General features: G+C 35.3%; 1 protein-coding gene across 3 annotated transcripts; it reads left to right on the top strand.

The window, feature by feature from the left end:
• Positions 1-40,020: 40,020 nt before the first annotated feature.
• On the top strand, positions 40,021-108,763 carry LOC128232632 (uncharacterized). Of its 3 annotated transcripts, none has more exons than XM_052946300.1 (2): positions 40,021-40,462; positions 103,855-108,763. In XM_052946300.1, the coding sequence occupies exon 2, from the start codon at positions 104,240-104,242 to the stop codon at positions 106,181-106,183; it is 1,944 nt and encodes a 647-aa protein (XP_052802260.1). In that variant the 5' UTR covers positions 40,021-40,462; positions 103,855-104,239; the 3' UTR covers positions 106,184-108,763. The 3 variants fall into 3 exon arrangements, with proteins under 3 accessions (XP_052802260.1, XP_052802261.1, XP_052802262.1); XM_052946301.1 differs by lacking the exon at positions 40,021-40,462 and adding an exon at positions 52,350-52,415; XM_052946302.1 differs by lacking the exon at positions 40,021-40,462 and adding an exon at positions 102,376-102,391.
• The last annotated feature ends 16,527 nt before the right edge of the window (positions 108,764-125,290 follow it).

Raw genomic sequence — 125,290 nt, forward strand, 5'->3', positions numbered from 1 at the left:
CTCTACAAGAACCTATCCTCACCTGTCTAATGTAGAACATACATTTAAAATTATAATCTTAGTAAAAACTTGAATACTTGAAAAAATCAATACTGTTATTTTTAATTTGTTTTAGAAACATCGAGATACAAAAACCGTATATCTTAAACCGTTATACCAAACCTTTGGCCACAATTAATGGGTATCAAATAACTTGTCCCCAAATTCGTAAGCCACGGGTTTTTTTTATAGTTTGGTAAACGAACCTTAGGACCCGATCCATCAAAGCTCACAAAAGAAAAATCGAATAAGATTTTGTTCATTTAAAAATAATCTGATTTTAATAAATGGGTAAGTTTGAAAACTCAAAGACAATTTATCATATAAAGCAGTTTGAATGATATAATATACACGGCCGATGAACAAACTTGATGGTCACGTGAACACAAGTGCAAACGCCGAGGGAATATTTGACAAAAACTACGTCGATCCGGGTATTTTTTCAATCGATTGGTTCACTATACGCAAAAAAAAATGCATTATTTTGTCCTCCGATGGATGTGTTAGTCCCCATACACACGTGAAAAGAATGCATTATTTTGTCCTCCGATGGGTGTGTTCACTTTGAAAAATATATTGCCCTGTAATGCAATACTTAAAATGTAATGGATTGAGTTATTTAACCATCATTTTTGTAAAATAAAAAATATGCATTTCGATTGTTCAAAATGTTTCTTATGTGCTGTATTTTCAATTTGGCAAACGCCAATAAGCATTTCTTGATGCAAACGCACGTAGTCATACAAAAATATTAAACGTGTGTTTGTTATATGTTAATCGATAAACGATTCGATAAATTGTACAAAAGATTGTTGTTGAGTATTATTCCGTACATTGATAAGTCTGTCACAAAAACTAGACAATTTCTTATTTGAATTAATGTTGCCTCTTGTGTAAAAATATATATTTCCAACATCTGCAAAATTTAAAACAGCTTTTGTATTGTCACTTCATAGGAACCATATTTTTGATACAAGGAGTCGGATTACTTTACAGCATGCGACCTTTTCGATGAACAGAAATACGTTATAGAAGGGGAGCCTTTGTGGTCGCATGGAGCGAGCCAGTCAAAACGATTTAAAGGTGTTCGAAACAGATCGTTACGAAAAAGGGAAAAAGGTTTGATTTAGAAATAATTGAACAAACTGTTAAAATGTTAAATGAACAGTATAGTTCCAACTTTTGTCTACAGCATAATAATGTTATTAAAAGATTCTTTCATTTCACGTGATGATAATACTATGGTGATAATTATGAAATGACACTCAGTATGATAATGATAATTATAAAATGATAATGTGATGATTAAATGGTCATAATTTGCTCTATATTTAAAAGATTTATGTATTTAATGAAAATGTCAGTAGCCAGTTTGTGAATGCACTTAAAGAGATATGTAATTGTGTTAAGTGTGTGAAATACAGGACCTCTATGTCCGAGTTTTTCGACGCTTCTTCAACGGGGTGAAACAGGGGGCCCCCAGTTCACCTCTGTTTGCGATGTGCTTTATCAACGATTAAATAAATAATGTAAATCCAAATTTACTGGGGGTGATATCACTTGAGATGATGCAAATACTGTTTTATGCTAATGATATGGTACTTTTTGCAAAATCGCCCGAATCATTCAGTCCTGTGCTAAAAGACGTGAAAACTAATGTAATATGTGTGGTCTGAAAAATTAATGTAGCGAAACAAAGGCTATGATCTTTGAAAATGGTAGATCATCACATATAAATTTACAAATTTACGACAAGGCAGTAGAAGTTTTAAGTCGTTTAGATATTTGGGAATTAATTTGTTAAAGAACAGAATCTTTAATAGGTCACAAAAACTTCGCTCAACATGCATCCTTCTCATTAAATAAACTTATTATTCTACACTGAACTTCCCATTTAACAAAAGATAAAACTTTTTGACGTCTGAGTGGGCTCAGTGTTAAATTTCTGCTCAGAAATTTTGGGTATGCATGCACCACTGACATAAAAATGATTCATGTAAAAACTTTACGTTTTTTTTACTTAACAAATCTACAAACCTTAATGTCCTGTATGGCGAACTTGGACGAGTACCAATGTCAACATATAGGAAAATCAATTTACTTCAGAACTGGAAAAAGATAATTACTTCTAAGGACAAGAGTTTAATCACAATGGCATTTCATCTATTAAGTGCAGACGACTCGAATAATAAAACATATAGAAATAAAAATTGGGCAACTAAAGTCAAAACTATTTGTGTCTCATGCAACATGAATCAGGTAAAATCTGAGTTCCACTTTCTGCTCGTATGTCCAAAATATAGGGAACTTAGATGTAAGTTGTTTAAGCCATACTTGTGCCATGGGCAAACATTGAATAAATTCGAATACCTTCTTAATCGCAACTCAAAAAAGATTATTTTCAATCTAGCAAAATATATTTTCTTTTCCAACCAGATAAGAGAGACTGATATAAATTGATTTAGAAATTACATTACTTGCATGATTTATACTGAACAATGTACAAGACAATTGCTATAATCATGCAGATCTTCTGTACATTTATTTACATACTATTAACATGGTTTAATGTTTTATCCAATAAACATATCGTATCGGACCCGCAACGATGAGTTGTAATCACTGTTTGGGTCAGATATTTAATATGACCGATTTAATGTTTCTAAAAGTCTCATTTTACAAAACTAAAGATAACATCGTGATAGAAAAGTTCTTCATTTAATCAATAATTGAATATCTTAGAGAAGGTAAAGTAATACAAAAGGTAAATTAAATATTTCCTTTGATATAATGGAAGTATACACTTTCATAAATGTGGATGCAATATGAACACTGGGATAACAAAAGAGTATATCTCAACAAAAGTCAAGTCATTCACTTATACTAGTAGAATAATGATTAGAAATGAATCGCAAAGTTCAATTCGTATCCATTAGCTAACATAACAAAGATACATAAAGACAGTTTCTCTTGGTGTAAAATAAAAAAAATCCGGTCTTTCTAGATATAAACGTGTTAATTATAAATTGGTTTAAAGTTGTTAAAGTGTTTTATTTTTGTCAAAATATCATACCTAAGGTAAGACAAACATTCAATCGCAATAATATCATTAAAAGCATGATAAAGCATCACCTATATTTAAAATCCGTTGAATACAGTCTTAATATATTGATTTTAAGAAGGTTAAAAAAACTGTTCAATTAACATTGCAGGACCGTTTAAAAATAATTCCAGCCGGGAAACGAAAGTAAGGTTACTTATCGTCTAAATGATAATGAATATTTCTTGCGTTAAATGAGATCAAGCAAAGATATATAAAGTTTAAAAACATGAAAGAACTGCACAAATAAACAAATAATATGATCGAATCTAAAAAAACAACGAGACAGGCGAGATATTTTGTAATAAACCACAAAAAGGGGCATTATTTCTTTTAAGATTAAATTGTAGTCGAATTAAATTAATTTGTTTATACAAAACATACATGAATATTAGATCACAAAGGAATCACAGCTAAATCATGGCTAATGAAAAATATAACTAAGAGCAATAGCACACACACACATGTGCTTTATAGTAATTTTGGAATCATTCATATGTACACAAAAAGTCAAGTGCATGCATAGAAATAAGCTTCAAAAGACCACATTACCATGGAAACTATTAAACTATGTCGTGACGTCATATTTACTAAGAGACATAATTCTGTTTATTGCAGCTTTACATTCAGTAAGATGATTGACAAAACAAGCGATCGAAGATAATCAGATAAAATCACAGACTAGTAATCAAATAACATAACGAATACTTAATAAACAATACGTTTGTAACAACCGGCCTGAGATTCTAGTATTTAAAAGGTGGTGTTTATATTTGGTGTGCTTGCATAAGCTACTTCTATGGCGTTAACAGTTCCAACATTCGTTCTAATGGCATGCTTTCTCGCCAGTGTGGCCGTCCATATGGGCCTATGTGTCAATCTGATCTTTTACCGAAAATCCACACATGTCGCAACTGTACCAAGTTTTACCCTTTCCCTTCGCCTATGCCTATTTATGTCCGTCTGTGTAGAACTCCTGCTTGCATTTCGGGCATACATGTTCCTTCTTGGGTCCATGTGTGGTGCTCCTATTTAGATACATATATTTCATTCAAAGTGCATGTATTTGACTTTAAAATACTCATATTCTTTTAATTTGTTTACTTATAATGAACACGCCTTATATTGATACTGGTTAATAATTGCTGAAAATAGCTTAGATAATGAACATATGTTGAGTAAGAATACAATACCATATGTCGCGCCATGCACACCTTTGTGTAGACCTGTTTTTGACAGCATCTCGCTAATATTCCTTGACCGTTCTAGCGGCGCTCATTCATTTTCAATCCACATGATGTATTCAGAACATCTCCACGAACGTGGCAAACAAATGGCATGTCTGAAAGAACCAATGCCTATTATTTTTTATGATTATTGATTTTTTTATTATTATTATTATTATTAGTAGTAGTAGTAGTAGTAGTAGTAGTAGTAGTAGTAGTACTTGTAGTAGTAGTAGTTTTTGGTATGACGAAGTGCGTTTGGTTGTTGCAATATGACTGCGGGCGTTTGTAATTTTAGTATGACTACATACGTTTGCGTCTAAAAATGTTTGTTGGCGTTTGACAAAGATCTTTGAAAAGAATCAAAGATAAATAAATATAAACAAACAAAATAATATTCCTACATCACATAAGACACAAAGTACGATTTTACAATTATAAAGACATATTTGTAAAAAATGGATTGCTAATTAACTCAATACGATACATATTAATGTTGGCTGCGTAGGGTTGCATCACAGGGCAATATTTGTTTCGAAGTGTTCTTAGACACCATGCATGTGTGTATGGAGACCAATATACAGATCGAATGCAAAATAATGCGTACCATTTTGCGCTATGTCTTTATAACAGACTCTTGCGTATAGCCAAAATATCAATATAAACGTATTCAGATCGACGTAGTTTCTGTCAATTATCCTCTCTGCGTTTGCATTTGTGGTCACTTGACCAAATCTTGTTCATCACCCGTGTGTAGGAAATGTACTCGTACGTAACCCAATTTTGCAATAAGCATGGCCGTATTATTGTCTTATTACCTCCCTGTCTTCAAATTGATATAATTAAGCTTTCAGTTAAAATGAAATCATGAAAACAGTGTAAAGTATGTTTATTTTGTTTGAAATATATTTTAACAAACTACTCCATTATGCAAAGTATTAGTAGATAAAGCAATACGGTATGCACTGTATTGAGAAAGTCACGTGACATGGAAGTTTCATAGTGACGAAGAGCCAATAATAAAGTTTGTACAATCAGGATATGGCATCTTTGCTATTGCAAGAAATGCATACTTTATCTTATTCAACTAGGTGTTAAAATTGTCAAAAAAAGATAAGAGAAGTCATTTGGATAAACAAGCATCTCGATAAGTTTACATTTCTAAAAGATACTGGAACTTGGACCAGTTCAAACATAGGACCTTAATGAATAAATATTATTTGACTTTCTATGCAAAAGCAGTTTAAAACATCTTGAAGTTATAATTTGATTTGAAATATGTCATTTCTTTTTGTAATTAATTAAATATATTTAAAATTTACTTAAGATGCTTCTGTAGTACGGGCCCTGGGGCGGTAATTATAAAACTTCTAAAGTCATTTCTTAACTTAAGTCAATTTTCTAAATTGTTCATACTCAAATTACAAGAAAAGTATTAATGTTTTAAACGTGAAGGTATGGTGTGTTTGTTTTATTATTATGAAAAAATTAAATATATCAGATAGAGTTATGTTATGATATGAAATGAAAAGAATGATACATAAGTTAGGAAAATGACATTAGTTAGAAAAATGGCTGAATATGTGTTATGAATACCTGCCTTGTTTTACTTCTAACATTTAAGTAAAGTCTGTTTGTTCAGACCAGTGTATTCTTGCTAATTGTTGAGGTAACAATCATGTGACTTTTATTTCAAATATAATAAAAGCTCATTTTTGAAAATAAATACCATTTAACCTATTTTAGTCATTTCCTTACTTAAGTCATTTTCTTAGGTTAAGTATCTCACTGGTAATATTATAAAATAATTTAATTATATCTAAAATACTTGATTTTCATTAATTTTATGTATAACATGCTGATCGATTTCCGATCAATATCTGAAGAATGGCACAAGGACCTCAAACCTTGTTGGCAGGTTGATCATGATCATCAGATTAACCCTATTGGTTTTGAGGTAAGTGGGCAAAAGGCCAAGGTCGTTGTGACAGTTAGCTGAAATACGCAGTTTCCAATCAATAATAAAAAAAAATGCGTAGGCCGAATCCTTAGTAGACGTCCCTCAAACATGACCAGCACCTTAGTTATTGTGTCTTCAGTTGAACAAAAGTCTAGGTCGAGGTGACCTTGAGCTATATATCCGATTTAGTTTAATAACTGACGAATGTTTTTATCCAGGTACTCAAAGGTGGTAAACTGGTGAACTGCATCTTTCCGTCATATTTTAAAAACTTTCGCAACGTCCTTGATGCTTTGCATCAAAATTAATTTTGTTGTAGCTGGCAATTGTTAGTTTCACCTTTCATTATTTTGTCATGGCAATGGTGTGTGTTATTTTTTAATATGTGAAAATAAACACGGAACTATCCGAATTGTGTCGGATTATTAACGTGACAAAATAACAATACATTATTGGTGTGGACAATATTTTTCATTACTTTCTAAATCGTTGTCAAGTTCTCGCCCACCTCTGGCATGCGCGACCATGGCGACGACTAGAGCTTGACTGGTGCATTGCGTAATTACCGATACAATTCAGTGAATTCGGGTCAGTTCAGCCTGGTCATCATTTCGATCGTGTCTTCATCGGCCTACATTGCATTTTAACGCATTAATAAAAGTTCATTGATTAACGTCAATAAAATGTTTGCACTGAAAAACGAGTGAATAATAATCTATATTAGAACTGTTTTTCTCCTCGAACCGAAAACAGAAAATTGTCAGCAACGGTATCAGCTACACTTTTGCGTGAGGGAGGTCTCACGGGTAGCGGCGTAGAAAAAAACATATTCAAAAAAATGAATATTTAGAACAATAAATACTGATAAAACTCCGAAATAAGCATGAAAAAAACAAACAGAAAAGTTGTTGATTTCAGTGTAAGATCGTATTTCACGAGTATCATAATATGATATCTTTTCACGAGTGGCGAAGCTATAATGGTTGTTTAAAATCAACAATTATCCTCTATTTATTCACGATATACTCGTATATCCTACCATGTTTGAAGACTAACACAATGTGTATATGAATCGTTTTATAAAAATTGAATATTGCTAACACAGCGAACTTGTTTCACCAGCCACCAGCCAACATGAACATACACATTGGATATATTCTTTATTAAATAATTGTTTTAACCGTCAGGCTTATTCATAGTACATGCCGCTTTGGTAGACGTTATATCACGCATGCGAAACAGTGGCTCCAGCTCTTTTAGGAGCTGTGTATAAAAAAGAGCCAGTGACACTTCCGAGCTAGAGCAAAAGGACGGATATCATCCTAAAACGTAAGTATGACTGACTCGTTAATATCACAATTATGAGGGCTTATTTGGGAAATCGGGGAATGCAGTGCCATATAAAGAGGTTTAATATTCACACGTATTTCGGGGTTTTTTGTAAAAATATTGTTTATGGAGTTATAAAAAGATTCTCCCATCAAACACATGCATGCATAAAGGGATGATCTTGTTAAGTCTTTTATTCTTAATGATCAACAAAAGATTCTGAATTTCCTAGATTGGTTGTATTTTATAATTCAATGCTTAATTTGTATTTGAACTTTGTCTTATAAATAATCCAATTGTACGATACACATCTATTTTTTTTTTTTGTTCGTGACGTAAGTTTTTACATCCTCCAAACAACCGCAGCCTTAACTGTCAATCACATTTCAATCACATTTCCTGCAAGCATGGGCATAGGCCAGAGCGATCTATGCAAAAAGACGCATTTATCAAGTCACGTAGACCGACAGTATATGCATTATACAAAAAAAGGGTTGTTTTCACTGTTAAATCCGCTCTACATGCAATGGAGGAACAGTAAAAGGGATAAATCCTCGATTGTCATTGGCCCACCAATAAGTGCGAACACCAATAGCATCTCAAGCTCTACAAAACTGTCAAATTCTTCTATTTCTGGTATAAGTGTTATTTCCTAAATCATTTCGCCTGTTCATTTGTCAACCTCTGACGCCTTGTTCAAAATTTAATGAAATAATGTTGTTGTTTTTTATTTCTCAATTTGGGAATGTATTTCTGAAAATCGAAATCCTTCTTGAAAAATGCATAGCATATACAATTACTTTCAGTTTCTATATTTAAAGACCTCTCATTTAAAAATATCAATTGCTTTGTATTTTACATTCTTTTTTAGCCACTTTATATATACGTCTTGATTTAACCATATATGTTATTCATACAGTATTTGATAGGAAAAGGTTTGATAAACTAAATATAAATGTACAATGCTTCACTCATAAAGATAATGGAATTATAATTAGTATTATTATTATTATTACTATTATTATTATTACTATTATTATTATTATTAGTAGTAGTAGTGGTGGTTATTGTAGTAGTAGTAGTAGTAGTAGTAGTAGTAGTAGTAGTAGTAGTAGTAGTAGTAGTAGTAGTAGTAGTAGTAGTAGTAGTAGTAGTAGTAGTAGTAGTAGTTGTAGTAGTAGTAGTAGTAGCAGTAGTGAAAGTAGTTGCATCATCATCATCATCATCATCATCATCATCATCATCATCATCATCATTTTAAAACAAATTATATATAACTCTTAAAAAATGACTCAATACACTTAATCTTCAATGTCAATGTGTATGTTCTTTATTCATATTGGCTCCGTTTATTTCACCTGTTAGCTGCTTTTTTATGTCGTCTGTGATTCTATTTATAGACTATTCGCACTCCCTTCACTTTCATAACATATCTTATATGCCTTTTTGCAACAAAGTCTGACAAATTAAAATTGCATTTAAAACAATGAATAGAAGCAAAAGTCCATATCCGGCCCCATCAAACCAGGCCGTACCTTATCAAAATATGCCCGTCGTTGGTACGCCGTGCAACCAAGGGAATTGCCAGTTGAGAATAAATGTATGAACTGTTTATGTTTGGTATCATAATTAGTTTCTAGATTATGTAAATAGAATCTTAAAAATGCAGATTGGTTTACAGAAAAGGGTCATAAAAGGATGATATCAACAATACATCCATTGATTGGACATGTTATTTTTACATGGGTGATTTAAAGGTTGTATGAACAGCAAGTTTATGATTATCCAAACGTAATTTAGACGTAAGAATTATAATGTTTAGTGTTGTCAGTCTGTTTCAGTTCACCACTTACAATGCAAAGGTCAGCCTCATAAAGAGGGAAATCAGCATAAAATATATCTAAATGAGGACATTATCCTGCCCAGTAGTAGCCTGGCCTATCAACTTAGAACACTTAAAATGACAAAAACTCCCCTGTCTCTGATAAATGGACCTATGACGGAAAAGCGCTCAATTGTTACATGCCATCTCTTTTACTTTTCCCTCCCTGCTGTCGACATAACATCTGACCCGCGCTTAGCGTTTGGTGAAATCGCTAAGGTTAGGCCAGAGACTGAACAAACATTGGTCCATGTGTCGGATAAAAACAAAAACTACTGTGACTGTGCCATTTTCTGATTCTAATTCTGGGGAAGAATCCTTAGATATCAAGGTTGTGAGTGGTTTTCGGTCGCTAAAATAATATCAACACTTGCCTTATGAATATCGGGCTTAGACAGTTTCAACAAAGAATTTTTCGTTCTCCTGACGCTTCTACCTGTACTTATCACGCTTTCAGTGACTGTATCAGAGTTTGCACATTCGTAAGTGTTGCCGGGTCACCTCTGACCTCTACTGGGCGGTAGATGGGGAACAGAACAAACGTGAATTCCAACCAATCGTTTTCATTGTACTTACACCATCGACGTCATCGTCATCCTCCTAAACAATGCATATATGATAAAGTATATAATCTAACATAGAACATGTACAAATACTCGAACACAGAATTTCAGATTAACAATGGCGCGATCATTAAACAATACATTGAAACAATGTAAATATCTCACGACATACAAACACCTTTAACACTATAGATCAATACAAAGATAACAGATTATAATAACGGGGTTTAATGAATTACCTGCAGTATGCTAAATAAGTAGCTGCATAAATTGGATAGAAAAGCACCGTATAAAAATGGCGTTGTACGTGTGGATTTGTTGACTTAAAAGTGAAAGTAGTAATAAGTTAATTGGTTAATTTAAAACACTGACGTATTAGTTTTAGGTATATATACACTATTAATCGATATTTAACAAACTACACTACACTATATGTAAAAGTTACCAAACCTGATAATTTACGGGGCGGAGAAAAAATGAGAATTAGGGTGTTTTAACAAAATAAGAATAAATATTGTTACGACCTAGCCCCGTGGTCCTTCGACGCTATCAACTGTCCCTTTTAGGGTGACCAAGTATTTGAAGTGTTCCCCTCGTGACTGCCCCTCAGGTGCTGGTAGCGAAACCTCTCAATGGCAGTTAAGTTTTATGTAGTCTAACCATTGCGTGTCAAAAACAAGTTCACCGGGAAGACAACTCAAATCGATGTTTACAAGTTTAATAAACGTTGGAAAACAGTACACCAGCGGAATAAATCATCATTTAAACATCAAAAGAAGAAAAGGTACAGTATGCAATCGCGGGGTAGACACAGGAAAACGCTATATCATCGTGTTGAATTTTATAAGTCCTTTAAACATTAATTTTCCGCGACTTTCCTATATAATTCTTTTTGGATCTTATCAAGGAGACAAATAATAAAAATTGTTTCATTTGTTATCGTTTTTTATTTCCAGATAAATGTCAAAACCAAATGCCAAAATGGACGAAACGCCCGAGGGCGAATCGTACGGGATGTGCTTCAAGCTATGTCCAAGTTACGTCTCCTCTCGATCCTGGAAAACCCCGCCTTATATACTCACATGGTCAAATGACCGAAAACATGGTCATATGACCCGACCAAAAATGACCCGACCGAAAACGACCCAAAAATATTGGCTGAAAGCCAATCCAAGATGGCGTCGTCATTGATCGTGAACTATTGAAAAAGTAAATAAACAATCTTCTTTACATGAACACGTGGATATTCACGTCTGATTTTCTGTGCCTTTACCCAAGTTTATCAGGTTTGTGAGCAATGAAATCTGAATAAAATAAATGTAGATAGCTTTGCGAAGCATTTGTAATAACTTTTATTCCTGTGGAATGATTGCTCACTCGGCGGTGGCAAAATTCAAACAAGGCTGGCGCGCCTGGAATGTCGGGGCGTTGCTAGTTTCTTGTGTGATTTGCCATTGACCGATTACAACAACAATACATATTATACAAAGAATTAAGGTAAGTGCATGTTTTTCTTACACAACCGTACATATGCTGGGGCATATCAATATATTTGTAACACTTTTATTGAAATATAAAAGTCACACCCTATGACATAAGGCAAATCAAAATGACTAGACTTTTTCTCTGAATTTTCTGTCAAAAGAGGGAAGACAACATTCCTTTGCTTGCTTTTCAGACCTGTGTTTTTACCGGCGGTTTTCTTTTTAGCTGATAGATCTTTCTTATCAGGGCTATTATATTTAATTTACCCAAATGAATTTATTCTTTATCATTTTCTCGCCGAAAACCCGTAAAAATTGAGTGTTTTTACATTTTTACATTTTAATTCCTTTGTTTCAACCGGAAACAGAAGCAACTGATTTCTTTGGTCACTTCCAAGTGTCAAACGTATGCTGTAAAGCTATAATCTAATGACGCTCGCTGGATTACATATTGTTTGTATATAACTTTTAATTAAATATTTTAAACGAAGTTATATATTTGCTCGTAATCACCTTCATAAATATGAGCATGTCAAACCCATTTTTGTACTGTATTTGACAAACGTTCCTATGGGTAGCCAACAAAAGCACCTACATAACCTCCATGAACACAAAAGCCGTCACCTTAACATCTGAACCCATAAATGCAGCGATTGCCTTTACATGGATTCGCGTACTCCAAACAATATGTGACATAAGGTTACAAGCTATATGAATAATACACAAACATTAAATAAAACTTTGAGCAACAAACATGCTTTGCAACCTACAATTGATTTGTTTATCTAAGTTTGCCCATGACTGATTTTTTCCAAAATAAATGTTGTTATTTTTCCTGCTGTTAAGTTGTTTTGAAATCGGAACCTGACTTTTAACAAATTGTTGCTTTTTGAAAAAGATATCGATTTATATTTTAAATTTCTGTTATGTGAATATACATTACACAGCTGGTGGCGACGTTGGTTAGGCCTAGGAGTGCATCAAAAAGCTACATCACGGTGTGACGTGAAAGAGTTGTCATACTGCAGCATTTCCACTCCTTTGTCCACGCCAAATTGATGTTTTGGTCTTTGGATTCGGAAGAAATGGAGGGAGCTTTTTATAAAGACATTGTTGATGCGAAGAAGTTAACAATATCAAGGACCATAATGGAAATAAGGGATTTATAATTGATTTTTTTGTTATATCCTTTGTGTAACAATGTAGTTGACATGTACTATTTTACTTATGATGTTTTATTAATGTATAATGTTACCATGTTTTATATATTTTATACAAAAATAAATATATCGATCTATAATTATATGGATAAAGCGATTACTAAAACAGCAGGATTTGTGTATAACTTATGTACCAACCAAAGTAAAAAAGTACTTATGATGTTATTGCGTTGCGTTTATTGACAAGCTTGTCTGTGATGTGCGAATGGATTGTAGTGCATGGTTTTTTAAATGTGTGTATGTGCTCGTTCTTATAAAGTGTTAGTTTGCTCGTTTTCGTTTGCGGATGAGTGTTCTATTGTTATTATGCATCTATCGAGGCTGATATTTGTTATTGGTGCATGTGTATTTGGTATGGTACCTTTGCAAAACGATAGTAGTTGCGCTGTGAAATACGCTGCATATACAATCATATCATCATGAAATAATAAAAACCAAAAATAACTGACTTAACGCTGAAGGTCCACTGTCATGTCTCCATATAACTAGTTGAAACATGGATGAGAAGGTTCAGATACTTAAGGAAAACAGAAAACAGGACAATGATGATGTATATGTTTATCTACAGAAAATTCTCACGCTGTACCGTGTTGTCTCACATTGTTGATCGATATTTTGTTTTACAATATTTCACATATTCACTAACAACATACACATAAGAAGGAATTGAACATAGTTCGCTACCTGCTAAGGTTTTGCGTATACAACATATTATCGGGAATAGTAATACCATATAGTATGGAGCTGGCTACTTCAATAAAAAATATACTAGTATGTCATTTGAATACTAAACGACATTGAGAACGGACAGTCACACTGCAAAAGTCATATGAACTCCTGGTCCCAGACGGCAAGCGCACCCGTAATGGGTACAAGTTATTTAGGCATTAAACGATGATAGCGGGCACATCCTCTCTGGTCTTCACGAACAGTTTCGTGCGTTCAGGTGCCGATTCAGCGACATACCTACGTACGCTCGTTCACATCGCACGGTAGTGAGATCGTTTATATGTACACCATCGAGTTCTTGTTGTGCAGTTGTTTCTATACTTTAAGGTAGCCAAAATTTGCTTTAAACGTCATGAAAAGTACAATACTTTATTTGTGTAAACAGGTGTGCCTTTCCGTTCTCTGTTAAATGGGAGCGACTTATGTCAAACTCACTCACTGGTTTGGGGGCCAGGGCAATACCTTCAACGGGTTCACCCTCCATCTCTCGATAGTTACTAATGCGGACACTGTGTCGCATACTGCATTTATAGAGATCGTTGTGATCTATAAGAGTAAACTTTGTTTACTAGTGATTGTTAACTTCTATTGTGGACACAGCTGCGATGTGTTTTTTTACTTCTACAAGCATACATATCTCAGCCTAAAAGTCGCCTTTACACTTTGTGTTATTCTTTGCAAATCTCAGAAAAGCTGAACGCCTGTGATTGCATAGGTTTTTAATGGGATTGGGTTGGTGTGGTCATACATACTTGGCCCTTGGTTGACTAGAGGAAAAGCTGTGGTTGAGGCTTAGACGGCTGGGGGTGGGCGTGCTGGTGTTTAAGAAGACTCTGACTCTGTGTGGTCTAAGACAAGTGAACATCCGTTTCGATCGTGGTTTTTAAGCTGGTTTTATGCATATCGGTGACTTACATACTTGTGCTTAACAATAGCGTACGCCAAAATGAACATGTGTTATTATTTAATTCTCTTTTAAGCTTGCAGAGAGTCACATGTTAATATCATGCTCACTTTCTGTTTCAGATTCCGTATGGGTTTGGGTTTTTTTCAAAATTTAGTTCAGTGGAATCACCTTCCATTTTCGCCTACCTTTACCAACGTTTATATTTTCTTTTGTATAAGATTTTGATTTTGTTTGTGAAACACCCAAGTGTCCGTTTCTTGTCTGTACCATTACCAGTAGAATCGAGCTATATGCAGTTTGGTCGTATGAAAACTAAAAAATCAACTTACATATTTTTCAATGCGGTTGTTAATACCGGAAAAGCTGCGTCTACATCTTGTCTCACTTTGTTTTCAAACTGCATCGAAAATCCACGCATTGAACAATATCTATTAACAAAAATACCCCCAACAACATCTGAGCACGAGAACTGTCAATAACGAAGGCCTTTATAACACATACTCGCCTTGTGAGACCCAATCAAGCTAACGATAACCTAATATCAGGCTATTGTTATGACAATGTTTTCAAGCGGACTTGAAAATGGTTTAATCCACACAGTTTATCTTTCAGCAGCCCAACTAACTAAATGTTTGGTTTCCCATGTCATGTCCATTTGTATTAACTTTATTTCGTAAAGTTTAGTTGTTCAAATAATCAAAATAATAATTGGAGAACTATTTTAGCAGGTTCTTGTTAACATTTCGTCAGGTGCTTCCTGTGTAGGTTGGAGGCCTCAAACGAGTTTCTACTAATAGTAAAAACCTAAACTTATTAAATCTCTAACATAAAGCATAAGAGAAACAAAAATAGGTTATACTCAGTTTAAGCTCGCCTTATTTTTCACCCATATAATGAGTGAAAAAATCATCTTTAAAAACTACTTTAAAACAAGGGTAGTTACTTCCCTTAAAACTAAGCCCAGCACTTTAGAACCTGAAAATATGGTCAAAAATAATATCTTGATTCCAATATATGTTACATATGTTAAAATAAAGATATCTTTGGAAATAACTTACCGAAAAGTAAAAGATGTTTAATCTGTTTTTCATGAACTTGAAGCTAAACGTTCGAACATTTGCTTTCGTGCAAAACAAATTACAGACGAAAACAACTGCTCGAACATAAATTCGATGCTTTATCACCTATCAAAGATCTTATTAAAATTGTAGGACTTTGCTGCACCAACATCTCGGAATATTTACAAACCGCTTGACTGAAATTTTGACCGCACCGCCTCAAAATTGCTATCAAACAAGAGTGTTCTTCAATCTTTATCTGAGAAACGACCCGTCTTCAAGAAAATCAGACTGACCTCTAAAAGTGAGTGGTGACTGAAAACTGTTTTAAACCCAATGTTGGTTCTTATTCATTTTATATTCACGTTCGAAGTTTCCGAGTTCATTCAGTAAATGGCGACCAGTTTAATTTTAATCCTGGATTCATGGCCTGTAAAAAATAAAAAATACTTTTTGTTACTTTTTTAACATGTATGCGTTTAAAAGAGTTCAATGATGAATGTTACCTGAGCACGCTCAAAAAATATATATTTACCAATTAATCATAAGTGTTCATGGCCGAGTGTGTAAGATTCATTTTGACCCGAGCGTAGGGTATTTTGTGGAAACGAGGTTTGCCGAGATTCCGCAAAACACCCTGCGCGAGGCGTCAGGATGAACCTATCTTACACGAGCGGCTATGGTAGATGCTTTTTCTCCCACCTCAGTTAAACAAAATTAAGTAAAAATGTCTTTCTTGCTGGAACTCTTATGTGCTTAGTGAAAATAATTGCGTATGGATATGCGATAATTCGTGGTTGCCATGGAAATGCGCGCAGTGATTCAGATTATGTTAATAGTAAAATCGGTCTTAAAACAGGTCTAAGGAGAGTGAAGCATTACATCTTAAAGGTGCGTGAAAACAGTTTTATGGTGACATTTGAAGCGAAAAATAATTAATAAGCGTTCTAAATATTGCCACAAGACAAGGTTTCCATGATGCTACAGACGACAGTCTTCAACAAGGGAGGTAATTATAATGTGGCGACCAGTAAAAAGGAGTTCCATACGGGCATTTTACCTTCGCTCATAGGCAGGATAAGAATTTCTAGCATTGTTAAATTATTGGATCTACTTATCTGAGGCGGGAGAATTATATTTCTTCACAGGCCGTAAACATCTACGTCATCAGTTGTTAAAACTTTCTGTGAAAGGTGTCCCATGAGTAGCACATTTTAAACACTCTTTTCAAGAAAGGGGGTATTTTGAAAATAAAATAAAATACCAGTAATACTCCTAAACCTAGCATTCGATAAACAGAACTTGTTGATTTCAGTGTAAGATCGTATTTCACTTCACATGTGTCAGAGGAACACATATTTTCACGAGTGGCGAGAGGTACTTATTTACGTCAACAAATATCCTCTGTATCTTCTTTTTTGGCAAAGGTGACACACCGTTCATTCTTTCACACCAGATAGGCATTGTCAGTGAATTTAGCCATGCTGAAAAATCACCAGTCATATCAAGTCATTTCTTAATTATTATTTTTTTGTATAGTTAATTAAAAGCGGATTGTGTCATTTTAATGAGGCGCAATTAAAAAGAAAAATATGCATGTTCTTAAAAGTAAATAATCGTCAAATAATCGTCAAAACGAGTTATTTGAGGACTATTTCACGTCAACAGTGATCTTAAATTACTACGCGCATAACCTCGCATGCAATTTATTATGAACTTTTCAAAAATGCGTTTTCTACGTCAAATATTCCACACATTGAAAAAAGTGGATAGGCAAGGCAAAATATAAATCATGTTTCACCGGTACGGATTGAACAATCCGACCCGAGAGCACGCTGCGTGGACGGTCACTAGACAAGCCTCTTTAGCAGCTTACGTGCGTGACCTGTGGTCGGATTATTATATACTGACCAGAAACTCATGATAGATACCATAACAATACCGGGTTGAAGGGTTTTGGAATGACGTCATCAACATGACATTACGACGTAATGTTTAACACGCGAGTTTTCCATTTATATTATTCTCTTGTGTCTGCTCAACCCGATAAAATTTGCTTTCTTGATGAAAAACTCTTTGATTTTAACAACAAAAAAAACATCAAGGTATTAGTTTTATTGTGATGTTAATTTACGAATAAACAGAATAAACATGCCATTTTGGGCTCATTTTTTTATAAAAACATGCGTTTTATTCATTTTCCTACGATCACCCAATGTTTTCTAATAACATGATCTTGCGCATATTATGAAATTCATGAAATTCTATAGAATAGTTGGAACAAATAATACTATTTTATACTATATTTGTTTCTGTACTATCCAAGTGAATATACATTTAGAATACATGACGTAGCTGTTTGTTCAAACGCTACGTATCATGCTTTGGAAGGCTGGGGCTAGAATTAAGACTGTGTATATGCTCGATTCTGTCTTACTTATCTGATAAGTAAAATGTGTATAAAAACCGTGACCGCCTTGGACATGTCAAATTTGCATCACATGTGCGCCTTGAATAAATTTACACTTAATAATTTGTGTGCCTTGGACATTGCATCAGTTAAGCGCCTTGAACATGTCAATATTTTATCAGCTGTGCGCCTTAAATTAATTTACACCTAATCCACTTTGCGACTTGAACTTTGTACATAGCAACATAAATCAGCTGTGCGCCTTGTTAATGGCAACATATGTCATATGTGCGTCTCGGATGTTGCAACATGTATCCGCTCTGTGCCTTGTTTATGGCAACATATGTCATTTGTGCGCCTCAGACGTTGCAACATGTATCAGCTGTGCGCCTAGTTTATGGCAACATATGTCATTTGTGCGCCTCAGACGTTGCAACATGTATCAGCTGTGCGCATAGTTTATGGCAATATATGTCATTTGTGCGCCTCAGATGTTGCAACATGTATCAGCTGTGCGCCTAGTTTATGGCAACATATGTCATTTGTGCGCCTCAGACGTTGAAATATGTATCCGTTGTGGGTCTTGACATGGCAACATAAATTAGCTGTGCGCCTTGGACATTGCAACCTTTAGCAGCTGTACTTCGTGGACATTGCATCAGTTGTGTGCCTTGGACATGTCAAGATTTTATCAGCTGTGCGCCTTAAATAAGTTCACACTAAATACACTTTGCGCCTTGTAAATGGCAACCTATATCAGCTGTACGCTCGGACAGGCAACATATATCAGCTGTACGCTCGGACATGGCAATTTATATGAAATGTGCTATCGAATATGACAACATATATCAGTTATGCGCTATGGATATGGCAACATATATCAGCTCTGCGCCTTGTTTAAGGCACCATTTGACATATGTGCGCCTCGGACGTTGCAGCCTATATCCCCTTTGCGCATTTTATATGGCATCATATATCAGTTGTGCACCATGAACTTGACAACCTGTTTAAATTCCATGAGTTCTGTGATCTTTTGACAAGTCAGCATTTCATCGCTGGACATGGCAACATATCATATTGGTACCTTTGGCATGTTAAATTATCATCGGCTAAACCCTTTGGTCATGTTAACATTTTATGTGTAGTGCGTTTAAATATCATCATCTGCGTACCTGGAAATGTTAATATTTCAGCAACTGTGCGCTTTACAAGACACGTTAACATATCATCAGCTACATACGTCTTAGGCATGTTACATTTTACAGCCTCGTCCTTTGACATGTTTAAGTAGCATTATTGGTGCGCCTTGGAAATGCCAACATTTCATCAGCAGAATCAATACAAGATTGTTTGATTATGGAAGGAAACTGATGCTTACCATCCTGTGCATGAATACATCAGCCATGTCTACTCGGCTGGTCAAATGGAAATGACAAATCGACTCATAATAACTTCTAACATTTGTTCTACAAAGGTATCTATTTTAGCGTTACATCCAAACAAATCTCACATTTACAGTATGTGTATTTCGTTAAGGAACATTACATGTATATGATCATCTTAATCAAATATAGTATCTAAATGCTTATGCGATCGTCTGTGGCACATGTCGACCGAGGGAATAAAAAGAAAATTGCAGTCTACTGCTATTTACCACGTGATAACCATCAAAACATGGCAGTTAGTTAGTAAGTTACTTTGAAAAACAGAAAGGTAGCAAAATTGTACTGACCGTGTAAAAAACAGTAAAGGACTGTTGTAATAATAATAATAATAATTATAATTATAATGATCAGGTCTTAATTTTCAGAATGTGAGACATAAAGACACAAGTATTATAACAATACATTTTAATGCGTACACGGCATACACTATACATCTTCTTTACAGTGTGGCCTTCCGAAGAAAACAAACCTGAGAAATAATTTTTTGTCTTAAAATCAAATTTTGCCACTGTGATATAATTTCTTAACTAAATAATCACAAATTATTGATCTGCTTAAACAGATTAATTATTAAAATCCTGAAGGGAGGAAACCGCGAGCGCAGTTAGGAAACTATGCTAGTATTTCTTAACCAGAATGGACTTATAGGGCAGTGTTGTGTTTATTCAGCGTTGACATTCAAAACACAAAACAAAGGAAGCGGCAAAACTTGGGCCAATTATCACTCAACGGCCCAGCTACGCCGTGTATTAACCTCTAAGTATTCTACAACGGTATTCTCCAGCGGTATTCTACAGCGGTATTATACAGCGGTATTTTATAGCGGTATTCTCCAGCGGTATTCTACAGCGGTATTCTCCAGCGGTATTCTCCAGCGTTATTATACAGCGTTATTATACAGCGGTATTCTCCAGCGGTATTCTCCAGCGGTATTATACAGCGTTATTCTACAGCGGTATTATACAGCGGTATTCTACAGCGGTATTCTCCAGCAGTATTCTACAGCGGTATTCTACAGCGGTATTGTACAGCGTTATTATACAGCGGTATTATACAGCGGTATTATACAGCGTTAATACATATGTTACTATATATAGTAACACATTTGTACAGGGATTTCGCGATTATTTGCATGACTCAGCGATTCTCAGTTTTGCGGCCCGGGCCGATTATCGATTATCATTTTGCGGCCCGTAGAACGTTCGCACGGGAATTCAATTTTCGCCTTAAAATGAATTTTGGCGACTGTGAAATAATGTCTTGACTAAATAATCAAAATTGATTGATCTGCTTGATCAAATTTATTGTTAAAATCTTAAAGGTAGGCAAACGCGAACGCAGTTTAGGAAGATATGCTAGTGTTTGATAACCAGTGTGGACCGTTAGGGTAGCGTTTTCCATTCTGCGTTGACATTCAAAAAACAAAACAAAGGCAGCGGCAAAATTGAATTTACTTGAAAAACAGCAACTTTTCATACATGTTGACATCATTAATACGAGGTATTGATTTATCTAAGTACAAAAAGTCGTTATACTTGCCAGGTGTTCATGTTTATTGAATTGAATTCAGTTATTCAGACCATGAACAGAAATATGTCAGTGATTTGTACAGAAAAATTCGGATAGACGTTGTGGACTGTTCAAAGTGATCAAATGAAATATGAATTGGAACATAAAAGTGACAACAAAAATGTTGTTTGCCTGTTTGGCTCACTCTCAAAAACGAAATAAAAGAAAATTTAATTTGAGAGTGAATTAACTCATCGTTGTCAAGCGATAGCAAAATAAGCACAATTGGATAGCAGGTAAACTTTAAAAAGCAAACTTTAGACTTACAAATAAGGAAAACATACAAATGTTTTAAAAAGGTTAATACACGGCGTAGCCGGGCCGTTGAGTGTTAATTGGCCCGAGTGACTCATAATGGCCCGAGACGGCTGAACAGTTATTTTGACAAATAAGTTTTATGCCATTTCATGCATTACTTTTTGTCAACTACGACATCGCTGGTGCCAGAGAAGATGATGTATGATGGAGATGATAGTGACGATAGTGACGGAGAAAGTGACTGCGAGATGTCAGAAGACCTTGTGTTTTCATTTGTGATGAAATACAGTAGAGATTAAAATGAGAAAACAGTTTACTGGTGTTATAGCTTTATTATCTTACACATATATTAAAATATCTCTGTTAAAAGGTTATTTTGGTTCGGGCTAGTGAAACTTGATTCGGGCTAGTGCTTTTTCCAGGCTGCTAGCCCGACTGGGCTAGTGATCGAACAAAATTAGTGCGAAGACTGCTACGCCGTGTATTAACCTCTAATTATTTTACAGCGGTATTTTACAGCGGTATTCTACAGCGGTATTATACAGCGTTATTCTACAGCGGTATTTTCCAGCGGTATTCTACAGAGGTATTATACAGTGGTACTCTACAGCGGTATTTTACAGCGGTACTATACAGCGGTATTCTCCAGCGTTATTCTACAGCGGTATTTTACAGCGGTATTCTATAGCGTTATTCTACAGCGGTATTCTCCAGCACTATTCTATAGCGTTATTCTACGGCGGTTTTCTTCAGTTTTATTCAACAGCGTTATTCTAAGGCGGTATTCTACAGCGTTATTGTGAGGCGGTATTCTTTGGCGGTATTCTACGGCGTTATTCTACGGCGTTTATACACATGTTACTATAAATAGTAACATTTTATTATAGAAATTCGTTCCCGTAATAATGGTTATCGTCTCCGCCCGTGAGATTATCACGGCAAGTCAGGGCGATTATGGCATAATTGCCCGACGAAGACGAGAACGTGCACACTGACGTCATTTTCACGTAAATGAAAATGGATCCCGTAAAATTGGTAGGCAAACATTTAAACATAAAAAGCATTAAAGGGATTAAAATTGAACTATCGGTGCAAGAAAAGTGAAATAAGTTTAACCAATTAATGACACCTTCCGTGTTTCAGTAACGAGTACTACCAGAAACCGTACCGGATGTTTACATTCGGTAAAGGTCATAAAGCAGTGAGACAATGAAATATTTTGTTGAAACGTTTAGTTTTACTTTATTCGCTGAGAAATGTTAATTATTCCAGCGAAATGGCTAGGGTCATTCAAGCCGAGATTCTTAGGAAACTGCCCCTAGGCCTGATCGACCCTAGCTGTGCTCAACTATTGAAATGAACATCAAAATCACCTGTCGTAAAACAGGAAATATTTGAAGAATGGAAATATTGCAGGCTTAGTCTGAAAACAAGTACGAAAATGTTTGCTATTTTGATTTCCAGTCACTCGTTATTTTTCACAGCTTATGCCATTCAAAACCATTTTGTTATTTCTCATTTTTAAAAAGTTCAGACTGCATGCGAATCGATTGACATATCCTTCATTATTCCACAAATGTTTAAATCAATTTGAAATCATTGACAAATGACATAACATATGTATTATACAGGTTAATATATGTTTGACCATGGCTTTTGGTTGATAATTGCCCCAGTGAAAATAATTATTCCTTTCACTGGGACAATTATCAACCAAAAGCAATGTTCAGCCAAGTATTATAATATAAGTATTTTACAGCATTATTCAACAGCGTTTTTCTACAGCGGTATTCTACGGCGGCTTTCTTCAGCATGTTTCTACAGCGGTATTCTACGGCGGTATTCTCCAGCTGTATTCTACGAGGGTACTGAAATCATTTTTTAAAACAAACGACAGCCCATAGTTCAATTTACCTATTAAATCAACATTTATATTCCAATATATTGATCAAGTTTTTATCTACAGAAATCTTAAATGTTATCGTATATCTTGATAAGGTTCTAAAATAGTTATTCAAATTGGATGTAGTACATCTCATATACATCGGCTAATTTTTGGACCGCCAAAGTCAGCACTAAAATCAAACATCAAAATGTATTGTCAGTTCTACCAAAGACGTCTGCAATTGCTCTATAGATTTAAATAGAGCTTCAATTATGACGCTTATCAACATTTGTGGATATTGTCAGATATTTATTGTTACTCTATAAAAATGACCACTGAAATCGACAAAAACACGCCTGGATTCAAAGGGCCATTTTCGTGTCACATACCAATTCCCTTATCTATACAAATAAGACGTTGGTGTCATGTTTTGATCATCAACAAATAAACTTGAGCCTTGTGTAATTTGTGGTTCACCTTTCCTTATTTTATAGTCTCACACAAGTGGTTTCAGACTGGATATATAATACAAGAAATGTCCTTTGAAGCAAAATGTATCAATTCCTTAACCATATACCAAGGGCAAACCACTATGCCACATTTAAAAAATGACTTGTAATATTACAAAATCGCCTTTGTGCACATAGGGCATGCATTGTTGGGTAAAACGATATCTTGTATATTTTGCGGTTGTTATGCTTTTTACGATTAAACAGAACTTTTGAATTTCCCTCGTTCTTTTCAAGAGTAACCCAGTCCAAAAGATCAGAAAATAAATAAATACCATCGGGTAATACGCATGAGAAATTTGAAATTGCATTTGATATCTGCGTTTGGTGCAATCGTTGTGATTATCTTTTATCAAATGTTATTTGATGGCATTATAACATTATTACACGCATTAGCTTTTGTGGGGACACATTATTGTCACTGTAATATCGTAATGCAATTGACGCTGCTTTTGTTTGAAACATGAAGACTCGCTGCATAACAGCACTGAAGTATTTCGTATGACTTCTTGCGCGAGCGAACAACTCGTGACCTATAAAACAGTTTAGTTTTTACTTTAACTAGAATTGAGATTAAGCTACAGTGATCATTGTCACTCTGTTTAAGGTGATTGATTTTAATAAAACGGTTCACAAACACAATTGTATAAAATGTGCTTGTGTGCGAAATATTGAGGTAATTTGACACTTCAACATGTTGTTTCTTTATTTTTATGTCTAAGAAGTAAAATGTTAAAATAATATTCAAATCTGAATAATTTCTTTGGAAAATCAGACTTTTTTTAATGAAGTTAGTGATAGGAATAATTGACGTCATAATGTTTACAGAACAGGAATTTCATATATATCTTATAAAACTTCTATTTCTGTCATGCCCTAATTTCTCGAAACTTCTTAAGTCCCTTATAACAGGATTAAGCTAAACTCACTATTCTTGTTTTGCAATAATTTGCAAAATATTAACTTCTTAAAAGATTTTTATACTTCAGATAGGAAGTATGTTTAATTTTATTACCATAAACCATTTTTCATGTATCAAAATCAAATTTAAGTATGTATTTGGGCTAATTGAAATAAGTCACTTAAGCCTGTTAAGTTTAAGAAGTTTCGAGAAAAAGTCGCTTATTTCAATTAGCCAAAATGCATACTGAAAATGTTTGTTTGGTAAATGAATGGTTTATTCTGATAATCATACAGATTATTCCTACATAATTTCTAAAAATTCTTGAAGAAGTAAATATAGCACATTTTATAGAATAACAAAAATAGTGAGATTAGCTTAATCCTGTTATAAGGGACTTAAGCTGCAGGAGTTAACTTGTTCGAAATTGTTTGGAAACTTTATGCAGATGAAGTGTTACGAATTATGTATTCGTTTAATGCAAAAATATTAAGTTAGCATTAATCAGTCCTACTTTTTCATATAACTAAGAACACATCCTCATCTACCAATGGAAATACATGAAATAAAGACGTCATCTCAACGGGCGTTGCATGATATGCAAACATGCTCCTCTTAAATAATGAATCTGTAGGAGTCGTATGAATTTGAAATGGCTATGCTACTTATAAATTTATTTTACTGTCATTAAAAATGAACTAAAAAGACAACAACAGTTATGTTTAGTTCGGGTGTTTTGCCCATTAATGAAAACGACATGTTCGTTCCTTCGTGCTCTATTTCCCATACCTTAAAAGTGAAAGCATCAAACCAACCAAAGCATCAACATTGTGCTAGTACTTATTTTTGAGTCAAATTAAAATGTAATCAATTAGTCGTTTAGTTCATTCGAGTTCTTGGCCTCGTTCTATTTACAGAATCGATAAGAAAGGATAACTGAAAGGTTATCCTAAATGAAATGAAGTATTTTTTAACAATTCTTGAATGAAATAATGAACGATTTGTGTAAATATAAGAAATGAATTGCGGGGTTGATGTCATTATCGGGGATATGAACGCAATTGGGCTGGTCAAAGTACGCGTGGAGTCCTGACCAATTGCGTTCATACCCCGATAATGACATCAAGCCTGCAATTCATTCCTTAATTGGCATGTTTGGGAGTCATATTAAAAAGCAACATACATATATATAATTTAATTTATCTTATGTAAAATGATCAACGCACATAAATTAGTCGCCGTAAGTATTCAAACAAGTTTTATCAAAAACTTGTGACGAATAGAACAGGTGTAGATGTTTTCCATTGCCTTTTCCATTCCTGCAAAAAAACACTCAATTTTAAGGTGCTGATTATAAATATCTTCCATGGCCGAGAGTGTAAGATAAGTTCATCCCGACTCGAGCGAAGGGTGTTTTGCGGAAACGAGGTTTACCGAGTTTCCGCAAAACACCCTGCGCGAGGGTCGGGATGAACCTATCTTACAAGAGCGGCTATGGTAAATGCTTTTTCTCCCACGTCAGTTAAACAAAATTGTGTAAAAATGTATTTTTTTGCTGGAACTTTTTTGTGCGTAGTGAAATTAATGCGTATGGATATTTGGTAATTCGTGGTTGTCATGGAAATGCTCGCAGTGATTCAGGTTATGTTACTTGTCAAATCGGTCTTAAAATAGTTCGGAGGAGAGTGGAGAATTATTTCTTGAAATATGCGTGAAAACTTTTTTATGGTGACATTTGGAGCGAGAAGTAGTTAATTAGCATTCTAAATATTGCCACAAGACCAGGATTCTATGATGCTACAGACGACTGTATTCAACAAGGGAGGTAATTACAATGTGGCGACAATTAAAAAGGAGTTCCATACGGGCATTTTATCTTCGCCCGTGGGCAAGATAAGAATTTCTAGCATGGTTAAATTATTGGATCTACTTATCTGAGGTGGGAGAAAAACTTGATTACCCGTATTGCAGTCCGAAGGTGAACTGTGTCGAAAGTGAAAGTAGACCATATTTGAAAAAATCTGGATGCACGCCAAATTCCAGTATGTGCGTAAATAGGGTACCCACGAAATCAAAACATATCGTTTAAAAGTCTGGTTAATCCATCTTCCAGCAAATATAGGATCCAGGCAATTGTTTTGACGCTTAAAACATAAACTATCTTACGGGAAAAATCGACATTGAGTAACCAGAAACACTAACATTTAAATGTAAACAAACCTTTTGATCGCATTTCTTTCAAAGACATGTTTAAGCAACAGCGCTGCGCATACGAAGCCAACACTCGTTTGTTTTGATTTAGTTGAAAAAGAGCATAATTAGACAATAATAAAAATCAGAGTGCGTATTATATCTGGCAACATGTGTACCAATATTCATTTTGAACGAATTTAGCCGTCTATACAATTATGACGCAATATCCGGTAAAATGACGTCAAACTTATGTATTTGCTCAGTACGACAGTTCCGGTTTTAATACATTCAGTGCCGAACTTCTTAAAAAATATTTTTCAAGAAAACAAGACAAACAAGCACGCTTTCCCCTTAAGATTTAGGTGGAAACTGCAATACTTCCCCCCCCGCCCCCCCCCCCCCCCAAAAAAAAATAATAATAAAATAAACCATCAATAAAAAAAAAGATATATTCGTATGCCAAGTTAGAAAAGTGCCAATTTAGCAATTTTTTTTGCGGAAAATTTGTTTACAAGCATGCAAAGTGATATATTTTCTGACCAATAGGGCAATGTTTAATTGCAAATGTGTGTAACAAAAAAAGGGTAAAGCATTTGATAATGGCGTTTAATATGTGCTTTCCGGTTATTTATAAAGATTTATCAGTGAACAAATGACGTTCCAATGTCTCATATATCTATATAATTGTGCTGATCTCGAATCCGGGTCCTTTTGATATGTAATTCTAGCCGATTGAGCGCGCAAAATAACCATTTACAATTTACATCGTCTGTCAGATTTTATCGAATTTAAACCGAAATTGTAGACATTCAAATATTTATATTCGTATTTGTTGTTGAATAAAACATACTTTAGTTTTATCAGTACAGTAATGATTACCTTTGTATCGATAAAATTTATCAGCTATTTATTCGAGAAAATATACAAGTTAATTGTCAAACAAAATAATTGGCCTTTAAAAAGAAAGATTTTCTGATAAACAACAGTAATTGAGATGCATCTATTCAGTACTGGCCCTACGTACTTATAAACAACTATTGTCATTGTGGTCGACGTCATTTAAAACGTTTATTGCCTCATGAAAATGGTTTTATATCCTTTTTTGTGAAACAAACTTACAATTAATTAAGAACTTTTTATTTATCAAACGATTCCGTTTTTGTATGTTTTACGCAAACCATAGCAAAGTGTGTGCAGATATCAATCACCTTAAAACTCTGTTTCAACTTTATTTGCGTTTTCCAAACTTACAATTAATTAAGAACTTTTTATTTATCAAACGATTCCGTGTTTATATGTTTTACGCAAACCTTAGCAAAGTGTGTGCAGATATCAATCACCTTAAAACTCTGTTTTAACTTTATTTGCGTTTTCCAACGATTCATAAAACCTTTCTTAAGCAAGAATGTATCTTGGAAAACCGCCCCAAAGATCGCAGTTAAGAATGTAACAACCGTTGAAAACGTAAAATTTGGTGATAAATGTAACAACTTTTATGGCAAAAGTAATACTTGGTAATACTAGTACCAATCGTGTGACAACTAGGACAAATGTAACACTTGGTGACAAATGTTACAATCTTGTCAAAATTGTAAAACAAATATGAAATATTATTTCAAGGGATTCATTATGCTTTCCAAACAACTAAAGTGTAACCTAAACTATATTATATATAAACAAAAACACGGTGAGTGCACAGGTGATACATACTATGAAATAGAATATATTTTATAAGGAAATTATCAAATTAGGGGAGGATATTGAAAACTATCAATTTCAATTAAAAATCGTTCGACTTAACCAAAAAGCTTCCTTGCCAAGTAAAGGCCTATGTACTATGACCTTGAACACAGACGAACGAACAAAGCAAAATCGTTTTAAATATTTACTTCTGATACATGTAAATAAAAATGGAGTTCGTCTTCTATTTTTCTTCAGTTACAACATTAGCTTAATCTTAATTCTCGTTGCAGATAAACAGCAAGTATTAATGTAAATATATCTTAGTTATTTTTATACTTAAATGTCCATTTAAAGTCTTGATACAAAAATAAGAATGGGCTTTTAAAATATCTATTGCACTGTCGCTTGAAACAATCAATCATTCTAGTTCTTGATAAACACAGAAAGTGGCTTTACATTATCATCATCAAATACCTAAGTATAACCATAATCACTCATACAACGACGGACGAATAAAAAATACCGTTTTAATCCTAACAAGTATCTTCATCTGATAATCTCAGGGTACCACTAAAATGGCCTTAATATCTCAGGAAACAATATTCTTTTCTCTTTCACGTTTTTTCATGACATATATTTCTCCCATCCAAGAAAAGTAGATCCAAATATATGGGCATGCTGAAAATCCTTATCTTGCCAACGAGAAAAGATAAAAAAAGTACCTGTGTGTTAAAAATATTAAAGGTTAATTCATGTTTCCTATTTTTTTTTAACTGCGGAAGGAGAAAATGCATCTACAATTGCCGTTTGTGTAAGGTTTATCGCAACCCTCGCGCAGGATAACCTGCGTAAACGAAGTTTACCAGTTTCCACTTTCCAGGCCACCCTGCGCGAGGTTTGGGATGAACCTTTCTCCCACCTCAGATAAGCAGATCCAATAATTTAACCATGCTAGGAATTCTTATCTTGCCCACGGGCAACGATAAAACAATTACCCATATGGAACTGCGCGCATATCCATGACAACCACGAATTGTCACAAATCCATTTATTTTCACTACGCACAAAAGAGTTCCAGCAAAGGGTTTTGTTTAATTGAGGTGGGATAAAAAGCATCTACCATAGCTGCTCGTGTAAGACTCGGTAAACCTCGTTTCCACAACCCCCCCCCCCCCCCGCTCGGGTTGGGTTGAACCTATCTTACACTCTCGGCCATGGAAGATACTTATAAACTTACTCGAACGGCAATAGAAGATTCTTATAATCTTTGCAATCCGAGTGCGGAAATTTTATCAAAAGTAACAATATTCGCCATATTTCATGACATATCCATCAGACTAGCAATTGAATCATGATAATAATAAGTTCGGTGTAACATTTGCGTTAAGGGGTGTAACATACCTACAAGCCAACTGAGTTGTTAAGTGCCGCAAGTTTTGATACATTTGTCATTAGGTGATTTATTTCATTTGTGAAAAGATTGTGGCACTCGTAACCAAATGTTACATTTGTCACCAAGTGTTATATTTACCATTGTTGTTTTATATGGGGTTCCTACAGTGATGAAGCGGACTATGCAATACACCGAAAAATAATAAAATAAAATAGTACATACACGTTTTAAGCCTCAAGTATAAAGCGACCTACTGTACTTTTTCTGGAGCAAAATGCAATGCCAATTGTATTATAATGTTATTAATTAGGTGATTTCATATTGGCCAAGTTATTTGTCGGATGTTAGCTGTATTTGCCTGAGCCCGAAGGGGAAGGCAAATACTGCAGACCGAGGACACATAACTTGGCCAATATGAAAGCACCTAATTAATAAGTATTTTATAGATTAACTTTTACGTATGGAACAACATTTGGTTTAAAAAATTCTAATAACTTACCTCAAGTTTTTATTTGAAGCCTATTTATACCTTATTCATTCATGGTGTCTGCTTTTCTATACTTGACTTTGATGATTTTGACGTGCATCCATTTAGTGACATGGCACATACTTATGAATAAAGTCTTGTACAGTCTAAGCATGTCTTTATATCGTAAATTGTGTGCCAAAAATTCAAAATGTTCACCTTTCCTCGGCCATCTTGTCTGTTTTTACTAAACAGTCAGAAAAACGGTTAACAATAAAATTGCTCCATTTCTTAAATATTATATTTTTGCGAGTTTTTTAGCCAATTATTACGGCGGAAACTCATATTGGCCGAGTTTGGTCGATATAGGCCGGGATTGGTCGATATTGGCCGAGTTTTTCCATATATTGTCGTCAATTGTCTGGAATTGGTACCGCGATTGTCCGTCCCCGTACCGCGTCAAATACGTAATAGTTGATTAAGAAGAAATCAATGTAACTCAGGGTGTGGAAACACGTGATTTCAACGGGGTTCTCACATGGGTCACTACAGGTCAAAACCGATGTAAACAAACTCCTATGTGGCTTTCATTTCTAAATAAATAAATGACGCAACACTGTGTGCGCCGCCATGCTTTATTTTGTATGCATTTCTAAGTAATGAGTAATATTTAAGAAGTCAAACATGCGTTAAAAAGTTTCGTCATTACCTTAAAAAACGAATTGTTTGAAATATGTATTTGTTCTTTAAACAATATTTATTTCACAATAACATTTTAAGGTTACATAAACTTCAAGCATAATCAATAGCAAAAGATTGACTCTCTAAAGTTGTAATTCATGGAAGGCAATAAAAACAAAATAATGTCGACAAAACTGATAAAACAGCTGTAAGCTTATACTCTGCATTGCTTCTGTCAATCTTTCAAGCTGCTTGTTATGTTGTTTTTATTTGTTGATTTTTGTTATCGTTGTATTTGAGGGATGTGGCGTATGGTGAATGACAAATGGATGGATAAGTAGGTGGTAAAATGCGAAGGAAGTATGAAATTAGCCAATAATAGAGAAATGAACATAAACAGGCACACGGGGGAGGGCACGAATAGGTCAGTTGTAGAATCAACTGTGTTCTTATTTTTCTTAAGGACATCAAATGCGTTCAGTTTGGCAACTGTAGTGCTGAACATGATTGAATATCGTTGAGTTGGTCAGTTCCGTAGCTTTTTCATCCAAACAGTTGTGCTTGAAGTGGCATAGTCATATTAACAGTTAGTCGAATAGGTGAAGCCTTTGTGCATGTTATAGGTCACATGCGAAGAAGAAATGGTAGGTGTCTTCGACTTCACCAATTGTAAAGTTAGGCTATTCTAATTTTAGAGTTCAAACTTTTATTTAGATTACTACAGTGCATTCGCAGCCTTGCATTGGTGACACTCCATTTGCGTTCACCCTCGTAGTAGAAATGATGAACTGATTGTTTATTCCTGTTTGTACTTGAAGCAGGAAAATGATGGAGAGGAACGAATAGTTTCTGAAATTGCATTTCATGTGGATAGTGAATTCGATAACAACTTTTACAACGGGGTTTTACAAGAAATTTTAAGAAAGTTAACAGGATTCCGAATATTGTAAGAGTTGTAACACCAACCAACTCGGGACGAGAAAGTGTAGAGGCTTACTTAAGTAACATCTTGTCAAAAAGAGCGAGTGTTTGTTTCCGCATTCTCTCCTGCAGAGGTTCAAGTCCTGTTTCAATATAAAGATTTGAAATGGAAGCAAGTAGTTTTGCTCCGGAGATGATTCGCGCTACCTCATGCTAAATATTCGCTTGATCTTCTTCGTCAGCTTGCCTAAGATTGTCCAAAACTACATCTGCATATTCAAATAGTGGCTGAATAAATGTTTTATATAGAACTTGCTATTTGCGATCCAGGACGTATTTATATGATCGCATGAGGTTAACATATTGCAAGTCCTTGGTTTTGACAGACTGAATATATACATGCCATTAGAAGTTACTGGGGAATGTGACTCCGAGATGTTTAAGAATAGTAACTTTCTCTATTTGAACATTATCCAATTATCCAAATAATATAGGTGGATATGCCTGTCTGTTTGTTTTTAGAGAGTTGAGAAATGATTCGTTTTGAGCCACTTTTCTGCCAAAATATGGATCGTTTTCATATCACCATATAATATTTAAATTGGCAGATATTGAAACCGTATCTGACATAGTACCAGAGAAGACAAGCCCTGTTTTACTTCACTGAGATAAACAATAAGCCATCATCATAAAGAACCGGAAAAATCTTTTTCTCGAAGAGGATGTTCAGTGGAGTCCTTTGGAATTGAAAAACATCTTGACGGAAAATGTAAAATTCCTGCAGGGAAATGATATCCGTCTGAAGTTTGAAGTATTTTCCCTAAATTTCGAAGCAAGTTTTTCATATTGTATTTGATTGGCAGTTCTTATGATATGGTTGACACGATTGCGTATTGTCCTGGAATATCGCCAGTGCTGTTCATTGCCTAAGCGTCTGGCTCTTTTTATGCTCTTCGTCTTTGACGAAGTATTTTCGAATTGATGAAACCATGGATTTTCCTGAGTGCGAATCGTTATAAACGTTGACGTTATCCAGTCTTTACCAAACATCAGCAGCCAATTGTATAAACGTGGATAAGTCCTAACCAGCGGTTATCTTTTGGTTATCTCCCTGGTTTGGTCAAGTTATCCGAAAACCGATTGTATAAAAATTAAATTATCCTAACCAGCGCGTGATTCGGCTAACTTTTGGACAAAATTTAACCGGGAGTGTGGTTAACTGACTTATCCAAAACAAAGATGGCGGACCAGACATAAACAAAGCTCGATTCCCAACTTATTTCGACGATTTTACAGACACATGGACTCTGCCTAAATAGAAAACAAATGTTATAACATCGATATCCATGATAGTCATGAATTTAGAGGTAAGACAAAATCAATTTCTGATTTGTGACCCAGTGTATGCATGAAACTTATCCACGGAACCTTGAAACAGTACTGTACAGTGACAACAAGCTGCATTTTAAGAACGATATTTACCTTGTTATTGTGTGCATATTATTCCATAATCTTACACAAGTCACGACTCTGGGTCGAGACCAACAATTGCTTGCAGGTCTCGCCCTTACTGTGTATAGACTTACACTCGCTTTAAACATATTTTGTTTCATTTGCACATATTTACAATCAAAATAAACCGCGTGTAAACATTGAAAAAAGTTGACAGCAATGACGTCATTTTCAAGGAATCTTACCCATTCTAAAGTCTATTTCTACAGCTTTCTCTTAATACACCCTAGTAGAGGCACCCAGGAGGATAATTGCTACTGTTCAGTAGTATGTAATTATATTATTGAAAACACATAAAGAGGTGTGTGTGTGTGTGTGTATTGTATATAATAAATTTATGTTTCAGTTGAGTGGTTTTACCAGCCAAAGTCGGAAGAACCAGTGTTGAGTAGTTCTACACAAGACTGCTACATAAGGGAATGGAACCGACACCAGATCTAATACATCAAGAGCAGTGAGGTAATACATAGCATTATCAGGTTATATATAAAGTTTGTTAACAAATTTATATTGTGAAATTGAAAACATATTTCAAAACATATAGCAGTATACTCAGTACAGTCATTTAAATAAAATAAAATATATGTATATTTATATAATTGGCTTCTTCATAATTCAACCTCCATTAATGCCAATGAACATAAATATCATATAATAAAGTGAGAGAAATACTGAATAGGGATTATTAAGAATGCCCACCTTACCACACGTTATGGGCAGGATGTTGAATATCTGTTTTTCTGTCTGTCTGACTGCCTGATGTCAAATTGTCTTGAATACTCCTCTTAAGGAAACTGGGAACATTTTAATGAAGTTTTACAGGAACATTCATACATTTTATACTTCTGCTTTATTGCTTATTTAGAAGTTTAAAATTGAACATTTGAGTACTGTAGACCCCAAATTGCATTCTGTTCAGTTGCATTAAATTTTGTTTTGAAAGTCCAGCTCTTGTCACTTATATAGGTTATTTTTCATGTTGTTTAAATGGGCTTTCCCTTCATTGGCAATAATATCATTCATCTACCTTTTAAATATGTTCAAATGCCAAAACGCACATACCTGATTGTTATGATTTAAAATATTCATTTTACTCTTCTTCAGATTGTAGCCACTGGATGACCAAGTTTATCTGACAGACTCCTGTTTTAGGAAACTCCACAAAGTGGAACTTAAAAATTCAGGAGAGAATTGGAAACGTTTCAAATTGCTGCTCCCAGCGGGCTTAATTGTCAACGTCCTTTCTTGTATTGACAGGGTTAAATAATAAATGTTTATTGTTAATTATTATATTTTTCATCAGATTTGTTTTCTTAGATCTTTTCTTGCAATTCATATTATCATACTAATGGGTTGTACCAACAGTGTAATATAAAAGAAATTATAAATACCACTTTTCATGTTGAAACAATGTTTAGTTTGATTATTGTTTTTAATTGGAATGTACCAAAAATGTCATTTTATATTTTATTTTTCACTATTAATTGTTTTCTTTGTAAACTATTCATTTGACAGTTAATGGCTGGATTGGAAAATAAACAATAGTATTTTAATTTTCTGATATAAACACAGGACTGCATTTACTGTTAAAAAAGCTTAAATAAAGAACAATTTGTCTAAATGATGAATGGTTGATTTAAAAAAATCTTATAACAAATATGATAAAATAAATACATTATTGCCAGAGTGTGGTTTTGTTGCCTTGTTGTTATTTTAATAAATTTGCATGTCTCTTCAGCACTTATATTAAAGATTTGATAATCTTAAATACATGTGTATGTTGTTACACACTGACTTTGAATTTATTTACATAGTTTTATGACAGTAAAGACAAGAAGTTATATTCCATGTCTGTTGATTTTGTGGTCCTGGTTAGTGGAAATGGAATGACGCAATGGTTTAACTAAGGCCATATAGAGAATAAATTAAGTATATTAAATACAATATTATGCTGAGAGGGTTAAATTGTAAACTAATAATTTCTCTGTATTGATACTGATACCAAAAGTCACCTATATTATAACTGAGTTTAAATTTGAATAATAATACCCATATACTATAACAGTCAAAGGTACTATTTTGGATAACATATAAATTAAAACTAAACGTTTTAATGTCAACATGTAAAAAACATGATAATTATATTAAATAAGTATCAATAGGAATGGCCCCACATAAAACTCATTTTATTTTTTCAAGGACAATGTTGAAACTGACTATATATTCCTTTGATGGCATCTTCCACAAAAACAAAACTTGAATGGACGAAGCCATTGCATTTTAATGAACGTGATACTTTTTTTTCGGGTAAGCAAATACAATTTATTGGCAGCTTGTATTCACTTAAAACTTGTTACGGTATATTGAAGAAGACTATATGAATGATGTTTGCAGGCATATGCATTTTCAGTTGCTGCAATATCAACCATATTGTGCTAAGTAAAAGTTCAACACCCCTGTTTCTGGAATGAGCAAATCCCTTCAGATATTGCATGTGTAATATTTGTAAAACTATTTTTGACAGAAGGAGCGTATACATTGTTGACAGTTTTTTTCAGGTATTTGGTTGAATATTTACCATTTTAATATGCTGGGCAGATTTAATGAAATTTGTCATTAAATCTGCTGATGCACAGAATTCTATACAGTAAAGAGGAAATATGCACTTGAAAAAGGTAAGTGCGATTTTATTATTAAACTGGTACTACTGTACCGTGATGATGAAATATTAGATTTTCATTTGTCATTTACATTTTCAAAGGTACACCATAAGCCCTATATGTTGTTGTATATTAAAATAATAGGTAAATACTTACCCTACTGTGGTGTTAAAGGCGGTTATGGATTTGATCGGTATTTTTTCATTAAAATTCAACGACCTTTTCGTAATGTCGTGGTATATGCCGAAAAAGTCAACGATGTTAACAGAAAAATGCGGTAAACACGCACTGACCGGGACCATGTTTATCAATGCATTGTGGGTATTTTCATGAAGATTTGGTTAGGTTAAAGTTGTCCAAGTTGGTTAACTTAGCCGCCGCATTTTCTGCCTTTATACAAACGGATAAACGGTTTGGATAAAATGGCCAACTTGGTTAAAGTTAACCGCTGGACAACTTTAACCAGCGGTTAAATCTAACCAACTTTTATACAATTGGCTGCAGCAGTTGATTAGTGTAGATATTAGCTATTTTATTAACTATGAATTAGATATTGCGTCCGTGGACAAACGGTCTGCAGTCTCAAAAACAAAGTTCTCCATTCCGCTGGTCGACCGCGGACAGTCAAAAACGACCTCACTTGGTGACTTTGAATAAACTATAACCTACAAGTTTGTTCGGTTCACACTTGCTAATGAACGGTTTTGCTGTTTTTTCAAAGCAAGTCTTTAGTGGCGATAAATGTTATTCCGTCTGTCTGGCGGATCACTACCGGATAAGGCGTTGATTAAGGAGTTGTTTCAAATTGCAGACTTAAATGATCAAATCATTCGAGAACCTCCAAATCCTCACCCATTCAACGCTAAACACATGTTAACTTTTTTTTTATTTCTCCACGTTGAAGTTGCGCCCCCCCCCCCTCAGGCTTAGCTCCACCCTTAATTACTGAGCATAAGTCTGCAAGGACCTGACTCAGTCGTATGAGATTATCAGGTCTGGGTTCTTTATTGTTTCAATAACTATAAAATGTTTGTAATCGTTGTTCGGAGCATTGATAAGTATGAACACTATTCTGATGAAACTTTAAAATTACAGTTTTTGTACAAAGCCTATTTCACGAAAAATTGAAATAGTAAAGATTCGAGTTACCTTTTCGCATGCGTGAAGCTTGTAGTAGTTGCATGGCGGCTATGACGGTGAAATTATCGGTGAAGATCCTGTTCACCTGTTTTCCTAGGTTTACTGGATTGTTCTCTCGATCATGACTCCTGGTTCGTGTTAAAATGTGATATATTAGACAATTTTTCAGTCGTACTAATGAAGCAAAGAAGTGTGCATAGCTAAAATGTGAGGGTAAAGTAACAAATACTTTTTTGAATTTGTAACACATGGCATCTGTATTAAATTACAAATATTGTGTAATAAGTAACAAACGCCATCGCGCCACTTGAAAAGAAATACGACCTAACTAAACTATTTGAAAAAAAATCCTTCGAAATAACTGTGCAGTATTGACGTCGATTTGTACATATTACGATACAGCGACTAAGGACTCATTCTTAACAAAGGAAAATTAGTGTATGTAAAACAACTCGCAGTGAAGAGTTTATACTACCAAAATAGTGTCACATATGTCTTAGATCAGGTACGTTAATGAACGTATCATTAAAGCTGAAGGGCGTACAAGCTAAAAATCAACATTTGAAAACATTTTAGCAACCTAGTTTTCGTTCACAATCAGATTAAAGAAAATACAGCAGTAACTAGCCTACAACAGGAGAGATAACTCGAAACCAATGTGCGAAAACACAAACGGCGGTTGTTGACAGAGATGCAATCAATTTCAAAACGGTCTGCGTCATATTAATTTATCTTGATTATGTTATGTTTTCAATTTTCTTTGTTTTCCTTTTGTGGTTAACCATAAATTTGCATAAATTTACAACTGCAATTTACTGTTGCAATTAAAATATCACTGCACTATTTTTTGTTATTTATTTACTTTTTTATGTGAATAAGTTCACTCATTCATTTTTGAATGAATTCACTCATTCGTTTTGAAGAGATTTCAAGGAAAATAAAACATATCACCTATGTCTTCCTTTATGCATTCAAGACCGCGATGGCGTGGCCATCCGATAAACCCAAATCAATGAGTGGACACAAAATGTTAACAGCAATGTTTAAAAGAATAGTTGTTTGATACATAAATTATCTAAAAAAGAAAAAAGTCTATAGGTCTGTCAAAATGTAAAATAAACAACTATGCGAATTTGAAACATAACGTTTTTATTGGATCGACAGACTCATTTCCATTGCATCACATGAATTTGCAATACTTTTAAGTCTTTAACAAAAAATGATATATCTTAGGGAAGTTTGGTTAAACCAACAATAAAATGATTCATAATATTTCTAAACAAATTCATACGGTTATAGAGCTAAATAGCTCTATAATTGCCATTTTGACCTGCCGCGACGGATTAAAAAAAAACAAAGGAAGAGGATCACCAAAGAAACAAAGTTTGATTTCAAATTAGGCCATTGCCTTAACTAGTGTATCCGATGTCATGCGAATTTTACATGGTATACAAACAAAAAACATGTTTTGGAATAAGTACCACCCATACTCTGGTTTGCCTATGCCGATCCTAGCGCAGTCGTTAATACGAAATATTCTACTTTCTTAATGTGATGGGACGGAAATATTTCGGATGTATTTTGGACTCATGTTCATAAAACTGCACCATTCCGTCTATTAGAAACAAAATGTTACTGGTAACATGTAATTTATTTAAGACTATCTATAACTTTATGTAAATACTCTCAAATACCCTGTACCTTATTCTAGTTATTAATAAACATAAAATAACCTTTGTTTTCATGCAAATAGTGTCATCCAAAATGCGATGTAAATTAATACATTTGTAAGATATAGAAAACTGAAGCAATCTTTCTGTTGCACAATGTTCTGATTGACCTGTGGTATTTGTTTAGCTTATTGCTATCATGATCACTACAAAAATATGCCACCTTATGTTTGAAGGACTTGGGCATCAAAAAATCTTGTGGCGATTTTTACCTAGGAGAGATTTTCAACAGAAGTAGTGCGCTGTTTTAACTCCTCGAGATGTACATTGCAAAATGTGTAAATTAAGTGCTTAATAAGGTTTAGCTGGTTCATACAAAACATTTCAGCCAGTTTCAATTCTATTTCAGTGAAACTGCTAAACTTTTAAATCTCTTTAAAACTGTCTAAAACTTCTCTTCATCGAGGCAATATTATTAATAGGTTTGTCAGCCTTTCGACGTTTGTATACTTGGATTGTTTCATTACTTCTAATGCTGCCCTGCGATACATTTTATGATAGTCTTCTTAAATCATCCCCAGTTCTCGTTTTCCCGCCACTAAAAAGGAGCAACGCACGCAATTCTTATACACGGTGTAATGCATGTTTGTTCGTATGCGCTCTTCTCACACACAAAAGAGTCATTACATTAAAGTAGGGCCCAAAAGAGAAAAAGGCTTAAAATGAACATCCTCAGCACCCTCAATATATACATTTGATATGCCAATTATGACAAAGGTCGGTCATTCTTATTTTAATATATCTTTCTAGCAATAAATACTTTTTGCGGACAATATGGCCGCCATTTTTAAGAGAATTGACCGTATAAATGTAGTTCGCGTATATTTACATACTATGTATGTTAATGCTTGGAAAGAAGTTACTTTATAAATCCAATTACTTTCAAAAGGAACGCTTTACAAACAAATAACAAACTTAATTGCGTATAAAATATAAATGTGGCGTAAAGATCCGAACAATTAATATCTCAGGGTTGTATTCTGCAGTTCCAATCAATACTTCTAGAGTACAAATAAGCCTTCTATTGAATCACCCCTCATTAACACCTTGATCTGGCCATGGCCAGAAAATCTTGTTAGGTGAAAAGTAGTTGCATTGTTTGGTATGTATCGGATGTATACGTACCAGCACATAATTCTCTTTGGGACCAAACTGACGCGGCTGGAATATGGTATAGCGTTTCTCTTACAGCGAGTAGAGCGCCTATGACCATCGGAAATTCCATTTCTAGCGTTCCATCGTGTATTTATGACTGCAGGCATTTCGTTTAAATGCTGTTCACGTTGAGTGAAATCTTTGGTCAGTTTATGTTGTTTGGGTGGCTGGTCTTTGTATGAGATTCACTACTCTATTAATTAGTATTGATACGGTGTACAAGTTTTCCCTGGAATATCATGCTGTGAAATATTATTGCATTTCAAAACAAAGTGGGAAAACTATCACTGAAAAAAGTATTGCAAACATAATGATTGAAAATCAGGCTTATATGTGTTGGAATCAGTAAGCCGGAGTATGACTGGAATTCAGGAACACCTGACGGGATTTACTGAACAATTATCTCAACTGTAGTATCAACACCTGTCTTCATCCCAGCCAACAAACTATACAGGTACGTGTTCGAAGGAAGGTGAGCGACAATTTTATAAAAAAATAATATGTACACAACTAAATATTACTGTTTTGTGGTTTGCATTGTACGTGGACTAATTAATATCACGTTTTGACATTTCATTTAAAAAAAACAATTATGCACATGTGCTGTACGATTTATACAGACTATGGCGGAAATATGGCAACAAAATGGATGTAAATTGCTTAAACAAAAAAGGTAACATCATGCACGTACACCTTGTACACTGCACCATCAATTTGTGATGTTGGTTACTTTTTGTAATTAAATTTACCACAATTATATAAAGAGAATATTCCTTGTCGTAAAACATGATTGAAAAGAAAACGACATGCATAATCAAAGTAGTCACAACCACTATATATCATGATTACCAGCACGATGGGGAATGACGGGACCAATACTGACATTTCAAAACTATCATTCCGTGTTTTTGTTGTAACAATTAAAATAGTTTTACATTCATAACTTGAACAACAACATAACTCAATGTATCACTTCTCAAGGAAAAGTTTAATTGATTCTTTATACAAATCTAAATCTCACTTATTTCCCCATCAGAAATGAATTATTTCTAATGTTTAATTAAGTAAAAAACAATAGTTTTGGTGTGTAAATTGGTTCAAGTTTATAAGGCAACATTGATATTCAACCTTCAGATGACTTCTCCAAAGAAATGTGTGTTTTACACAACATCGCTGAAAATGTACTAAGACCAAAATGATATATAAGTTCTGGTTGGAGACTACTTACGAATAAAGTAGTGCAAAAGAAACATAATAATGTTCATGCTTGCTTTCATGAACAGTGAATCTTGTCTTTAACGACACCTATATAAAATGACATTCTCCTTATACAACCAATGTGATTTGGTCCATTCACCTTGTTTTGTACTTTATGTTAACCAACATGCTTAGAGCGACAGTCAGTTTTACGAACGTTAGAAGGAAGAAAATTTCAAGGTTAAACAAAATATGAAATGCAAAGTGGCACTAAAACTTGAATAACTCGTTAAATAATGTTGTTTTTACCAAAATATCTGTATTTATGAGTTTAAGACAAGCAACAATACAAAGTTAACACACAAGGATCAGTTTCTTACACTTTATACCAATGAAAGCAATATAAAGCGATATCAAATACATGAGGGAAAAGCGCAAAAAGCAACGAAATATATATATAAAAAGGATGCAAATTTGAACAAAAATAAAAAAGTTAAGATTGGACAGAAACTTTTGGGGTAAGTCCCTTCAAATGAAACCAGAAATATTTGTTTTCTATGTCAATATAAGGTATTTCCAAAAACCTACTGCATTGTTTTTTAAGTGTGTGTTTTGACAATGTTTCAAATTTCTTGATACAGAGAAACTCCATGCCCAAATAATTTAATAGTTTTATATGTGGCATTATAAATATTGTTTCAACTAACTATCATATTATTTCTTTGTTGAAATGGTGTTTGTTTTTTCATTATAAAGAAAGAATTGATGTATCTATTTTAATCAAAATTTCATATAGAATACTATGGAAATATATTGTTCAGCTATATATGTTAATGAGTACATTGCCCGAGGGCAATGTTAAAAAAGTACCCGTATATAGAAAATGAATTAAACTACTCATTACAATATTTTGTATAACTGAGGTTGGAGAAAACGCATCAAACCATGGCCGCTCGTGTAAGATAGTAAATCCCGACCCTCGCGCAGGATGTTCTCCGGAAACTTGGTAAACCCGTTTACGCAAAACACGCTACGCCAGGTTTGGAGTAACCTTACACTCTCGCCATGGGAGATACTTATAATCTTATGTAAATTATTTGAATTTCGTTTGTGTCCATTTAGATTTAAAGTAAGAGCTTGCCTGAATAAATCATATAAATCAAGAGTTTGTTATTGTGATGTTGTTTCGATATAATCCACCTTGTTGGGTTTCCTTACATGTGTGCGAACTAGCTAAGGTTCATGTGAACGGCTGACTAGGTTGGTCAGCTCTATATTTATATTCATAGGCTTCGTAGGACGAAATAAGCTTAGATTAAATAATGGGCTTCTTATTTATGTCCATATCAATTTTCATTAGCACCAAATTTTGAATGTTTAACGCGACTTAGCTGACAACGACGAAACTGGTCGTCTCTGTACGTGTACATCATGTTTGTCAATAATAATAACGTTATAATACTAAAACACCATATATTTGTATCGTTAAGCAATACTGTATAAGATTGTCGGTAATTTTCAATAATCCTTCTGTTTCTATGTGATCCGCACAATCTTATACATCCCAAATCGTCAGCTCACTCGTACGCAATTAGATGCAAACAATATAACTACTTTTAAGCTTGTCTTGATAGTTCGCGCAATATTCGTATTATTCTGTCTCAAATTTGTCAATACATATACTATAGTAATTTAACTTACTGTACCGATATATGTGTCATGCAATAACATTGACCTAGTCGGCCTCAACATTAAACTATTGACTCTTATTCGGTTTGCAGTTACTGTCGATTTCTCGTATGGGAAATTAAGGCGGGAAATTAGAAATTTGCTTTTGTTTTGTTGACACTGTGACGAGATTGACACAAATAGGAAAATAAACACAGTAAACACACATTGCGATAGATCAACCGTCTAAATTTAAAGCAGCAACCATCGGAAAGAATTCTAAAATCACAAGCGAAAGAAGGAGATGTGTAACAGTTTTCTAAATGCTCATTCATCGATCCACACAGGATAATAAGTATTGATTTCAACAATGTAAATGACATAATATTATAAACTGATCTCAAAATTTATTTTAGGAGCGGTGCTGCTAATAGTAACAGAAAATATCGTTGGTTCTAATTTCTTTTATGTTGTGGTAATGTACTAACAAGTGCTGAAGTGTACTCAGATATCTCTCGTTGATCGTGTTGCAAGTAACATTACTGTCAATAAATAGTTCAAATTATACCTTGACCGTACTTTGTACTTCTCTTCGAAAATATCCCTTTTATTCTAAATACAGAAAGCAATGTTCACACTTTGATTTATCAGCAAAGCGCCCTATGCGGATACTCTCGTCTGTATGGTCTGTATTTTAATCACGTGATTTTACGCCTTATTGTTATATTGTAATGGCATTCATCATAAGCGGCAATGGTAAATGTATCAAATCAGTGAAAAGAATAAACAGTGATTTAAATATATCTTGGTTATTCATTCCAATATTTCTTTCAAGCGTATTTTGTTCCGTTTCGACTGGGTGACTTATTTTGATTGGTTGCATTATTCTGTTTCAAACGATCAAACATCCCCTGTGAAAACAACTTGTCTTCTCCATTCTCTTACAAATTATACAGTCTGTTTATGCTATGGATTCCCTTGTGATTTCAATAGTTTCCTAATGCTCAGGCGTTATTATTCGTCCAAACTGTTATAACTTGACATGGAAGTCAAAAACAGATATAGACCGAATGAGATCGAGAGAAATATTCGCATTAATGATTAATTTTATCTTTGAGTATCTATTTTAAACTCTGGAATAATCATAAAAATAGCAACGTAAAACATTATTAGGTTGTTTCTATTGCACAAAAAGTACACCAATTTTGCAACATTTCCTGACACAGATGGAATAACTGTTCAGTTTAAGTGTGATTGAAAGTGAATTACACTAAATCAAGTAAGTTTGACACCAAAAGAAATGGAGTAAAATGGCATGACATGGGCAGGCATTTCGTTCTCGTCAATATATTATTAATTGGAGAGGCCAACAATGACGTTCTTCCGTGTCGAGCAGTTCCAGGAAATATTGTTCTCCCGGTTGGAAAACCTGATGAGAAAATTGTAGTCATTCACAAACTGTTAAGGTATATGAGGTATATGAGGTATATGATAAATCAGGGTTCTGTCATCGTATTGCTAAATGAAAAAACTTTGTGATAAACGTATCCAAAGTCGGTTGTTAAATAATTTGAGTTAGGTTATTCTCAACCGTGAATGTAACATATATCTAGTTTAGTAGCGATAATAATATATTGGTAGATGTTTTGGCGTTGTCTGGTTTGGTGCTTGCACAATGTATTTCAGTGTTTAATCTTCCTGTAATGATAATATAAGACAGGTTTTTTTTTCGTCTATTCTAGCTACTGAAGTGTAATAGCATGTCCATTTATTCACAAAAATAGCATACCTGACTGAAAAATCAACAACAAAAGATGCCTTTTCCGAAAAGAAGTTCAATAATCCTTTGCTTGGTGTTTTAACAAAGTCAATTGAAAAAAGACACATTGTTATTATTTCATAAAGATTCTGAACCAGTGGTCTGCCTGAAGCACAATAGTAAATTTGGCAGTGGTTGAAGGCAGACATTGCGTATGTACCGGAGAACTTTCCGTGCCTTTTGTACTTTCAGACAATCGAGAAAGCCAAAATTACCGTGAAGCCAATTAGGCATGAGAAAGTACCAATTTATGGCCAGAAAGACCACCACGGCATATACACAATAACCTTGGGATAAAACTGAGCTTGAAGAATGACTTACAGTTTTGCGTTTACAAAAAGAATCCGACACATTCGTGCAGTATTCATTGTCTTCTGAATAACCGGGACCAAAACGGATAATTATATTACCGTTAGGTCTAGGGAAATGTGATTTGATTTTTTAAGGTTGAATGCAGTAATTACGCTTTACTTTTACTGCATTAATATTCTAACGTCTACGTTATTATATTGCCTCTGTATACAGTTCAATGAATTGTAAGAAGATCACAAGCTATTGAATAGCATGACTCCTCTTGTTCCTTAATCAAATGTTAAGTAACGAGAAACTCTGTCTTTAATGTGGAAACATACCCTGTAGAAACCATCGAAAACAGATGAAATCTAGTTTTTTGTCATTTCGTAGTTGTTTAGTAGGTTGTTATATTTTCGTATATTTCACAAGATATAGCTAGGTGTAAGCTTTTACGAATTTTCCAAATTATTATTCAATTCAATTATGCAAAATTCATTACTCTTTTTTTCTTTCTGTTCTTGACACTAAGATAAGGCACTTTTCGCATTGAATTTATAGTAACTAAATATTTATTTGAAAATGAAAGCCATAAATGTTTTGATTTTTGATTTCGCTTAATAAAAATGCAAAAACGTGCTATTGAATGACCGATGGGAGTCATATATATAATATATACGGAAAATTTCAAGCCACTGCGTCCTTCTGTTTCGTCTGCTTTAAATGTCTGACACTATTTAGCCAAATGCAAAGTTTTGAAAAACACTGGTTTAACTTATATGTTGACTTCATATTGAACATCCCCAAAATGTTGCAAGTTTACGTAGAAGTCGAATTCACGGCTGCAAACGTGCGATACAATCTTGCATTTGAAATGCCATAAAAGTGGATACTTGAGTCTATATCATTCCAGATAGAAAACACATTTAGTGGGTTTTCAAATCCTAGTTAGATGATCGAATATAATTCAAAGCGAGGCGAAAAATTTGAACTCTCGGTTTCTACAGTTACCAATGCGTTCCACGTAACTATCAAGCGTGTAATCCTAACATTGAGATGCCCACTTAATCCGGGTTAGTGTTCTTTAAAATAGCTTATTAAAATGTTTTATTTTTTTATTTTTAATGTTTATCAACGATGTGAAAAAGTTCTAATATTCTGTTTTCTTTTAAAGGTTGAATAAAACGAGTTTTGGTTTAAAACAATAATGTACATGTTAACGCTATTATAATCGTCTAACGAAACATGTTAAAACCCTTGTCTTTTAAAGTATAATTCAACACTACTTTTGAACTGCGTTAAACGGACAGGACAACCTCTCAGTGATTTTCTTTGCGAGTTTCTAATAAATTAATTTTAACAATTACTCAACGTCATTTACTACTAATGATGCACTTCGGTATGCATAGTATACTCCTGAAAAATGTCAAACATAAAAAGGGTATTGCAATGGCTTATTCAACGGTGGGGGTGGAAAAAAGAAAATAATATCGAGCCCATCTACCAGATCCATCAGAATCAAACTATTAAAGCCATTTTGGTTGATAATATTCCATTTGTACTTCGGACCTTATAAATATAATTTGCATGTGAGTATGACTCACTGGAGTGTCAATACTTCCGAAAATACCTAAACCGGAAGCTTAACTGTTTAATAGCGGCAACAAGAGCAATTGTGTAGCCATTGCGTGTAAACGAGCGAACGGTATCTCGCTAAAATGCTTTTGTGTGTTTGCTTATACATGCCCGATCGTATACAGGCAAAACAGAATGCAAGTCACCTGTGCCCTACCACCAAAGTTCGAATTAATCATTAAAATGTTGTTTTTTCATCTCAAAATACTCATATTCGCATCCATAAATTCAGTTATCAAACTTTGAACTATGTTTCGCTTTACAACATTCGTCATTTAATAGCCATCTTCTGTGGCTGTTTTATTTCTAATTTAATTCTAAGACACACTTTGTACTTATCTTATTCCTAGAAATTGTTCATGCCTACATGGCCTTGAATGTAAAAGAGTGGAATGCGTCATTCTGCTTCTATCAGTATGATAGAACAATGAACTCCAGTTCATGCACCGTTAAAACAACAGGATTGGCATATTTATTTTCTCGAACATATAAAACTATCAACAATGCCAAATACATCCAATGAACGACTTTGTAGTTTTACTAGATATTTTAAGATGCCTTGTACTCTTGTAATGGGTTACATCATTGCTTTTTAGTAGGAATTTAAACGTCTTGCTCCCACACGCAATTAACTATTTGTCTTGTATTCATTCTTTCTTTCTAAATGTTAACGTTTCAGTAGGAGTGCTGCATGTTTTGGTTTGAAAATTTTACTAACACTTGATCTTCATTCTTAATAATTTGCCTAATCAGGCCGGGGATATCAATTCAACGAGTTTGCTTGTTTCTCTTTGCTCTTAATATAGACACGTAGGTAATACTGGATGCTTTGACTATATTAGCATTAGTTTAAGTTTTATCTAAGATGATTAAAAAATCCTGGTTAAGGTAACAATAGTTCTATACGATAAAGACAGTATTTCATGTTTTTATACGTTCATTGATTTAAATATCATGATTGCCGTACATATATCTCGCGTTATGAACGAAAATGAATTGTACGAGCCTTATTTAACGAACGTAGGTTTCAACGTTGGCAGAGCTTGTCAGCTTGAAGTCAGAGGCACATTACTCCTCTCGAGCGAGTATTCATTTCTAGCTATTGCTACGGTATGACTATTGCACGGGCTGTAAGGAATGAAACTCTTAGCCACGGATTAGCAATGTGCTGATGATCGCGTTTGGTCGTTAAGTACAAATAGCTAATATAACCGTCATCTAGGACCAGTGTAGCTCCGAATATTGACGAGAGACATGCTGTATTGGGCGTTTGGCCATAGTGGCATTGGCATTGACATAACAATCAGTGGTTGCAGTTAGAACAGAAGATTTAGCTTGAGACCTGGTGTAGTCTGGACCATCATAGTTATCTAACTACCAGACGTTTTATGGCTCGTGTGTATATAGCTGTAAATATCGCTTCAACCTCAATGAATTATGTGAACTACTGAAAATTAAAGTCACAAACACCTGACGGCAGTCCCGTTTAACTTGGAGTTCAATAGCTTCATGGCAAAGTCCCAGCAACAAACTCTTGCCATATATCAAACATCGGACTGCAACATTGAAATGTAATACTATTATAAACATCATATATTGAAACGCATTATGACGAAAAAAATAGTTTATAATGTTTCTCTTCGAATAGTTTTACTTACACTGATAGTTGTTTGGATACTTGTGTAGTATTTCGGAGCTGTTATGTGCGGTTTTGTGTCTCTGGTTTAACCTGTTCATCTTAACAGGGTTTTCATTTAATGTTTTGACTGCTGGGCATGATCGTGTAGTTTCCATTGTATTCATATAAACAGAATACCACTTAAGACTGTGATATGCGACATTGACCGTGTTGGACTGACATTGGTGTCAGTGAACGGTCTAAGTCAAACCAAAATGGCTGTTTTCATTCATGTGATAATTTTGGGGGCTTTTTTGGCCCCCGTCACTAATAGGTTGCATTAAACTATGTTTGTACAAGTTTTCAATAAGAAATAGATCATATTAAATTCTTAAAAATGCTTGCAACAATTCCAGCACTGACTAGTTCGCACGATATGAATGTCAAAATGGTTACATTGGACAATTATGTTGCTTTTTGCAAAAACGTTCAACAAAAATCGACCGCATTTCATGCAATTAATGGTGTTTTTAGATATCAATCAGCTACAAAATCTGATCTGAAACATGAAAGTCGAGCAAACGAACTGCTTTACACGCCTGGGACAGGAACATAGGATTATGTCATATGGAATTATATTTTGCAAAGTACAGACAATTAATCAGCCATGTTTGCTTTGCAAATCACAGGACTGGCAGACATTAGAACAATGAATATTTTCGGAATGCTTTTCAAGTGGAAAAACGTGTACCACCAGGAGACTGAAGTGAAGTGCGTCAATATGCTTCAGTTTTAAATTCGTGGTATTGATAGAATTACAAAAACTAGACATGCCATTGGCATTTGTGTACAACAGATCGTTTCTTGAACGAAGGAGCATATTGTTCGAACTTATGATAATGGCAAGCATGTCACATTTACATTGGCAACTAATGTTTACAAAAACGTTGTGCAAAGTTGGTATGCCGCAATCTTGAATAACATCATTATTGACATTACCCTTCCATGGTAACTTTCGTCACACACTGTTGTTAAAACAACTGACATCGGGGGAAAAGTATTTTCACCTTAAAGTGAAAACAAATCTAAGTCCCATCATTTGGGACAACAAAATGTATCCAAAGTATGAAGACATGCCTTTGTTCGGTTGAGATTACTCAACAAAGAATTCGGAAAGTGATTCTGTTATCAACGCCACACAACCAATCTCAGCTTTAGCGGAATTCTTTTCTTTACCCATAACCACTACTAATATGTTGAATGATCCCGAGGTACAGAGCAACATTTTACAAGGACATACAACATCATTTACCTCGTCGATTAAAACAATACCACTATGGAAAATTTTCACAGTAAGAATGTGCTTTACACATCTTTTATATGGTATTAAAAGTCGAAAATAAGCAACGGCCGTGAAGGTTGCAACATAGGTGTCAAAGATAAATATAACTTTATTATTAATTGAAGTCAGTGTTTCTAGAAAAGTATTTTAAAAGGGTAAATTACTACAAGTAGCACCATGAGACCGCCGTTGGTTATTCATTGCACAATTAGAAAATAAACGAAAGCTTAAGAAATCAGTAGTTCTTGTTTTCATTTCATGAAAACAAAATTAAAATAGTATACTATATTTGTTTATTTCAATTTGTTTACTTTGTTGCAATCATAATTGCATTTCAAGACTAGTCGGACTTCGTAATTAATTTTAAGTCTAACATTTGCTATCACAAAGACAAAAATACACTCCACAAACAATAAGTGACATCAGCACACTCTTATCCGCAAAATTTTAAGAATGATTTGGTGCAGACGGGGTCGATTCAAGTTCTTGATAAACCTCTTGGACAGTCCATTCACTGCTAACTATCTGGAGATTAAGAAGTCTATATATATCGAGTAACCGTAAATGGTGAAACAACATATGCAAACGACATGAATTAAGAAGAAGAAGAAGAATTATTTGTACCTAAAAACTTACAACCGATGAATAAGATATGAATTAAACAAACATTATTTCCGGTAAAACATTTCTGCTAAATTGATCCAATATTATAAGTTGCGGGGTTAGTAGGTGACCCGATATGGGATATACGGAGCAAAGGAAACCATATCGGGTGAGAGCGAAGCTCGAATACCTGTTAACATGTTTAAATGTTTCATTTATTCATCGGAGTCGGAAAATAGACGCCATTTTTGTACAATTTGAAATTGGTGACCCAATATGGAAAAATATGGGGTCACCGCGTGACCAGTTCTGGACAAATGGCGTTGCGTCATTTATGTCGGAGGCGTGATATAATACCATACTGGGGAAAGCGTCTAGTTTCTATCTTGGCGCCTTTCAAAACTTTTGTAAACTAAACAATATAGTTTTCGTATTACAATTTGAATAAATCTCAAACGTAAAGTGAGACAGTTAAGATGCAAACAGCCTTAATGGTTATTTGTTGGTTTACATTAAAATTCTCTATAAAGATTATAACTATCTTCCATGGGAGAAAAGGCATCTACCATAGCCGCTCGTGTAAGATAGGTTCATCCCAACCCTCGCGCAGAATGTTTTGCGGAAACGGGGTTTCCGCAAAACACTCTACGCTCGGATTTGGATGGACCTATCTTACACAAGCGGCTATGGTAGATGCCTTTTCTCCCACCTCAGTTAAACAAAATAGAGTAAAAATGTATTTTTTCGCTGGAACTCTTTTGTGCGTAGTGAAATTAATGCGTATAAATATGTGATCATTCGTGGTTGTCATGGATATGCGCGCAGTGATTCAGAGTATATTAATAGTCAAATCGTTCTTTAAATAGTTTTGAGTAGAGTGCAGCATTATTTCTTGAACGGGGCATGAAAAAAACTTATGGTGCCATTTGAAGCGAGAAATAATTAATTAAAATTTGAAATATTGCCACTAGACAAGGCTTCCATGATGCTACAGACGACGGTCTTTGACAATGGAGGTAATTGTGTGATGACAATAAAAAAAGAAATTCCATACGGGTACTTGTTTCATCTTTGCCCGTGGGCAAGATAATTATTTCTAGGATGGTCATATTTTGGATCTACTTATCTGAGGTTGGATAAACATCATTCCAGCTGTCAAATCTGATCCTTGACAATACTTCTCATTCCTACTATCCGGCCTTACTGTTAAGTGAGATGTGTGAAGCATGTTCTCAGAAATGTCATACTAAGTTGTTCTGATAAGCATTGAGTTCCTCTCTCATATTTGTCACCATAAAAAATCCCTTCACAAACTATTGAGAAATAGATTTGGTGTTAAAGATCATTTTTTGTTAAAATTATTTGATATGGCAAATACTGCAGACTCCTCGTATGTTTTACCAACGAAGAGTATCATTTATGGTCAAGTTATCGTTAATACAATGAAAACCACAGTGACAAGCCCAGAAGTCGAAAGTCAAAAATAAAACAATAGGCACAAGGCACGAGCCCAACCGACAATAACCTAGAGACGCAAACGTATAATTACCACATCCACAAATAAAAACACCAAAAATAGACCACACACTCATTAAAATATCTTTATCGATAAATCGTGCCATGCGCTCGTTTCTAAGATAAAGGCATGTACTCATTAGTGCCGAAATACTGCGTCTTTGCAAGAAATTTATTTTGAAACGCCTACAAAAGTGTTTCAAATAAATGATGTTTTTTTTATTATAAAATAAGCTACCATTTTTTATATCAAGCATTTATATTCGTTACACGACGATGCTAGTTAAATTGGTGATCCAACCGAACTGCGTCTTTGCAAGAAATAAATTTGCATCCTCTTCACGAAGGCGGGATGATTTCATAATAAACTTACTCAAAAATCGAATATTGCAAAAAGCACAGCAAAAAAGGTGTCTGTAAAATAATTTACACTATTAATACATATATAATGTTGTTGTTTTTGTTAAACGGTTTTATTTCATATCATGCAAGAAAATGTATGGCCTAATTGTGACTATGATCTATACGTGATACACATTTCTTTGTACGAATTACTGTTCTACATGTAAATCGTGAACACAATGATGGGTTTCTGTACAGGAATAATAAAGTCGAAATTGATTCCGAAAAGTGATTACATGGATAACTTTTGTCTTCGCTGTTCTGTGGAAATAAATGTTATAAATCGCAGAAAATCTTGTTATCAGGCAGTCAATGTAGTAAGTAAATTTTAAATGAATATTCTTACCAATGGGTGAAGTCTTAAACTAAATGAACCTGAAAAATTTGCAAAAATGGTTTGTCATTATGACAAAGAATTCAATTTTAATATAGTATGTTTAGTATAGTATAGATGTTTTAGGAAGTTTAAAACTGATTTTCAACGTTTGAAGATGACCACCGTACTGGACGGAAAACACAAATTTTAACGAAAAGCATGTTTCTGTTGTGAGTTACTGTAGAAGAAGTTGGATGATAAATGAGATAAATAATGTAAATAATTATACAGTTAAAAATAAAAAATGAAACTACAGAAGTACAATTTCGAGTAACATGACAGTTATATGACAATATCCCAGCCCGTTCAAGTGAAGTGATGGTGCCGTTTCTAAACGAACCTGAGGCGTACGTAGAAAAACATACTCGAATAAAACAGTGTTTCTCACGAAGATATATCTGTGTACATGCATAAAAATACGTTTGGCGTGCGATTTTTTGGCTTATATACCTTTCAACCATAATCAAGAAAAAATCTGAATTTACAACTCGGTAGATATATATTGGATAGCTAAATATCAACATTTACATCAAATCAGGGGCGGATCCAGGAATTGAGGGTAGAGGGGAAATAACTTAGGGGCAAAACCTTTTGACGTTCGCCCCCCCCCCCCCCTTAGTTCCTAAATTCAAATGGTTCAAAAATATTGGAAGGCTGTTTCTCTTCCATGAAAATGCCCAAAATGGTGTATGTTGAGCCTATTTTATTTCTTCTTTTTTCTTCTCTAAGGTCATTAAAAGCGAATTCTGACGGTATCATGGGGAAACCGCGCCAAGTTGACCAAAAACACGTCTAAATCCTCTGAATCCGTTAGAGCATCTAACTACTATCTCGTTGATTGTTCGAGTACTAAACGGACAACTAGCAGTTAGTTGACTATTTGATATTTGAATAACCAATTACCAACTAGTTGGTAGTTTTATATTCGAATACCAAACTACCAACTACCAACTACCATCCAACTTTACCGTCATCTTATAGTTTTGCTTCTATGGAGAGGTTCGTGCAGTATTCAATGTCTTCTTAATAACCGGGCCATACCGGATAATTATATTATCTTTGGGTCTAGGGATATGTGATTTAATTCGTTTAGGCTATATGGATTAATCACGCTTGATTATGGGTTTTACATTTACTCCATTAATATCCTAACGTTTCCGTTATTGCATTGCCTCTGTGTACAGTTCAATGAATATAAGTAGATCACAGCTAAACTATTGAGGAGCATGACGCCTCTTGTTCCTTAATTAAATGTTACTTAACGAGAAGCAATGTAGGGCTTCAGTGTAAAAAGTTATTCTGGCATAGTCCTGGGAAAAAAGATAAAATCTGGAGCTCCATTTGGTAGTTGTCTTGTAGATTGTTGACGTATTGTGTTTTTTACACATTCAGTTTAAAGTAAAATCAAATTTGCAAGGGTAAATTTAGATGTTTAAAAAAATGTTTTTGTTTAGTTATCATTAAGTGTCATTCAATAAACAAACTAAGGCCATATTAAGCACATGTACATGTAGTGAACATTAAAAGATGTAAGTTCTGCTGTAAAAATCAAACACCATATATTCAAATGTGTAAGTTTCATTACACTTGTATTACTACTAGAAATGGTTCATATTGAAGATCGCTCAGTGTTGCTAGTTAACTAAAAATTCAAACCCACGTCTGCAAACGTGTGAATCAATCTGCATTTGAAACGTGCATTTCCTCAACAATAGATACTAGAGTCTACACCAGTCAAGATCCTAAACACACGCAAAGGTCTTGTTAATCGTCGCCAGACGGTCTGATCTCATTTAAAGTGAATCGCAAACCATAAACTGTTCTATTTCGACAGTTACCAATGCGTTCTACGTAACAATCGATTGTTTAAAACCTCCCTTGAGATGCCAAATGGGTCCGAGTTAGTGTTTCTGGCCGTATCTTATTTGAAATGTTTATTTAATCAACTTGAGTAAATCGTTCTAATCAAGAAATTAATCATGATTGAATAAAACTAGTTTCGGTAGAAAACAATAACGTGCGTGTAAAAGCGTGCTAACGTAACGTATGAACGTTATTGTCCTTAAACGTATCATTGAACCCTCGGAAACCACATGACTACTTTTTAACTGCTTGTAAAATCACCATCAAACGGACAGGACAACCTCTCACTGATTTCCCTCGTGAGTTGCTGATACATTAACTTAAACATCTACTTAATGTCAAGTTTCACTGGTGATGTACTCGGTCTGCGCAGTAAAACCCTAAATTATGACAATCTTAAAATATATAATCCATTAGTATGATCAACGGTGGGGGTGGACTTGTTTTCTTCACTTTAAGCGTTAAGAAATGTTTAAACGCTGTCTGCAGCTTAGTGCCTACTTTCAAAGAAATGCTGGCTTTCAAACTGAGGCAATTCATGTTTACTCGATTAAATTGAACAATTACCTGTTTTATATAAATCATCTCATGAATAACCGTTCCTTAGGCTTTTACGTAATTTTAAATAAAAATAAGCCGAAACCAGCTCCAATATTATTCTCTTTAGCTATTAGTTGGTAAGATTTTGGCATCAATAATAGAATTCTTACCTGAACTAACAAACCGTTTCCGAACAGATTTTCGCTTTTCAAGAGAGGCAGATGCGATTTTAACACTAACATTATCGCAGTATGCGCTTAAGATGCACGCAAGATTTAATTATAACCAGGTTTATGACGAGATTTTTTCCACTTGTTTGTAGAAATGAATCTTAATCAGACTTGCTAACACACCTTTCTTCGCTCAATATAATAAACAGACTTAAACTGGTACTCGTGTTACACCTTTAAAGATAGTGTAATTGAATTAAACATACATACAAATTTGAAAGTGGCTCCTTATGTTTCAAACATTTATGGCAACAACGGGTAGAAGTCTGGAGCATAACAAGTTGGTAGTCTAAATGATAAGCTGCCGAATCAAGGGGGTACACGCATTCCGAATCTGCAAGGGTTTAAGTGAGGTTTTGGAGCTTGATATGCAAGATGGCGGCGAAACCATGACGAAATAGGATTTTTGGAGCCTGTTTTCGCCTGGTAAGTGGTATATATTTCAAAAATATCATGACGCGCATTCGGCTCTACAATTACCATGCCTCACTCGGCTTTTTATTTCATGCGTCTAGGTTACATAAGGAAAACCTTCGGCCAGTCTGTTGTTTACAAATGTGGGAAGGGAGAATTGGATACTTTTTATGACGTTTAAGTTTCAAAAACACATATTTTTGCAATGGTTTCTGCTTTAACATTATTTAAATGTGGTATTTTAATTTCCTGACAATTCCTTTGCTGTACAAGAGCCTTCATGGTAATTTTATTTTGGTTTAACCACCTAAATGTGTGCTGAGAATAGTTCAACCACCTTTTGGCATCTGCACTGAAAGACACTTTTATAAATGAAAACAAACTGTGTGACAAATTAAACTTGTGACAAACGTTCCATAATAGTATGACAAACTTTCAATTATATTATACTATCACGTGTTGTATACAAAACAAACGTTTTAAACATGCATGCTCTCCTTTGTCAGTTTGACTCTAGGAACAAAACAAATTGGTCTGATCAAAAGTGTATAGCTCTTGATATTAACCTTGCCCTCTGTAACTCTTCTGTTGGTATGTGCTGATATCAATGATCGGTAGAAAGAATATGGTCTTAATCGTTAGAAAGAATGAAAAAATGTCCGATAGGTTATGGTAACAATTTGGAACTATGCAGATCATCAACTGATGAAAATGTGTGCCCCTCGTATATCCTATTTAAGACGTTTCGCGCTTTTGTTTGGTGTGAAACTGAAACTCTTTCGGGGTGTGACGGTAACTCTAAATTTCTTGAATTGCCTGGTACAAGGCTTGTCCGTTTTCCGTTTTCTAGAGCGGTTAAAACTCAGAGATGATATCTTTTTGTATCTCGGCATATCGTTGGCCCTATCAATAGAAGCATGGCGTTAATTTGAGTGTTAACAGTAAACAATATTTTCATTGTATTACTGGTTCTTCTGATGTCACCATTATGAATTAGCAAATATAAAAATAACTATCCACTGTAATGGTAAGGGGTTGTAATAGGTTGTTTTAGTTTCTATTTTTATCAGTTGGTAGTTAGTACTTATAATGTGAGAAAAAGAAAATTAGACAGTAAATAAAAAGACAAATAAATCGCTTTAAAAATATTTTTATAGAAATTATTTACAGAGGGCAAGTCTAATATAATGGAAAGTTTGTCATAATATTATGGAACGTTTGTCAAAAGTTTAATTTGTCACTCAGTTTGTTTTCATTTATAAAAGTGTCTTTCAGTGCAGATGCCAAAAGATGGTTGAACTATTTTCAGCACACATTTTGGTGGTTAAACCAAAATAATATTACTATGAATGCTCTTGTACAGCAAACGAACTGTCAGGGAATTAAAATACCACATTTAAATAATGTCAAAGCAGAAACCATTGCAAAAATATGTGTTTTTGGAACTTAAACGTCATAAAATGTATCAAATTCTCGCTTCTCACATTTGTAAACAACAGACTGGCCGAAGGTTTTCCTTCAATAACTTTTTTATTATGTAACCTAGACGCATGAAATAAAAAGCCGAGTGAGGCATGGTAATTGTAGAGCCGAATGCGCGTCATGATATTTTTGAAATATATACTTTATACCACTTACTAGGCGAAAACAGGCTCCAAAAATCCTATTTCGTCATGGTTTCGCTGCCATCTTGCATATCAAGCTCCAAAACCTTACTTAAACCCTTGCAGATTTGGAATACCTGTACCCCTCTGCGAATGATGAATCAATAAGGCTTACACTTCAAGTGTCACAATTTGGGCCGGGAAATACATCATGAAATAGTTTTAATGTAATATACTCCTGAAAATTAGTTTAACACCAGATCCAGACACTATTATATCTCAATTGGTATACGAAGCTATTTGTTACATTACATTAATTGAGCGCACACACTTTTCATCATGGTATTTGCAGACGATTAGAAGAAAAAAGGGAATCCTATTGAGCTAGTCGACTAAGTCAAATGTTAAGAGAACTATCAAAATCAATTTTGTGCTAAAACATTTGAATCTATAACTCACAAGAGTACCAAAACGTCCAGTTTACCCAAACCGGAAGCTAAATATACGTGTTTACACGTTTACGAACATCGTGAATCGTAATTTATTTGCCACCAAACCAATGTGTTCAACCTTACAAAAAAGCGAACGCAATGTTTCTGCATTATCCAGTTACATTTTTTTTTTTGGTTTCCCTGGGTCCTGACCCCATAGGTGAACCCATAAATGGTCTAAATGCGCAGAAAATGTTATCACGAGGTTTCATCACTATTTGCCTGGCTATATTTGCCATTTTATGTGGTTAGTTTCCTTTAAATACAATTCCTAGATTTACTTTGTACTTATCTCATTTCTAGAATGAGTTTCAGGCCTTTTTATGTTTGTTTTTGAAGCAGAATGAAATGCGTCTTCTGTTTGTATCAGCATGATTCCTGCCAACGATAACGTCCTCGTCATGCACCATAAGATGATAATATGTATCATAAACCATCAACGTTGCGTTTTTGAGTTGTTGTTTTTATTTACTGGTCTTTGTTAGATAACCTTTGCTTTGCTCTTGATGGTCGAAATCAGTGTGTGTTAGTGGTTACCTAAACGTTTCCCCCACATACATATTTTGTATGAATTCTCATTCTGAATTTGAACTTTAACACCATCTGCAAAATTTATTAAAATGTATTTGAATGATTTTGTCAATATATCAAATTATTTTATTTAAATAATCCGGATCAATGCTTTCTTATATAAACAGGTTTTTTTATAATGCTACTAGTCATCCTGATATATAATTAATTTTGATAAATATTATCACCATTTTTTACATAAGCTTAAGGAAATACCAAACGAAATATATCTGTCTCTGTCTTTCAGAAGTTGTCACAGATATATTATCACATGTTTTATGAGTCGTTTAATGCAACATGGCTCCACACGGACACGTTGTGTTTCATTGTTTCTATTTATGCGGTGAGAAAAGGAGCTGTCGCTTATTTGATGGACCTTAACCTTGAGTCTCTAAATTAATATCTTAAATTTAATATCTTAAATGTTGGGCGTGTCCCTGAAGTTTCCATTATAGCGAACAAATTAACATTTAGGCCTATATTATGTGGCATTGACGGTGTTGCACTGACCATTTCTGTCAACAAACGGTCTAAATGGTACCATGATGGCTGTTTCCACATCTTTGATGTTTTTTGTGCTGCTGAAAGACCTCTCTACCTAACTGTATTCATTCGACCTAAATGTATTCTGTACAAGTTGTTGAAGAACCCCAGACCACATGATATTCTTGAAAATACATTGCAACAGTTCAAATATAAACTTGAACAATAAGAAAAGCAAAATGCCTTTTTGAGTGTGTTTTGTAAATGTTCAACTATAAATCGACTGCATTTAATGTAAGTCAGAAATTTTTCAGATACCAGTCAGCTACATGACCTGAAATATAAAAGCGGAGCAATCGAAGTGGTACACACTCTTGGGACAAGAAAAATCGAATTAAGTCATATGGAATTATAGTTTGCAAAGTACAGACACTAAATATGTCTGTATAAAATGTGTTGGTTGACATAAAGAAACTTGTGTTTATAAACATTGTGCAATGTTTTTATATACTGAGAATATGCCATTATCTTCAAAAGTGTATTTTAGTTTATGTCCTAAATTACAAAATTCACATTACAGTCTACTATAAACATCGGTCTGCAAATAATTTCGATCATACCATATTTACTGAGTGTTATCTCATTTTACAGAATACCGAGCATACAGTTGATCGAAATGCTGTTTTGTTTTGGTTTCACATCGCAGGACTGGCAGACATTAGAACAAACAATTTTTGTTTAAAGCTGCACTCTCACAGATATACCGTTTGTTTGTTTTTTGTCTTGGGATGAGCAAATTTCTGCCAAAAGGATCTGCAAACCAGTTATAAAAGAATGCTGACAAAAGATCAGATCAGATTTTCAGATTTCCGTTCGAGTAGTAATTTGTTATGGCTAAAAGCGTTACTAATGGTTTAAGAAAAATGCATTAAACATCAATTTTAGAACTTAATATAAAAATCTGCGATCTATTTTTTTGTCAGCAGTTTCATGTGACTGGTTTCCATGCATCTTCGCATAAATTGGTTCGTTCCCTAACAAACATTAAAAAAGTTGTCAAAACGTTCAATCTGTGAGAGTGCATAAGAGGTAATTGTGGTTCTGTACTTAAATGATGTAATGAAATTTACAGGGACAAGTCCGATAATCAAATTTTCAAATCATGCCATATTAAGAGGCACTATGCACAAACACTAAAAACAGTTCAAATATGCGTAAAAACAGTTTAATCAATAAATGATTACCACCTTGGAACGGTCACAGTTGTCCCATAAATTTCAAAATCATTTTGCTTCAGTTTCTATATTTAAGGAGTCGAGGTATTGACAGCAATGACAAATATTAGGCATTCCAGTAGCATTCATGTAAAACTGAACATATCCTGAAAAAAAAGTAAATTGTGTTAACTCATGCAAACAAGCAAACCATGTCACATTGACTTTGGCAACTAATGTCTCCAAACCCATAAACGTCTCATGTGCATGCTGATTATTGCCAACGTTATAACGCTTTGTTCACATTTTAATACTATGGTTACTATTGCATACTGTCGCATTGAAAACAACAACATGGAATGTGCTTCACTACAATTGACACACGTCCTGGTAACAGCTTAAGTGAGATTCTTTTTTGTTTTAAATATCACTGCTAAATAATGCTTAATATAACCGAGGTACAGAGCAACTTTTAACAAACATATACATCATCATTTACCTTGTCTATTTAATTGATGCCGCTATGTTTAAGCAATTTGCGCAGAAACTGTTTGTTTTAAACAATCGTATTGACCATATTTGCTATTTACAGGCGATAATAAAACAACGGCCGTGAGAGTAAACATTTATTATTAATTGAAGTCGTTGTTTCTGGATAAGGAAATCAAAAAGAGCGGAAAAACACGTGTAGCACCATAAAGTCTGCGTTGTTTATTATTGAACCGCTGGGAAATAAGCGAGAGCTTAAGAACACAGTAGTTCTTTCTTTCGATGGAGATGATTTCAGCTAATGAAACATTTGTTACAATCACAATTGCCTTTCAAAGATATTCGGAGCGAATAATTAATTGTGTTATCACAAATCTAATAACTATGAAACTTTTAAGTAATAAATGCCATCAGCGCACTTTTATCTTAAATAGAATCTTGAGAAATTATGCTCCATATGCTACATGTGCATGGCCGTGGTTGATTCAAGCTATTGCACATTCTAGTTCAATATTTTGACTGAAGACAGGTTTGGTACTGTGGCCTTCATATCACAAAGGGAAGTAATTGGACTCTACATTATTAGATACGTAGAGCGGGAATTTTTAAAGTGAAGAAATTATCCGTGTTCGTTGAAGTTTATGTGATGGACATAAATGAATGTTAAGTTGATTTACAAAATATGTTTGTATTATTTTCGTTGTTAAGTTGTGTTCACACGATATGTTACTCAAAAGGTAGTTACTTTTTCTATTTAGCTTTGCATGCGGTGATATAGTTTACCAACTGTGCTCACAGTCAGCCAGCTTTGAGATGTATCAGTTATTGATCATTTAGTTTAGTTGACTGACGATAAGCCACACGCATGTTAATAAAATATGTTATATATATTTGCAAACGACATAAAAACATCTCAAACGTTGAATACGATCGGTTAGGTGTCAAAGCCTAAAAGGTTGATGGCTTGTTGGTGAAGTCAATACCCACTCAATTCCAGCTGTTTACAAATCAAGACCCAGTATCAAAATCTGATCCCTGGAATTGTTATCTTGTTATGGATCCCTTACTGTTAAATGTGTGGAGCATGTTCTCAGAAAAGGCCATACTCAGTTGTTTTAATTAGTGATGTTCCGATGATCGATTGTAATCGAAAATTGATTGGTTGGGCCTGAAATCGGCAACAATCGTTTATATTTGGTCATAATTGATCGTCGATTCAACCGCCGAGTTGTTTTTCTTCTTTCCTCACGTTATTTACGTTTGTTTAATGGCTGCCAATTTTCTCTTTTGAGTTCTTTTATACATTCCAAAGTGCTTAGTTGTTATTGTTTATAATGCCGGAAGCAACAACAACACTTAATAACTTCAAACATTAACATAAAATAACAAAAGTAAAGGATTACGAGTTATTGCACAAGAATTAAAACTAAAATTAACGTATTGTCAATTATTGTACTATCGATAATTGGTTACCTAGAGCCGATTCCCAACACTAGTTTTAATAAGCATTGATTTCTTGAAACCACTTTGTCACCATAACGTCTTCCTTCGCAAACTATATATAAATAGTTTTGGTGTCAATAAAAAGTAATTGAATTCAGAATTTTAAAAGTGCTTGCTCCTATCGTGTCATGCGTTCGTTTCTAAGACGTCATATGCACTCATCAGTGCAAAAAAACCGTGAGCTTAACAGGTGTTTGCCAAGGAATAAAATTAAAATGTAAAGCAAGCACTAATATATGCTTACGAAAGTACTTGATGCAATTTCATTGTGTAATAACTTAAGTTAGTTGTTTGTATCATTTCTTCTAAGCATATATATTTGATACGCGATCTTTCTATACCCGACCTTGTTATCGCACACCCGTAGGTAAGGTGGCTTCGTGGCGAAAATAATTGCGTATTTGCAAAACCAACAGACGTACGAAAACATCGATACTTGCAAATGGCACAGCATTAGGGAGTCAGTATAAAATCGCACACTATCTAAACATATATAAATGGTTATTTTGTAAACGATTTTAAAGGAAGAAAATGTATTGCCTTATCGTGAATATTATTTAGAAGGTGTTTGGAATACATGATACACATATTCCTTTTGTACGAAATTCGATAAACATTCTATAAATGATGGATCCAATGTCGAGTTCCTGTACAGGAACAATTAAAAAGAAATTGCTTCCGAAATTTGAGTGCATGCTTTACAATTGTCTCCGCTGTTCTGTGGAAATTAATGTAACAACATAATTGGGTGGGTGCAATATGTTATTATCTGACAGGCAAAATTCCCCTAGTGTTGTTTAAGTTCGGGACCAGTTAAATCATAATGGCATTTAGCGGTGTTTTTCTGTATGCAGTGAGTACATCTAGGACAGTCGTCAACCACAAGGCGTTTTATAGCGGTTTATATGAAGTATTCATTATTCTTCTCTTATAAATGATTCCAGTATTGCTGTATTCAAAAACACGAGTAATACATTCCTCTCTTATGCAGAAGACAAATATTGTTTTATCTAAATCGACCTTCGATGAATCTGGTGATAACAATTCTGGTATTACGTACTTAAAGTGGTCATTAACTTTTAAATTTATATTCTAATCTTTTATTCAATTCTTTACTAAAAAGAACCTGTATTAATCGTAGAATCGGGTGTACGTATGACACGGTTATTCAATTCTGAAATGAAACTATAGTTACATTGGGTAAATTGTTTACATTATTGACCATGATATATCATTTTACTCACAGTTTGTTTTAACTTTGTAACATACCATATTTGCGGACAGTGATTTATCATTTACTTCACAGTTTGTTTTAACTTTATGTTGTACCATATTTCGGGACATTACGGACAATGAACTATACTATTACTCACAATTTCTTTTTAACTTACCATATTTGTGGACAGTACGGACAATGATTTATAATTTTTCAAACAACTTTTTTTTATATTGTGAATGTGAATATTTATATTTGCGATTGCTTTCTGAAATAAACTTTGAATTTTGGATTGAACTTTTTCAAGATGGTCCGTAATGTCCCGAAATATGGTCCGTAATATCCATGGTTCGTAATGTCCTTAATTCGTTACATTGTACGTCTATTAATAGTTGATAGATTTATTGATAAAGGTATTCTAATGCAAATTTGGTTTGAAAATTCGTTGAACATTGAGTGTCTCTCGTTCAATGTATAGTTTATTTGACAATTTTTAAAAATAATACTCAGAATCTGCTTATTTTAGCATCAATGCCATTAATTCAGTCAAATTAAACTTATGGTTAACGAAAGATGATGGCGATTTTTTTTTCTCAAAAATTTGCACTTAAGGCACTGCTTTTTTGTTTCATTGTATCAAGAAAACTATTTCGTACAGGAATTGCCCTGGATATGTTGATTACAGAAGGCGTGTGCGAGCTATCAGTTTTATGCTATTGTAGCACCTGCTTTCATTAACAATGTTATACAAAAGTCTCATTACCTGCTAAACCAAACACTTTCCTGTTTTCCATTTTCATGAAAAGCATCAATCACCTTAAAGTATTGTAAAAGCACATGTTGAATACATCTGCAGTATTTGTTCCAACAGTTCATTTGGCACATTCAACTTTTTTTTACATTGATTGAGTTGAAGTAACGTCAACAAGAGAGCATAAATCCATTAATTTTACATCTGCATTATGAAAGAAGACTTGATAGCTGTTCAATGTATATTGTCTTGCAGCTGTTCAATTTATGTTGTCTTGTAGCTGTTCAATGCAAGTTGTCTTGTAGCTGTTCAATGTATGATGTCTTGTAGCTGTTGTGTAGCGTAGGACGCAATAGACTGGACAATGATACTGGACTAACTGTTCGTGGAATGATTCACCTACACCCCAATCGAGAACAATATCTTTTGAAGAGACGAGGAATAGGTCAATGACAGACTCAGAAGAATCGGTAAAATGGGTAGGGTCTCGTATGACCTGGTTCAAGTTGAATTGTTGACAGACAGAATTGTTGACAGACAGAATCAATCGTTTGACGGGTAAAGGGTTTGTTGATGTTTAGGTTGAAATCCCCTGTGATAAATATGTCTTTAATTTCAGTATCAACAGCCAATGAAATTATTATTAATACATTCAAGAATGGATCATATGAATTGGAGTTAGGAGGTCTATTGAAGGTTCCAAGTAGCATACGTCTATTTTTAATGCGCAGGCAAGCCATTACATTCGATGTCGTTTATATCGAGGTCATGTCTTTCTAATACGTTAACATCTGACTTAATGTATACAAGAATACCACCATGTGCATCGGAAGGTCGATCTCTTCTGAGGAACATAAAATGGTGAAAATATCATTTCCGATGTTGCTGAGTTAGGAGTGAGCCATTGTTCAGTGAAGGCTAAAATGTCAAAATTGCGTAAGACAGGGAACAAGATTTCCTCTTGCTACTGAAGCTCTGAACATTATAGAGGACGATATTTAGGCATCCAGTAACGTCAACAGGGATAACAGGGATTTCAGAAGAGAAGGAGGAGAATGGAGAATGTGCGGTGCCAGGATTTTCATGAACGTCTCCGGAACAGAGCTAGCCAGCAAATTAGTTCGAACTGAGTGAAGCAATTGATTCCCTTAGCACGAGATTGATAGTAGCAGATCAAACCTACCCTACCCACTTTTGTTTAGAATATATAGAATTACTCTTTTAAAGCTTTGGATTCAAAATCTAACATCAAATAACTAATTTTAATGTCACAAAAAGTATATACGTATATATTAAAAAGTCCATTTTGCGAATGACGCAAATCAAGGTACATGTATAAGCAAGTAGTTCACCTGATAATATTTATGAAATATATCATTTTCCAAGAGGAAGTTATCGGTAAATTGTTATAAGGTGTTCTAATATTTGTGTTTAAAAGTGTTAGTTCAATATCAATATGATTAAGGTTATACTCGAAACTGTTTCTGAAATAGATATATGTACGTGCAAAAGTAATAAATGTTCGTTTGTTGTCTTGTTTGGTTCGTGTGAATTTTATTTTTGTTTAATACATTGAAAGTGATTATAAACGTAAGTGCTGTTCGCCCATGATGGTTCATTGAGTATCACGTTAATTTGTCTGTACTTGATGAAGCCTACACGATTTTCTTTCCACATACATCTTCTATCCCTTAATTTACACGACTTTTTGGCAGGACGTCCTTTTTGTGCTTATATTCTCTTATTCACTGTTTTAAATCACCAGGCAGAAGAAAATGCAAAATCGAACAAAACGTTAAGGTTAAATGCCTTTTGTTGCACACTCGATCTATTTCTTTTACGTGCTCAGATCTGAGTATCAATTGTTTGCTGAAGATCTTTTTTAAAGTTTTTGATAACGTGATTCATTGTAATTAAAAATACACTCATGAATACGTTCGTTACAATAAGAAATGCATACATTTGGAGAGATTGATCTGTTGGGAAGATTGTTCTACCGGAAGCACAACATACTTAGCAAATAGAGGATACGGGGTTAATACTTGGCGATGGGTGAAAATAGACACTCCGTAAATACTAGATATGTGTCCGTATCAATTATTCTTATAGCCGATCGGGGCATCTAACTTTATCGTGGAGCGATGACAGGATCATCATTAAGTATGTAAAAGTAGCAATTTATGGCCAGCAAGACCAGGACATATACAAAATCACCCGGTGCTAAAATAAAACCAGAAGAATGGCTTCAAGAAGAATTTAATGTCTTTTAAAAATCCGGAAAAAAATGATTTAATTTTTTACAGCTATATGGCGTAATTACGTTTGACTATGGGATTTACATTTACAGCATGAATTGATTATATGCTTTCTGGCGGGTTTTAGAGTTTCATCAGTGGGGTAAAATTGATATTTCACTATTTCAAATGTTTTGAATCATTGACTTTACATGATGCAAAAGCAAGATTTTGATAATGCAAGTAGATAACGTTTGTTTGTGTTTAGTGTTTATGTTTTGTATGACCTTGACCTATTATAATGAAGATATCAGAAAAGTATTTCATTTGAAGCACAGTATGAAATAGATACATGGTATGAATTAAGATGAACTTATCCGTGTAACACTTGCCATAAGAGTTGTACAAGCCATATATAGCCAGATTGCGACCAATGGTTTTGTAACCTTGGCGTTGATACTTATACCTTTTAGTGCAATTTGAAGTACATTTTCAGAAAAGTTGAATCAATGTAAATATTTACGATAAATGAAAATAGGCATATTCGAACATATTATACTTACAATTCATGGCGGCCATCTTGGACGCTTTCTTTGATATTACCTTTTCACAAGAGTCGCCAAGTGACCATGCATACTCACTTTCATAATATACAGTTTTTACCGACAATATGGTATAATATAGTTTCTATAGCAGACGGATGTAGAAAATTGCCATATTTTTCCCATTTGTTCTGCTTTGGTACTCAGACTTGTACATTTTTACTGAACATTTCAAGATAGTGGATCCTTCTCTTTCAATGAAATTCGATGATTTGTGTTGTTTTGTCTGCAATAAAATGACTAAGAGTTCATTCGTATTTTATTGATAAGCTCTTGTATTTTCAGACCTAATACAACAATATAATGAACAACACTCCTTATTGCTGGTATAACTGTTATTTACCTCAAATTCGGATTGCTATTGTAGCGTGCCATACAAATTCGCAATTAAATTCTAACTTCTCCATTCCCATAAAAGTGGGAACTAGGGCCTAAGAACACACACGCAATAGTCTTGTTAATACTAGTCAGACGATCGTGTCTAATTTTAAGTGAGTCGAAAACCATAAACTTTTCTATTTGGACAATTATCAATGCGTTCCATGTAACAATCAATTATGTAATATTCCCCTTGAGATCCGAGTTGATTCGAGTTAGCGTTTTTGAACGTATTTTATTTGATGTGTTTATTTTATCAGTGTGGGTGAATCTTTCGAATAAAAACACATATCATGATTGTTTTTAACAATTGTATTTACAAATGAAAAAAATGTACACGTTTAACATTTTAAGACAAATTGATGAAACGTATATAAATAAATAAATCATTGTCTTTAAACATATCCTTCGAATCCATAGAATTACTATAGTGGAGTGGACAAGCGCAGCCAAACCAGTAGGACTACCTCTCGCTGATTTCCCTAGTGAGTTGCTGATAAATTAACTTAATTAAACAACTGCTTAACTTCATGTTCTATTAATGTTGTATTCTATATGCACAATATTTCCTGAAATATCTGAAAATCTAAAAAGGGTATACCAATGACGCATTCAATGACGGGGGTGGAAAATCGCTTGACAATGTCTTTTACATATGTCTTAGATAATTGCGTTTAACGATGTGTTGCAGCGGGATTCAGGCTATTAAACTAAGACAAAGCATGTTTTATAGGTTTTCCTAGATAAGGTAGAAGACCCTTGCATAGAAATAATACCCTGCTCTTTATTAGTGTTCCCATGGATCAGAGTGGCCTTGTTGTCTAACGTTTGTTAATGATTTTATTTACAAGCTGCCGTAAGTCAGCATCATTATTTTTAATCTTTATTTGTCAGATTCAAGTTGTATATATGGCATCAAGAATAGAAACCTTACTAGAACAAACAATCAATTATGTGATAATCTTCGATTAGTAAGAAAGACCTATGCGGTGTCGCAGTATAAAGTTGAACGCACGCTATTGTTATTAAAAAGGAGAAATCACAACGGAAGCTACATTGAAAAGCCCAGCAGCCAAAAAGATAACAAAGACCCTGTATCGAAGCATAAGGCTTATGTATGTCATACACTGAACGAGAGACACATAACGTGCAAACACGGAAGACAGACCACACGTGTATCAACATATCTTTATCAATTAATATGTGGTTGGAGGACTTGGGACATTCAGCGAAACAAGAGTTCACATGTAGTTTAAATTAGTTGGTGAGGCAAAAACCTCACGCTTGTCCGAACAGCTATAGATAAAATATAAACATCGACATTAATATAACAAGGAATTCATTTAAACAATTTATTTATTTAGAATACTATCTCCGTGTACGTACACAACGACCAATTACAGCCATTACATACAAACAGATAACTCCATACGGACCAATAGTGTCAGCTCACAGTCACGCAAAGACAGGTATCTTATGTAACTTCAAGGTTTAAAGCTAAGTTTTCATACAGAGTCATAATAGTTTTTATCATTGTTTAAACCAAGAAAACAATTTTACTTCAAAAGACTTCTGACTTGTTAAAGGATGAAGGTTTCTAAAGTCAATTCGCTGTCAAATTCTTGTAAATCGATTAAATCTCTGTCATTTTTAAAGTTATGAAACAATCACTTGAGGAATTATTCATCTAGGACAATATGGAACAATTTTAGACAGGTAATACATCGTTTAACGTCCTTTTATGTGTTGGATAACAGTTATCTTCCATTCGTGCTCAATGAGCACGATAATCAGAAATATAGTGTCACAAACGACAAATGAAACTACTTTTTATCTCTAAAATATTTTGGTTGCAACCCAGTTAATATGTCTTTCAATTTTAATCGGTATGATCAACACAAGAGGTTCCACAAAGACAGACTATGTTCTGATATGACGATGATTATTCGATACACGCTTGTTAACGTTTTGAAAACTTACTGTACTATGTTAAACTCAACACTGTAATCATACAGGAAAGTAGTTTTGACTGTAATGTCCTTAACACTGAAACATTCTTCTTAATTCGTATATAAACATTTGGTAACTGAATTAAAACATAAATAATTTTCGTTAAGACTAGTTACTCTGCGAAAATCACCCAGAAACACGGGCTCGTTAGTGCGATACGAAATTCAAATTGCTTTTATTGCGCAATAATGTTGTTTTTCAGAAAAAGTCCCACATATAAATGTCTGCATGCCTCGCCATTTAGAATGTTTTCAGATACAAATTAGCCACAGAAGCAAATTCAAAAGTCGTGCTATCGAAGTGGCAATCTGATAAAGCCGTGCTGAGTAATATATTACAAAGTACAGACACACAGTGTGTCTCTATTACTAGTGTAGGAAGACAGGTTATAAAACAAAGAGCGCAGGTTCCATGTTTATATGTGTTTAGTTATTATTCTTTATGTACTCAAACTTAAAGATGCACTTTTACTTATGACTTACTCCCAAATAAGATTTACCACAATTAATATAATTGTTTAAATATACCAGAAAGGATAAATAAATGTCGAAAACAATGGTTCTTATGAAGGATACCGAATTTAATTTGAAAGAAATGTGCAGAAAAATGGTCTTTCTACCTTATGAGACGATAGAAGACCACTGTAAATATTTTAGCATTCACCAATCATTAAATAATTTTGGGTTTTCAGCTATTAAATTCACGGTTACAATCTTGTTATCAGTAATTAATATTTTCCATAAATGCATTATTTAGTAAGTAGTTAAAGATTTATCAATCAAAATGTATGTTTGTTATAAATGTGTATGTATTGATATTGAATAAGAGTGTCACTCTAAATCTATGCACGTTTCTGAAAAAGCACACTTCTTTTTAACCTCAATCTGCATACGATGTCTTAGACAATAAACTAGATCTTACAAGTGAGTGGCATACTTCATAAGTGATACCGAATACCAGGGCAAATATGATTTGAACATTATTGTTCTGATTTCATAAGTCACATTTATGAATGACACACATAGAACCACTGAGGAGAAGTTTGATTGACCAAGCTTATCTGTTATAAGTTAAGAACGTGTATCTCTATGAAATAGTGGTAATGCAGTGCATAACTATGCTTTTATTGGAATATTTGTTTAACAGAGTTGTCGACAGCTAGACAAATAGAAGAAGTAACATTGTCATTTACATTAAACAGAAACCTCTTGAACGAATGTATATATTGTTTAAACTTCTACCAGTAGTTAATGTCTCTGATTCACATTAGCTGCTAATTTGTTCCAATTCATTCACCTTCCAATTACATTGTGACGATTGAAAACGTTTTCAATAATTAGGTCTTGAAAATCTTTAAAAAAAAACATCATATTTCACATTGTCTTACCATGGTAGTAATTTTCATACTTTTCGTGAAATAAATGTCGCCGGGGCAATACTACCGTCATCTACACACGCTTCCATAATCCCGGAAGAGCATAACTGCGGATGTTCAAATCCATCCAAAATATGGAAACGCTAGTCACTGTTTATTGGGGAAAATATAATGTGCGTATCTGTCATCACCGCTAGAATCGGCCAAAGTTGTAAAAATATTTGAGGTGTTGTGTTTTTTTTATCAAGAATCACTGAGAAACTTATTTCAATGAGCCTCGTACAGAGGTACTTTCTGCCAGGGAAATATATTATATTATCGATTTACTTAATACATTGTTCGATGATTTGGTACAGAACAAAAAGGTTAAGCAATTTTGCTTGACCAGAATACGGTACTTAAAACGGCCGTGAGGGTTGTAACATAAGTATCAGGGATAAATAGGACGTAGGTGTTTCTGGAATTCGTAAGCAAACGGTCTGGTTTAACATATGTTGCACCATAAAGTCTGTGTTGGTGATGCATTGTGCCATTGGGATATTACCAGAAGCTTAGGAAAACAGTATTTCTTTCTTTCGGTGTAGATGAATGCTCAGTATTTCTTTTTTGGACAGAGATGGTTTCATCGCATATGACGCAAACAGAAATGAAGTAGAAAAGATAACCTTTATACAATCGTAACTCGTTTGAGGTCTCATTTGCTAGCACACACAATAAGAAAAACACAATAATGAGAAATGGCTTCAGGGTATGAGTTTCCTCAAACCATATTTAAGAACACTGCTATGCACAATGGGAGTACGACGTACGAAGTATTTTTCTTGTTGTAAATGAGGGATTCAAGTTCCCTGTGAACCCTTTTAGCCTGAGTTTACCAATCGCTGATCATCGTTGCTTTTCGCCCTTTAGATCAAAGTGTGATAGCTTTTTTCATAAAATGTCTTTAACTGTTACTCTAACTTAAAACTATTTTGACACTTTTTGTCATCAAGTAACTCCCTTCCCGAGCCAAATGTTTTTGGTGTTTAAATGTAAAAACAAGATGCATTTACGGTTAACATAAACATACGGAATACATCACGTAATCACAGTTAATTGATTTCAGGATTCAAGTATACAAACATTATACCAGTTAGTAGCCCTTACTCGATAGGCGTTGTCGATAGGCTCTACCATTTGTTACTTTTAAATTAGTTACACGTTACTTCTGCTCAGACATTGCTGATTTGCTTGCAATACCCTTCCAGGTTTAATTTGTTCATACGATAATGCTAAATATTAAAGAAATAAATATGTAGTTTTACTGGTGACTTGATCATCTTCTATATACCGCTAAGGCACTCAATTCTGTATGCGATATTGGAATAACATTGCTGCAAAGTATATAGAATCGTTTTTCTGGAAAATATCTGATAAAAAAAATAAGTACGTGTAGCTTTTGGCAACTATCACTTAATGTTTGTTTTTGTAGAACAATTGGTTATTAATTGCGGGAGCATTCCTGTAGACAACATATAACACCCCGCAACCTGAAAGCAACCACCCTGTTTCTTTCGATCGCGCTACCTGAAATGCATGGGAACTTAGTTATGGCATAGATAATAAATGACAATCTAAATGCTAAAATTAAACTGACAAGAACAGAACAGAAAGTTTATTCGACTTTTATGTAGTGTACATCGTCGTAATGCATATAGTTATATATATATATACATAAACATGTCACATATCTGAACTGAAATATAATATTATATAATACAATTTAATGAAGGAAAAGGTTTATGCAAATTGAATACAATCTAATTGTTATGTAAACGTTCGCAACGAGGGAAGTTGTCATAACTAATATATTAAGTTGTATTATTAATAAATGAGTTGCGTATAACAAATGCTTCTTTAATGTATTTACAAACATTCACAACTATATTTAGTTGTATAATATTTGCGTGTGTTAAATGCTTCTTTAAAATATTTACAAACATTCATAACTTCCTTTTGATAACATGTCAAAAAGTGATTTCTTTTGAATGCAGATGTTTTTTACATAGTCAAATTGTTTTATATAGGTTTTACGTAACTGATGATAACATGGACAAATACATATGAGTTGATATCCATCCTCTATGTCCCCACTATTACAACATAAACAATAGCGTTCGTAACGAGGTATATTATTACGTGCATATCGTCCCCTTTGTATTCTTAACGGGTGTGCAGAAACTCTTAATCTAACAAAGTACAAACGTAAATTCTTTGGAACTAAATCTAAGCATGTTCTAAATATGACAAGAAAGTAAGATACTGAAACTTATGAAATATCAGAGTGAACAATACACGCCAATCTTTGTTTTAGTTACTTACTGCATTGATGATACAAAATTACACCAGTTGATAAAGATTTGCCTCTTGACTCTCCGTCGAAATAACTGTAGATTATTGATACTGGTGACAAAACAAATAACACTGTTATCAAGCATATACAGGTATATTTAGAAGCCATTCAGGGTTTTCAATAAGTCAAATATTTGACCATATCGCCTTCTTCTACTGTGTGACCTTTATTATAAAGAATCATATTGGCTCGATCGTTAATACTTCAGGCAATTGAGAGTAAGACCAATACAAAGGTTCACCCTATGTGTGTTTGGAGTATAGCCATATGGTATATTTGACGTAAAACCAGACCTGGGTATTATTGCTTTCGGCATTGTCCCTGTAGGTTAATCCAATTCCGAATGATCTAACACCCTTATCCAGAACATCAACGACCTTCCTTTATTACTGCAACGTGATGGCAACAACATTTTCGCATGTTGCATGGTCATACACACCTCTCCCCACCGCGGTGTTACAGTTGTTCATAGGACTCAGATCGAATACGTTTATACAGTTCAACAATATGAATGGAATAGCACACTATCATTGTCAATTTAAACACGGCATTAATTGAATTTAGTTGATAAATAATGAGTGGTAATTCAGATGTTTTAGCAGAGGTCAAAGTTACCACAAGCATTTCGCAATATTTAATAAGGGTTAAAATCGTAAAATCGATATTTCCTGTTAAAGATCTGTATGTCATGCAATCGAAGCAATAAATTTCCTAAAAACATTCTTTAATTCATTTATAAGAAATTAAGCCACCAATTAGATAAATGTTCTGTAAATGATGAATACAATGATAAATTTCTATACACGAACAATAAAAAGAAATTGCTTCCGAAATGTGATAACATGGATTACTATTGTCTCCGCTGCTCCGTGGAAATTAATGTTACGTCTCGCAGAATTGAGTGGATGGAAATTATCTTATTGTCTGACAGGCAAGGTTCCACTCGTGTCGTTAAAGTTCTTTTCTGGTTTAGTCCTAATGATATTTACCAGTACATTCCTGTGTTCAGTGAGTAAGTTCGGGCCAGCCGTTATGTCCATAAGGTGTATTGTCACTTTTTATTTTACAGTTCTCTTTGAAGTTTCCATGTTAGACATTTTCATTGATGTTTTGTTTATCTGTACGACAATGACTTCTGCAGTAAACATTTTTACTGTACTCTTAAATAATCAATTGTTTTGTACTTGAACGTAGAAATGTTTGTTTTTTCTGCTAAACCAGACATATAATCGTCCTAGCATTTTCTTTGCAAACGCATTACACCTGAATCATCTTAAAACATTTTTAAAGCGTTACAAAAAAGCTTCGTCTGCAGTATTTTCGTTTGAATGTTTTCTTTTCCGCATTAATTGAGCTGAAATTATGCCAACAGCAGAGCGAAAAACAAAATCAATTATCATCTGCATTAAGAAGAAAAAATGTGAGATATAATCCGATCAAAGTAAAATAAGTTTTCAATACACAGGCAATATCCAGGCTTTCCATGCACACAGCTGGCAATAGGTTTTCCATGCACACAGACAAAATCCAGGCTTTCCATGCACACGCCGATAAGCCCAGTTACTGCAGGGTTAAGCCTAGTAGCTGCGGGGATAAGGCCAGTTACTGCAGGGATAACCGAATAACTTTGGGGATAAGCCGAGCAACTGCGGGGATAAGGCCAGTAACTGCGGGGATAAGCCGAGCAACAGCGGGGTAAGCACAGTCACTGCGGGGAAAAGCCTAGTAACTGCGGAGATAAGCCCAGTTTCTGCAGGGATAAGCCTAGTAACTTCGGGGATAAGGCCAGTTACTGCGGGGACAAGCACAGTAACTGCGATGATAAGCCCAACAACTGCGTGGATAAGGCCAGTATCTGCAGGGATGAGCTCAGGGACAGGCGTATAATACAGCCAAGTGTATTTTCGCGAAATAATGCATATGAAAATTAAAATTTAAATTAAAAAAATAAAAACATGTCCACTAAAAACATTCAATGAGTCTATAACGAGTTTGACTTAAACAGTTCCACGTCGTTACATCAACGTTAGTTAAAGTGCCATTTTAAGCCATCGTCAATGATTTGCGTATTTTGGGAAATTCGTGTCTGACTAGCACTGAATCTAAACGCCAACCACACTTTAATTGGATTGGAATCAGCTTCGTGTCTATAGTCTTATTTAGACGTCATTAGAGCCGTCGGTGTGTCTATTGTAGCAAATACGATTGATCTTGTCTGTTATCAATTGTTTTCATCTTGCAAAATATGAGATCAATTTTGTAGCTTCCCTGTGGAAATGGCTTAGTATACAATTATGACAGACGGTCTATCGTGCATTGTTTCCTGGATGTAGCTTTGCACGACTTAACCTACATGACGTTTGCAAAGGAAATGATAGTGTTGTCAAAGTTAATGCATTTCTCCACACTAGGAAATATTGAAGCCGTAATCACTGTAAAATTTTGAATTATTCAAATGACGAACGCTGGATTCTGTTAAAGTCTGTGACGTCATCAAGTGTCGATAAAAAAAGAAGATAGAATGCAATCATTTACACCGGCCGTTGCTATACTCAAGCGATTATCGGAGATTTATAATCGATATGTTTGAGCCTTCTGATGTTCGAACGATATATAGTGGTTTATATCCTTTTAGTAGCAACGAAACAATTGAGATATGATATGAAATACTGTTTTGATAAGAAATATTAATTCCTATCATATTTTCCTGTGGTTTCTTAACACGCAAAATAAACATAATAAAAGAATATTCACCCATTGAATAATATGTTCCCTTCCTTCAGAAAACTACTGATACAAAGATATATAAAAAACATACAATTGCAATATAGAAAACGTGAATTTACAATGTAGACGTACATTTGTAATATAAACATACATTTAAAATCTAGATAATATTTATTATCTGGACGTAGACGTGCATTTTCAATGTAGACGTATATTTTCAATGTAGACGTATATGTCCAATGTAGACGTATATTCTCAATGTTGACGTATATTTTCAATGTTGACGTATATGTCCAATGTAGACGTATATGTCCAATGTAGACGTATATTTCCAATGTAGACGTATATGTCCAATGTAGAGGTATATTTTCAATGTAGAAGTATATTTCCAATGTAGACGTATATGTCCAACGTAGACGTATATTTTCAATGAAGACGTATATGTCCAACGTTGATAATATCTGTCATGTGTTCCCGTTCCGGATCGAAAAATCCGACCTGAGGGCACCTGCGTTGCCAAGTAACGAGGCTTGCCGAGTTACCGGCTACGCAGCGTGCCCGAGGGTCGGATTTTTCTATCCGGAACGGACACACATGATAGATATTTTTCTAGCATACCTTAACTTACATTTTTTGTGAAGAAAATACATAAGAAAGCACGTTTTTGTACATTTCACCAAAATGCGCGTGCGACGATGTTAACTGACGTCATGACGCGCAGTAATTTGTATTCACTGCATACGTCAATAAGTTCCTTCGCTATCACGTCTTTTAAGGCTTATTTTGTTTTGTTTTTAAGGAATATTTTGTAAAGTTAATGTTAATGGAACTCATCTATTGAAATCTCATTACTATGGTTACATTAAGTGTTTAATAAAAGAAATTGAAAGTATTACGTCACAGCGCGTGACTCATCTGGCAAGGGGGGATGCCAGATGGAGTTTTCCAGCACGGCTGAAATCACTCGAAATGCCTATCCAGTGTGCTAGAAAAACGTATGTGTCCAATGTAGACGTATATGTCAAATGTAGACGTATATTTCCAATGTAGACGTATATTTCCAATGTAGACGTCTTAGACGTATATGTCCAATGTAGACGTATATGTCCAATGTAGACGCATATTTCCAATGTAGACGTATATTTCCAATGTAGTCGTATTTGTCCAATGTAGACGTATATTTTCAATGAAGACGCATATTTCCAATGTAGACGTATATTTCCAATGTAGACGTAGATGTCCAATGTAAACGTATATTTCCAATGTAGACGTATATTTCCAATTTAGATGAATATTTACAATGTAGACGTTTCTTTCTTGCTTTTGGGTGAAATATGGAGTACCAGTGATATAGCAAAAGTGAAAATAGCGAAAATGTCAACTTAAGTAGTGCTTTTTATAATCAAGCCTAGTTACTTCCCCTTGTCCAACACTAACGTCACCGCTTTTGAATTAGTAAATGTTGCCAAAAAATGATATAAAAAAGGTCGCATATGTTTAAATAAAGATTCTCAAAAAGTGGATATTCAGAAAAATAAGATACAGAATATATAATATATAATATAATAAAACTCCGAAAATTTATCATGAATGAAACAAACAAAAATGATTTCAGTGTAAAATCGTAAATCTCGAAGTGATCATTGAAAAACTATATTCTATGCATACGTAAATGCACAATGTAGACGCATACAGTATGTACATTGTTGACATGTATTAACAATGTATATTTGTGTACTAAACGTTATTTCTCCTAAATAATTCAAAATGGCAAACTGGTTGAAAAAGTTAAAAAGGTAAGTTTAGATATGAAACAATATTTCACCAGCCTTAAGATATTTCATGTGTATTGAAAATACAATAACTTACAATATCATTTCGCAGTCGTTTAAGTTCGTATTTTAAATATCAGGCCTTTGATTTTTTTCCTAGTACAGACCCCCAAATCCTTATCGATGGCTAATGATCCCATTCAGAACGATGAACATGATAAATGCAAAGCTATAGAAGAAGTATAAAAGGGAATTGCTTCCGAAATGAAGTAACATGAGGTACAATTGTCTGTAAAGGGAATAAATGTCGCCATTCTGAGGATGGAATGCTAAGAAACACGTACCAAGAGGGATGATTCAATTTGTGTCGAGCTTTTTTGTCTAGCAAATGTGAAGCCTGTATTCAAATTCATGATACACTCATGTTTTGATAAGCTCTCAAATGAAAACATGAAATCACCATTTTCAGCTACATGGGCCAATCAGAAAATACATAAGCATTGTGCATTAAACATTTAAAAGTAATACTTACATCAATGTCGTAATACAGACATTCGGCCTTTGATTTCTTCCCGAGTACAGACCCCCGAATCCTTCATCGATGGTTAATGATCCCATTCAGAACGATGGACATGATAAATGCAAAGCTATAGAAGCGGGATAAAAAAGGAATTGCTTCCCAAATGAAATTACATGACGTACAATTGTCTGTATTGGAAATAAATGTCGCATTTCGAAAGATCGAGTGCTGAGGAAAACCTTTCATGAGGGATGAATCCATCTGTATCGTTATCTTTCTAGTCTAGCAAATGTGAAGTATTTTTTTTGATAAGCTCACAAATGAAAACATTTCTAACTTCGATTGCCATTCAGAAAATACGTGGATACTATCATAAAATATTTCGATAAAGGTAATACTCATATTTACACATATCACAGAAATCATTGGAAAGTTTTCTCATTATTTGCAAAATTATATTAAGCCTAAACGTATTTAAATTTTAGGTTCGTATGTTTTGCTTTATCATCTTTTTCTATCTTAAAACGAAAGGTGAGGAAGAGCAAGACGACGCAACCTAAATTAATGATGATGTTCCATATGTACAAAATACCATTGTTCAGCTTAGCAAAGTTGTGTTTTGAATTTTTGAATTAGATTTTAACTACTTGGTTATAGATTTTCGAGAATCATAACCGTAAATAAAGTTCACCAATGGTAGAGTTATTTGTTGTAAAGGAAGCACGGCACGCTGAGATAACGTCATGATTTGCATCTAGGTGTCGTCTTGCTGTTATAACTGGTGTTATAATGACTTCATTTCTTACAGTCAACAAATGAATAAGTGGTATCTCTGAACCTGTTTGTAATTTTTAAGCACTTTTGAAAAGAATACAATAATCTGATGTTTTATAAGAAATACAAATTATGTTGTTCCGTTCCATAACTCACCTCGGTAATAAAAGTATGATTCTTACAAAATTTGGTTCAAATGTGTTTAAAATTCTAACTTTACCAATAATGCATTTGTGCATTTAGTCATGCCAGTTTGTAGTACGTATATTCCTTTTAATCAGATGAATATTTGCACACAGTTCGGTTAAATTCGTATGCTCCGACTTCGCATTTTATTGTTATGACATTCTTCAAAATACCAAACAGTCAACGCATTATGTTTATTTTTTCTTAATTTTTTCTTTGAATATAGATTGTTTTATGGCAATGTAATGTTATGAAAATATTTCAAAACCTGTATAAATAATAAGAAGAACCAACATAATTTTAAATTGGCCCTGGTATAATGGCAAACACCTAACACTAATACTTGCCATCTGGGATAAGGGAATTGGACAACATTTAATTACGTTGATATGTTTGAACAAACAATTGCATGGCAGTTTGAAGCTATGAAATTAATTTTGCAATGGAATCCCACGTGCTTTTATTCATATGTAGGACTTGCTCTGTGATCAACCCGATCGTTTCAACAGGTGTAAACATCAGTTGAACACTTCACCAATTTGCATGGAAATTATTTTTGCACGGGAGATTCTTTCTAGCAAAAGCTGATGACAACAGCTGTTGTCAGTTGGGAAAAGCATTCTTATATCTTCCGTTCTATTATTATATAGAATTCTCCATTATTATAAATGTACGAGGTTTAATAAAAAAAATACATTATTTCTTCTAACATATATCAAGGACTTAAGATTCAATATACATTTCCTATAACAGTGAAGTACACAATCAGAACATGATAAACTGTTTCTTTTCGCACGACATGATTAAGCTCCGTACTACACAGTCATGCCATGGTGAATCGTTTCCTATCGTACTACACAGTCCTGGCATGGTGAACAGTTTCCTATCGCACTTCACAGTCATGACATGGTGAACAGTTTCCTATCGCACTACACAGTCCTGGCATGGTGAACAGTTTCCTATCGCACTACACAGTCATGACATGGTGAACAGTTTCCTATCGCACTACACAGTCCTGGCATGGTGAACAGTTTCCTATCGCACTACACAGTCATGACATGGTGAATCATTTCCTATCGCACTACACAGTCCTGGCATGGTGAACAGTTTCCTATCGCACTACACAGTCATGACATGGTGAACCGTTTCCTATCGCACTACACAGTCATGACATGGTGAACCGTTTCCTATCGCACTACACAGTCATGACATGGTGAACCGTTTCCTATCGCACTACACAGTCATGACATGGTACACCGTTTCCTATCGCACTACACAGTCATGACATGGTGAATCATTTCCTATCGCACTACACAGTCATGACATGGTGAACCGTTTCCTATCGCACTACACAGTCATGACATGGTGAACCGTTTCCTATCGCACTACACAGTCCTGGCATGGTGAACAGTTTCCTATCGCACTACACAGTCCTGTCATGGTGAACCGTTTCCTATCGCACTACACAGTCCTGGCATGGTGAACCGTTTCCTATCGCACTACACAGTCCTGGCATGGTGAACCGTTTCCTATCGCACTACACAGTTATGACATGGTAAACCGTTTCCTATCGCACTACACAGTCCTGGCATGGTGAACCGTTTCCTATCGCACTACACAGTCCTGGCATGGTGAACAGTTTCCTATCGCACTACACAGTCCTGGCATGGTGAACCGTTTCCTATCGCACTACACAGTCCTGGCATGGTGAACAGTTTCCTATCGCACTACACAGTCCTGGCATGGTGAACCGTTTCCTATCGCACTACACAGTCCTGGCATGGTGAACCGTTTCCTATCGCACTACACAGTCCTGGCATGGTGAACCGTTTCCTATCGCACTACACAGTCCTGGCATGGTGAACCAATTCCTATCGCACTACACAGTTATGACATGGTAAACCGTTTCCTATCGCACTACACAGTCATGACATGGTAAACCGTTTCCTATCGCACTACACACAGTCATGACATAGTGAACCGATTCCTGTCGCAGTACACAGTCATGACATGGTGAATCGCTTGTTGATGTACTATATGCAGTCATGGCATGATGAACTGCTCCCTATTGCACAGTCGTGACATGGGGTACAGCTTCCTGTCGTATGCATTCAAGGACTCATTTCCCATTTTTTTTTTTCAGAATTTAAAATGTTAACATACACATTTCAGGTAAGCCATATAAGAGATAGTGATATATATAATCATGTTTATACAAGATAAGACAAGAAGAAGTTTAAATAATCTCTGACTGAGAACGCCATCTATGCATCTACCTAGACATTGCACATTATTTTGTTCAATACTTGGAGTCGATTGCCATACATGTTAATCTTTGAAATATAATTAGAATTTTGAAAGATGCTTTTTTCACCAATCGAAAGTTACATAAACAAGAATATAAGCAGGTGATACTATGAAAAGATCGACATCGAACGGATATCAACACGGAAATTATATCACATTAAGGTAGCGCACCCCTAATGAGCACCATTTCAAACTATGATCAGCTTGATAATTTCTTAATGTGTATCATTTCCTGGATTCAAAAACAAAATTTAAAAGAAATTTTACCGTCAAATAACAATTTTATTTAAATTTGAATTACCCTACCCCCATTTCAAAATTTTCGATAAAAACGACATCACCCGAGAGACAAGAACAATCCTTTATTTCATTTATTTTTCAACATTTTGGTAATAATTTGGAATCAGAGTAACATGAAATATATTTGCTTTCAGAAATAATACATAATTGATCACATCACCAACAAATATAATCATACTGTACTGAAATAGCCATATGGTATTTCAATTTTAACATACTGTTTTGACCGCCTAAAAGTGGAGCATCGATGTTTAAAAGCAAAAATAACAAGTTCTAGAAATACTCATGACCTGTTCTTTATTAATGATTATCTTTAATCTTTTGGGAACATTATGCCAACAAATCAAAATGAATTACCGTCTCATTTTAAAAAGTCGTAATTCCCAACCACTTATTTCAGCCGTGCCTGCAATATTTATGCCAAAACTCCAGAAAAAGTAGCAACAAGTTTAAACATAAACCCCGTTTAATGGCAAGTTATAAAAGCTTCACAGAAGCTTATATTTGCGTGTAAAAATGGCTTTGATTACTTTTTAATGAAAATACAATATTATATTTTGTAAAGAATGTTAGCTTATGAAAACAAAGAAGAAAAAAATAATATTTTGCTTCTTGCTGGATTCGAACCACCACCTGTGCTTAACAACACCTAAAGCATTAAAATTGAAGAGTTTCAAGTGGAGGTTCTCATTAGGGGTGTGCTACCTTAAAAGGAGTTTACACAAGGAAAAAGGAATTCATGCGTGTGTTCTAAGTCAATTACCTTCATGCTGAAAACTTAATCGATTTTACCGCCTAGTGCTTTAATCAATCAGATAGTTTCGGAAAAATATTCTTTTAAAAATGAAATGTTTGGATAACGACATGCAAATGGTTCACTTGGGAGGAGGTAACCGTTTAACGAAAAAAACTCCACATTTGTCCAAGTATTTATCAATTAATCCTCCAGTAGACACGTTCATACTAGGAATATTCGACACATCGATTTCACTATTGGATTGCGAGCCATTGTCCGCTTTTTCCAATATATAAGGCATGTTCCATTTATCGAAGCTCAATGATTAATCAAACTTGACTTAATATAGACAGGGTTTTACATCAGTTGAAATTCGTTTACCATTATTACCATTACGAGTCGACATACGATCGATCTTAATAAAAACTTTTGCGTGACGCCTATATGTATCCATAGACTGTTCAATACATTTGTTTTTATTTATGTTCATTTGTCGTTCGTAGTTGATTATGATGTCGTCGTTTGAAGCCGTTTGTTCGTTCATGTAAACACTTTGTTGATGAATTTTGGAACCATTGTTAGGTTGTGTACATCATAAGTTGTTTTAAAGCCGCAGTGATTTCGTGTTTTACTGGCCGTTCCAATGCGGCAACTCCAACCTGTATTGATGCATGTGATACATGTAATGCCTTTCGTTCAGTGTATGTAGGGCTGTGTGATACATGTTATGCCTTTCGTTCAGTGTATGTTGGGCTCTGCGATACATGTAATGCCTTTCGTTCAGTGTATGTTGGGCTCTGCGATACATGTGATGACTTTCGTTCAGTGTATGTTGGGCTCTGCGATACATGTGATGCCTTTCGTTCAGTGTATGTTGGGCTGTGTGATACATGTAATGCCTTTCGTTCAGTGTATGTAGGGCTGTGTGATACATGTGATGCCTTTCGTTCAGTGTATGTTGGGCTGTGGGATACATGTAATGCCTTTCGTTCAATGTATGTTGGGCTGTGGGATACATGTAATGCCTTTCGATCAGTGTATGTTGGGCTGTGGGATACATGTGATGCCTTTCGTTCAGTGTATGTTGGGCTGTGTGATACATGTGATGCCTTTCGTTCAGTGTATGTTGGGCTGTGTGATACATGTTATGCCTTTCGTTCAGTGTATGTAGGGCTGTGTGATACATGTAATGCCTTTCGTTCAGTGTATGTAGGGCTGTGTGATACATGTGATGCCTTTCGTTCAGTGTATGTTGGGCTGTGTGATACATGTTATGCCTTTCGTTCAGTGTATGTTGGGCTCTGCGATACATGTGATGACTTTCGTTCAGTGTATGTTGGGCTCTGCGATACATGTGATGCCTTTCGTTCAGTGTATGTTGGGCTGTATGCCTTTCGTTCAATGTATGTTGGGCTGTGGGATACATGTAATGCCTTTCGATCAGTGTATGTTGGGCTGTGGGATACATGTAATGCCTTTCGTTCAGTGTATGTTGGGCTGTGTGATACATGTGATGCCTTTCGTTCAGTGTATGTTGGGCTGTGTGATACATGTAATGCCTTTCGTTCAGTGTATGTAGGGCTGTGTGATACATGTAATGCCTTTCGTTCAGTGTATGTAGGGCTGTGTGATACATGTGATGCCTTTCGTTCAGTGTATGTTGGGCTGTGTGATACATGTTATGCCTTTCGTTCAGTGTATGTTGGGCTGTGTGATACATGTGATGCATTTCGTTCAGTGTATGTAGGGCTGTGTGATACATGTTATGCCTTTCGTTCAGTGTATGTTGGGCTGTGTGATACATGTTATGCCTTTCGTTCAGTGTATGTTGGGCTGTGTGATACATGTTATGCCTTTCGTTCAGTGTATGTAGGGCTGTGTGATACATGTAATGCCTTTCGTTCAGTGTATGTAGGGCTGTGTGATACATGTAATGCCTTTCGTTCAGTGTATGTAGGGCTGTGTGATACATGTAATGCCTTTCGTTCAGTGTATGTTGGGCTGTGTGATACATGTAATGCCTTTCGTTCAGTGTATGTAGGGCTGTGTGATACATGTAATGCCTTTCGTTCAGTGTATGTAGGGCTGTGTGATACATGTAATGCCTTTCGTTCAGTGTATGTTGGGATGTGTGATACATGTTATGCCTTTCGTTCAGTGTATGTTGGGATGTGTGATACATGTAATGCCTTTCGTTCAGTGTATGTTGGGCTGTGTGATACATGTAATGCCTTTCGTTCAGTGTATGTTGGGCTGTGTGATACATGTAATGCCTATCGTTCAGTGTATGTTGGGCTGTGTGATACATGTAATGCCTATCGTTCAGTGTATGTTGGGCTGTGTGATACATGTAATGCCTTTCGTTCAGTGTATGTTGGGCTGTGTGATACATGTAATGCCTTTCGTTCAGTGTATGTTGGGCTGTGTGATACATGTGATGCCTTTCGTTCAGTGTATGTTGGGCTGTGTGATACATGTGATGCCTTTCGTTCAGTGTATGTTGGGCTGTGTGATACATGTGATGCCTTTCGTTCAGTGTATGTAGGGCTGTGTGATACATGTAATGCCTTTCGTTCAGTGTATGTTGGGCTGTGTGATACATGTAATGCCTTTCGTTCAGTGTATGTTGGGCTGTGTGATACATGTAATGCCTTTCGTTCAGTGTATGTTGGGCTGTGTGATACATGTAATGCCTTTCGTTCAGTGTATGTTGGGCTGTGTGATACATGTGATGCCTTTCGTTCAGTGTATGTAGGGCTGTAAGATACATGTGATGCCTTTCGTTCAGTGTATGTTGGGCTGTAAGATACATGTGATGCCTTTCGTTCAGTGTATGTTGGGCTGTAAGATACATGTGATGCCTTTCGTTCAGTGTATGTAGGGCTGTAAGATACATGTGATGCCTTTCGTTCAGTGTATGTAGGGCTGTAAGATACATGTGATGCCTTTCGTTCAGTGTATGTTGGGCTGTAAGATACATGTGATGCCTTTCGTTCAGTGTATGTTGGGCTGTAAGATACATGTGATGCCTTTCGTTCAGTGTATGTTGGGCTGTAAGATACATGTGATGCCTTTCGTTCAGTGTATGTAGGGCTGTAAGATACATGTTATGCCTTTCGTTCAGTGTATGTAGGGCTGTGTGATACATGTAATGCCTTTCGTTCAGTGTATGTAGGGCTGTGTGATACATGTAATGCCTTTCGTTCAGTGTATGTAGGGCTGTGTGATACATGTAATGCCTTTCGTTCAGTGTATGTAGGGCTGTGTGATACATGTAATGCCTTTCGTTCAGTGTATGTAGGGCTGTGTGATACATGTAATGCCTTTCGTTCAGTGTATGTAGGGCTGTGTGATACATGTAATGCCTTTCGTTCAGTGTATGTTGGGCTGTGTGATACATGTAATGCCTTTCGTTCAGTGTATGTAGGGCTGTGTGATACATGTAATGCCTTTCGTTCAGTGTATGTAGGGCTGTGTGATACATGTAATGCCTTTCGTTCAGTGTATGTAGGGCTGTGTGATACATGTTATGCCTTTCGTTCAGTGTATGTTGGGCTGTGTGATACATGTTATGCCTTTCGTTCAGTGTATGTTGGGCTGTGTGATACATGTTATGCCTTTCGTTCACTGTATGTTGGGCTGTGTGATACATGTTATGCCTTTCGTTCAGTGTATGTTGGGCTGTGTGATACATGTAATGCCTTTCGTTCAGTGTATGTTGGGCTGTGTGATACATGTTATGCCTTTCGTTCAGTGTATGTTGGGCTGTGTGATACATGTTATGCCTTTCGTTCAGTGTATGTAGGGCTCTGTGATACATGTAATGCCTTTCGTTCAGTGTATGTTGGGCTGTGTGATACATGTAATGCCTTTCGTTCAGTGTATGTTGGGCTGTAGCCTCGGAACATTGTTTTAACTTAAAATGTTTACCACTGGACTTGTCCCCGTGCGTCGTTAGCATTGGAGTATTATTATTCTAGTATTTTGTCAACAAGGTGTTTCTAAACTGGTACTGGAACTGGGATATAAGGGCCTTCCACAATGCTAACGATTAAATCATACATACTTTTCAACATGTTTTACTGTATTGGGGAGTTGAGCAAAGTTCACAAAAGAATATTTTATTAGATTTTGGCTCAAAAAGTATTTGCATTTTTCGTTAAAGTTTGTCGCAAATATTTTTTAAGGTTGTCAAAACGATCAAGTCTACACAAATCTACAATGTATTGTGGTTTTTGATGATACTTTTTTCAAAAAAGAAAGATATTCCATAAAATATTCAAATAAAAATAAAAATTAAAATAAATTATCTTCCGTGTTACAAAAAATGTTTTTATTAAGTTAAAGCAATCATCTCAAAGCAAAACTTGTTGATTAGGTTATCATGAATTATTTGATACAACAAATATTCATTTTATAGAAATACATTTTCGACAGACTGTAAATGGTTCTTTAGCCGAAATCTGATAAAATCATATATAGTTATATATATAACATCTACACAAGTTGCAAAGGATTTATGTATTATGCTTGCTAAAGGTTAAACCTAAAAAATAAATGAAAATGAAATTTTGAAACATTTTACGTTTTAGTCTTTTAATCCGACAGGAACCAGATATTTTTAATTCATGTGTTTTCAAATTTGAGTGTTGGAATGAACATGCAACGTTCTTTTACAATTAATATTAAGTCAAACAAATTACAACTCCCATTATGATATTTGAATAACAACGGCGCAAAAAAGCATGAACTCCAAGGTCGAACATTTTGATGCAGACACCTCATTGAACGGATGACAATAGATCCCTCTAAATGATAAAATTGCAGACTGAGTTTGGAAATTTAGCAGTTCTACTTCATGTAAAATATGTATACGTTTATGTGGATAAGAAATTCTTGCAATCTGATCTATCAGCCATTAGAGTCCGTATTAAAACGTCTGGCTTTATGATTTGTATCGACGTGCACAACCAAGAATCCATCAACAATGGTTAACGATCCGAACCCGGAATCATGTCAATGACAAATATAATACTTTATAAGAGCAATAAAAAAGGAATTGCCTGTATAATGAAATTGCATGGGGTATGATTGTCTCTCTGTTATCTTTCTGGAAATTAATGTAGCAATTTGCGAGATCGTGAGCTTCATAAAAGATTCCTTTCTCGCGAGGCATGATTCCATTTATGTCGTTAGCTTTATCGACTGCTGACTCCGTAATTTTACCGGAATAAAAACAAACATCTTATTAACTTTGCTTTTGTTTTCATATTGGTGACACCAAGCGAGTTCTCAACCTAACAGAAAATAATCATTAAATAAACCATTATAGTTCTGTTCAAACCGTTATTAACTTAAATGACACACTCCTCTGCAGTGCCATCTAGGGGAATAGAATATTGAGACACATTTGAAATTCAGTTTTCGTAATGCTGTATAAACAATTGCATGACAGGCATGAATTTGGCTGAAACCTCTCGTGCTCAAATACCAAACTCATTATTTGATATTATCAGTCGTTTACACTCTCCTGATTGTTGGTAGAACAGTTCACCAATTTTGACGGAAATTATTTTACACGGGAGATGGTTTCTAGAATTACGGAGATGACAACGCCTTTGTTTGTGTAGGATGGAAAAGCAATAATGGCTATTAAAATGATACTGCCTATTTTAACTTCGTTTCCTTTCTTATTAAGTGATTAATAGAAGCTTAAACAAGATAGCTTTCCATTTTGGGTCTGACATATATCAATCCCCAACACCTCAGAACACGGGGAACTTTGACGCTAAAATACCACTTTCGACTGCCTATTATACCGAATTTTGTCTGCAGCCTTATTTTTCTAAGAAGTAAATTATGAACAAGTAAATTCAAGTATGCCGGCTCTACCCAGGGTCTTAAGATAATTAAGTACACTACCGTCCGTGTACTTATGACATAAGAATGTTTTTATTTACACTTCAGAGGAAGAAATTCGAGGAAAATATTCTAGCACAACGTGTGTTTGAATACTTAATTGTAGTTACTTGATAAAACATGTACATAAAAAGGCGTGTTGTCAATGTATTATGTTAAGTTTATACTAGTTTACTAAAGTTCGGTTTTATAAACAGCTGTATAAGTATATATTTGAATTATGTTCATTACAGTTTCCTTGGTAGGTAGAAACCAGTACGGGCTTCCTTTTTTAGGAGCTCAATGGAACAGGGCCAGTGGTTGGATTCGAAGTCACGGCCTCTTAGATGAAAGGCAGACATCATAACAACAACTTAGTAACGTCAGCCTTGACAGAAATAAACAATTAACATACATACGTTTTTGAAGCGAAACATTCCTTTTATTATACTGACTAGCACACTTTCATCAGTGTCATTCATGAGCGTTGAATGTTTCAACGTTTACTTTGAAATGGAATATTTCACATTCATTAAATGCTTTTATCAACTATTTGATGTCGATAACCAGATAAGAACAGTATGAAAGACATTTCGACAATTGCGAATAAATGGTTGCAGAAATCGAAAGTTCCATATGTCAGCACTATACACTAGCATTCTATTCAAATATCCACATTGAAAGAATCTTAACATGTTTAAGATAACTATTCAATTACTTTCACATAAAAACCTCTGGAATCTCAAACTGACAGCTGCCGATGTTTTTATCAGGTTGGTGTCGACGATGATATATTTTAAAACCAATCTTATGAAATGAATTCTAACCGTTTCATTATTATTATATTTTTGTTAATATGCATGATTTTTGCAGTTCTGCACGATGTGAAAATGTAAAGGGGTAGGGAATAAGGCATACCGAAAAATAAACGAGAGACGCAAGACAATTAAACATATGATTACATTAGCAACATATCTTGAAACACCGCCTGGAAACAGTCAGGGTAATACTCTGATGGGGCGGGGGTAGGGGGTAGGGTGATGGGGGTTCATGTAATCGATGTGCGCGAGTATTCAATCGCCCACTTCTAAAAACCACTACGAGAAGACTCTCTGACTAAATTGATCCAACAAAACCTTTAATAAAGTAAATTTTGTCACCTTTAGTTTCCCGGAGCTCAATGGTCACTGGGTCTTGACTAATAGTAACATTCGAGTACCGTTTTTAGCATTAAGGGTCGACACAAGAATACGTTTGTCTGCAAAAAAATAATTACTCTTATGATAACCTTGACGGAGAATATTCTACATGTATACAATTTTGAACTATAAGTTAAGTAATCCGACCCACAAATATGTGAATAATGAAGGCGCGGTGACCTCATCCCATTTTGGTATGTATCTTTTTAGAGGGCTTTGATTGCAGAAAAAAGTTTTTTTAAACAATTACATTATTACAAGAACGAATTGCAAATCATTAAATAAGTATGCCGGCTCCACATAGAGACTCAAGTTAAATACATTACCATTCATTTACATATGACATGAGAATGGTTTCATTGAAACTTCAGCGGAAAAAATGAGAAAAATGTTCTAGCACGACGTGTTTTTGATGAACCTCCTTTAAATAATTAGTTGTAGTTGTTACATAAAATATGTACATAAAAAAGGCTTGTTGTCATTTTTTTTGTGCAGTTTTTACAATGTTAAGTAGTTTCTTGGGTAGGTAGAAACAAGTACGGACGTCCTTTTTAGGAGCATGCCCAAGGTTGGATTCGAAGTCACGGCCTGATGATGTCCATGAGCCCGGTATGGTGTGGTAGTGCCTATCAGTATTTGCTGATCTCCATAAGCACGGTATGGTGTGGTAGTGCTTATAACTGTTTGTTGATCTCCATGAGCCCGGTATGGTGTGGTAGTGCTTATAACTGTTTGCTGATCTCCATGAGCCAGGTATGGTGTGATAGTTTGCTGATCTCCATGAGCCCGGTATGGTGTGGTAGTGCCTGTCACTATTTGCTGATCTCCATAAGCCCGGTATGATGTGGTAGTGCCTATCACTATTTGCTGATCTCCATGAGCCCGGTATGGTGTGGTAGTGCCTATTTCTGTTTGCTGATATCCATGAGCCAGGTATGGTGTGATAGTGCCTATTTCTGTTTGCTGATATCCATGAGCCCGGTATGGTGTGGTAGTGCCTATTTCTGTTTGCTGATATCCATGAGCCAGGTATGGTGTGATAGTGCCTATTTCTGTTTGCTGATATCCATGTGCCCGGTATGGTGTGGTAGTGCCTATTTCTGTTTGCTGATATCCATGAGCCCGGTATGGTGTGGTAGTGCCAATTTCTGTTTGCTGATATCCATGAGCCCGGTATGGTGTGGAAGTGCCTATTACTGTTTGCTGATATCCATGAGCCCGGTATGGTGTGGTAGTGCCTATTACTGTTTGCTGATCTCCATGCACCTGGTATGGTGTGGTAGCGCCTATCACTGTTTGCTGATCTCCATGCACCTGGTATGGTGTGGTAGCGCCTATCACTGTTTGCTGATCTCCATGCGCCCGGTATGGTGTGGTAGCGCCTATTACTGTTTGCTGATCTCCATGCGCCCGGTATGGTGTGGTAGCGCCTATTACTGTTTGCTGATCTCCATGGGCCCGGTATGGTGTGGTAGTGCCTGTCACTATTTGCTGATCTCCATAAGCCCGGTATGATGTGGTAGTGCCTATCACTGTTTGCTGATATCCATGAGCCCGGTATGGTGTGGTAGTGCCTATCACTGTTTGCTGATATCCATGAGCCCGGTATGGTGTGGTAGTGCCTATCACTGTTTGCTGATATCCATGCGCCGGGTATGGTGTGGTAGTGCCTATCACTGTTTGCTGATATCTATGTGCCCGGTATGGTGTGGTAGTGCCTATCACTGTTTGCTGATATCCATGAGCCCGGTATGGTGTGGTAGTGCCTATTACTGTTTGCTGATATCCATGAGCCCGGTATGGTGTGGTAGTGCCTATTACTGTTTGCTGATATCCATGAGCCCGGTATGGTGTGGTAGTGCCTATTACTGTTTGCTGATATCCATGAGCCCGGTATGGTGTGATAGTGCCTATTACTGTTTGCTGATATCCATGAGCCCGGTATGGTGTGGTAGTGCCTATTACTGTTTGCTGATATCCATGAGCCCGGTATGGTGTGGTAGTGCCTATTACTGTTTGCTGATATCCATGAGCCCGGTATGGTGTGGTAGTGCCTATTACTGTTTGCTGATATCCGTGAGCCCGGTATGGTGTGGTAGTGCCTATCACTGTTTGCTGATATCCGTGAGCCCGGTATGGTGTGGCAGTGCCTATCACTGTTTGCTGATATCCATGAGCCCGGTATGGTGTGGCAGTGCCTATCACTGTTTGCTGATATCCATGAGCCCGGTATGGTGTGGCAGTGCCTATCACTGTTTGCTGATATCCATGAGCCCGGTATGGTGTGGTAGTGCCTATTTCTGTTTGCTGATATCCATGAGCCCGGTATGGTGTGGTAGTGCCTATCACTGTTTGCTGATATCCATGAGCCCGGTATGGTGTGGTAGTGCCTATCACTGTTTGCTGATATCCATGCGCCGGGTATGGTGTGGCAGTGCCTATCACTGTTTGCTGATATCCATGCGCCGGGTATGGTGTGGCAGTGCCTATTACTGTTTGCTGGTATCCATGCGCCGGGTATGGTGTGATAGCGCCTATTACTGTTTGCTGATATCCATGAGCCCGGTATGGTGTGGCAGTGCCTATCACTGTTTGCTGATATCCATGAGCCCGGTATGGTGTGGCAGTGCCTATCACTGTTTGCTGATATCCATGAGCCCGGTATGGTGTGGTAGCGCCTATCACTGTTTGCTGATATCCATGAGCCCGGTATGGTGTGGCAGTGCCTATCACTGTTTGCTGATATCCATGAGCCCGGTATGGTGTGGCAGTGCCTATTACTGTTTGCTGATATCCATGTGCCCGGTATGGTGTGGTAGTGCCTATCACTGTTTGCTGATATCCATGAGCCCGGTATGGTGTGGCAGTGCCTATTTCTGTTTGCTGATATCCATGAGCCCGGTATGGTGTGGTAGTGCCTATTTCTGTTTGCTGATATCCATGTGCCCGGTATGGTGTGGTAGTGCCTATTACTGTTTGCTGATATCCATGTGCCCGGTATGGTGTGGAAGTGCCTATTACTGTTTGCTGATATCCATGTGCCCGGTATGGTGTGGAAGTGCCTATTACTGTTTGCTGATATCCATGTGCCCGGTATGGTGTGGCAGTGCCTATTACTGTTTGCTGATATCCATGAGCCCGGTATGGTGTGGCAGTGCCTATTACTGTTTGCTGATATCCATGAGCCCGGTATGGTGTGGAAGTGCCTATTACTGTTTGCTGATATCCATGTGCCCGGTATGGTGTGGTAGTGCCTTTTACTGTTTGCTGATATCCATGTGCCCGGTATGGTGTGGCAGTGCCTATTACTGTTTGCTGATATCCATGTGCCCGGTATGGTGTGATAGTGCCTATCACTGTTTGCTGATCTCCTTGCTCTCGGTATGGCGTGGTAGTGCCTTTTACTGTTTGCTGATATCCATGTGCCCGGTATGGTGTGATAGTGCCTATCACTGTTTGCTGATCTCCTTGCTCTCGGTATGGCGTGGTAGTGCCTTTTACTGTTTGCTGATATCCATGTGCCCGGTATGGTGTGATAGTGCCTATCACTGTTTGCTGATCTCCTTGCTCTCGGTATGGTGTGGCAGTGCCTATCACTGTTTGCTGATCTCCTTGCTCTCGGTATGGTGTGGCAGTGCCTATCACTGTTTGCTGATCTCCTTGCTCTCGGTATGGCGTGGTAGTGCCTATCTCAGAGGTCTTTTACTTTTATATATTGTATCCTAAGTATTTTCACTTTTTATCTTACAACATAACAACGCAATTAACAAAATGTGAACCTGAAGAACTTTTATGGAAAGCTACACTGGAATGGATGTCCTAAAAAAATAGAATTTTGAAAAACAACACGCTGATCCAATTTCAATGTTCATTTACAAAAAAAAAACACTACAAAAAGAACGATTAAACAAAAGATAAAAAAAACTTTTCTAGAGAAGGTTACTAAGTGTATTTGCCAATTTTGCGCGTGAACATTCATAAATGCAATTTCATGTTCAATTTTGTATCGTAGCTCTACGTAGGTTTCAAATAAAACCTAGAAACGCAGGAGTTATATAACGGAGCTGCACGCAATATATGAAGTATTGCAACAACAGGATTATGAAGTAATTAGATTACTAGATGTTGATCTTTGTAGAGAGCAAAATCTTATAGTTCTGGGATTTAGACAAATGAGGATATCCATAGAAAGGAATAGATTACTTTCTCGTTCCACAAATCTTCTACTATTCTACATTCCCCAAAAGAGGTGGGGTTCTCTATTTTTATGTCATTCTACATCCATTCAGTACTGTATATCGTGTGGAAGTTGGGATCGAAAGACACATTAGACACGGTATGTTCAGGCACAGGGAACATGGGGGTGGATGGGTCGGAGGCAAAATTGGCCTCTGTTATTGTTAATGTTGACAAATGGTTGAGTGCCCTAATAAGATGAGTATGAGCCTTAACTACGCATGGAAGAACGTTTTGTTTTTATTTATAACATATCGTGTTGCCAAAAACATTAAGGTCTGTACATTGAGTATAAGTTGTAGTTTCATTTTAATCCTGTGTTTATCTTTTCTAATGTGAAGTTCAAAAGAAAACAAAGCAAAGGCAGCAAAATTGTGTCATATATTTCCCTGTTTAACTGAAAACTGGCAACTGATGCCTAATAAAAACATAAGAATAAATTTTCATTTACAACGTAGACAAACTAGAGAAAATATTCTGTGCAGACATTGTATATATCTTAATCATGTTTGTCACTTGGACTGAGGCCAATAAGTTCTGCCAATGTAATCCAATTTGCAGACTGCGGTTGAAAATTTACCACAAATTTAAATATTTTTTATACATGCGTAATGGAAATAAAAATGAATTGCAATATCGTTTCTCAGATATAAGAGTTGGCAATAAAGTGTCCAGAATTTGATCTGTATAGGACGCCGGTAGACGATCACATCTATTGAAATGGCCATGATAAATACAAGGCTATAAAAGAAGCGCAATATAAAGAATTGTTTCCAAATAAAATTAATGTTATTTTCTGGAAACTTATGTTGCAATTACTGAGTAATGGAAAACATCCCATTATGGCGAGGCATTATTGCATTCTTGCCGTTAGATTTCCCTGACTTGACCTGACTCTGCAACTTTGACTAAGGCAATTTTAACATCATTGGAAGCATTTAGCTTTTTATGACACACACTTACTTTTTAAACTTTTTAACAGGATTTGTTTACATTACAACACTATTAAACCATTTTTTTCTATTCAAGCTGTTTACAGGAGTTTAAATATCAAAATAATCATCAATCATTACACATACATGTAAATTGTGCAAACAATAATCAGCAATTCTTATAATGCAATGTTCAGATATTTATAACCCCACTACGAGTATTTGTTATTCAATCATTGATATTTAATAAGGTATGTTTAAGACAAAGCTTTAAAAGTATCTAATGTAGTATTGATATTTTTGTGGGTAGTGGACCTTAATGAGTATTTTGTATTGTTTGTAAATGAAATAACTTCACTAAAATAATTATGTTTGCAAAGCAAGTATTTAAAAATAATAACACTAACATGAAATGTTAATCCTTCAATGCGCGTGCGCATAGAAGAATTTCCCCTTTATATGACGTTTTGGATTCAGAGTCTGAAGGTAAACACTAATCATGAATCATTAATCCGTAAAAAAAATGAATTACATCGATGATATTAACAGAATTAGCTTCGATAATGATAACGCGACAGTACGATAATGATAGCACGACAGTACGATAATGATAACGCGACAGTACGATAATGATAGCACGACAGTACGATAATGATAACGCGACAGTACGATAATGATAACGTGACAGTACGATAATGATCGCACGACAGTACGATAATGATCGCACAACAGTACGATGATAAAACGCGACAGTGCGATAATGATCGCACGACAGTACGATGATAACACGCGACAGTACGATAATGATTACGCGACAGTATGATACTACGATAACAAAAACGCGACATCCCAATATAACGATCGTGAAAACGCAACAGTACGATTGTGAAAACACTATATAAATATAATATGGCAGCATGTGTGACATTGATATTGTCAACCCAAGAGCAGAATGTCACCAGAGGCGTAAGCCTCGAGTGACATTCTGTTTCGAGGGTTGACAATATTCGCTTGCTCACGTGTCAAAAAGGTTGAAATGTTTCTGATAGTCAAAATATCTCTTTTTCGGGTAATGAGATTTTACCATTGTAGACAAAATAGAGGTTTAATAATATAATATATCGCATCATCACCATCGTACTGTCATATTTACGCATTTTCATTATTGTACTGTCGTGTTATTATCATCGTACTCCCGCGTGTTATGATTGTAGTTTCGTGATTTCGAGTTTTCATCATCGTTCTATCGAGTATCGCGTTTCAGAGCAACACATTCACAGGCGATGGCACTAACGGAATTCCGTAGACACGGTAGATGGTTTCTGGGATTAAGTTGATGATGCGAAAAGTAAAGAGGCTCTAAAGGACTACTGCCTATAGATTTGTAATTAGCTTGCTTCCTGATTTAGTAACTGATTGAAGATGAAGAGAAAGACCTGCTATTTCGGGTCTGACATTAACCAACACCAACAGATTAAGGCATTGGAAATGCTTATTTAAGCTTTGACGCACATAGACATTATTAAGGTATACCGCTTTTTGCCGCATATATTGAGTTCTGTGTCTACATTCAATCTACAAACACGCCATTTGCCTTAAATAGCAACATCAGTTGGAAATAAAAAATAAAAGCGTATACAAAATATACCTATACGCTTGTCCATGAAACTTGTATTGGTAGAGAGAGGAGTTCGTGTCTGACTTACATAAATTGTAAAACGTAACCCAATGTTAATTGAATTGGAATCAGTTTCGTGTCTATATTCTTATTTAGATGTCGTTACAGGCGTCTGTATGTCTTCTGTAGCACGATCGACATACGATTGATCTTGTCTGCAAACATTTTGATTAATTTCATAGCAACCCTGTGGGGAAAAAACTCCAGTAAAGTGTTGAACGCACCATTATCCTGATCCGGTGTGTTATAACATACATGACCGGACAGGCAAACCGTCACAGTAGTTTTTTCTGGCATAAAGACACTGAAAGGCGGCTTTTGACCTATTCATTTCAATCACTGCACCAGTTTAAGTATTTTTATTTTAAACTGCAAACTAATCATTCTGTCAACGAATAGTTATTGTTGTTTTCTTGCTTTGGGTGCATTTTGTGCATTTTGGACCTCTTTTCTGGAAATAATATATGTTTGCATAGCTGAAATGTTGTTTTTACAACTGATACAAGTTTAAACACTGTTATCTAACAATGAAAGCAGAAGAAATGAGAAAATAATCATTGGGGGATAAGTTTCAAAGAAAGGATCCATGAGATATCATTCTTGCGCAGTGATCAATTTAATATTGTAATCTAACATCGTCCTAAGTTTCACTGATTTACTTTCAGTAGTTAGATGAAATGGATTGAATTAGTTTGAAGAAAGAAACGTATTATATAACTTTATATCCTTGTGTCCAAGAGCTAACTGATTTAAGTTGCATACATCTCAACAATAGACAGTCTATCATGTGATTTGTTGAGTTATGCCTCAGACAAACTTAAAATGTCTTTGAGAAAAAAATCAAAGTACTAAGGGAGATAAATTTGCATGGAAGTGTCGAATATTTGCATTTGCCTTCGCTGCGCACAATTTCGCCTTGCATCTATATATATGTAACGCTATGTCATTTCCCGTAGTAGTTTATCAGTTATCATGGTTATGTTTCAGTCAAATTTCGTTTGAAGAAATCAAAGAGCAAGGGGATTTACCTTTGCCTGAAAGTTAAACCTGTGTGAAGACAAGGCCTCAAGGGTGTTATATCATTGCGTACAATATGATGACGAGTGTCAGATTCGTGTTATCACATCTTTTTTCAGATAATAAATAACAAAAAAGACCTACCTGTTTCACTTGCGTTGATAATGAGGCGAATACCACAAACTGACAAAGCAATGTTATTTCCAGCGCTAAATGCACTGCAGAAGTATTACCCGAAATAATTTAAAAAAGATGTGTGTATCCGATCATTCAATTCCGTTCATATGTAGAATGTATTCCGTGATGTTATCCATAAAGAATCACAGCATTTATAAACACTACACCTTAAACAAAAATTTACTTTTGTGATATGGTGACGTCACACTCGGTTAGATGAAGTCATAATGTGTAATATGTTCATGACGTCATATATTCGGTTTAATAACAAAAAGTTACGAAGGTTTAAAGAATGTTTTTTATGGCTGCAGGAGGAAATATCACGTTTTCCCCTGATGAGTTAAATGAACAATTAACTACTTTATTCAAATAAATAATTATCATAAAAACAAAATGAGAAGTCAACGTATGATTTTTTTTAGCCTTGCTGGAATATTACAATTAAGCAATTATTGCGTCCAATCAAATTGTTTACTAACCTGTAGAGTGAAATTGTTATATTACACATGTGGCATAAAGAAATATACGTGATGGTTATAAAACAATCAAGGTATAGGCATATGTGATAAATGTATGATATTTATAAGTAAAGTTAAGTATATATTGACATAAATGAATGAGTGGTAATCGCCAGGGCATGGTCAGTGAAAACGAAGTATGAACTCACTTTAAACCTGTTAACGAACGCTCAACTTTACCTTTTTAAGTTGTTAAAATTAAAAACTCAATATTTGCCAAACTGGTATCCTCTGTCGACCTCAATATTTGCCAAACTGGTATCCTCTGTCGACCTCAATATTTGCCAAACTGGTATCCTCTGTCGACCTCAATATTTGCCAAACTGGTATCCTCTGTCGACCTCAATATTTGCCAAATTGGTATCCTCTGTCGACCTCAATATTTGCCAAACTGGTATCCTCTCTCGACATATACGAGGTTATATAGATGGAGATTGATCACACATACATAAAGGAGGATATATGTCCATATTACAAAAATTATAAAGCATTTCTGGCCTGTTTTACTTATACTAAACACTGTAAATTTGCATATACATGTCAGGGGCGTAGCTTGTCAAACATCAATGTGTAGGCCCCGTTGTTTTAGGGGGGTTCGGGGGCATGCCCCGAGAATATTTGAAATCCTATATCGCCGCAGCTGTATTTTGGGGCATATTTTGAAGGAAAATAAATATTATAATTTTGCAGTTTTTGCCAAGCTGAAAAGTATATTCCATACTTGTTCTGAAGCAGTTCAAATTTTCAGCAAAAAATAAATCAACGATAATTGAAAAAATCTCCGTACTGTATTCAGAATATATTTATGACATGAATATGTAACCGACAATATCAATAAAAGTCCTCAGACTAAGAAACCGGAACTAGGTAGAAATCGTACAAATCAAACACTTTCTGTAGCATGATGCTGATGCCGGTGGCATTGTCAACAGTACTCCGAGAGTGCCATAAATACATGGGTACAAATCTTTGCTCGTCTGTCGGAGGATATCTTGGAGCCAAGGCGGTCTACTCTCCGCAATATTCCACCTCGTAACTTCGTTACCGAAAGCTTCAAACGAATGATGGAGATCTTAAGCATATGCGGCATATATATATGGACGGACGCATTTCATCTTGTAGACCTGGCAATCGGTTTGGCAGAAGATACTGTGCCGCGAAGCGGTCTTCATTGCTTAAAATGCGGGCCTCCATTTTTTGTATCAAATGGTCAAGGAATACATTGAACAATGTTATTCTCCAATAGTCGGAAACTGTACCTACATCCTGATAAGCGCAGTGATTTTGCCTACCAGCCCTTCTTGGTCTCGACGGGATTATATCTAATTCCGCGGCAACATTTGTAGCTTTTTCATAGAGAGCGCCCCACACGTCTGGGTCGTTTCGATCATTGTTCATTACCTGAATGACGACCTTAGCCTCACCAATTGCACGCAATAGATCGTTATCTTCTTTCTGCAATAGGTTTGTTAATGCAACCGTGGAACTAAGCACATGTTCAGCCACTGTCAATGCTATGATTATTTCAAAGCAAAGTATCCCTGCTTTATTATCATCGTCGTCATTTAGTGTTTCACACGTATGAACTACAACGGGAAATGCGTTCTTGAAAGTCGCCAGGGCATCGGTGCGACTCGATCACCTTGTTTCGCACAAAGTACGCAGTTTCGTTCGCTGATCCATTTCCTCTTTAGTGGTGGCATCTCGAGACAACTCGTTCACGAAAGCTGCTAGCCGTTTCGCAGAGTAATCGAACATATATCTTATGTCCTGGACAGTTGACATCATTGTTCGAACACAAGGAATATTAGAGCTGTGAACCAAGGCGAGATTCAGGCAATGCGCTTTGCAGTGTACGTATTTAGCATGCGGTGATTTTTCACGAACAAAAGCCTGAACTCCTCGATATTTCCCCGACATGTTTGACGCCCCATCGTAACCTTACGCTCGAACTTTTAAGACGTCAAGGTCGGCTTCCTGGAGAAATGACATAATATTGGTACAAAGTTCAATTCCTTTATCAGAGGAACACTGAACGAAGCACAAAATTCCTCTCTTACTGTACCGTTATTGTCAACAAATCAGACACAGAGCGACAACTGTTCTTTAGTTGATTTATCGGTAGCTTCATCGACAATTATTGCAGAGTATGGACAGTTCCGACAGTCGCTAAGAATCCTTTCCTTGACTTGTTCAGCGCAAATGTCAATAAGTTCGTTTTGCGTAGAAATTACTAGTTTCCTCTGTATGCCCTCGTAGTGGTATGTTTTGCATTGCGCAGATATTATTTCAATTATTATATGCAAGACATGTCTGTTGTTCTCCACTGTTGACCAAGCGGATTCCTAGTTGCTTGTTAATAGACTCACTTTTTACAAACTATGTCTTGATAACTTTCAGCTCGAGCGGAAGCATTATTATGACACGTTTCATTTTCATGACGTTTAACCAACGATGACAAGTTCTTCCAATCGGTCATACCAGATGTAAACGTCTTCTCTCGGCCACCAGAACCTCCAAACAGGCAACAGTTCGTGAACACACTATATCGCATCCTTTGACTTAGAATACCGCAACCATTTGTTCTCCAATAGCCATTTACCATTCAGTTTTCGTTGTTTGCCTCCAAATGTTTTTATGAGTCTTTGTTGAATTATTTAATGTCATACGCTGTTCATACGTTGCAAGGTCAGACGCATTAAATTTAAAACTATGGCACAGAAATGCAATAGGCATACCGAAATGGGAATGGGTTCAATAGACAAGACGACCAAGTCTCAGTCCGAAGACGTCGCTTCGTTTCCTCATAAGTGGCACGGAAGCTAGAACCGCCAATATCCGGATATGTAGGGTCCTGTTTGGCCATGTTAAATTGTTACAATTTCAAATCAAGCGCTCAAAAACTTTGACTTTCCTTGGTCGCTTGGAAGTTTCGTTACCACACTTCTTCGAACCAGTTATGAAAACCTTCGATTTTTTAAAAAAAAATAGTGTAATTAAATACGGACTTATTTTCATATTCGATGGGTTCGCTGCAGATCGACACTATACCGCTGAGTCCCCTCACCCTTCAATTTTTATTGCATTTTTGAAACTTTTATTTTTTTTCATTTTTAAGAAAAATGTGTAGGCACGTGCCTACAGTGCCTAAATGAAGCTACGCCCCTGCATGTTTATCAATAGTTAATCAATGTTTCCATTTGAACAAAGATATATATATATATATATATATATATATATATATATATATATATATATATATATATATATATAATTGAGACTTACTAGAGGGACGATAATTATGAAGTAGTGCAAACATGATGTTTGTAACTTGAACTGTTGCCAGTATTTTCTCCAAAATAATCAATTTGGCAGACTGGTTGATAAATAACGTTTGAAGGTTTAAGTGATATTTTGCCGCAGCCTTAAACTATTTGAATAAACAGTATAAGACATATTAATATCTTACAATGTTATTTCTCAGAAACTGTTATAAAACATCAGACCTTTGATTTGTTTCCAAGTAAAGTACCTCGAATCTTTCATTGATGTTAACGATCCAATCAAGTCCCTGATATATGTAAAACTATATAAGAGCAATAAAAAGATGAAATTACATGGGGTACGATTGTTTCTGTTATCTTCTGGAAATGAATGTAGCAATTATCGAGATTGGGTGCTTAGGAAAACATCCTTCCATCGCGAGGGATGATTCCATTTGTGTCGTTAGCATTCTCCTGAATTAGTAATTTTGACTCCGCAAAAACAAATGTTCATAACATCTAAATAATTTAGTTTTTGTTTCAAATGTGTGGCACCGAATGAACTCCAATAAATAAGAGATCGTCGTTTCATAAAATTAATAAAAACGATAGTTTCCCAGTACGATTCTGTTCAAACCGTTATTAAAATTTCATGTTCATCATTGCCGTCTCAGAAGAGGGATTTTGGGATGTTTTAAAAAATTCTTAATGATGCATTTAAGAGTCTGAATAAAAATATAATGGTAGTTTGAATCGCGATTTAATTATTCATATTTTATAACTTCGGTCAACCGTTAATCGCTAGAGCAATCCCCTTTTTTTACGAACATTATTTGACAAAACAGATTATTTCTCGAATGGGACTGTGACAATGTCATTGTTGTCATATATGAAAGCAGTGATGGCTCTACACTTGATACTGTGTATTTGTACTTAGTTCGCTTCGTTCCTTAGTAAATTATTGTAGCTTATGGATAAAGCTATATACTTGTGGTATGGCATATACCACGCACTAGTTCAACATTGGGAACTCTTTTTGTAACTGTGACGCACAGTGCCAATACGAATATATCTGTACCGTTTTTGCCGCAAACATTCACGGCTACATTTTCTGGATAGTAAACTACGAACACGTCACTTCAAGTAAGCCACCTCTCGCTAGGGAATTAAATACAATATCGTTCGTTTACTTACGCCACATAAATGTTTCCAATGACAATGGATACTGGAAATATCATCTAGCACGAAATATTCCTGGATGGATTGCATACGTCCTGGACGCTTTTTTGTCGAAATAGGAAATTCTCAAAAATACAAAGTTGCAAAATATATTTACACTAAATATTGCTGATATCAGTAGAATGCAACTGTTAATCAGAACATGTATATGCGGAGTTCGTTTTGCTCATTAGTTTATGAAACAAAAACGTACAAATGTTTAGAAAATTAAATTAAAAATTAAAAATCAAGCTGTATTTGTTGTACTTGTTGAAGGCGATGAGGATGGTGGTGATGATCATGATGAGGTGGGGAGGAGGAGCAGGATAACTTACAATCACATACAGTCAAATTACTTATGAACTCTCCCTCTGAGAAGAGCGATAAGCAATGTTGTAACCTAGGGGTTCCAATATTTTCATCATACAGACTACCATAATCCATTCTTTATGTTTTCATATAGTGTATTTTTTCATTGGAATTTCAACAATTCGTTGAAAGAGGAAATGCTTCACGTCTATTGAATGCTTTATCCACAATCTGTGGTAGATGTCCGGACAAACAGGATAATTCAGAGAAAGATGCTTCGGCAAATGAGAGATAATGAACACAGAATTCAAATGGAATCTCGAATGTTTACGTGAAACTATTGCGTAATATTTACCATGTGACACATCATTGAAATATGTTACCTATAGTAACAATGATCCAATAAATGTTGTTGTTTTGTTAAAATTTGTGAACAAAAAATGCACAACCGTTTAATTCGTTATGTGTCCGTTTAATTTTAAAATGTTCTATGCATTAATATGTCTACAGGTTCTTAAAGCAAGACATTAACGCTGCATTATATATAATGAAGGTGTGATCATTTTTTGATCTTCCTCATCGTACCTTTCTTGACACTTAGTTCCATCTTATGGATATATTTTACTATACACTTGTTAATCAAGTTACGCACATGTGTTTTGCGAATTATTTTACGTCACAAATTTCAAATTCTTACATCGCACGCATCATATCATATAACAAACATAACAATGATGGTAATAAATTCACGTCTTGTAGTGCTTCAAAGATACAGTGAATTGTGCGAATACAGGCGAGAAATATGAGTCCCCCAAGGTCTCAGTAGACAGGTCGGGTTGTAGATCTGCGTCTTTAAAAGACCTTCAATATCCAAAGGCTACGACATGGCTGTAGCCGATACATTATTAATATCCCAATCATTTGCATTGAACTCATTGCCTTCCCTTATTCAACTAAAAAACCCGATCATACTCTCACTGGTGTGTTTTCCGGCTAAAGAAAAACAAGAACATTTTGTTCTTGTCAGGTTAAAGGAAATACAAACAGTAGAAAGATAAACGACTTCATCCGAATTCAATTAAATAAACATCATAGTATTAAATTACAGCGAAGTTTTTTAACAAATCTCGCAGTGAGTGGGTTTGTCCGTAAATGTTTTGCTGGCAATGCCAAGCACCCATCAGCGTTATCTGAAATATGTAAAGGTAGGAATTTTGATTTTGTAAACTAATTCCACGTCTTTTATCTTTGCAGGTTCATTATGGATCCAAACTAGATAGGAGGAACAAAAACCAACAAGGATGCAGGGAATATGCATAGCTCTAGCGGGATATCAAAAATTAGCAATGATACTCAACATGTGTTCTGGGAGAGTGAAAGTTGGCCTTCAGAATCCTGGACTTTCTCAGAGAATCATCTTGTGATTTTTAGACGAAATAATATTGATTAGATATATAAATAAAAATGTAATTAAATGATCGTTATGCATAACTGGTTTTATGTTCTCAAAATGAGTAATTGGTGTAAAACCTGGAAAATGAAGAACATCAAGTATTTTTGCAGTGTTATTACGCCTACAACGGAATAATGTAATTGAACGTAGAACCTGGAAAGTGTGCATGGATAAATTCCGTCCAAGATGAAGTATTGGCTGTTGTTGATAGCTATTGTACAAGGATTATTTACTTCACTTTGCCGCGCAGAGTGTAAATTTCCGGACTTTCTTCAAACCTATGGAGACGGTCCGTCTTGGTTTATTCGTTATCCCGGTAACAAGGACGTCTCAATTACCGTGAAATACACGCACATGTACATTAAAGAATGTCAGATGCACGGATACCGATCGTGCAAAACCTATGAAAGAAATTGTAATGTTGATAAAGGTGGATATAAATTCTTAGTTCGAGAAATACTGAGTGATATCAATTCTTACGAACGTGAATCTACCTACCGCTGTATACAATTTATCCGACGCAGTAAAAGTGTCGTTCAAATTAAAGTATCTCGGTATATGTCAAAAAATTCCTCTGAAACTCTTTGTAACGATGAGTTTATGAACCTGGATTTGAACCCGATGATATCCAGGGAGCATGCAGAAGAAGAAAACCAGTGTCCCATTGTAGGCGGGTATGATTTTAAATTGTATGCACCTGATCAACCCGCTCCTCTTTGTGACGACATTTTCTTACCTCTCCGAATTGAAAGTGATTGTACTCAGCGCGAAGGGATAAAACTTTACTTCCGGCGTAGAAATTGTTCAAGTTTGTTTGTCGGTAGACCTATTGAGTCGGATCCTGTTAGACTTCGTTGTGTGGCCACATGGAGATATATGCAATATACATTTTCTATTGTCAAGTGGCATGGGTCGTCAGAATTCTGGTGTTTTCGTGTCTTATATAAGGAAAACGATGTGCAGGAGATCTATATATACTTTAATGGAATATGTCCCTTTGATGATGGAAAAAAAGAAAGAATGCTTATGCTGAAACATTTTAAAATTCACCACGTTACAAATATTTGTGAAGATGAGAATTTAGTATGTAGCTATCACCATTGCTCAACTCGCGTCCGCGATAACTGTAAACTTTCTTGCAGTTTATGTGAGCCTGAAAAAGAGGAACGACCATGCTCGTTCCCAAGTGAATTTCATGGCTTTTGGAACGGTTTAGATGACCCTGTCAGGAGTGTGTTAATTATTGATAACCAGACTCTCACATACGGGAGTCTAAAATGGCACTGCGTTACCTCTACAACTAGCGAAACATTACGGCGTAGGAAAGTGCTGAAGCTTAAGTTCAACAATGGGTGCCATCCGCGGTATACGTGTGTTGACATCGAACAGCCGGCTGAGTCCGTGCTGCGGTACCGGACGGGCACGGAGCTCCACTGGCCAATCCAGGGCCTGGAGGAAGTTTGCGAGGACCGTTATTTTGACTACGTGCCCACAAACTCACACGTTACAGGCATCGCCAGGACCTCAGGTCCCTGGATCTACTTTATCAACGATTCTCCAAAGTTTGTGACGTGCAATCTACCGTGGTACATTCCTAAAGCTTCCTTTTATGACATGTACGATAGGAATAATAACCTTGCAAATCATGGATGTTTATTAAACAGCAATGGGCACCCTGGACATGTTTTACAACTTTACTATACTTACAAAGACATAGATAAAGAATGGAAAGTTCATATTAAGAAAACCTTTATTTGTTTAGCTTCAATTCGTTTTATAGGTGAAAATGATGTGCTCATTACTCAAAATGTAGATGAAGGCATTTACATGTGCTGGTCTTTCTACAGAGACCATGATAGAAACTACGTGTATATATTTGGCGCAAAGGATTGCGGCAATGGTACAAATATGCAGCTGGTACATTACAGCGCGAAGAAAGCGCTCGCCACATTGGTGCTTATGAAAAATTCGACAGAATGTGACTTTATTGAGTATGATCAAGACAAGGCTATGACACGGCGTAGTGATGACGCCCTTTCCAACCTCACAGAGAACAATGTCGGTTCTTCTTCGAATTCAATCATTTCGTCCTTCCTCGCACTGGCATTCCTCATCCAAATGTTGTTGTAAATTAATGCAAAACCAAGAGAAATGTGTGTGTTCAAAATCAAAGAACTTCATACAAAGGGGTTATGTTTCATTCAGTATAAAGAGGTTGTTCCGATATTTGTAGAAACATGTTCGAGTGAGAGATGTACAAGTATCAAACTGTTGTATAGAGCAGTTCAGCACATGCAATTATAACAAATATTTTTGCAGTGTTCTTATTCTTACAACGGAATAATGTTACTGAACATAGCACCCGGGAAGTGATTACGTGAACAAACAATAATAGTCAGGTACTTGAACAAAAGTATTATTAAGGGAGACCTAAATGTGGATATAAAACATGCTTCATGTCGTTACCTGAAGGCACGTGCTTAATTTTCTATTGCAAAGCATATTTCTGGATGTTTTCTTTAATGTAGTTTGTTGGAGAAAATAACATAAATTGTACGCTCCATGTCGGTGTTATGATCATTCAACTCGAAAAGAAAACCCCCTAATCATAGTTATGTGTGTTGGATGATAGTTTTACAAACGACAATTGCTTCAACGTAAAAGGGCTGCAACAAAAGGAATACTGATAAACAAGTATATGCTTTACATATATCATAACAAAAAATGCTTTGTGTTCTATGGTTCCGTTCAAATCACTTTTTCCAATCATAGTGTTCTAGTATATCTTATTTTAAAACGCATTACCAAAAAAGCTCGACATTCGAATTCGGATAATATAAAGCATTTGTACACACAATACATACCAAATATCATTTGTTGCTGTTTTAAAGCCTACAGTTTGTTATAAAACTTGCTCAATTCGCGTTCACATTGAAATTATATACAATTATAATGTACGTAACCCCTGCACAAAAATAAAGATATCAAAAAATGAAGAAAAAAACGTCTAAAGTTCTCGGCAAATGTTTTACCCCACCCACCTAGTGGATATTTGCTTTTACTACAGTAAAGTGAAGTATACATAGACATAGCATGGTGCAGATATTTTGTCAAGACGGAAAGGAGAACACAGACCTATCAATTACAACTAGAATACGACTCCAATGATACTTTGAGAAAAATGAAACTTAGACAACATTTGCAATTGTTTTTTATCTGAATTGTTATATACATTCCTTCCAAAAATGTTAGTTTGTTAATACATTCTGAAGCATTTACACGTGAAGGGCAAGTATTTATATGTCCTGTCTGTTTCTGAAAACCAATATGTTCCTAAAATGTGCAGATAACCTTTTGTCTGTATCCTACATACGTACACATACGAATATGTATCATTGTACGAAGATGATACTGATGCTGCTGATCACATATATGTTCAAATAATATTAGATCGTCTGTCATCAACTTATCATTTGTACATGTGTGCATGCAAATGTCAGTAAAACCGATGACGTAAATTCATTTCCAGGTCTGGTAATTGCAAGTGTTTTCGAAACGTGATTAATTTAATGTCATACCGTCATTAATGTATCATTCAATAGAGAGTGTTTTATCCATAATCTCGATACAATGACGCCACAGATAATGTGCAAGAAAGGATGTTCTCTTCGTTCTGTCTATTGCTTTTGTAATAGGAGAATTAAAAAAGCATATAAGCAGTTATTTCATGTAATTAGTTTTACTTAAAACTTTCACTGATTGTTTGAATGGTGTTACGAGGTCTGGTATTGTGTTACCCATTTCACCACCTACTGCACAATTTTATTTCAGAATATGTGTAAAAATTTGTTACTCTAACCACTGAAACAATACTATATTACGAGAATTATCTTATTGCGTTGAAATATATTTTAGAAGGATACTTATAATACAATTGCCGCGACAATACAAGTTTCCGATATTATTTTAAACATAAGTCAGATTTAAATAGATTAAATTTCAATTTAAAATTAGTATTTTATTCTTTTGTATGAAATATGTTTCCTTCTTGCAAAAAATAATCATATTTTAGTCATCTTTATCTGGAGTAAACCTGTAAAGAAATGTACATTTATATATTATTCTTATGCTTTTCCTTCATGCAGACAATAAATATATGTAAAACATTTATGAGCAATATACGAATAATCATGTGATATGCCAAAATATAAAAAAAAATATCAACATTTCTACTTAAATACTGTCTTTCCTTCTTGCTAAATATAAACATATTTTTGTCAAATTTGACTGGAGTAAACCTGAAAAGTTGAAATGTTCATTATTACATTATGCTTATGTTTTTCGTCCATGCAGACAATGAACACATTGTGATTGTACATTTATGATCAATATACCAATAATCACGTGATATGCCTAAATATAAAACAATGATCGACATTTCTACTTTAATACTCTCAATAAGTTGCGAATGCCCAAACCGTTGTTTTAATATCAGGATAATTTCTAGAGTATGGGTAGCATTATTTTACTTTTGACGATTTTATTTGAATGATGTTTTAAATGTCGCACCATTTTAGAATATAAATTGATCTGTTAATAAAAAATGTACGTCCTTACCTTTATGCATTGTTTATGTATAAAATGTTTTTGCTTAAAATAGATCTGAATTGAATGTTAACAATATGAATAAATACTGTATATGGCTGTTAATCTCAGTGTTACTTTTTCTGTTAGCATAGGAATGTAGATCGTGAAAATATTATTCAAAAGGCAATATATAGAATATAATGACCTTATTCCGAGATAAATTTTAAACAAAGGGATTTTCTTAGAAAGATATTCAACAAAATTACTTAACTGTATATGTAGCTCCGTTCATTCCTCCGGCCGTTGCTTGTAAAAAAATACAGAATACAGAATCCATCATTGCATGGCACACCATGTGGCAGAAAATTCCTACCTTACCCACTTTGCGAGGAATTTTGTCGTCGTGACACGGCGGTTGTTTCGGGCCAACGAAAAAAGGCCATACTATACAATAGATGACAGCGTGAACGAAAGTTGTACGACAATGTTCGAAAAATTGTGACATTTGTGCGAGAACATATTAGACGGCATGATTTTTTTAGCCGTGTAGAATTCTCGTATACCGTTTCTGGCAGAGCAAAATAAATCAGGCCATGAGTTCGACTTTACCTGCCAATTAGTAACATCTTTTCGACCTGCCCAGAATAAAATGCGAGTTTTAACTCCCCATAACTCGTAGCCAATGTCGTAAAAGTGTGACAAGTTTAGATCAATAAGATAAGATAGAAACATTCACATAAATCAACAATGCGATAGGAAATTATTTTATACATACATGTCCTACCTTGACACGCTCATTTAAAACAGTTTACGTATAACAAGTTTTCAAGTTTTCAGACGTCAAATCGTTATACTCCCGACGTATGTATTAAAAAAAGATATAAAGGTGAACATGATTATATAATATTTTATTTGCTTCTTTGAATATCCCGTGGACCTACATACATGGTTGTTTTAAGGGTCACATCGTACCTGCTGTGAACATCTGTGTCATTTGGTTTACTACTGTAGGAGTTAGAATACAGACATAAATATGGATTGACGGACACAATCGAGAGTATCTCTAGCTTCGACCGGCAGGAAACTACCAAGAGAACAGACAACTTTACGTACTCAACAATCAGACCTAATCATTTTTTTGTCTAAAGCTCTCATAATAAAAAATGAGAACATGTTGAAAAATGCACAACACTATATTTACTTTGACATTGTTTCCCGTGCATGATCAATAACCAATCTATTCCGACTGTAAGTCTCTCTCTATAGGGAGAAGTAGCGATAATATTAGCTCATAAAACAAAATAACTCAATAATGAACAAATTTCTCGGGATATGAAATAGTCCAGATTCCTCGTCGGACTTGTAAAAGATGATGAAGAGATCATGGAGTTAATGAAAAATGAATATTTTCCGCGGAGAATAGCGATAGACACGATTGTGTGTAGTCAGCAAATCCCAATAAGCACTTGTGGTTAATTTGCAAAAGTTAGCAGTAAGTCGGTAACAAGACCGGTACTGCCTGAATGGCAAAAGTGTTATACTCTGTTATTTCCTTGAATTCCCCGAAACATGTTAATGGTGTTGATTAACATAAGCAATACTTGTACAAAAATGGAACGTTATGATAATAAGGGAAACCAAATTTAACTGTTTTTTTACAAAGAACGTGCAAGTTTTTCCAGGTTTATTTTGTTCATTAGGGTGAGAGTTTTGCAAACAAAGCATCATCACTCTAAATTTGGCTCGTTTTCTAGTATATAACTTATATATTATATGCAGTGAAATGCTCAGAAAACTATATCGATATCATTATGTAGCACTTATAATTACTCGGGACTTTGTTAATGATAGACAAATCACTGAATTAAATAACAATTTGTTGTAGCGGTGAATAATACAAACATAACAGTGATGGTAAAATATCCACGTCTTGTAGTGCTACTAGAGTACAGTGAAATTTGCGAATACCTTCGAGATATGTAAGTCTTCAGGCGTCAATGGACCGGTCGGGTTGTATATCTGTGTTTGAAAAACCCGAAGGCAACGACATGACCGATTCTAAATTCGTTACAAATGATAAACATTGAATTAATTGCCGTTTTCTATTCAAGCAAAGAACTCAATTGTTCTTTTACTGGTATGTGTTTTCTGGTTAAAGACATGGCTATATCCGAGAGATTATTAATATTCCAATCATTTACATTGAACTCATTGCCTTCCCTTATTCAATCGAGGAACTCGATCGTACTTTCACTGGTGGGTTAGCTGGTTAAAGAAAATCAAGAACGTTTTTTTTCTTACAGGTTAAAGCAAATATAAAATCTCCAAAGACTTCAAAGAGTTCAATTAAATAAGCATCCCAACATTGAATATTTTTAATTTTGTAAACTAATTCCACGTCTTTTATCTTTGCAGGTTGTTCATAATGGAGCCAAACTAGAATGGAGGAAGAACAAACAACATGGATGCAGGGAATATGCATAGCTCTAGCGGGATATCAAAAATTAGCAATGATACTCAACATGTGTTCTGGGAGAGTGAAAGTTGGCCTTCAGAATCTTAGACTTTTACAGACACTCATCTCCTGATTTTATTAATCGAATTAATATTGATAAGATATATAAATAAAATGTAATAAAAAAGGTTCGTTGTTCACAACTGGTTTTATGCTCACAAAATGAGCGATTGGTGTATGTAAGACCTGCAAAATGAAGTACACGAAGTATGTGTTGCAGTGTAATTACGCCAACAACGGACTAATGTAATTAAATGTACAAGAATTATTTACTTCACTTTGCCGCGCAGAGTGTAAATTTCCGGACTTTCTTCAAACCTATGGAGACGGTCCGTCTTGGTTTATTCGTTATCCCGGTAACAAGGACGTCTCAATTACCGTGAAATACACGCACATGTACATTAAAGAATGTCAGATGCACGGATACCGATCGTGCAAAACCTATGAAAGAAATTGTAATGTTGATAAAGGTGGATATAAATTCTTAGTTCGAGAAATACTGAGTGATGTCAATTCGTATGAACATGAAACTACTTACCGCTGTAAACAATTTATCCGACGCCTTAAAAGTTTTCATTCAAATAAAATCTTCTCTTTATATGTCGTATAAAACTCTTTGTAGCGATGAATTTATGACCCTGGGGTCGTATTCAGCAGCTTAAATAATTTCTTTCCCAACTTAAGTTGATTTCTTAAGTTTTCAAAGTCAAATGAAGAGAAACGTATAAATGTTTGTAACATTTAAGTATATGTTTTTAATATGGTCATTAAAATAATGTATATCAGAAATTATAAAGTTTTGATATAATATGACCAATGAGATACTTAAATTAGGGAAATGACTTAAGTTAGGATATAACTTAAGTTAGGATATGACTTAAGTAAGGATATGACTTAAGTTAGGAAATGACTTAAGTAAGGATATGACTTAAGTTAGGAAATGACTTAAGTTAGGATATAACTTTGTGAATACCGGCCCTGGATTTGAACCCGATGATATCCAGGGAGCCTGTAGAAGAAGAAAACCAAAATCTCATTGTAGGCGGGTATGACTAGAAGTTGTATGCACCTAATCAACACGCACCTATTTGCGAAGACATTTTCTAATCTCTCCGAATTGAAAGAGATTGTACTCATTGCGAGGGAAATCAACTTTACTTACAATGTAGAAATTGTTCAAGTTTGTTTTTTAGTAAACCAATTCATATATGTAATGTACATTTTGTATTGTTAAATAGGCATGGGTAGGCAATATTCAAGTGTTTTTTTGTCTTATATAAAGCAAATGATGAACCGTAGATATATAAAGATGAAAAATTAGTATGTAACTATCATCATTGCTCAACGATTGCGTTCGCGATAACTGTAAACCATCTTGCAAAGATTTTTGTGAGCCTGCAAAAAGAGAAACGACCATGTTCCCTAGTGAATTCCATAGCTTTTGGAAAGGTTTAGAATACCCTGTCAGTAGTGTGTAAATTATTGATACCTAGACTTTCACCTTGGAAAATCTAAAACGGCACTACGTTACCTCTACAACGAACGATATATTACAGCGTAGAAAAGTGCTGAAGCTGAAGTTCAACAATGGTGCCACCCGCGGTATACTCAAAATGTAGATGAATGCTGGTCATTATTTAGAGATCATAACAGAACTATGTTTATATATTTGGCGCAAAGGATAGCGGCAATGGTACAAATATGCAGGTGGTACATTACAGCGCGAAGAAAGCGCCCGTCACATTGGTGCTGATAAAATTCGACATAATCTGACTTTTATGAATCTGGTCACTCCTCTCCAACCACACATAGAGCATTGTTGTTCTTCTTCGAAAACAATTATTTCGTCCTTTGTCGCACTGGCATTCCCCATCGAAATATTGTTGTAAATTGTGTATGTATATAAGATGCAAAACCAAGAGAAATGTAAGTGTTCGAATTCACCAAAGATTGTTTTAATGTTTCATTCTATATACAAGTAGTATCAACATTAATAAAATATATTTTAGTAGACATATACAAGATATTGTATAGATCGACTAAGCAAACGATAATAACAAGCATTTTTGCAATGTTATTATGCCTAAAATGGAATAATGTCATTAAAGTAAAAAAAAACAAGAACGTGTTAATGCATACACGTTCTGTTAATGCGTATATAAGTTATAACAGTTAGGTATCTGAAAGAAAGCAAATTACAAAAAATGATCAAAGGAGGACTTTATGTGAATATAAAGACATGTTTCATTTCGTTACCTGAAGGCACGAACTTCTTTAATGCAGAGCATATTTCTGGATTTAATGTCTTTGATTTAATGTGGGGTTTTCGAGAAAATAGCATAAATTGTACGCTTTATGCCAATGTTATGATTACTCAACTCGAGATGGAAGAAGCAATGTATCCTTTTTAGCATAGTTTGATGTGTTGGGTAGTAGAGTCACTTTAAAAAACGACATCACGTCAGAAGCGCTGCAATAATAGGTTCTGCTTGCACAAACAATCCTTATAAAATTGAAAACAAACACATTAAGTGTTAGACAAATGCTGTATGCCAAGCACCCACTTTTGTTTCGATGTGTCTGTTTTGGGAAGGGAAATTCTAACATCAATACAATTCACATAGAACTAATATTGCGCAGATATTTCGGAAGACGGAATGTAGAACACAAACATTTCAATGCCGCCAATTTTTTATTGATATGTTGAAAGTATGACAGTATTTGCATTTGTTTTACCTGAACTTGTTATATATATATTCCTTCCGGCAAGAACTATTCTCTGTATCTAAAAACCATTAAGATAATATCTTTATAATGTAGAGATACGGGATTGTATGTGTCCTACATTTACGAACGAATATTTAGCATTGTATGAGGGTGATATCGATGCTGCTAATAACATATGTGACATGTATTTGTACAAATACTTGTAGATAGTCTGTCATCAACATGTGTACATGTAACTGTCAGTATAACCGATGAAGTACATGCATTACCAGAAGTGTCTGTTATTAGTAAGTAGCAAACGTTTTCGAAAATTATAAATTTCATGCCATAATTTCACACCGTCATTAATGTATCGTTCCAAATATACTGTTTTTTCCATAATTCCGATGCACTGATACCACAGATAGTTATGTCTATTGATTACGTATTATGCGAATTAAATATCATATGTAAAAGCAGCTTGTTAAAATTTATAAAGTTCTAGCTAAATGTCCACTGTTTGGTTGAATGGTTTCATGAGGTCTCGAATTATGTAATGTTATGAGTTATGAATTATGTGTAATGATATCGAAAATACTTTTTGAACAATTTCATTGACGAGATCTTTTTCGGCCGTCAACTGCGCGATTTTATTCTAAAATAAACGTAAACATTTGTATTTGTCAACACTGAAACAAATAAACATCGAGAAATACGTTAATGCGAAAATGACCTTAACGAAGACATTTTGAATGAAATTGGCACGATTGTGAACGTTTCCCATATTTTAATAATGATTAGTCAGATTCAAACAGATTTAAGTATAAAAAATTAGTATAGTATTATGATTTTCCTTTATGCAGAAAAAAACATATTTTGGTTGACAATTGCGAACTATAGCCAAGTGGTATGTTTAAAGCATTAAACGTGCTTGATACTGTCCAAACCGTTATATTAATACCTGCCAGTAATTTTCATAATTGATAATGTGATAACCAGTGTATGGGTAGCATTGTTTGAGCTTTGACGTTTTTATATAATTTATATTTTAAATCCTATTTAAAAATATAAATTGTTCTTTTGATAAAGAGGAACTTCCTTACCTTTATTGATTGTTCATGTACAAAGTGTTGCTGCTTAAGATCGATCTGAATCGATTTTTTTACAATATGAATAAATACTTTAAATTCTGCTGATACCGATCTTAGTTCGATTTGTTCCTTTTTTCTGTTGGTATGGGAATAGAAATTTAATATTTATTGGGAACATATGGAAGAAAGTAGATCGATTTTTTACCGAAGATTTTCAGTAAAATGAAATTCTTATTCTCCGCAACGTCTACTGTTACAAAACTAGCGCATCGTCTGTCAGTTGTCGTAAATACTCGTGAATCCGTCATGTCTCGTGACGCAGCCAAGTCTTGCGTTATCGACGTTGCGTCTTATTTTCCCGTCATGACTCTGAAGTTGTGTTAGAACGGCGAAATTAGGTCAATATATACAATAGACGTTAGCCTGAACGTCAGTTGTACGGAAGTGTACGATGTATTTCGAGAAATTTGCTTTTTATAAAGCCGTTTAAAATTTTCGAAGACCGTTCCCGACAGGGTACAAGAAATGACGACATGATTTCGACTTCACCTGACAAATGGTGACAGCTATTCAACTTTCCTACAGTAGAGGTTTAGACTCCCGATAACTTATACCCAATGTCGCGACAGTGTGATAAGGGTACAAAGAACAATACATTCGTATTATGTTATGTCATATATACCACGAATGCAAATACAGCTCTTTTAAAGGATAATTTACCTTGACATGCTCAGTTAAACCAGTTTACGTTCGATAGGGTAAACCTTAACCTGATTACTAATTATTTGACTTGCTTAAATAAATTGCCCTTGTACCAACATACCAAATGTTGTATGCGACACATTGTATTCCTGATTTGAACGTTTGTGTCATTTGGTTCATCACTGTTGAAGTAACAAAACAGACATAAATGTGGACAGAAGGACGCAATCAAGATCGCTAGTTCCAAAAAAACGTCTACGACTTGTAGGGAACAAACATCAAGATAACAAATAACTTTAAGTACTCAACAATCAGACATAGTAATTTGTTGTCTAAAGCTCACATAATAAGAGAGATGATTACATGATGAAAACGATTGAGGGTCAAAACGGCCAACTTTAAAAAAGGCCCAGTACCAATGTGGCCCAATACCAGAAAGGCCCGGCCCAGAAAGGCCCCGTCTGTATAAGTAGATATGTCTTACTTAGCCTGGAAATCCTATAACCGCGAAATCTAGAGACTTGGGTTCATCTGGTATCAGCTGTGCCCGTGTACAGTTTTCAACCCCCTTCAACAAATAGTTCCTCAGACGTACCACGTCGTCAGGTACACGGTGGTCGAGTAGAATATCTTCTGCAATTGTCATCGCCGACCGGAACACGGTATCGCCCGATGTATATTTTACCTGAAAACATGCATTTAATATGTTGTATTCAATGTTGTTACCTTTCATCTGACTAATGGAGTACACTTTATAAACAACGTAAATGTAATTCTTGTGAAAGACACTGGCATTACAAATTGACTTGGAGTACACCTGTACGCGAAGTTCCCAGTCTGGAACACTGGGATGCACGTGCTCTTGCAAATGGGCGAATGCGTCCCCGACCTGCCGAACCAGCACCTTGCATTCAATAGTCTTGCTCCTAGATGTGCACCGCCATATCATGGATGCCTTCTTCTTTCTCTGAAACATATATATTGTATTTGCAAGATTTTAACCTTCGTCGCTTTTACTGAAATAACCAAATACTAAACACAAATCATCAGTGACAAAATGGTATTTATGACGATACACCAGGTCTATACATGTATTGTGATCTTAATCATTGCTCCTTACCTTGACATTGTGGCCTTTCTGATACTGGGCCTTTTTGACCCGACTCCGTTGAAAACTACACACCAGTATACTACCTCGGACATTGTTTTCAGTGCATGATCAATAACCAATCTAGTCCGACTGCAAGGCTATCAAAAGGGAGAAGTAGCAATGATATTAGCTCATAAAACAAAATAACTTAATAATGAACAAATTTCTCGGGATATGATGTATTCCAGATTTCTCGTCTGACGTGTAAAAGATGATGAAGAGATCATGGAGTTAATGAAAAATGAATGTTTTCCGTGGAGAAAAGCGATAGACACGATTTTGTGAAGTCAGCAAATCCAAATAAGCACTTGTGGTTAATTTGCAAAAGTTAGCAGTAAGTCGGTAACAAGACCGGTACTGCCTGAATGGTAAAAGTGTTATACTAGGTCATTTTTTTTAATTCCCCGAAACCTTGTAAATGGTGTTGATAAACATTAGAAGTTCTTTGTCCACAAACTAAACGTAAGAATAATAACGGAATCAAGATCAGACTTAATATGGTCGTCTTAGAAGACGCCATTTCTACCAAGTAGATGCCACGTTTGTTTGGCTGAGTAGCTTGAGGGTTTTGCAAACGGAGCGTCATCTTCTCTGATATTTGCTATATAAATGTTATAAAATGCTCTGAAAACTATACAGCTATACTTATATAGCAGTTTTAATAACTTTGTTGATGATAGGCATATCAATGAGAATTGTTCGACTTTTAAAAGACGGTTTAAGTTTTTTTAAGGGCGGTGCATTGCTAATTTCGCCGACAACATATCAAAATATGGTAAATTATATAAACATAATAGCGTTGGTAATACATTCATGTCTAGATGGTTCACACGGGCTGCAGGTCTGCGTTTGCAAAAAAACTTCAATAACCAAAGGCATGGCTCTAGCCGATACACGATGCATATTCCAATCATTAACATTGAACTTACTGCTTTCGCTTCTTTCATAGAAGAACTCGATCGTACTTTGACTGGTGTGTTATATTGACAAAACAACATTTTGTTCTTGCAGGTTAAAGCAAATTTGAATACTCCAAATTCTTTTCCGAACTGAACTAAATAAGCATCACAATATTAAATTTGAGCAAAGTTTTTATATCAAATTTCACAGTGAGTAGCTTTGTCCGTAAGTTGTGTTGGCAATTCCAAGTATCCGTCAATCTTATGTGTTATATGTAAAGGCAGAAAATTTGATTTTGTAAACTCATTCAACGTTTTTTATCTTTACAGGTTCATTATGGATCCAAACTAGATATGAGGAACAAAAACCATATATGAGGGAATATGCATAGCTCTAGCGGGATATCAGAAATTAGCAATAATACACAACATGTGTTCTGGAAAAGTGAAAGTATACGCTTAGACTCTTAAACTTTCTCAAATACTCATCTCGTAATTTAAATACACGAAATAATATTGATTTATATAATGCACCACTGATTTTACTATCGAAATAACCAATGATTGGTGCTCTTCAATAGAGTCTTGTAACGTTGAAGTCATATTTCAGGGAAAGTAAACCACAACATTTAAATGCTGAAGCACTTACACGCACAGGGCAAGAAATATGTATTGTCTTTCTGTTTCTGAATCCCAATATATAATATATTCCAAAAATGTTCAGATAAAGGTAAATCAGTTTCCTGACATACATACGTGCATATACGCATAACATTGTACTAAAATGATAGTAGTGTTGATGCTGATTATGCGCAATTTTGGCCTTTCAGACATAATTCTTTCAAATGTGTTTAAATTTCTTTCAAAATTCGTGAAAATAATTCTAACTGGAGCATCATTTTCTTGAAAAGTCACGACAATTACTTTTTATTGATTCCACGGCTTTCGTCACGCTTTATTTCTACCGCATTCATAGTGTCAAACAGCCTCGTTGTTCATAAATTCTAAACAAATCGTTAAACTTTTATTTTAGAACGTTCCATTAACGTTTCGTATTACGATAAACTATAAAAGTATAAGCTTGTTGGAATATTGATACGTTATTGATACGTATAATTTCAATATTTTACTTTGTTTTTGCCTCATGTGAGACGTCAAAGTTAGTATGCTTAGACTTACTTGTAGACACGTATCTTATGCAATTTGAGAGAGATCGTCAAACTGTCATTTAACGGAAGCACCCAATACAATAATATAAATGACTGACAATATAATTGCAAATTATATCGGTGGTGTTTAGGTAGCAACATTTGACTATTGATGATTTTATTTTACTGTTTAATTAACTCTCACACTGTTTTAGATTTAACTTCCATACCTAAATGCATTGTTATATGTAGTGTATGTGGATGCTTCAAATTGATCTAAATTGAATGTTTACATTATATATAAATACGGCATATGGCTCCTTATATTGGACTTATTGTTACTGTTTTGCATAAGCATATGACAGAAAATTTACTGCAGATCGCGAAAAAATAAAGAAAATCCAAGATTATGTTTTTTTAAACCAAAAGAACTTCCAAGAAGGCCCTTAATTCCGGTTAATTCCGTTGCTGGTTGATGAATTATGTTTGGCCGTGCAGTTGTTTGATACACGAAGAAAGGTTGTAATGAATCCGTCGTTTTACGGCCCACTGTATTGCAGCAATTCCTACGTTACCCGCCTGCCTTCATGACTCGGAAGTTGTATCAGGGTAGCGACAGATGGCGAAAATAGACGACAACGTGAACGACAGCTGTACGACAACGTAGGATAGATTTCGACATTTGAGCAAAGAGAAAGCGAGCGAGAATGTTTAAGCCGTAAAAATATCGTAGACCATTCCCGACAACGTACGAGTAATGCCAAAATAAGCTCGACTTCACGAGATTTTTGTAAACATCTATTCGACTGCCCCACGAAATAAAGCGAGTTAACTGCCCCTTACTCACACCCAATAATACAATGAAAACTACAGGGACAAGTCCAGTACCCAAGCAATCAAATATATATTGCTAGAAACTAAACGACACTAAACTAGAGACAATGATGTGCAAACACTTAAACACACGTACAAACATCACACATAGACAACACATCTATCAGTAAAGCTTTACCGATAAATGATGGGATCAACACCTTGAAACTCGAGTAGAGTGAAACACGAGTCTGCTGAGGTTTAAATGGCCATACCCCAAACCCTGTCCCAACATTTATCAATAATTACAAAATTCAAACATAAGCCTCATCAGAGCACGCTTTAACTTGAAGACAATATGAAGAAAAAAATAACATAAAATCTAATCAAGTACTCAACCCGGATACAGACCTGGAAACGAATGGAGCAAGCCGACGCAAAAGTGCAAGCTTACGAAAGAGGTATAAAAGTGGGCGGAAAATGACAACCGAGAAGATCTCTCTCTAGCTCCCGAAACATGTCTTCGACCGGCAGTGAATTATCATCAAAATAACAGACAACTTTAAACACTCAAGACTCAGACACAATGAATTCTTGTCTAAAGCTCTCATAATAACAAAAATAATTACATGTTGAAAAATGCACAACAGTATATTTCCTCGGACATTGTTTTCCGTGCATGATCAATAACCAATCTATTCAGATTGTAAGTCTCTCTCTATAGGGAGAAGTAGCGATAATATTAGCTTATAAAACAAAATAACTTGATAATGAAACAAAATTCTCGGGATATGAAATATTCCAGATTCCTTTTTTGGCTTGTAAAATATTATGTAGTTAATGAAAACATGAATATTTTCTATAAATATAAGCGATAAGGACGATTTTGTGCAGTCAGCATTTCCAAATAAGCACTTTTGGTCAATTTGCAAAAGTTAACAGTAAGACGCTTACAAGAGCGGTTATGCATGAATATCAAAAACGTTATACTTGTGTGTAGTCTTTGAATTCGCCGAAACCCTTGAAATGGTGTGGGTTAACATGATAAAAAAAATATACAAAAATGAAACAAAGAATAATAGGGAAACTAAATTTAACTAATGTTCTACCAAGATGACGCCAAGTTTCAATTTAATTGATTTGTTGAAATTTTGTTCAGTTTACGAGAAGGGAAGTTATTCTTAAATGATGCTAAGTCACTCTCGTTGGTACGACGTTGCAATGGGGTGTGATCGTGTGTTGTTTGGAATTGATTTACTCGATCGTTTTACAAACAAAAACGCCGTCTCTCTCAATTTGCTTCTTTTCTAGTGTGTACGTATGCAGAAAAATGTACCGAAAACTATACCGCTTTAATTGTCTGGTAGTAAGAATTTCTCCGGACTCGGGAAATTTCGTTATTTTGTCTTAGAAAATGCAAAATACAGCGTAAATTGTCAACGGTTGTTCTTAATGTCAGTCTTTTGTAAAAGGTTCTGCTATATCGATATTCCTTTACTCATGGCCTTACATACCAATCTCTACATGTCTACTCCTGTATATCAGTTTGTGTGGAACCTTACATACTAATCTCTACCTTACCACTCCTGTACATCAGTTTGTGTGGAACCTTACATACCAATCTCTACATTACTACTCCTATATAGCAGTTTGTGTGGAGCCTTACATATCAATCTCTACATTATCACTCCTATAAAGCAGTTTGTGTGGAGCCTTACATACTAATCTCTACATTATCACTCCTATAAAGCAGTTTGTGTGGAGCCTTACATATCAATCTCTACATTACCACTCCTATAAAGCAGTTTGTGTGGAGCCTTACATATCAATCTCTACAAAACCACTCCTATAAAGCAGTTTGTGTGGAGCCTTACATATCAATCTCTACATTACCACTCCTATAAAGCAGTTTGTGTGGAGCCTTACATACTAATCTCTACATTACTACTACTCCTATAAAGCAGTTTGTGTGGAGCCTTAAATATCAATCTCTACATTACCACTCCTATAAAGCAGTTTGTGTGGAGCCTTAAATATAAATCTCTACATTACCACTCCTATAAAGCAGGTTGTGTGGAGCCTTACATACTACTCTCTACATTACTACTCCTATAAAGCAGTTTGTGTGGAGCCTTAAATATCAATCTCTGCATTTCCACTCCTATAAAGCAGTTTGTGTGGAGCCTTACATACTACTCTCTACATTACCACTCCTATAAAGTAGTTTGTGTGGAGCCTTACATATACTAATCTCTACATTACCACTCCTATAAAGCAGTTTGTGTGGAGCCTTACATATACTAATCTCTACAATACTACTCCTATAAAGCAGTTTGTGTGGAGCCTTACATATCAATCGCTACATTACTACTCCTATAAAGCAGTTTGTGTGGAGCCTTACATACCAATCTCTACATTACTACTCCTTTATAGCAGTTTGTGTGGAGCCTTACATACCAATCTCTACATTACTACTCCTTTATAGCAGTTTGTGTGGAGATTTACATATCAATCTCTACATTACCACTACTATATAATAGTTTGTATGGAGCCTTTCATACCAATTTCGGCATTAACACTGCTATAAAGCAGATTTCTCGGAACCTTACATACCAATCTCTATATTAGCACTCGTATATAGCAGTCTGTGTTACTGCTTCAGTCTTACTGTCTGCATTCAAAAAGACAGAAAAGCAAACCATTTGACAGAACATTCGGTGTTGTCTTCTGCGGAGTAAGCTATTTGCAGTTATTATTCTCTTGTATTTCGCATTGAATAACACTCATGAAAAAATAAAAATTCGCTCAAAACAATTCTTCCATTCCTGTTGTCAGACTTCTTTAAATAACATGGTAATTTCTTTGTGAGAATGTATTGACAAATTATTATTGACGAATTACAATAAATTCAGCAACACTTGCAAACACGTTTACTTTGTATTTATTATCCGTGTCTTAAATTGCTTCTTAGCACGATATAAGTAAAATTGTTAAAATGTATTGGCGTATGGTCGCATCAGAAGTGACGGAAATCCCCTACGGCAAGCGAACGCTTTTAGTTTTGTACGACGTTAAAGAAGTGCCCGACGTGAAAGTATAGCCATGCGGTACTGAACACGACATACACATTGAAATAACATTTCTCTTGCTTGACACATGTTTTGAATGGGCTGACACACTTGCCGCCACATGCAAGCCTGGGTACACATATACTGGCTCATGGACCACAGGATGAGCACCTGACATCACACATATAGACCGGCTTAACACATGACTGGCTCGTGAACCACAGCACGGGCACCTGCATGTAAGCCTAGCAGACATTACGTATGAACACAGTAAAGACAATTTCCCGCATGGCGTAATAACACAAACTTGAAAAGATTAGTGTGCGATCCCATCTCTGCGAGCGTGCTTATCGAACCCCTTTTGGAGGTTCCTCTGCCCGCAGGAGCTAACAATCGCAGACCATAAATTATGTATACATGCTATTTAATTTTCTTTTAATGATTTATTTGGCACTGAGTTTTGTTGTTCGCTCGCCGCAAGAATTTTCCGCCACAAATAAATTTTAATTACTAAAAATTTATCCGCCAAAATTTTGGGCTGATTTTGCGTAACAACTTATATATACTTTTTTAACAGTTCACCTAACGCATCAAGGTACATCGCGTTACCTACAGCCGAAAGGTGCACGCCGTCGTCGGCGAAAAAAACCCGGCGTTTCAATGTCGATGTCCACTGACAATACATCGTGTGGCCCAGACTTTTTCAACCGATTACGGCCTTATCGCTTATTTGGCGCGGCGTGAGATTACCGGGGTTGCCATTGTAACCGGTCTACAATGTCTATCCATATGATAACAGTTTTTGGGAATGCCGATCGTAGATAGCATATTTCCCGTCCAATTGTATTAAAAAATTTCGTTAACGGGCAGGTTGTGACGTCATTACCTCCCAAATGCTGAACGACTACCTTAGGTGCAGCGCATAGTATCACGAATGTTTCGATGACCTTCCTAAAACCTTCTCAACGGAGACCACCCACGCCTTGCCAAGCAATTCCTGTCTCAAGTCCCAAATTAGGACAGCCCCTTCTGCGCGCGAATTCACCTGCCCGTCTCGGTAGCGAGTCACCAACGACCCAAATGTCTACAAAAAACGAATCAGCTTGTAAACTCATAGTTTGCTTATTAACTTATGGCGGCACTAAAACCACTCACATCTTATTTCCTAATATATCGCCTGTAGGTATCTGACGACCACCAACCTAATGTCATAGTAGTTTCGGGCTTAAGGCCTTGTATTGCGAGATCGGTGACTCGTCCTATCCGAAAGCTGTGTGTTTTCAAATTATTAGTATTAGAGCCTGCCCTTACTAAGCCTTTGTTAAGAACTGACGTCACTTGTTGCCTAGTTACGGGTAAGCCGTTTCTATGACTAAAAGCTGCAACCCCGTTTTTGTTTGATGCTTAATAATCCTGTAATGCCTGGACCGGACAGGGCATCTCCTTTTCGCGTGGTAATCTTATAACATGGTGGGCCATGTTGTCTAGTTTTGTACGTGTGCAGTGTAATTATTGCTTTACTTGCGTCTGAGGAAATGCAAACGTCCTCGCGTTTGATCTGGTTAGCAATACCCGTGATATTTGCACCCACCAGTTCACGTATTCTAAGCAGACTAAAGTATGCGACAAAAAAAATGGCCTGAAAAAGCTTGGTTTCTGTAATGTTATAGCAATCCTGCGGCAAAACTGTAATGAAGATTAGAATATTTTTTGAAATAGGACGTCTTTTGTCCGTCGAACGGGCGTTTGATCGTACACAGCCTTCTAATAACCTATTAATGACAAACATTGACTGAACGTCTTAAAAAACCCTCAATTTCTGTACATAGTTTATACCCGCGATGTACGTTCTGATCGTGCTATGTGAACAGTTATTTTCATAACAGTACGCTATGAACCAGGCGAGCTGTTGTTCTGGAAAAGGCATGTAATGCGGTAACCGATATGTTTTCCGAAATGAATTAAATACGTTTAATGCCGTGTTATAAGTCAATCTTGTGTTTTCCGCTATAGACCGACTAATGAGTGTATTTACTCTTTGCTGAAGATGTCCCAAAGATGGGAGGGGATTTGATGCAGCTCCGTGTCCGCTTGCGGTGCTAGCTCTCTGAATCGCTCGATCTAAAAACGTGAGAGGGCGTCACAGATTGAATTTTTAACTCCCGGAACATGCGAGGCGCGCAACATAATATTAAGTTGTAGGCACTTCATTGTCAAATGTCTCAAAACTACCATGACCCGATCCGATTTCGAGGACAGTGAATTGAGAATAAGGACAACGCTACTATTATCACAGTGAAACCTAACTTTCTTATTCCTTAGTTTATCCCCCACAAGAATAGAGCCACCCAAATCGAAAAGATCTCCAGTACTGTTATGTCCGCCAATAAACCCTTTGTCAACCAGGACTCTGGCCAGCGAGCGCATGCCCATTGCCCTCGGAAATAAATATTAAAACCTAACCCTTGACCCCCGGCGCTGTCTATGAAAACTGCTCATCATCATTCGACACCCAATATTTATCATGAAATACTGATACGCCGTTGAATTCGGAGAAA

Source organism: Mya arenaria, chromosome 4, assembly GCF_026914265.1.
Source record: "Mya arenaria isolate MELC-2E11 chromosome 4, ASM2691426v1".
NCBI classification, from domain to species: Eukaryota; Metazoa; Mollusca; class Bivalvia; order Myida; family Myidae; genus Mya; species Mya arenaria.

Excerpts from the sequence above, each read along its gene's own strand:
- LOC128232632 (XM_052946300.1), top strand. The coding sequence starts at position 104,240 with ATGAAGTATTGGCTGTTGTTGATAGCTATTGTACAAGGATTATTTACT.